Raw genomic sequence first — 143,399 nt, 5'->3', positions numbered from 1 at the left:
GGCTAAGATTCAAAAAACGTACAAGACTATAGATCATCTCATAGAGCACAGCTCCCAGACACCACCAGTCCACAGTGCGGTCATAGGGCTCCTTACGCAGAATCTCAGGGGCCAAATACTAGAGAGAGAGACAAGAGACAGAGAGAGAGAAATACACAGATGGATATATAGAGCTGTAAGTGACTATTAGACATATGTTATAACTAACATATCATTGAGCACAGACACAATCTCAGGGCTATCCCTCACCTCGGGGGTTCCACAGAAAGTGGACGTGGTGGTCTCCGGCTCCACTCCCTCTTTACACAGCCCAAAGTCCGTAAGCACCACGTGGCCCTGGAACACACAGCGGTTTTAAGCACCTTCCCAATCAATCTTACAGGAACTTACAGGACCGCGTACGATACTGTTTCTGCGAAATCTTGAACCATCTTCCCTAAGATGAGAAGGAAGTGAGTTGAGATATTGAAAACAATCCAATAACATTACATCCACTTATGAGTCAACACTTACCTGAGAGTCTAAGAGAATATTCTCTGGCTTTAAATCTCTACAAAAGAACAAACAAACAAAGATGTTTGATTTCACAGACCCTCAATAGTGTGCATAATAACGTGTTGCTTCTGCGTGAATGTGTCTGACCTGTAAACGATGTTGAGGGAGTGAAGGTAGCCGATGGCACTGGCAACCTCGGCAGCATAGAACCGAGCCCTCGGCTCCAAGAAGCACCGCTCCCTCTGCAGGTGGAAGAAAATCTTCCAAGACAGAGAGAGAGGGAATGAGAGGGAGAAGAAGAAGTTAGCGATAAGAGGGAGAAAGAAAACGGTTCTGCCTTGTTGGTTTAACTGTCAGTCTCCTAGGCTCTGACAAAGCATGTCATATTACTACCACTACTTAATTGACTCATCATAATAATGTGACACAGAGAGTTTGGACTGAGCTGATGGGTAAATGGGAGTAAAGTGTGACTAAGACCAGGGCTTGGGGCTATGACACACTGCTCTGTTGCTTCTGTGCTGTCAATAGCTTGGCAGCTTTAATATACAGTACCAGTCAAAAGTTGACACACCTACTCATTCAAGGGTTGTTCTTTATTTTTGTAACTATTTCCTACATTGTAGAATAGAGAATGCATCAAAACTGTGAAATAACACATATGGAATCATGTAGTAAGCAAAGAAAAGTGTTAAACAAATCAAAATATATTTGAGATTTTTCCAAGTAGCCACCCTTTGCCTTGATTACAGCTTTGCACACTCTTGGCATTCTCTCAACCAGCTTCATGAGGTAGTCACCTGGAATGCATTTCAATTAACATGTGTGCCTTGTTAAAAGTTAATTTGCGGAATTTATTCCCTTAATACGTTTGAGCCAATCAATTGTGTTGTGACAAGGTAGGGTTGATATACAGAAGATAGTCCTATTTGGTGAAAGACCAAGTCCATCTTATGGCAAGAACAGCTCAAATAAGCAAAGATAAATGACAGTCCATTATTACTTTAAGACGTGAAGGTCAGTCAATCTGGAAAATGTCAAGAACTTTGAAAGTTTCTTCAAGCGCAGTTGCAAAAACCATCAAGCGCTATGATGAAACTGGCTCTCATCAGGACTGCCACAGTTAGCTCTGCTGCAGAGGATACATTCATTAGAGTTAACTGCATGAGCGATTGCAAACCAAATAAATGCTTCACAGTGTTTAAGTAACAGACACATCTCAACAACTGTTCAGAGGAGACTGCATGAATCAGGCCTTCGTGGTCTTATTGCTGCAAAGAAACCACTACTGAAGGACACCAATAAGAAGAGACTTGCTTGGGGCAAGAAATCCAAGTAATGGACATTAGACCGGTGGCAATCTGTCCTTTGGTCTGATGAGTCCAAATTTTTGGTTCCAACCGCCGTGTCTTTGTGAGAGGCAGAGTAGGTGAACGGAGGATCTCCGCATGTGTGGTTCCCACCATGAAGCATGGAAGAGGAGGTGTGGTGGTGCTTTGCTGGTGACACTGATTTATTTAGAATTCAAGGCACAGTTAACCAGCCTGGCTACTACAGCTTTCTGCAGCAATACACCATCCCATTTGGATTGCGCATAGTGGGACTATAAATTGTTTTTCAACAGGACAATGACCCAACACACATTTCCAGGCTGTGTAAGAGCTATTTGACCAAGAAGGAGAGTGGAATGCTGCATCAGATGACCTGGCCTGCACAATCATCCGACCTCAACCCATTTGAGATGGTTTGGGATGAGTTGGACTATTTTCTACATTGTAGAATAATAGTGAAGACATCAAAACTGTGAAATAACACATATGGAATCATGTAGTAACCAAAAAGGTGTTATACAAATGTGGGAACTCCTTCAAGAATGTTGAAAAAGCATTCCAGGTGAAGCTGGTTGAGACAATGCCAAGCATGTGCAAAGCTGTCATCAAGGCAAAGGGTGGCTACTTTGAAGAATCTCAAATATATTTTGATTTGTTTAACACTTTTTTTGGTTACTACACGATTCCATATGTGCTATTTCATAGTGTTGATGTCTTCACTATTATTCTACAATGTAGAACATAGTAAAAATAATGAAGAACCCTTGAATGAGTAGGTGTGTCAAAACTGTTGACTGGTACTGTAAATAAAGGATGGCTTATTAGGAACATTGCTCCAGTCCATTCCTTTTTGTCATTTGCATATCATATGCAACCTTTCAGGAAACCCAGGACCATTAGCCAGCTACCTCTCCCCCGTTGACATAGTCCAGGACAAAGTAGAGCTTCTCTGGGGTCTGGAAGGAGTAGTGGAGGCCCACCAGGAAAGGGTGCTTCAGGCTCTTCAGCAGCACGTTCCTCTCTGCCATGATGTTCTTTTGCTAGAGGACACAAAGCAGCATTGAACCAGCGGACACGAGGCAGAGGGCAGGACACAGCAGAATACAGGCCCCTGTCAGCGCCACTGCTTCAGCCCCAAGCGCGAGACAAGAGACAATACACAGAAGGAGTGGGGAGAGAGCGAGACACCTCTTTCCTAAAAAGGTCCACAGTGTTATTTACACTGCTTTATGTTACAAGTGCAGCCGTCTACACACACCTGACTAGGTCTGTCAGACAGCTAAAACGTGTGTCTGTGAGTAGCTCATAAAGTCCAAGACTTGCTTATAAGTATCAAGTGATACAAAACCAAGGGGAAGAAACAGCTGTGATTATGGGAATGTACAGTTAGTAAGAAACACATAGAGACTGGGGGCTGTATAATCAGTCTGTCAGAGTACAAAGGACAGAACACACTTCAGATTAGATTAGATATTATCTTTCTTAGAAACACACAACAGGCTTGGGCAAAACCAGTTCTGCTACACAGTGAACTGCATACACATGTTGAATATATACTGACATAAAGGGTTGTATTGGTGTAATTTAATGGACCTTTACCACAGAAAATAAATAACCTATATGTGAGTTGGTTGGGAGAATGAATAACTAAATCAAATGTTTATAGACCAACCTCCTTTTTCTTCAGGATGACTTTCTTCTGTAAAACTTTGACCGCATAGAATTTGTTGTCAGCTTTGAGCTTGGCGAGCAGGACCTGGATGCAGGGTGGTTGCCAATAAATCTCTGGTTGTTTACTCAAAACTTCACCTACTAATATGACACTCTTATCATAAACATATCTTAAATCAATCTAGAGGGTCAATGAAATACACACAAACATATTTGATTAACAGTCACACAAAACATAGAAAGAAAGTAGTCATAGACAATGAAAAAGGACTGCAAATTAACTGGACAAATTAAAAATGGCTACTCATCCGGAGTACAATTTGTCAACAACCTTATCATCATTCATTGGTTTGTTTTTGCCTTTTCATCAAGGTAACCTTAACAGTCCTGCATAGACATAGTTAATCATTGATGAAGGCATGCAGCCTTTTATCAGACAGACAGCAGTGTAGTCTGTCTTACCTTCCCATAGGTCCCTTTTCCAATAACAGCCAAGAAGTCAAAGTCAGTGGGCTTGGCACTGAAACAAGAACAGGAATGATGATACAGATATCTGTGTCACACCGATTGACATGACACGTAATCATGACAGGTTATGGCAGAGACAACCGTCTCGCAACATGACTGGTATGATGCATGAAATAGCATGTTCGATCAAGGGCTCTATTCAATAGGTGAACCTGAAGCGTTACAGATTCCGCAATAGAAATGTAAAGGTCATTTCGGATTGAGCCGACACCTGCAGTGTTTATCGCGAACACAGTCTCCGCCAAAGCCGGGAACAAATGCCATTCAATTTCAATCACGCTGTAAAAGCTGAATTTCCACCATGGTGATTGAAAAGAGCCCCGAGTCTCAATAGCAAAGTACAGCAGTGTATGTTAGTGGTTGCAGCTGATGTGTGGCATCATATCGAGGTGTAAATTCTTTTGTTAATGAATGCATCGGGATCACAATCCCGTTGGTAAAGGGTTACCAGATGTCAGTTCTACGGGGCATTACGAATCACCGAAACCCATTACTCTTAATACTGTACATACTGTGGGTTTGCCGAGGGTCCCAGGTTGACCTCACTGAGGGCGGAGGACGGTGATCTAAGCTAGAAGACAAGTAGAAAAAAACAATGAATGATAGAGCAAAGCAGTGTAAACAACCAGTAGCAAAAATAGGATTACATCCTTGATTGACTACAAAGCACAGCACACTACAGAGTGAAACACTCACTGGATTACAATTCGCCATGGCCTTGGTCCATTCCTTGCCCACCGGGGAGCCTACATCAGTGCTTCCCAGACCTGTCATTACAAAGAGGACACGATAGGAACATAATGACATGATAGCACCCCACAACAGTGTGTGACTCTGCTGCTGGTCCCCCTATGCCAGCTTGACCCTGACAAACTGGTAGTTCTGGTTTGAAACCCAACGCAGGCAGGCACAACAAAGGATATTTGTGGTTTTGGAGAGTTCACATCAGTGGACACTTTTACATGGCAAATGTTACTTTCCCGTGTCCACAAATGTGTGCGGGACTGCTTAGGTCATTATTCAAACCAATTTCAATCTCCCCCACAGACAGACGGCCACTTGCCAAGAATGTCTGAATGTTTTGAAATGTTCCTTCCATGGTCTTAAGAAATGTTTAACCTTTAGGCCTACTGAATAAACAGCCATATGTCCTCAAGAGTAGATTGTAATGTGCTACAGTAGATGTGTGGAAAGTTAGAAACCCATTTGAAGGTTGATATCCATTTCTACAGTCATGTGTATTACCCTCTAATTAGGGCTTTGGGATTATTATAGGCTTTATATTCTCAAATTATACCATTGTGTAAATACAAGCGCACATTACAAATAGGGTGTTTACAAACTATGAAAACATTCAGCAGATCTATTCTGTCAGCATAAAAAACTCACATAGAGTGCATTTGGGAAGTATTCAGACCCCTTGACTTTTTCCACATTTTGTTACATTACAGCCTTATTCTAAGATAGATTACATTGTCTTTCCCCCCTCATCAATCTACACACAATACCCAATAATGACAAAGAAAAACATGCTCTTAGAAATTAGCATCCTCTCAAGCTCTGTCAGGTTGGATGGGGAGTGTCGCTGCACAGCTATTTTCAGGTCTCTCCAGAGATGTTAGATCGGGTTCAAGGACATTTAAAGACTTGTCCCGAAGCCACTCCTGCGTTGTCTTGGCTGTGTGCTTAGGGTCGTTGTCCTGTTGTAAGGCGAACCTTCGTCCCCGTCTGAGATCTTGAGCATTCTGGAGCAGGTTCTCATCAAGGATCTGTATTTTGCTCCATTCGTCTTTCCCTTTATCCTGACTAATCTCACAGTCCCTGCCACTGAAAAACATCCCCACAGCATGCTGCTGCCACCACGCTTCACCGTAGGGATGGTGCCAAGTTTCCTACAGACATGACGCTTGGCATTCAGGCCAAAGTCTTCAATCTTGGTTTCATCAGACCAGAGAATCTTGTTTCTCAGGATCTGAGAGTCCTTTAGGTGCTTTTTGGTAAACTCCAAGCGGGCTGTCGTGTGCCTTTTACTGGAGAGTGGCTTCGGTCTGGCCACTCTACCATGAAGGCCTGATTGGTGGAGTGCTGCAGAGATGGTTGTTCTTCTGGAATGTTCTCCCATCTTCACAGGGGAACTTTGGAGCTCTGTCAGAGTGACCATCGGTTTATTGGTCTACCTGACCAAGGCCCTTCTCCCAAAATTGCGACGTATTGCAGGGCGGCCAGCTCTAGGAAGAGTCTTGGTGGTTTCAAACCTTTTCAATTTAAGAATGGTGGAGGCCATTGTGTTCTTGGGGACCTTCAAAGCTGCAGAAATGTTTTGGAACTCTTCCCCAGATCTGTGCCTCGACACAATCCTGTCTCATAGCTCTACGAGCAATTCCTTCAACATCATGGCTTGGTTTTTGCTCTGACATGCGCTGTCTACTGTGGGACCTTATATAGACAGGTGTGTGCCTTTCCAAATCATGTTCAATTAATTGAATTTACCACAGGTGGACTCCAATTATGCTGTAGAAACATCAAGGACGATCAATGGAAACAGGATGCACCTGAGCTCAATTTTGAGTCTCACAGCAAAGGGTCTGAATACTTATAGAAGAAAGGTATTTCTGATATATATTTTCTTTGCAAAAAAAAATCTAAAAAACGGTTTTCACTTTGTGATTGTGTGGTATTGTGTGAAGATTGAATAAGGCTGTAACGTAACAAAATGTGGAAAAAGTCAAGGGATCTGATTAATTCCCGAATGCACTATATCAAAGGTCTTAAATAGACTACTAGCCTATTACGGTTTACCATTGTATTCCTTGAGTGATTACAAGGCTATTTAGAGTATTTGGAGGGCATTTTCCAACTTTATAGAACCATATTTCAAACATTCACCCACGGCTGGCCCGCTCATTAGGCGGCCACCTATGGCGGAAGGTTGACGCGGGCGGCATTTTCTGAGATAAACTCACCAAGACGCACCTCCAAACAACACATAAAACCTCAATTCTGCGTCAAAACTATTACAATTTCTCACAACCAGTGGCATATAGATTTTTTAGGTGTGCGCTGATGACGCCCCTTTGATAAGCAGTGGCCACATTGTCAAAGGCGCAAAATATTTTGCTTGTCCATTCCCAGCGCGCCTCTCCAGGGTGCTGTTGGAGAGATGCATCTCTGCAGCGCTGTCAAAAAAAATTATCGAACATCAATAATGTAGCAGATATAGGATATGGTAGAAATAGTATGTGGTCTTTTCTGTAGCCTACAGGCGGGATATAAAATGTATGACAATGTAATGACCTTTGACCTTTTTACATCATGCAGGTTTATCTGATTTAATTGCCTAACCTAAAGGGCACTCATTCAAATAAAAAATGAGCTGTCATGTTAACAACATCTCCTAAAAACAGGAAAGGTCAAAGTAAAATGGACAATATGGAATGGACAATCACAACTGTTGTCCAGGAGTTCCACCCCATTGTCATGAACAGGGGTTTCAAGTTTGTATCCATTAATTATTGACAAGCCTGATCATAGCGATTCCCGCTGTGTAAACACATTGCAAATAGGCTCACGATAACTCCTGATAAAGTTTGGTAGCTGATATTCAGAGCTGATATTCAAAATGCCAAGTTGATTAGTCACAAGAATCAGGACTAATTAAGCCAACGCAATGGCCTGTTACCACATCGATAGGCATTCATAAAATGTCATTTCAGACAACACTGTAGGCTTCTCCTCAGTAAGCACGGACCGCCGTCAAAGCCTTTTGGGTGTCTTTTTTTGGTGCAGTTCCGAACCAGCCTTGATTTCCACATCCACGGACATTGGATTTTGATCCGGTTCAGACCAAATCTGAACCAATCATACACTTCTATGTTTGGTTCAGATTTTGTGCGGTCCAGATCGGCCTTGATTTCAACATCCATGGACATAGACTTTTGGTTCGGTACGGACCAAATCTGAACCAATCATAGACTTCTATGTTTGGTTCATTTTTTTATCCTGTCTAGACCAGCCTTGATTTGGCCCAAACATAGACGTCAATAAATTACTTATTTTCAAATTTAATTCAGAACAAAAAATATCCTGATTTCAACATTCGGAAAATGCTTATTTTCCAATGTCCTGGAAAATAGGTACATATGGAACATTGGCAAAAAATATGGAAAACATGGAAAATACGGAACATTTTAAACATATGGAAAATACATTTTCAGCTTTCATTCAGAATATAAATTGAACCGAACTTCAATGTCTGGAAAATACTATTTTAGATGTCTTTTCAACCTCATTGGGACTGGGACTATTCTAATTTTGCGGGAGCAACATTTTTTGGTCTCCCCTATGGCGGCAGAATGGCAAGGACCAGACCTGCAGTCACCACTAACCAGAAATACATAAAATGCAACATTTTACAGTACATTGTGTACCTTCTCAACCTACCTGCAGTAAATGTTAAAACTGAGTTCAAGTCTACCTGTCGCAGGTGCGTGCGGTCGGTGGAGTGCTGTTTAATCGACTGACTGACCCGAAGTCCCTTGGCTCGAGTCAAGTGTCGAAGCACAGAGCACAGCGCTGTAGTTGTCGCAGCTCAGAGCACAGCGCTATTGTTGTCCTGCATTTTAGGGCTACAGAAAGCAGGGCTAGTTGGGGTCACTCACCAAATTAACTAGCCTTATGGATATCCACTATCGTCGGGGCTTGATTACTCAGCTAACCATCCAAAAATCTCATAAGACATAAATAAGGTGGTGTTTTTGGTGTAATAGTAACGTTATACTATGTTGTTATATTGGAAAGTGTTATGTAGAATACCAATGAATCCTTATCTGATCTTCTAAGATATTAATTCAGCTTTGATCTAACTTTACTAAACGAGCACCTGCCACCGTTGTGAGAAGTAGCGGAGCTCCTGTGAGCAACGCTTCCGTGAGCTCCAGCAGCGCTACACCCCTACTCCCGCTGCACCGAATGAGCTCATTTAAGCGCATACTCTTACATTTACATTTACTCTTGCAAAATTTGGAGATGCAGAAACGATACCACATGTATGGCTGTTTTGTGACAATCTGGGAATATTTGACCAAGGGAACATTTCAGGTTGGTTTTAGTAAAACAGCTACGAAGGGGATACTTTTACAACTGGATTGAGTGAAGTGGCAGATAATATGTTGAATAAGCAACTCATGAGCACGGAGAGCCTCTCAGGTTTGACCAAATGTATTTATATCTTTCAGTCTAATACGGGTAATTACTTTAGTATTGTAGATCTTCGAGAGAAACACGCTTTCTACAAGTAGTTAGGCAACAGTCCTCTCAAATTTCAGCTGAAACTTTACCCTGAAAGGAAAGTGGGGGTGGGGGGGCTGAAATGCCAGGGCTGAATTTTAGCGCCCGGGATTAGTTTAAAACGGCTCACATTGTGAAATTCTATCAAATGCACGTTACATTGCGCAGGAAGATAAAAATGTAGCTCTGTTAATATGGATAATATTTTAACCGTTTGAGCTAGAGAAGCCGTTTTACTTTCTGCAAATCTGCAAGCATGCCTGTCACGAACCTTTTTTCTTCTCTGACACTGCTGCGTGACACGTGCAATGCCTAGTTATAGGTTCTGTTTGGTCAATCCGCCGTCTGAAGTGGCCGTACAGCATTTACAGCCTCCGCAGACTTCAGCGCTTTCATACTTCTTGCGCTAAAAGGAGAAGACCAGAGCTATAGCGAATGAATGTGTTAAGGAAGTGAGTTTGTATTTATACAGGACGTCGGCTACCGCCCCCGCCTACCGTCAACCAATCATGTCAATTCGGAGCTATGGGGAGCAGAGTATTTGAGCAGAGTTGGGCGGTCGCATATCTTGCTCATCGCTCATAGAGCGGTGCGTGCAGACAGCAAGCCTAAGAAGGAACATCAAATAATTATTCAGGCTCTATTAATTCAATTATTTCAAAGTTATAGCCTACAAATAAATACATTGTGAAGCATTTGTGAGTGTGACACACTAGGCTTGTAGGGAGTCAGGGACATTATTAAGCGCTCAGAATTTAAACAACATTTAGTCGTATTAAATCATTATAGTCTATAAATTGCGCATATAGGCTGTGACTTACTTAGAATTAAATCCAAATGAAATGTGGGAAAAATGGCTTATTACGCTCAGTCTACAGTGCTTATGAATTCATTTTGAGAAAAGTCTGTGGCTTCAGGCTCATGTGATGGTGACTGGAGAGCAGGCCAGCAGCGGGAGACTATCCTCTCGGTGCTTGTAGAGCAACTGGGGGACTGCAATTGCAGTTTTTTTCATTCAAGGTTTTTTTTCAAGGGTTTTTCTGAATTTTTTCTATTTTCTAAAACGCGAACCCTTTATACACAAAAATAAAAATACATTTTCTCACATTATATCCATCAGATTAGCTAAATCACAAACAGAAATGCATAACAAAAGAAAGCGCAATAAAAACTGGAAAAAGTTGCTGTTGGGGAGACTCAATAACTGCGGGGTAACAGAGACTGACTCTGCCTTCCAGCAAGTTGACATTGACGCCTTAAGAAAAATCAAGTCGGCTGCTAAGGGAGCTGAGAAAAGCAGGGATTTGAAGAAGACTGGGGGGGGGGATATCGACCATTCATGTGGACCAGCTGGAGGAGAAGGTGTTGTCCATGATAGGAGAGACGGTGGTAGAGGGACTGCGCGACCCGTAAATTAAGCTAGCTAACGCGTAACGACATTTGCCAACATAGTTAACAACGTTAACGTTAGATAAGTTCTTCTTTGCAAATTGACGAGCTAACGCTAGCTATTTAACACTTCTAGAATATTGTTATATATTGTTATTTACTAGTTAGATAGATAATGCGCGTTTAATTTGTTTTCTTGCTGTATTTAAACGTCCAGTAGCCAAATCAAATTTATTTATATAGCCCTTCCTACATCAGCTGATATCTCAAAGTGCTGTACAGAAACCCAGCCTAAAACCCCAAACAGCAAGCAATGCAGGTGTTGAAGCATGTTGGCTAGGAAAAACTCCCAAGAAAGGCCTAAACCTAGGAAGAAACCTAGAGAGGAACCAGGCTATGAGGTGTGGTCAGTCCTCTTCTGGCTGTGCCGGTGGAGATTATAACAGAACATGGCCAAGATGTTCAAATGTTCATAAATGACCAGCTTGGTCAAATAATAGGTCTGGGACAGGTAGCACGTCCGGTGAACAGGTCAGGATTCCATTGCCGCAGGCAGAACAGTTGAAACTGGAGCAGCAGCATGGCCAGGTGGACTGGGGACAGCAAGAAGTCATCATGCCATCGCATCATCATGGGGGCGTCAACCCAGACAGGAAGATCACATCAGTGACTCAACCCACTCAAGTGACGCACCCCTCCTAGGGACGGCATGAAAGAGCACCAGTAAGCCAGTGACTCAGCCCCTGTAATAGGGTTAGAGGCAGAGAATCCCAGTGGAAAGAGGGGAACCGTCCAGGCAGAGACAGCAATGGCGGTTCGTTGCTCCAGAGCCTTTCCGTTCACCTTCACACTCCTGGGCCAGACTACACTCAATCATATGACCCACTGAAGAGATTAGTCTTCAGTAAAGACTTAAAGGTTGAGACCGAGTTTGCGTCTCTCACATGGGTAGGCAGACCATTCCATAAAAATGGAGCTCTATAGGAGAAAGCCCTGCCTCCAGCTGTTTGCTTAGAAATTCTAGGGACAATTAGGAGGCCTGCCTCTTGTGACCGTAGCGTATGTGTAGGTATGTAATGCAGGAACAAATCAGAGAGATAGGTAGGAGCAAGCCCATGTAATGATTTGTAGGTTAACAGTAAAACCTTGAAATCAGCCCTTGCCTTGACAGGAAGCCAGTGTAGAGAGGCTAGAACTGGAGTAATATGATCATATTTTTTGGTTCTAGTCAAATCAAATCAAATTTTATTTGTCACATACACATGGTTAGCAGATGTTAATGCGAGTGTAGAGAAATGCTTGTGCTTCTAGTTCCGACAATGCAGTAATAACCAACAAGTAATCTAACTAACAATTCCAAAACTACTACCTTATACACACACGTGTAAAGGGATAAAGAATATGTACATAAATATATATGAATGTGTGATGGTACAGAGCGGCATAGGCAAGATGCAGTAGATGGTATCGAGTACAGTATATACATATGAGATGAGTATGTAAACAAAGTGGCATAGTTAAAGTGGCTAGCGATACATGTATTAAAGATGCAGTAGATGATATAGAGTACAGTATATACGTATACATATGAGATGAATAATGTAGGGTATGTAAACATTATATTAAGTAGCATTGTTTAAAGTTGCTAGTGATATATTTTACATCATTTCCCATCAATTCCCATTATTAAAGTGGCTGGAGTTGAGTCAGTGTTGGCAGCAGCCACTCAATGTTAGTGGTGGCTGTTTAACAGTCTGATGGCCTTGAGATAGAAGCTGTTTTTCAGTCTCTCGGTCCCAGCTTTGATGCACTTGTACTGACCTCGCCTTCTGGATGATAGCAGGGTGAACAGGCAGTGGCTCGGGTGGTTGTTGTCCTTGATGATCTTTATGGCCTTCCTGTAACATCGGGTGGTGTAGGTGTCCTGGAGGGCAGATAGTTTGCCCCCGGTGATGCGTTGTGCAGACCTCACTACCCTCTGGAGAGCCTTACGGTTGTGGGCGGAGCAGTTGCCGTACCAGGCGGTGATACAGCCCGCCAGGATGCTCTCGATTGTGCATCTGTAGAAGTTTGTGTGCTTTTGGTGACAAGCCGTATTTCTTCAGCCTCCTGAGGTTGAAGAGGCGCTGCTGCGCCTTCTTCACAATGCTGTCTGTGTGGGTGGACCAATTCAGTTTGTCTGTGATGTGTATGCCGAGGAACTTAAAACTTGCTACCCTCTCCACTACTGTTCCATCGATGTGGATAGGGGGGTGTTCCCTCTGCTGTTTCCTGAAGTCCACAATCATCTCCTTAGTTTTGTTGACGTTGAGTGTGAGGTTCTTTTCCTGACACCACACTCCGAGGGCCCTCACCTCCTCCTTGTAGGCCGTCTCATCGTTGTTGGTAATCAAGCCTACCACTGTTGTGTCATCCGCAAACTTGATGATTGAGTTGGAGGCGTGCGTGGCCACGCAGTCGTGGGTGAACAGGGAGTACAGGAGAGGGCTCAGAACGCACCCTTGTGTGGCCACCTTCACAATTGCAGTCTCAGTGCTATGATGGGGTCTAAAACCAGACTGAAGCATTTTGTATACATTGTTTGTCTTCAGGAAGGCAGTGAGTTGCTGTGCAACAGCCTTTTCAAAAAATGTTGATAGGAATGGAAGATTCGATACAGGCAGATAGTTTTTTATATTTTCTGGGTCAAATTTAGGCTTTTTCAAGAGAGGCTTTATTACTGCCACTTTTAGTGAGTTTGGTACACATCCGGTGGATAGAGAGCCGTTTATTATGTTCACCATAGGAGGGCCAAGCACAGGAAGCAGCTCTTTCAGTAGTTTAGTTGGAATCGGGTCCAGTATGCAGCTTGAAGGTTTAGAGGCCATGATTATTTTCATCATTGTGTCAAGAGATATAGCACTAAAACACTTGAGTGTCTCTCTTGATCCTAGGTCCTGGCAGAGTTGTGCAGACTCAGGACAACTGAGCATTGAAGGAATACACAGATTTAAAGAGGAGTCCGTAATTTGCTTTCTAATAATCATGATCGTTCATGAATTTATTACTGGTGAAGTGAAAGCCATCCTCACTTGGGGAATGCTGCTTTTTAGTTAGCTTTGCGACAGTTACAAAAATACATTTCAGATTGTTCTTATTTTCCTCAATTAAGTTGGAAAAATAGGATGATCGAGCAGCAGTAAGGGCTCTTCTATACTGCACGGTAATGTCTTTCCAAGCTAGTCGGAAGACTTCCAGTTTGGTGTGGCGCCATTTCCGTTCCAATTTTCTGGATGCTTGCTTCAGAGCTCGTGTATTTTCTGTATACCAGGGACCACATTTCATATGAGAAATGTTTTTAGTTTTTAGGGGTGCAACTGCATCTAGGGTATTGCCAATGTTAAATTGAGTTCCTCAGTTAGGTGATTAACTGGTTTTTGTCCTCTGACGTCCTTGGGTAGACAGAGGGAGTCTGGAAGGGCATCAAGGAATCTTTGGGTTGTCTGTGAATTTATAGCACAACTTTTGATGCTCCTTGTTTGGGGTCTGAGCAGATTATTTGTTGCAATTGCAAACGTAATAAAATGGTGGTCCGATAGTCCAAGATTATGAGGTAAAACATTAAGATCCACAACATTTATTCCATGGGAAAAAACTATGTCCAGAGTATGACTGTGACAGTGAGTAGGTCCAGAGACATTTTGGACAAAACCCAATGATTGATGATGGCTCCGAAAGCCTTTTGGAATGGGTCTGTGGACTTTTTCATGTGAATATTAAAGTCACCAAAAATTTGAATATTATCTGCTATGACTACAAGGTCCGATAGGAATTCAGGGAACTCAATGAGGAACGCTGTATATGGCCCAGGAGGCCTGTAAACAGTAGCTTTAAAAAGTGATTGACTAGGCTGCATAGATTTCATGACTAGAAGCTCAAAAGATGAAAACGTCTTTTTTTTTTGTAAATTGAAATTTGCTATCGTAAATGTTAGCAACACCTCCACCTTTGCGGGATGCACGGGGGATATGGTCACTAGTGTAGCCAGGAGGGGAGGCCTCATTTAACACAGTAAATGCATCAGGCTTAAGCCATGTTTCGGTCAGGCCAATCACATCAAGATTATGATCAGTGATTAGTTCATTGACTATAATTACCTTTGAAGTAAGGGAATTAACATTAAGTAGCCCTATTTTGAGATGTGAGGTATCACGATCTCTTTCAATAATGACAGGAATGGAGGAGGTATTTATCCTAGTGAGATTGCTAAGGCGAACACCGCCATGTTGAGTTTTGCCCAACCCAGGTTCGAGGCACAGACACGGTCTCAATGGGGATAGCTGAGCTGACTACACTGACTGTGCTAGTGGCAGACTCCACTATGCTAGCAGGCTGGCTATCAGCCTGCTGCCTAGCCTGCACCCTATTTCATTGTGGAGCTAGAGGAGTTAGAGCCCTGTCTATGTTGGCAGATAAGATGAGAGCACCCCTCCAGCTAGGATGGAGTCCGTCACTCCTCAGCAGGCCAGGCTTGGTCCTGTTTGTGGGTGAGTCCCAGAAAGAGGGCCAATTATCTACAAATTCTATCTTTTGGGAGGGGCAGAAAACAGTTTTCAACCAGCGATTGAGTTGTGAGACTCTGCTGTAGAGCTTATCACTCCCCCTAACTGGGAGGGGGCCAGAGAAAAATGTGTCTGTGTGGCAGTGGGGCAAGAAAACGTTTGTGGTTACAAAAGTATCCATTCATCACAAGACAAGGGTTTAGCTGTCCTAAAGTTAAGAACATTTCCAAGAAGAAATCCTAAAATATGAATATTTCTTCTTAACTTTTTTTCTTAGGAAAAACGTAAGAGGAATAGCAACTTTGCTTAACTTTCTTCTTAAATCTATAGTTAAGGACAAAATGGAAGTTAAGAAGAAATGTATTCTTATGAAAGTTTTGTGAATCCGGGCCCAGGTGACTAACTCATGATGCTGGATGACAGAATGCCAAGAGTGTGCAAAGCTGTATCAAGGCAAAGGGTGGCAACTTTGAAGAATCTCAAATGTAAAACATATTTTAAGTTGTTTAACACTTTTTTGTTTCAAAATTGTGCTCTCTCCTCAAACAATAGCATGGTATTATTTCAATGTAATAGCTACTGTAAATTGGAAAGTGCAGTTAGATTAACAAGAATTTAAGCTTTCTGCCAATACCAGATATGTCTATGGCCTGGGAAATGTTCTTGTTTACTTACAACCTCGTGCTTATCGCATTACCCTACGTTAGCGCAACCGTCCCGTGGAAGGGACACCGATCCCGAAGGTTAACGGCAAGATAATGGCATTCATTGCCCTTGACAATCAACTGTTCTCTGTCGTGGAGAATGTTGGCTTTCGCCGACAGGTCGAGCACCTCGAGCCCTGGCACACACTACCGAGTAGGCGCTGTTTTTCAGATGTTGCCCTACAGGAGATACACAGTACTGTTGAAACGCACATCCATGAGCAACTTGCAATGGATGTCACTGCTATTAGCTTCACCACTGACATTTGGACCAGCGATGTCAGCCCCCTGAGCATGCTGAGTCTGACAGCACAGTGGGTGGACGAGGATTTCGTACTGAGGAAAGCCGTATTGCATGCTCAATAATGTGCTGGTTCTCATACCGCTGCTGCCATTTCAAAACAGCTGTACATAGTCCATCTGTAAATAGCCCACCCAATCTACCTACCTCATCCCCATACTGTTTTTATTATTTTATTTACTTCTCTGCTCTTTTGCACACCAGTATCTCTACTTGCGCATCATCATCTGCTCATTTATCACTCCAGTGTTAATCTGCTAAATTGTAACTATTCGCTCCTATGGCCTATTTATTGCCTACCTCCTCATGCCTTTTGCACACACTGTATATAGACTTTCTTTCTTTTCTACTGTGTCATTGACTTGTTTATTGTGTTATTGGCTTGTTTATTGTGTACTCCATGTGCAACTGTGTTGTCTGTGTCACACTGCTTTGTTTTATCTTGGCCAGGTCGCAGTTGTAAATGAGAACTTGTTCTCAACTAGCCGACCTGGTTAAATAAAGGTTAAATCAAATAAATAAATGTTTGAGACTTGGAAAATCCCCAGGAACAAAGTACACGCTGTGCTACGTGATAATGCATGTAACATGACAAAGGCTTTGGAAGAATGCAGAGTCGCCAGTTTGCCATGCATGGCGCACACACACTGAAACTGGCTATGAACGAAGGTGTTTTGGCCCAAAGCAGTATATCTGACACAGGTGGCAACAGGTAGGAAGTGAGTCATAGTGGGTCATTTTAAACACTCACAGCTAGCATACAGGAACAGCTTGGAGTGAAAACCAAAAGGCTTAAGAAAGACGTTTCCACCAGATGGAACAGTACTTTTTACATGATGGAGATCCTGCTGGAACAAAAACGAGTGCTTGGCGTGTACGCAGCCAAGCACTTGAGTTACCTGCAACAACCAGTACAAACCAGTGGACTCTCATTGAAAACATGAAGACACTCCTAGCTCCATTCAAACAACTGACTGGAGAAATAAGTTCGTCGACTGCGTCTGCAGCAGACGTGATACCCTCTGTCATGGCATTGAAACACCTGCTCAACAAAACTGCCAACAGACTGTGAGGTTAAAACTTGTAAAAGTACTCTACTAGAGGCTGTGAACAAGTGATTCGGTTGCATTCTCTCTGAGCCTCTTTACCGTGTCTCCACCAAGCTCGATTCTAGGTACAAGGACCGCTACTTCGATGCAGACAAGAAACCAGGTTTACGTGAAATGTTAGACACAGCTGGACAAGATGGAAACGGACACAGTGACAGTGGACAGCAAAGAAGAGGCCAAGGACAGACAGAGCTGAAACTTCACTGCTCGACATGTCGGATTAAATCCTCTTTGAGAATGAAACGACTAAACAAATGAACCACGAAACAGCACAGCAAGTAAGTGAAAGAAATAGGTTTTGATGATGTTTTACTGGTAATGGTGACATACATAAATGCCAAACAAAATAACGTTTTGGTCAGTGTTTGTGTGTGTGTGTATCGGTGAGAGAGAGAGAGATGTGTTGTATTTTCATTTTCTGTTACTACGTCGGCCAACATTTGCCAATGTTGATCAATGCCTAAAGATCCTATGGAATGCAAGAATAATGCAATATGTTGTATTAAATGTACTAACCCCCCCTTTCCCATTATTTGCAGATACTTGGATACCTGACAGAACCTACCATTCCTAGGAATGAAGATGCACTTGGATACTGGAGAAGAAACAAGCACGGTTTCCCCATCCTAGCTAAAGCTGCGCGCAAGTATCTTGGTGCTCCCTGTACTAGTGTGGACAGTGAGTGTATTTTCAGTGCAGCTTCACACATTGTAGACGAAAAAAGAAACAGATTCTCTTGTGACAAAGCCATGCAGATCCTGTTTCTGAAAGAAAAACCCAGCCATCTAGAGTCATTGGATTTTGTTTTACTAATCCCTATAGCTTTTCTGTTATTCATGGCTGGTATAGGTCAAGATTTTCATTTCATTTCAAACAAAGCAGTTGTGTTCTTTTGTTTATTTAAAAAAAAAAAAATCCTAAATGAAAGATGAGATGACGTGTTGTAAATCTGCTCGCATTTTACCAGTCAAGTCAGTTGAGCACATTTGAAAAGTTTAAGTTGTGTCATTTATAGCAGTTTATGACAGCCTAGAGACAGTCATTTCTTTCAAGCGGTTAAAGCTAAAATGACTAACTGCATTTTAGTTTAAACCAATATTTCTTTCCATGCATTTGTACTTTTCTCCATACAGTCAAGATTGGAAAGTAAAAAGAGCCACCAACCACTTAACAATCTTTGTAATGCGGGGCAGCTAAAATATTTGTGTCGTGAATATCTGTTGTGCGATCAAATACGTTAATGGATGTGTAGTATTTCTCGTTTACAAGTTATTAAACATTATGTTCCTAACTGAACAAATGAACATATGACACTTTGTTTAAACCTTTTAACTACTAGAATGCTAAAAAGGCAGCGAAAATGATAAATATCGGTTATCGGTGTTGTTTCTTTTTGGCAAGGAAAATATCGGATATCGGTATTGGTCAAAAATGTCCTATTGGTGCATCCTTACCCACCACCCAAAGGACATCCAGCCAACTTGACACAACTGCAGGAAGCATTGGAGTCAACATGGGCCAGCATCCCTTTGGAACTTTTCGACACCTTGTAGAGTACATGCCCCGACGAACTGAGGCTGTTCTGAGGGGGAGGTGAAGTCAATATTAGGAAGGTGTCCTTAATGTTTTGTACACTCAGTGTATGTGTCCCATGTCAAGCTGCTTCCAAGTTCGCTAAAACACCACTATTATCCAGCCCATATAAACCTATAGGGTCCCATGCAGTAGGGTCCCACTAGCTGATCCTCAACACTGGAGCCCCCCAGGGGTGTGTACTCAGTCACCTCCTGTACTCCCTGTTTACCCATGACTGCATGGCCAGGCCCGACTCCAACACCATCATTAAGCTTGCAGACAACACAACAGTGGTAGGCCTGATCAACGACGAGACAGCCTATAGGGAGGAGGTCAGAGACCTGGCTGGGTGGTGCCAGAATAACAACCTATCCCTCAACGTAACCAAGACTAAGGAGATGATTGTGGACTACAGGAAAAGGAGGACCGAGCATGCCCCCATTCTCATCGACAGGGCTGTAGTGGAGCAGGTTGAGAGCTTTAAGTTCCTTGGTGTCCACATCATCAACAGACTAGAATGGTCCAAACACACCAAGACAGTCGTGAAGAGGGCACAACAAAGCCTATTCCCCATCAGGAAACTAAAAAGATTTGGTATGGGTCCTGAGATCCTCAAAAGGTTCTACAGCTGCAACATCGAGAGCATCACTGCCTACTACGGCAATTGCTCAGCCTCCGACTGCAAGGAACTAGAGAGGGTAGTGCGTACGGCCCAGTACATCACTGAGGCTAAGCTGCCTGCCATCCAGGACATCTACACCAGGCGGTGTCAGAGGAAGGCCCTAAAAATTGTCAAAGACCCCAGCCACCCCAGTCATAGACTGTTCTCTCTACTACCGCATGGCAAGCGGTACCGGAGTGCAAAGTCTAGGACAAAAAGTCTTCTCAACAGTTTTTTCCCCCAAGCCATAAGACTCCTGAACAGGTAATCAAATAGCTACCCGGACTATTTGCATTGTGTGTCCCCCTCTCAACCCCTCTTTTTACTCTGCTTCTTCTCTCTGTTTATCATATATGCATAGTCACTTTAACAATACATTCATGTACATACTACCTCAATTGGGCCGACCAACCAATGCCGCCACACATTGGCTAACTGGGCTATCTGCATTGTGTCCCGCCACCCACCACCTGCCAACCCCTCTTTTACGCTACTGCTACTCTCTGTTCATCATATATGGATAGTCACTTTAACCATATCTACATGTACATACTACCTCAATCAGCCTGACTAACCGGTGGATGTATGTAGCCTCGCTACTGTTGTTTTTATTTCTGTCCTTACCTATTGTTCATCTAATACCCTTTTACACTGTTGGTTAGAGCCTGTAAGTAAGCCATTTTACTGTAAGGTCTACCTACACCTGTTGTGTTTGGCGCACGTGACAAATAAACTTTGATTTGATTTGATTTCTTGAAATAATCATTGATCCAAATATTGGCCTATTAAATAAATGATGATAGGCAATAAAGAAATAATCACTGATCTGACATTACTTGGTTGGTAGCCGGGCATAATATCTCCTTTACTATCCTTCTATGTCTTCAAGGATGGGAGGAATGAAGGATTCATAGCTTATCCCAAAACAAGGGTATTGTCTCCATTATAGGCTATTTGTCTCCGCTATACCGCTAACATAGACTACCACTTGCTCACCTTAGAGGCAAGTGGCTAGACCTGTTAGCTGTTAAGTTATAATGGAACGTAAACGCAATCCGTGACTTACATTAACAAGATAATAAGCATAGGCCTATGAGACCACTTCATTGGAGTGTGGCCTAGATACAACACCATGCCATTACGCACACATTTGTAATTTAACCTTTTGTTTCTACATATAGGCTGCTAGCCTAGCTGTTACTCTCTACAATATACTGTGCATGGTGTTGGCATAAGCAGGGGATTGTAGGGAATTCAAGGACCACCGTGACGGGGACTGATACACACAACTCTTCTCTTAGCAGTCTGACAACGCACCATGGCAGAACGATATTGCTTTGGAGATAACGTGTGTATGTGTGTGTGACGCTTGTTTGAACGAGTGTGTTATATCCACACACACACACACACCTGCATACACACACAACCCCCTATCTCTACTATGTATAGTCATGGCCAAAATGTTTGAGAATGACATAAATATTTATTTCCACAAAGTTTGCTGCTTCAGTGTCTTTAGATATTTTTGTCAGATGCTACTATGGAATACTGAAGTATAATTACAAGCATTTCACAAGTGTCAAAGGCTTTTATTGACAATTACATGAAGTTGATGTAAAATAGTCAATATTTGCAGTGTTGACCCTTCTTTTTCAAGACCTCTGCAATCCGCCCTGGCATGCTGTCAATTAACTACTGGGCCACATCCTGACTGATGGCGGCCCATTCGTGCATAATCAATGCTTGGAGTTTGTCAGAATTTGTGGGGTTTTGTTTGTCCAACCGCCTCTTGAGGATTGACCACAAGTTCTCATTGGGATTAAGGTCTGGTGAGTTTCCTGGCCATGGACCCACAATATCAATGTTTTGTTCCCCGAGCCACTTAGTTATCACTTTTGCCTTATGGCAAGGTGCTCCATCATGCTGGAAAAGCCATTGTTCGTCACCAAACTGTTCCTGGATGGTTGGGAGAATTTGCTTCGTGGCTGTTCATGGCTGTGTTCTTAGGCATATTTGTGAGTGAGCCCACTCCCTTGGCTGAGAAGCAACCCCACACATGAATGGTCTCAGGATGCTTTACTGTTTGCATGACACAGGACTGATGATAGCGCTCGCAAGCTTTTTTCCAGATGCCCCAAACAATCGTAAAGGGGATTCATCAGAGAAAATGACTTTACCCCAGTCCTCAGCAGTACAATCCCTTTACCTTTTGCAGAATATCAGTCTGTTCTTGATGTTTTTCCTGGAGAGAAGTGGCTTCTTTGCTGCCCTTCTTGACACCAGGCCATCCTCCAAAAGTCTTCGCCTCACTGTGCGTGCAGGTGCACTCACACCTGCCTGCTGCCATTCCTGAGCAAGCTCTATACTGGTGGTGTCCCGATCCCGCAGCTGAATCAACTTTAGGAGACGGTCCTGGCGCTTGCTGGACTTTCTTGGACGCCCTGAATCCTTCTTCACAACGATTGAACCGCTCTCCTTGACGTTCTTGATGATCCGATAAATGGTTGATTTAGGTGCAATCTTACTGGCAGGAATATCCTTGCCTGTGAAGCCCTTTTTGTGCAAAGCAATGATGATGGCACGTGTTTCCTTGCATGTAACCATGTTTGACAGAGGAAGAACAATGATTCCAAGCACCATCCTCCTTTTGAAGCTTCCAGTCTGTAATTCAAACTCAATCAGCATGACAGAGAGATCTCCAGCCTTGTCCTCGTCAACACTCACACCTGTGTTAACGAGAGAATCACTGACATGATGTCAGCTGGTCCTTTTGTGGCAAGGCTGAAATGCAGTGGACATTTTTTGGGGGGGATTCAGTTCATTTGTATGGCAAAGAGGGACTTTGCAATTAATTGCAATTCATCTGATCACTCTTCCTAACATTCTGGAGTATATGCAAATTGCAATCATACAAACTGAGGCAGCAGACTTTGTGAAAATTAATATTTGTGTCATTCTCAAAACTTTTGGCCACGACTGTATAACAACACGGAATTGGATGAAATATCTCATCCGAGTCCGTGTGGTAAATCCTAAAAAGAACATGTGGCATAACCTCTTCCTAATAGGCCTACTTATAATAATATAGTCATTATGTGCTAAAAGAGAAAGGATTTACTTCTTACTAAAGCTAGTTCTAAAGTATATTTTCACCAGGTCATCTAACAGCAGGCATTTCAATTGTGGAGCGAACAGCAACAGGGAGCCAAGGAGACATGCAGTTAACCAAATCCCCTACTTAAATCTTGAAATATAACTGAAACTTTATTTTCAAAATATTGCCACTTTATTCTAGAAGTATTGCCACTTTTTTGCCACCCAAAACCCACCTGTACCGTAGATATGACAGCAGATACTGCGTGGTTCTGATTCAAACCGCTCATCACTAGTCCAAACCGTTTGGGCTACAAACTAATATGACCCTTTTTTAAATTTTAAGTCAGTTAAGAACAAATTCTTATTTTCAATGATGGCCTAGGAACAGTGGGTTAACTGCCTGTTCAGAACGACAGATTTTTACCTTATCAGCTCGGGGATTTGAACTTGCAACCTTCCAGTTACTAGCCCAATGCTCTAACCACTAGGCTACCCTGCCGCCATCCATAGGTAAAATGATACCTGCACATTGATACCAATGGTTCATACCTTTCTTTTCACAAGCACAATACGTTTTATAATGATCAAGTATTTTGAATTCAATGTACTTCATCAGCACTAGTCAACTGAAGTCAAAACAAGTAAGAGATTGAACTGGACATTTATTTGTTCATATGGAATGAATGATTTTGACCCAAGAATATCTTGACACAGTTTGCCCACCAGAGAGAAATATAGTTCTAAGAATCCTGAAGCCCTTGTAAACATTCTATTTAAATACAGTGTATAAGCCGACATAAAACATAAAACCGACACAAAACAATAAATCCCCAGATATCTTGATATATCCTTTTTGAAATGTTCCAAACAAAGTTCATATTTTGAAACATTATTTTGACTTTGTCACATAAGATTTGTAAGTGCTTGAGAAACTTGAAACCGTTTCTGGTATTCAAAACGGACCATTTGCTCTATCTAGTGACCAACTATAAGAACAGCAGCATAAAATCACCCTGGATTTCAAATCTGGGGGAAAATAATGGCAATAAAATATCCCCATTTTTATCTAACTAAATCGCACATAAATAATTCCATATATTTTGCATAAATCAAAATAAGTATATCTTTCGACGCTCCTTACACTTTCCGGTAAGAATCCGTCTGATTTGACTCCTGTTATTGCATGAGCAGTGAAGCAACCGTACAGAAAACCTCAATTAGACTGTTTCCCTGTTTTCTTCATCTCTTTCCCCCACTAACCCCCCTCTACTGTTCTCTCTCTCTCTCTGATGGGTACTGAACATCAAACACATAACAGGTAGGATTCTGGATGATTTTGGCACATGATGACTGGTCACTGAATCTCTGGCCGAGTGGGGGCGGGATCACTTGAGGCCATCGTCAGTACTCTTGAACATTAAAATGGCGTTGGAGATTTTGAGGGCGGGACCGAGCTTGATGCTCATGATTTTGACGATGTCCGTCTGTTTCAGTAATAGAAAGGCCTCCCCGTCAATCATCTGAAAAGAAATATACAAGAAGCAGGTATATAAAAAATGTAATCATACAAACGAAAAAAAAAAAACAACATAATACAACTTAAATTGCAAGACCGGCTCTAGCCTTTTGGGGGCCCTAAGCGATATTTGGTTGGGGGCCCCCCCATCACGCACATTTTTTTTGTGTTGTCCCCCCTCTTGATGGAGAGAAAATGTAAAAGTTAATTTCCTGCAATTCTGCCATGGGGCGTAGAGAACATTTTGCAGTTTTAAAGCTAATTTCCTGCAATTCTACACCTTTTATTATGACTTATGCCATATTAATATGATATCTGAGTGAAAATGACTAACAAAATCAATGGCTGCTCCCTGGAGGTCAGGGATCCTGGGAATGAGCCGGTCGATATTCGGCCATGATTATTACCAGTTTAGATAGCTGGCTAGACTAACTACCAATCTAAAAATTGTTAGCTGACATGGCTAATTGAGTGACTGTGAGTGACTGACATAACAAGAGAAAAACTGCTGTTGCACAACCAAACAATGTACCTGGTGTATTCTACTATTCTTACTCTCAATAGTAAATTGGGACCCAGACTGAGTTCCTAAAAAAACAAAACGCTTACCGGTTGTGCCTGGAACCGGCCCTGCTTAAATGACTTAACTTAGTTGTTTTCAATGTGCTCCAGTTTGTTTCAATACTTCAAACTTAAAAGGGTAGTGCAGTCAAAAAAGTAATTTCCTGTGTTTTATACACTGCTCAAAAAAATAAAGGGAACACTTAAACAACACAATGTAACTCCAAGTCAATCACACTTCTGTGAAATCAAACTGTCCACTTAGGAAGCAACACTGATTGACAATAAATTTCACATGCTGTTGTGCAAATGGAATAGACAACAGGTGGAAATTATAGGCAATTAGCAAGACACCCCCTATAAAGGAGTGGTTCTGCAGGTGGTGACCACAGACCACTTCTCAGTTCCTATGCTTCCTGGCTGATGTTTTGGTCACTTGAATGCTGGCGGTGCTTTCACTCTAGTGGTAGCATGAGACGGAATCTACAACCCACACAAGTGGCTCAGGTAGTGCAGCTCATCGAGGATGGCACATCAATGCGAGCTGTGGCAAGAAGGTTTGCTGTGTCTGTCAGCGTAGTGTCCAGAGCATGGAGACTCTACCAGGACACAGGCCAGTACATCAGGAGACATGGAGAAGGCCGTAGGAGGGCAACAACCCAGCAGCGGGACCGCTACCGCCGCCTTTGTGCAAGGAGGAGCAGGAGGAGCACTGTCAGAGCCCTGCAAAATGACCTCCAGCAGGCCACAAATGTGCATGTGTCTGCTCAAATGGTCAGAAACAGACTCCATGAGGGTGGTATGAGGGCCTGACGTCCACAGGTGGGGGTTGTGCTTACAGCCCAACACCGTGCAGGACGTTTGGCATTTGCCAGAGAACAACAAGATTGGCAAATTCGCCACTGGCGCCCTGTGGTCTTCACAGATGAAAGCAGGTTCACACTGAGCACATCTGACAGACGTGATAGAGTCTGGAGACGCCGTGGAGAACGTTCTGCTGCCTGCAACATCCTCCAGCATGACCGGTTTGGCGGTGGGTCAGTCATGGTGTGGGGTGGCATTTCTTTGGGGGGCCGCACAGCCCTCCATGTGCTCGCCAGAGGTAGCCTGACTGCCATTAGATACCGAGATGAGATCCTCAGACCCCTTGTGACACCATATGCTGGTGCGGTTGGCCCTGGGTTCCTCCTAATGCAAGACAATGCTAGACCTCATGTGGCTCGAGTGTGTCAGCAGTTCCTGCAAGAGGAACACATTGATGCTATAGACTGGCCCACCCGTTCCCCAGACCTGAATCCAATTGACCACAGACTGTTCAGGAGTTGGCGGATGCTTTAGTCCAGGTCTGGGAGGAGATCCCTCAGGAGACCATCCGCCACCTCATCAGGAGCATGCCCAGGCGTTGTAGGGAGGTCATACAGACACGTGGAGGCCACACACACTACTGAGCCTCATTTTGATCTCCATGGGTTAATAAATTTGATTTCCATTGATAATTTTTGTGTGATTTTGTTGTCAACACATTCAACTATGTAAAGAAAAAAGTATTTAATAAGAATATTTCATTCATTCATATCTAGGATGTGTTATTTTAGTGTTCCCTTGTTTTTTGAGCAGTTAATATATTTCCACACTATGAGGTTGGAATAATACTTTGAAATTATGAAAATTATGATAAAGCACTTGTTTGGCAGAGTGGGATTTTTGGACCGCCTAGTGACATTACCAGGCGATATAAGTTGATAGACCAATAACAAAGACAGTTTGCCCTCCTCTCTGCCAATAACAGCTAGTTTTCTGGTTACACATCCATCCCATTAGGCTCCTCCAATTAGGCCCCTCTGACAGTCCTAGAAAAATTATTGCTTGAGAAATGGTATTTGTCTAAGAAGCTATTTTGGTTTCTTTTTGACCATTTTAATTGAAAACAAGCACAAGTAAGGTACTTATAATTCTTATCCAGATAGGATTTGATAGAGATAAAAAAAAACAGCTGCATTGGACTTTTAACCTATCAATTAACATTGCAACTCACTTCCTCTTTGAAGACACAGGCTTGCTCTTCACAACCGGTCAGATTCTGGACAAATCCAAAGACCTGTTGCACAGAACACGAAGAAGAGTGACTGATAGTACTCTGCTTCACCTTATGTCGCAGCCAACCATAAATAGGGCTGAGTAGTATAGCTCTCACCTCCTCCACAGTCCACGCTGCCACCTGTGTAGCGCTGATGCCCTGGACGCCAGGCAGCAGTTTGCAGTGTTGCTCCCAGCACAGAGACAGGGTTCGGTCCGGGTGGGCTGACAAAGCAGACATGAACAGAGATGGGCACATACCCTCTGTGGCCATCGCTGCAACACAGGAAAACGCACGCACATATTAATGCATGTACACATATGGTACCTACACAAACACACAGAATACTGTATGGATGCAGTAAACTCGTAGCTGCCATAGAGAATCAGAATGCGGCCATAGACATAAATAGATATCTGTACTGTTTACCAAGCTTAAAGCTGTGAGACTCACTCTGGTATGTTCTCTGCTGGATTTTTCTGTACTTAGGGGGACGGCCAATCCTGACAATAGAGAACGAGAGACACTGGTGAGACGGGGAGCTACAGCGGCAGATCAATACACCACTATGACTCCTGAGTCTGACGTCATACAACAGCCTTAGCCACTGTTGACATGAGGCTTACCTGCCATGGTACCGGGACTTTTTGGTCCTTTGGCCAAAGACTAAGATGCTCCGCTTTGCCCCGCTCCCCTCTGTATCTGATAGGTCGGTCTTGAGTCTGCCCTGGTTTCGCTCAGCCAGTGGGCAGCCTGACAGACAGTGATGTGCGGTGAACCGCCCAGTCACATGACCCGAGCCATCACATCCGGGTGTCGGACACTTCCTGTTTCAAACAGTAGAGTTGACTCCATTATAACATCAATATAACATAATCATAGCATTGGTATGGAACACATATCCACTTCCATTTATTGCTTCATAGGCGATTCAAATACCTATTTCTGGGGGTTACTGACCTGTGATGGAAGCTGTACTTGGTGGATCTGGAGTGGCTGATTCCTTTGCAAGGCATGGAGGAGAAACTGGGCTGGCCTGTGGTTGCAGGTTTCCTGGGGCCTTATAAAAAAAACACACACACGCACCCAAGCACAAGCACACATGCACACAAGCCAAACAGAACATGTAAGCACTCAAATCAGGGTGAAGTAGAGTCAGTGAAGTATGGTATCTGTTACCAAGGTGTTGGGTTTTGTTTGACTCACCGGGGGGCACTTTTAGCGGGTGACCCGTACTCTCACACCAGCCGACCGGGTGGATGTCAGGGTGGTCCGAGTCCATCCAATCATCATACATATGACTCCAGCCATCAAAATGGACCTGTGGGAGTATGGTATATTTAGGCAATAAGGCACGAGGGGGTGAGGTATATGACCAATATACCATGGCTAAGGGCTGTTCTTAGGCAAGACGCAAAGCGGAGTGCCTGGACACAGCCCTTAGCCGTGGTATATTGGCCATATACCACAAACCCCAGAGGTGCCTTATTTACATTTACATTTAAGTCATTTAGCAGACGCTCCTATCCAGAGCGACTTACAAATTGGTGCATTCACCTTATGAAATCCAGTGGAACAGTCACTTTACAATAGTGCATCTAAATCTTAAAGGGGGGGGGTGAGAAGGATTACTTATCCTATCCTAGGTAATTAGAGCAGGAAAAACAAATGTTTTGTCATACCCGTGGTATACGGTCTGATATACCACGGCTGACAGCCAATCAGCATTCAGGGTTCAAACCACCCAGTTTATAATATGGCATAGTTATGGGAGTGTGGTAGTGGTACTGGCACATACAACCCTGAGACATGCACACTGCTGGTTGACCTTAATGCGGTGTGTGTCGACCTCCTCCACTGTGGCCACCCGAATCAGGCCGGGGCTCCTTTTGTCTACTGCCTCCAGCTTCATCTGAGCCTGGAAGCCATGAGCAGGACGCTGCGGAGGGGAGGGTCACATTGTCATCGCACAACGGCACTTAACACCTGACCTCAAATCAGTCCCTATGGTTAATCTCAAAACAGTCATTATGTTCACAACTCCACTTTAGCCCACCACAAAAGGATTCAAGTCAATCGTATTCATCAATGTCTAAAATGACAGCAGTGTATGGTGGTTTTCATTGCAACAAATCCTCAGTGATGTACTCACTACTTTAAAGGCCTCAGCAGACACCGCGGTAGAGCCAGTCTCATCCAGGTACCTTGGCCAGGAGAACCTGCCCGGGTCTGGGTAACCTGGCAGGACAGACATGGCACATGGGATCCAGTTCAAAGGTGTGTGTGAAATGCCACCGTATTCCCTATCGTTTACTTAGAACTATATTCATTTCTTACAACTTTGTCAGTCACCTTGAGGTGGTGTGAGGGGGAGGCTCCTCTCTTGGCACCAGCCAATAGGATGGATGTATGGACTGCTGGTGTCACACCTGTATGGGGATTCAACATCGACTAATCAGATTAGAATTTAAGTCATGGCCAAACGGCTACTAAAACAGCACAGTTGATGATTTAGAGAAGTCGTGAAAAAAAACATGAAAAATGGCCTCACCAGTAGTCATACGTGTCATCCCAGTTATCAAAGTGAACCAGAAAGCGGTCGTCCACCACGTCGGTCACGGTCGCCACGCAGATGAGAGAGGGGTTCATGCGATCAACAGCCTCCAGCTTCATGCCAACCTCGAAATCACCCTCCGTATCAGTCTGACCAGTGGGCCACCAACACAAACACACCAAATTAGCTGCTTACAGTTCATTACTTCAGGTAGATGCAGGCCACTGATTGAGGATAAGAGTCGTGCTTAGACTTACTCTTCCAGGGCTGGCAAACACCTCTTTGGGGGCAACTTGGGCTTTACTCATCCTCAGGTAGCTGGCCCAGGAGAACTCCTCCTCTTTGCAGCCTGTGGCACACACAGACACAAACATGTGACATGGACATGTCCCTGGACCACTACTCTAATAAGGGAAATCTCATGAATGACTTTATGACTCAGATCCTTAGGTGCTTGGGCAAATGATCTGCGCCATAATCAAAATGTGAAAAGGAAACTAATTGAGTCCAAATTGCAACCCAACCACAAACCAAAGCCTAGTATACTCTGACCTTTGGGGGTGTACAGCTTGTGTCCAGTGCCCTCACACCATCCCGCAGGGTGGATGTCGGGGCAATTGGCATTTACCCAGAAGTCATGACAGTCTGAGTAGCCGTCAAAATGGAGACGCAGCCTGTAGCCACAAATCTACAAACAGGACAAGACAGACAGAAGTCAAACCGTGTCTCCCCAAATCTCTCTCTCCGTGTCTTTCCCTCAGTTATGTGGATCCGTCTCTCTAATCAGTGTGTACAGTCAGGGTGTATAGTGTGTATGAAACAAAACAGTCAGGACAGGGAGAGAGGTAGAAGCAAACCTCAAAGAGCATGCGACTGTAGGTTGAGCAGCGCTGCACACAGTACCTCAGCCACAGTCAGAACAAAGTACATGGAGGGGTGCTGCGGGTCGATGCCCTCTAACTTCATGCCCTGGCGGAAGCTGCTTTTGCACTGTGGGACCCGCTGAGACTGAAAATACAGGGGGTTATAGTGAGAAAAGCCATAGACACATTCATGCACGCACACTCACAATTGAATTTGCAAAGACTTCACTTTTGTTCTCTAATTTACTAGGGCTGTGACAATACCAGTATCGCAATTGTTTTTCCGTGGAAAAAATGAAAACACAAAGCAGACCAAACTCTTTGGCCCTTTATAAACCTGCAGTATGTAAAATATTGTGTGCTATAGACTGGAAAATAAATAAATGTGACTCTGGATGGCAACATAACGATGTTTGTTTCCAACATTAGCGCTATTTTCCTAAAGAATTTAAGTCCGCTTTGTGTTTTGTTTCCTTGCTACGATACTAACGAGTGTCGCGATGCGATACTGGTATTGTCCCGGCCCTATCATTTAGTACGTATCGAAAGTTAGTAAAAAAAAAACACCTTTTGAAAGAGTTTGGCTGGAGCTGCCACTGATTTGGTCTCCTCCAGATAATGTCCCCACGTCCACAGCTCCATCTTAACTTCACCAGTGCCTGTTGTACACAGACAGAAAACACAACACAATGCATATTGGAAATCTGATACGACAGAAACGTGACTTGAGTATATGGTTCAAATGGGTTTACATTTTTGCTGATTCTCACCCGCTCTGTTGTGTCCGCTTTCTGTCTTCAAATAATCCTAGAACCACGAATACAACACATGGATTTACTGCAACAAAGAGATAGTACCTAGAGCATGAATAGTATTGAACAAAATAATTGATTGATGCATATGGCCATCACATGCACGTGAGGTCATTTACTTATTACAACAACAAAAAATACTACTAAATTGTGAATGCTTTATGTGGGATAGAGTGACACTTGAGCCTTTCCCACCATGCCATCCAGCTCAGACTCTTCCTCCGATGGACTCAGGTAGTCCTTCCTCTTCCTCTTCTTCATGGGTTTCAGCAGCTCAGGGTCCAGAGACGCTACCCTGCCCCCGGGAATCTTCTCGGCACCTCCCACCCTACTAAGGAACAGATAAGAGAACAGTTGAGTCCGCTACACAAAGCTTCGCCTTAGGCTACCTATGACCTACTTTACATCTTCTGCATGGTGGTTAATATCTTGTAGGCTGTTTGTTTTGTGTCTGACCATCCACTGTATGCGTATGATACATCCTTGATTTTCATTTAGCATAAAAGGCTACGATAAAATGCTTTTTATGGTAAAAATATGTTTTCATACATGAATTTGATGTGGATAGGCTTCACGCTTCAGTACTTACTTGTCAGTTATGGGTTCCCTGCGTAGTTGCTCCGGGTAGGTTCTCTGTGCCACTGGATAACAGCTCTCCTGTTGGCCTGTCCCTCCCTGGGTCTTAGGCACAGTCTTGATGGGCCTCTCCTGATCCACAGCCACACCACCCACAGTGCTGAGAGGACGCGCCACATCTACAATGGAGGCATTATGTCAGGTTAGGATTAGGAAAGGACTGCATACAGGGTTGCAAATTGTTTTTGAGGATATGTTTGAGCATGCTAGTTCATTTCCATTACAATTTAGTTTAGAGACTGTTAAGCTGCAGACAACACACAGTATGACTGATTTTCAGTAGCCTACCTGTTTTGTTAATTGGCCTGTTTTCAGAGTCAGGTATTTTTCCAGACACCACTACTATTGGTTCAGTGCTGGTGATATTCCCTTGGCTGATCATCTCCAGTGTTCCACAGTCACTCACACAGAACTGAAAAAGAAACATATTTCAACAACTTGCCCACATGGTACGTCTTTACTCCAACAATGCTTACTATTAGAGAACCCTATGCTTCTAATAAAATACGATGGTCGTTCACCTTTAGGTTGCTGCTGGGTAAGATGGCTATCCCTTCTTTCCATTCCAGCACATGGACGATACTACAGGTCCCCCCAACCTGGGGGGCTAGAGTGGGGGTCTCCACCTGTCCAGCTATGGCTCCATTACCTGTTTCAGCAACACCCAGAGAGACCTCCACCTTCTGGGTACTAGGAGCAGGAGCTGGGGCTTGGGAGAGAAGAGGCAGGCTTCTGAGTGAATGTGAAGATATGAAGTAGCTACGTGAGACTAGTAGGAGGGTAGTATGTTCCCCTTCTGGGTTGTCAACATTTAGAACTTTGTGCAGCATATCTGAGTTGAAAAATGTTCAAGGTGTAATTCATAACAGTACCCTATTGAGTGTCATAGTTCCAGAAGTGTCATTGTGGCCAAATCTCACCTGGCAGGATGAGTGCTGTGGTGGTCTGTGGGCGTGTCTTCTTCGACAGGCTGTCATTGGAGAGGGAATCACTGGAGTCAGTCAGGGGAGTAGGATCTGCTTTTTTGGCTGAAAAATCCAGCTCAACTTTGGCACTCATCGCAGACCTTACTTACTGCCTCTGAAAATAGATCATAACAATTTCACATATCTCTTAGGATTATCGTGACAGGGTGAGGTAACAATGGAATTCAGTGGAAAAGGGCCTGAATGTCAGAAGGGTTACGGGCTTCACATGTATTCCCCACATTATCCATCCCCTGCACCCACAGTATTATGTTCTGATACTATTAAACATCAGAATATAGGGGACAATTCCCTATATGCTGCCATTTTTCAAATTTTAAGAATAAAAAATGTGTGGGGCATTTTTAAGAAACCTTACCAATTTTATGAATCACTTTTAGTATCACTTCACAGCATTGGAGATAAAAGTACATTCGGATTAAGGTTTATTTTAAAACAAATTGTTTTTAGGACATTTCTGTCGATGCTTTTTTACAACGCTGCTCTTAGAATAGCAAGGGAAAGTAGACAAAGCAAAATCGATATATTAATTTACCAAAAACACAGCAATTCCGCTGTAAAATGGCGGAAGATCATAAATCCTTGAAGCAATGAGAAAAAAAAACAGAAACTCAGAATTTGTGAAAATGTACAAAGCAACCAATCCTGGCAAAATGTCTAATTAACGGCATCGCTTCATGACATGCAGCGACAACAATGCAATCCCGTTTATGTTGCGGACCGTTAGCCCGTTATAGGTTTGCTGAGAACTATCAAATATGACAGAATATATTGAATAAAATTTGCGATAAGAAATAGCTTTATGGCTAATTATATGCATGCTGGATACCAACCACAATAAAATTACAATTGACATCTTACCATCTGCAAGTTATAACTTCCAAGATTCTGGAGCGCCCTATTGCATGCATGTCAAAGCATTATAAATGTTTATCAGATGATCAATTTGAAAAATGAAATGACTCAATTTCGCTTACCAGAGGTTTCTCTTGCGGATCAGAATTGTACGCATGCGCAGACCCATGTTCATTTAATCATAAGAATGTATAGTGCCAACTCAATGACAGCACCAAAAATGTTTCGGCAATTACTCGTCACAATCCCCCCCCCGCCACCGCTTTTCACATTAATACAATTTAGTATATGAACACTGTACACCATTTCACCGTAAGGAAGAATCCATTTTCATATAGAACTATTACTGTAGTTTAGGCCCTAATACAGTAAAAGCAGCATTTTGTGTCATGGCAGCAATATAAATCACAACCCAGCAATTTTCATAACTTTTATTAAATGTACAATAAAAAAAATGGACATGGTTACAAGTAATCAGACCGGCTTCTCATGTGGGAGGCTGGAATCTGTACCACGATCCCTGGTTAAATCTCAATGCCAAAAAAGTGTACCTCCACAAGATGTACAGCACATACATTGTGGGGTGTCAAAAACAAACCTTGAGCTCAATAGGTGAAATGACTCAAAATCATGGAAAATAAGGTAAAACACAACCAATGTAAGCAAAAGCAGACCGGAGGGAGGAATACAAATAACAATTAAGGAAATTAAAGTCCTGACTTGTTTTAAATGCAAAGCCATTCAGACAAGCTCCTCCATGTACAAAACATAGCAGCTATAATCTATGATGTGCCACCCCCCCCCCACACACACATTGACTAAATCATTCTCAAGCCATGTATAATACAACGTCAAGATCATGGTTTAGATTTCTAAGTGCCAAAGATAGCACTGATTAACTGAGCAAGCCTTGATTAACCTGGTGCTGCGCTAGATCTGCTAAATCAAATAGAAGTTGCTCCTATACATCCAGATTGCTCTAATGGGGAGCATGTGGATGAAACAAACTGGGCATTGCCTCTAATCTCGGGAAGCTGATCTAGACCTGGAGCGAGATGGGGAGCGGGAGACAGGACGCTTGTCTGGAGACTTGGAGTGGCGGTCAGCTGCTGGGGACGGGGAGCGAGAGGACGGCTCCTCCTTCCCATTCCCCATGGGGGACGCCGAGCGGCTACGTGACTTCTTGCTGGTCAACTTCTCCTTTGAGGGGCTGCTGGAATCCCGCTCGGATTTCACCTTGGAACGGCTCTTGGAACGGGACTTGCTTTTGTCGGAGCGGGATCTGGATTTGTGGGTGCGAGAGCGGGAACGAGACTTGCAGGAACGGGACTTCCTTCCGGATCTAGAGCGACGTCTCTTGCTGCGAGAATGGGATCTACAGGGGGTGGACAATGGTTTACAATCGTTGTTGCACTAATATTGACCAATCTAAACTGTCACTTTGTAGACAGGTGAGCATTCTTACCGGGACCTGGAGTTACTCCTGGAGCGGCTGCTCCTGCTACGAGAGCGACGTCTGCTGCGAGACCTGCAGAAGGGAACAAGAATACAAATGTCACTCATCCCTTTAAAGTGACTAATGGAAAGCAGCAGGTTGGATGAGAAATTAAACTACTCATAAAGAGCAGGGCGGTGTAGAGCCTCACCTGGAGCGGCTGCCAGAGTAGGAGCGGCGGCGGCGAGACTTTTCCTCCACCAGGCGGATCTTCCTCCCGTTGATGTCTGTGCCGTCCAGCTTGTCCAGGGCCCTCCTCATGTCCGAACGTGAGCCGAACTCGATGACACCCTCGTTGGTACGCTCCTTGTGGGCGTCAGCGTACGTGACCTCTCCAGCCTGGCGCATGAAATCCTGTAGAGGCCAATGCAGAGTAGAGTCACCCCGCAGAATATTTCCCACATTTTTCAGAAACAAATGGCCTGCCATGGATAGCAACTGGCAGCATCTTTAGTGCCTGCCCTTCACCTACAAATATAAAACTGTCTCAACAACTCACCTTCAGATCCTGCCAGCTGCAGCGGCTGGACAGATTCTCAACGATCAGCCGGTACTCGGTACGGACAGGTGGCCCGTACTTATCCCTGCCAGTGCGGCTTCTGCTGCTGCTGCTGTAACCACTACTACCTTTAAAATGACAGGTTATACAAAGAGTCAGCAAAACAGAGTGGCATATAGGCATTTCACTCAGTGGATCAGACCATAAACAGAGAATGCAGCTACCAGGATAAATGGTGTGGTAATGTTTAACCTAGGTCCTGTAAGATGTCCATCTGGACCCATTCAAGACAAACCTCTTAATAAATGACTGAGGTCTTAAAACCGTGGCATTTGTTGTCTTAGTGGATGTCAGTTTATATTCTCCTCATTGTACCGCCTCTGAAGTAGTTCACTGCTGTTGCAAAGACCACCACTGCATCTGTTACCAGCAACATACAGCCAGTCTGACAAATGTTTAATAAGTGCAATTCTTTAGCCGTACAAACAAATCGACATTGATGTTCTTCTTCTTACAAACCCTTGAATCCTGAAAGACAAATAGAGGCTCCCACAAAGTCACTGTCAAAAATGGTATCACATTTAGTGAGTGCCAACTGACATAACGCTACATAAGTTTTGCCCATGACTTTGCCTAACCGGTTGTCAAACTGGGGGCAATTCAGCTGGTTTGCCCACTTACAGCGAGCGGTAACATGTTTTTGACTTAGCCGCCCCACTTATTCTTTCAACATAGAAACCAATGGGAATCCTCACCATCACCCCTGGTCTATTGGCAAAAGGATGCTGTCATCATGGCTTCCGGTTAGGTCAGCCAAGGGTCAAGGGGCATAGGTCACACACACATTGTAAGGTGAAAGCCAAGGCCAAACGGGACAGGCAGTCTCATCTTAGCCAGTCATCTTAGCCTCTATGGACTCGGCCTCAGCCTCAGCCCGCAGCTGGACTCTTTCAAATTGAAACATCAAGGACTTTGTTAATGCTGAAATCAAACGTAAAATACAATTCACATGTAATAGTATTTAATGATACAGCTAGGCTACATGGTGACAAAGCCATGACTTCATATTAGCTAAATACAGTTGTTTATGTGTTTACAATTCCACCAGGAAAGAAAACACTAGAAACATGGTTTCATTACAGCTAAACAGTAGTTGTCTGCGCCAAGTTGGGTCAAACTTGGACCATACTCAATGGTGACACTTATACTAACATGAAATACTTTATTACGGCAATGGTGAAACCATTGAGTATTGGCGAGCTAGGTCAAACTCCACTTTAGGATCACAGGTCTGCGTGTATACGGTCCACATTCACAATTCCTTGATCCACTGGGAAAGGGCAGAGGGAACATCGAAATAGATTGTACTTACTGCGACCACCCCCGCCACCACTATATCCATCTCGGTCGCGCCGCGGTCCTCTTGCATGTTCCACGGTCACACGCTCCCCGCACAACTCCTTGCCATTCAGTTCATACACAGCGTCATCCGCATCGCGATTGTCCTCAAACTCTACAAATCCATATCTAAAATATATATGTTTTAAAGTTAGGCTCGTCTTCGGGTAGCAATGACTACAAAACTAATGAGTATGAAGACTGATACTAATTTCAGACAGAAGATGTGGTATGTTTTAACGTTATTTTGACGAGTATGGATAAAAACTTCACCCCCCCAAAAAATCCATTAGTGGGCTCATTGCCTGTGCATGAAAGGGGTTAAGGCAACAAGCTAATTGGTTAACGTTTGGGTAGCTAACAGTTACATGGCGCACAAAAAAAAACGGTTTGAAGTGAAGCCAAACAAGCAGCCATTTTGAACACGCTAACGTTAGCTAGCTAACTAGGCAAGTTATTTACAAAAACATTAAACGCTTTAGTAAAGACAATGTGAATCTAATAACCACTGTTACCTAGTTGCTATTACATGCACGAATAGCAACACAATTGAAAGTCAAATGTGACTGTAGCTAGTTATTTCCCGTATATGCTTTGGGAGAGCTAGCTAACCGAAATCAAGTAGTTATGAAGCTAACGTTCGCTAGCTAACAACGGTGTTGTTCAACTGACTCATATACTCAGCTTGAACTTACCCATTTTTCAGATCAATTTCCATAAGCTTTCCGTAGCCATTGAAAAACCGCTGAAGGTCTTTTTCTCGAGCATGATAACTTAGTTTTCCAACATAGACGCGAGGCATGACTATTGATACTCGGATGGCTTCTCCAACTGATAACAAAATGCCGTTAACAAAAGAGAAGTCGCTGAGTTCGGTAGTTTTATGTAGACCGTGACGTGAAGAACCATCGTCGCGAGAATACATGAATTCACACTCCAGAGTCTTTGTCATATGCCGCGTTCATATACTAGTCCGAACTAGGAAACTCGGAAATGTCCAAAATAAAAAATATAAACTCGGAAATGTCCGAGTTGCCGATTCGTTGAACGCGGCATATGTATAACTATAACAATAACGTCCAAGCGTTTATTAAAATTGGATAATCTTTGGATGCCGACAGCAAACTGTAGCCAAACCTATTCATGCTCTTTTCCCGTGATCCATTAAACACATTTGGTGTGTCATCACAGCGGTCTGACTTGTGGAACAAATTTAAACTTGAGTCTTTTTTCAATGTTGATTTGAATATCATTGAGGAAACAGTGTCACATTTTTTCTCCCGCATACATCCTTTCTGAATTTTAAAGTAATCCTCGAAATAATCATCCAGTTTTTTCAAAGTATCTAATCTGATAACAATATTTTTTTGCTGGTAACATATATGTACATGGTATACTGGGCTCCTGTAACTAAACAAAAGATATTCATTATTGTTGAACATGTTGCATTTTTACCCTGTTTTACCCGTTTCGATTTCTATTAAAGGGATTTCTATTAAAGGGTCGCGCATTTGGCATCAATGTGTGCAAGTCCCAGTATCTAAATTATCCTTGTCCACAGTAGGCTACTAGAATACAGAACTAAACTACTCTGTAGGATAGACTGAAAAATACTCTTACCATAGCCGCATAGTGCGGATCCCAGCTTATGGAATAAAAGTGGGGCTTTTATTGCTCAATCTAATTCATAACTGATCATTTATCCATATGCCTAATGGACACATGCTCAAACTCGCACACTCTTGAGACTTAAAGGGGCAAACTGTAGTTGCTACATCCGTTTTTGGACTTATAAATTACATGTATAGACAGTGGCAAGAAGAAGTATGTGAACCCTTTAGAATTACCTGGATTTCTGCATACATTGGTCATCAATTTTTGATCTCGTCTTCGTCACGACAATAAACAAACACAGTCTGCTTAATCTAATAACACCCAAACAATTATAGTGTATGTCTTTATTGAACACACCCTATAAACATTCACAGTGCAGTTTGGAAAAAGTATGTGAACACTTGGCTTTAATAATTGATATACCCGCTGTAGTGAGGTGCGTACTGGCGGCAGAGAAGTCAGGCGCAGGAGAGCGAAAACTGATTTACAACGGTGTCGTTTAATATCCATAAACCACCGTCAACAGAACAATACAATAAATGTGTCAAACAAAACCCGGAAAAATACCAGCATACCTTGCATAAGCACTACAAGAAAACAATTACCTACAAGGACATGGGGGTGAACAGAGGGTTAAATACACATGTAATTGATGGAATTGTAACCAGGTGTGATGGAAGAACAAGACAAAACCAATGGAAAATGAAAAGTGGATCAGTGATGGCGGTGACTTCGACTGCTGCCCAAACAAATAGAGTGACCAACTTCAGCGGAGGTCGTGACACTCGCCCTCCTTTGGCAGCAATAACCTCAACCAAGGTTTTCTGTAGTTGCGGATCAGACCTGCACAACGGTCAGGAGGAATTTTGGACCATTCATCTTTACAAAACTGTTTCAGTTCAGCAATATTCTTGGGATGTCTGGTGTGAACCTCTCTTGAGGTCATGCCACAGCATCTCAATTGGCTTGAGGTCAGGACTCTGACTGGGCCACTCCAGAAGGTGTATTTTCTTCTGTTGAAGCCATTCTGTTGTTGATTTACGTTGGTGTTTTGGATCGTTGTCCTGTTGCGTCACCCAACTTCTGTTGAGCTTCAATACATAAACCGCCTTACATTCTCCTGCAAAATGTCTTGATCAACAGAAATGAATTCCCAAGTTTATGATAGCAAGCTGTCCAGGCCCTGAGGCAGCAAAGCAGTCCCAAACCATGACTCTCCCTCCACCATACTTTACAGTTGGAATGAGGTTTTAATATTGGTGTGCTGTGCACTTTTTTTTCTCCACACATAGAGTTGTGTTCCTTCCAAACAACTCAACTGTAGTTCCATCTGTCCATAGAATATTTTTGCCAGTAGAGCTGTGGAACATCCAGGTGCTCTTTTGCGAACTTCAGACGTGCAGCAATGTTTGTTTTGGACAGCAATGGGTTCTTCCGTGGTGTCCTCCCATGAACACCATTCTCATTTAGTCTTTTACGTATCTTAGACTCGTTAACAGATGTTAGCATTCTTTCTAGGATTCTTCTTAACCTCATTGAGCATTCTGCGCTGTGCTCTTGCAGTCGTCTTTGCAGGATGGCCACTCCTAGGGAGAGTAGCAACATTGCTGAACTTTCTCCATTAATAGACAATTTGTCTTACCGTGGGCTTTTAGAGATACATTCCACCTTTATACAAGTCAACAATTCTTAATCTTAGGTCTTGTGAGATCTCTTTTGTTCGAGGCATGGTTCACATCAGGCAATGCTTCTTGTGAATAGCAAACTCAAAATATGTGAGTGTTTTTTTATAGGGCAGGGCATCTCTAACCAACATCTCCAATCTCATCTCATTGATTGGGCTCCAGGTTAGCTGACTCCTGACTCCAATTAGCTTTTTGGAGAAGTCAGCCTAGGGGTTCACATACTTTTTCCATCCTACGCTGTGAATGTTTAAATTATGTATTCAATATAGACAAGAAAGATACAATAATGTGTGTTATTAGTTTAAGCACACTGTGTTTGTCCATTGTTGTGACTTAGATCAAGATCAGATCAAATTTTATTATCAAAATTTATGCAGAAATTCAGGTAATTCCAAAGGGTTCCCATACCTTTTCTTGCCACTGTAGCCATTGTTTCTTAAATAATATAACTTATAAATGCCTCATAAGCTTAGTTCAACTGACACACACCATACGAACTCAAAATGTAAGCTTGTTTTTGTCCAATGTTTGTAAACATTGTAAATGTAAACGATACTGTATAGCCTCATAACATGTTTAAATCAATCATTTTTATATCATGGATGGTCAGTCCTTGCATCCACAGCTCTGTCTATTAATCTGAAAGTGGTTGCATTTCTCCAGGCCCATCCCTCAGCTTTCTATCAAAACAGAGGTGGGGTGCCCGTTTTGTTACTGTTTCATCTGTGGATTTGCCCTTTAAACAGCTGCATATTATCACGATGTCAAAGTGTCACAAACAAAAAGGTCAACAATAGGCCTATAGCAAATGCAGCATATGTCATTCATTTTTCACTAGTAAATAGCCATTTTCAGTTCTGCTCAAAGCATGCCATTGCATGAGCGCAGCATTTATTTTTCAACTCGAATCAATGAGCCCAATCAGTCCTCCATGACAACAAAATCTTAAACAACAGAGTAGGACTGGCTAATAAGTCCTTCGTTTTTGGGGTTATGCTCAGGTAAAACAATTTGTCTAATCTATACTTCCATATTTCCAAGTCCTATTCTTGCAGCTCAAGGGGTGTAACATTTATTGGAATGACTGGAATTCTGATAGACTTTGGTTTTTAATGTAAAGATATCATTTATAACTTAATAGTATTATTGTATGTAGTAGAAGGTGATTGGTTAGAAGCCTACATAACCAACCCATGAAGGAAAATTTAACATCCATATATTGCCAGCTATGTAAACTTTAACATTGATTTATCCTGCAGTAGATGTCTTTTAATTGGTAACATACATTTTTGTCTTCTTCTAATACATTTTAAGGGGAAAGTAATCTAAAAGTAACAAGATTATGTTACTAGATTTGAGTAGTCCACAAATTACGTTTCTGATTACAATTTTGGACAGGTAAGTAGTAACGGCGACAGATTACATTTAAAAAGTAACCTACCCAACCCTGGTTCTATGCATTCCTATTTGCTTATTGTTCTAAACATTGTGCCCCATTGCACGGAGTATGTACAAGTGTAAAATAGATGAGCATGAAAAAATGTGTTGTAAAAACCAGTCAGTTTAACTTGTCTTTATTTACTAATTTATTTCATTCTTCAATGTCATTAAATTGTACAACAATGTAACAGAGCAGAAAAAAAACATGACCATGCAATCATGGTGTCAGTTACCAGGTTCCCATCCAACCCTGTTATGTGAGTAAAGTACGTTGGATAAAACATTTAATGCCAGGCCTGATGGAAACAGCAAATTTGTCGGTAAAATTTTAAATTGTCGACAAAACAATATGCTAGACGTGGCATATTTTCTTTGTAAACGTAATTATGCGAGTAATGGCGGTGGAAATGCTCTATGCGCAAATTTGGATATAATAACGAAGTAAATCTGGGAGTCATGCGATGAAATAAATTATGATAAACTTCACAGGGCGGGGAGTGCACGGTGATGAGCTTTGATGCTACTTTCCAATAAATGTTGAGGGTCTTATTCTTGTGAGATGATCTATGCTTGGCTGCCGTTTGATAAATACAAATAATCTTGCTCTTTTGACCATAATAATCTTATCGTGTAGTAGGCTAAACCCACACTATCTGCGAGCTGTTAGCTGAAGCGCACGTGCCTCATTCGCTATATAACAAACATTTTTGTGACAAAACCATCAGGGTAGCCTAGTAGTTAGAGCGTTGGACTAGTAACCGGAAGGTTGCAAGTTCAAACCCCGGAGCTGACAAGGTACAAATCTGTCGTTCTGCCCCTGAACGGCAGTTAACCCACTGTTCCTAAGCCGTCATTGAAAATAAGAATTTGTTCTTAACTGATTTGCCTGGTTAAATAAAGGTAAAATATAAAAAAATCAAGAGTTGAAAATGCAATGGAAACCCATTTCATTTGTAATTTTTATTTGGTACATGGGAATTTAACCACAAACGTTATTTGTATGTGCACTATGCCATCAAGCACATCTTTCTACCCACAACAAATCAATTGGATGGAAACATCTCTGGTGGAAAAATGCACACATTGTTTTCAGATTTTGTTTCAGCAGATTTAAGAATATTCACATGAAAAATCTGTCAGCAATTCGATGGAAACCTAGCTACTGACAATAGAAAATAAAATATCAGATATTACAAAACAATATCATCTCCTCACTCTCCAACCCCTATTTGGATGCATGTGGCTGGGACAGAGATCCAGGCCAATGCCAAGAAGATGAAAGACCTCCAGTGATTGGTCCTTTTGCAAGCAGCAGCTCCACCATTGGTGTTGGCACAGGATAGGAACAGAGTCGTGCAGGCATCACGTGTGCGTTTGACAAACCTCCATTTTGCAAACAACAGGAGAGACAGGGCACATCTAGGGACATGAGGAAATGTACAAAAGGTCATTAAGTCTGTTGCTTTCAAGTCTTTGCTTGTCCGCCAATATACATGTGGTTCTAGATTTCTTAAGCATAGAATGTCTTGTAAAGGTCACCATAGAGGTGCCCAAAGGCAATTGATGTGTTGAAAATCACAGGCAGTCTGACTCACCATTTCTTATTCCGAGGTTTCAGCTCCTCAGTAGCATTACGCAGGAAGATGTAGTTCTTTTTCTGAGGGTTGTAGTACTCATGCCCCTGAGGTTAAAACAAAATGTATCAATTGAACTTATACAAAATAATGCCTGGCCATTTTGAAGGAATAGAATGAGTCTTAAAATCAACCATTCATAACATGAGGAACGAGACTAAATGTTACCTTTGACCAGTCATAGCTAGAGGCGTAGGCAAAGATGTTGCCGTTGTTGTTGAACGAGCAAGCTGTGATTGGCTGGTCCAGCTGCTCCGAGGTCTTCAGCTTGGTGCGAGCGTCTTTATCCCAGAAGCTAAAGCGACCGTCAGACCCAACAGTCGCCAGTGTACCGTGGACAGGGTGGAAGGAGATGGCATTCACCTGTTTGATCAGAAACAGCAAGCTTTTTGCATTAAAAAACACCAACAGCTTTCACTTCCTACTGACTGTAGCCAAACTAATATGAAAGCAGGGTGGAGAGAGCACAAGCTGCACTCACAGCATAGATGTCTTGTGGTGTGGTTGTGTTGGTTCCATTCGACCTGTGGCACTTGAAGGTGAAGTTATCCTTGGCTCTACAACACACAAAAAACACTGTGGTGAGTACGGTGCCCCGGGTAATAGCTAAGGTCTTTCTCACAGTTTGTAAGGAAAAGCACGTTTTATGCCACTCACGGGTTAGGAGGGTTGATGTAGTGAATGGCGACCCGCCCTTCAATGCTCCCAAGAGCAAATCCAGCAGGCTTGTTCTGTTTGTCCTTAAAGATGGCTATGCAGCGGTGCTGATACAGGGAGACGGAAGAGGTGGTGTTAGGGTGTACACCACAGGCATTAACTACTCAATAATAGCTGATAATCAATGGAAACCGCACACTGCGAAAAGGTGAGTGTAATATGTGTGAGGCAGAAAAAGTGTAGTAGACAGTCCTGTAAATGTATTGGTCTTTTTTTATTTAACCTTTATTTATCCAGGAAGACTTATTTTAGGGAGACCTGTAAGTCACCTGGTATGTGAAACCAGTCACCTGGTGTTTGAGTGGTGAGTCTATCCTCCTGAACTCGGACGGCTGGTTCTCAAGCTGATATACAATCAAACCTCGCTCTGCCGATGCTACCACTGCCATGGGATACACCTGGAAATGACAGCAGCCAGCTCACCAATCAGCAGACAACACATGGCTCATAAAACCAGGACACAGCAGACTTTCATCTAAAAATGTTTTGAACATTTAACCGCTGAACACAATTTAAAATCACTAGTCGGTCCTCGCTATTCAGAGTTATTAGAGAAAACTTAAAGAATATTAAAGTCACTGGAGCTTTAGCACCAGGTCCTCACCACGTCTGCACAGTAGCACCTCTCCGGCAGCTGCAGGGACATCATTGGGTTGGGCGAACGGGTGTCCCAGAACTACAAGAGCAAATCAAACACAGGCGAGCAAACCATTATAGTGAGTAAGATAATGACATTATTATCCTCACAGGGACATTTTGTTTGTGGCACTGTACTTTAAAACATATCATCAAGCATACAATGGGCATAAATACAAAAACAGACAAATACAATGAGAATAGAAAAAGTGCAATTCATGGGTGTTTCATAATGATTCAACTGTACACAATATACACATCAGTACAACGTCAACATCAATGTCAACTGTAGGCCAGACCGTCATTCAGTAGCCTTACTGTCACTGGGATAAAGGACTGTTTGATTCTATTTATTTTATGCCCTGTATCACTACATAATAACTATGATATAAAACAGATAGTCATTTTGGAACAAGGATTGTTTCCAATCACAATACATTTTCTTACCTTCAGAGTTTTGTCCCAGCTGCCTGTCATGATGCAGTTGTAGTTGGGGGCTTTGATCCAGTGGACTGTTCTGATAGGAGCATCATGCTAAGAGGAAACACAAATCAATACCATTTCTAATCGGATCTAGGTTCAACATACCTTTTCATAATGTTTCCATGGGAAGCAATTCCCCCCAGTTGTACAAAGAGGCGATGAAACTACCAATTGAAAAATAACACTTAAAACAGTGTTCATAGCCTGAAATATTTACCTGTGCGATCTGTATTGCCTGGTTGCTGTTGAGATCCCACATTTTGGCAGTCTTATCACAAGATGCAGTGAAAACCTTGCTTCCATCCTGAGAGAGCAAGGGAACGAATAAGTAAAGCTTCATTCAAAGTCCTTATATGGTTCGTAAAGATATGTGATGTGATATGTGAGGGGGGCCTACTTCGCTCCAGCAGACATCAAGGACTGGACCTGTGTGCATTTGCTGGGCTTTGGGGACTGTCTGCCCATTGTCTTGTACCTCCCAACACCTCACCTGGAAAAATGTAAGAAAACACTCACGTGTTACGAAGTGAATGGTTTTAGACTCATAACAAAAAGGCATAAGTCTGAAGTGAACACTTCAAGTGGAACTTAATGACTTGACTCACATCATTGGCCCAGGACCCCCCTATCAAGAAGTTCCCTGGCATGGCAGGGGGACTAAACGCCAAGCAACTGATGCTGTCATCTGGGGGTGAGGTTACTTCCACATCCTGTGAGATCACACATCATTCAAATGTATTTATACCACTCGGAACAATTTCTAATAGTCAAATAGATTGATCATTAAGCAGGTTACTGAAAGGGAATGTTTTTTTTTTTAGCTAGTTACCTTCATTGGGTTGTGTGTGTCCGTGGTTGCAGCTCCGAATCCCCCTGCGCCAAACCCAGTGCTGGTCCCAAACAAGCTCATGACGTCGGATTGTCTTGAGCCAACACGCGGTTACTATTATGAAATGGTACATATTAGTAACCGGTAAAATAAACAGCATTACAATAATGTGAAGTTATTCGATCAACATTTACATGCATTAGTGATAGTATACATAAATGATAATAATGAAAGAGGACAGTTAGCTATTGGACTTCAGTGGCTAGCTAAATGAATGGAGGTTGCTCACAAACCATCATGTTGTTCACCTAGCTAGCAATACATCTGCACCCAAGCCTCATACCAGGCGGCACTATGATACTAAACAGCTTACTTTTATCGCAGGGAAATGCAGTAGTTTCAAATGTGTACATATCTAGTTTGTTTACCTTTTTTTTACGTTGAAAATAAGCTTGGTTAAAGAAGAAAACGCAGCGCGTTGAGCGGAATAGGAAGTGCATTCACTGCACATGCGTCGGTTATTTAGGTTGCGTTCCAGGTAGTCTTCATTGCAGCCGCGCTGTTCAGACAATCACACCTCACAATGGAAAAATGTTTACATGTAAAACGTATTTTGATCTAAAACCTAAGATTACCTAGAATTAATTTGTTCTAATTCCACCCGTTTTCATATAAAAACAAGTTTTGCTCCCTTTCAATGATAAATTGCATTATAAACATTTCTCTGGGTGTTACCTAGTCAAGAAAATCAAAAAGGCAACCGACAACATACGGTCTTAAAAAAAAGTGATGGGAGAATGTTAAATATCAGGCTAAAAAAATCAGTTTGAAAACAATTTGAAAGAGACTTTTTATATGTTTTCTGCACAAATCCGGAGTATACTTGATACCATGTGAATACCTTGTAAGATTCTTGTTTGCTATTTGAAATCGACAATCTTCTTAACACCAGGTGACCACGCAGAAGAATGTTTTTCTTAAGTGTTGGGGATCGGAAGTCAAAGTTAAAATCTTGTAATTGCCATAAAAGCGCGCACGCGCACACGCACATAATAAATAGATGTCATTGTCGTTTGTCCCACATATTCTGTAGTCTCAGTTTGAAAGTAATTAATGTACACTTACTGGAGGACACCCAGCTACTTCCACCCACTGACAGTCTGCTATGATAGTATACAGATCTCAGATAAGCCTGTAAAAGCAGTAGAGGAGGGTATACAGGATGAAACACCGACTCTCCATAACCCTTTCACAATATCCTGCTGAAACTCTACTGGCTTGAAGCAAGCACAGTTCATGCAGCTGTGGTGGATGAGTAACCAGGACTGTACAGTATGGCTCGCAGTGCAAAAGGGTACATTCATGATACTGAAACCTAGCTCTTGGAATGCATCTTTAAAATGTTTGTTTACACACCCACTATGCTTCAACCAAAGGAAAGCCAATATCAATTACTTTATCATAACAGCTTTGTCTTTATGATCCGATATGTGGGCTACATACGATTGAAGAAATGTGGGAAGAAGACACACTTGGAGGGAATAGAGAAGCTCTGAAAGAATCTGCCCTCAGCTGAGAAAAGAGAAAACTGGGTGTTTCCCTGTGAAACCTTATGCATCTGCGCACTGCTCCTTATGACCTGCAAGAACTTCGATCCTCAGAGCTTGTAGCGTTTCTCTCTCACATAATGCAGCGACAACAACAAACCCTCTCAGACTCCAAACAAAAGTCCAGTTATCAAGAGGATCCAAAGCTCCGGCGGGTCAGACAGGGAGAAGCCAGGGTTGGGTTGGCCTTAGTTGGCTTTGGCACGGAGCTGTGCCCTCTTGCCCGTGACTGCCTGGAAGCCAGTCTTGATGCTGGCCACGGAGCAGCGCGAGTGGCAGGTCTCACACTGGAGGAAGTAGAGACGGGTGTCCTTTTGTAGGATGGTGTCAGGGGAGCGACACGTGTGACACGTCACATATTCCTCTGCAAGTCAAACACAAAGCCAAGATGAGGCACGCAAATATGTCTATAGTAGCTACAAGTGAAGGATAACTAAATGATATGCCTCTACAACTATTCTTTACATATTTTGCTCTAGGTCACCAGTATACCAATGTAATATGGATTCCTGTATATTCCTACGTACTAATATATCTTCTCAAGACATTTTCAATCTGTTTCTGTTGAAATCTTCCTTTGATCACAAGCTGATTATTTCCATCTATGGAGCCACTGCAAAGAAAATAAATGTAATAGTCATTCATAAAAACAGAACTTAATAACAGATGTGTGGATATGAAGATTTCTACTGCGAAATCTGCAATAACCATAATACTAGGCCACTTTACCTTGTCCCCAGCTCAGCCAATAAAAATGCCAGAAGATGTTTTGGCTGACGATGCAACCTACAGAGAACAATAATTGACAGTTAAATGCAGTCAAATGTACTACTAGAAACACTTCCACACTTCAATCATCATATACTGTAGCTCTCCTGTGGGAAGTAGAAACTCAAGTCCCTAAAGTCTGTAGAATGTATGAAGTAGACGTGTTTGACTCACAGTTTACAGATATCAGTGAAGTTGACAAACGAGGTCTTCTTGGTGCCCACTCGGACCACCTGAGGGGGCTTCATAATAAACTTTCTCTTCTCTCCGGCCACCATGTCAGGGTTCTTCTCCCGCATGATGTTGAAGACACGGTTCAGCAGCTGAGGAGGACATCACAAATATGATCATCAGACTTTCTCAAACTGGCGCAACTAGAATTGAAGGCACCAACAGCCTGAGGCTGGGGCATGCCTTTGAATCAATATAACCAAATGCCCTTTGCAATATTATTTAAAATAATCTGAACTGAATTAAAATAAATAGGCCTACCTCATCATATGTGTAGTCTCTGTCTGTCCCTAACCACGCCGGACCAGACTGGGAGCTGAATGAGATGCCATCATTTTTTCCCCCCTCATCGTCCTCGAGGCCTCAAGCAAAAACACCACATGGTCATGTTTTAACGGATACAATTACACTCATTGCAAGGAAAGTAGAAGACAGATATCAGCATTCAATAATAATAATAATAATAATATCAATAATAGATTTCATTTGCATAGCGCATTTCATTACCCAAGAATCTCAACAGCGCTCAAGACAATGTCAGTCACTTAAGTGGATAATTACTACAAGGTCAAATGCCATCCCATACCATCGTCCTTCTCAAGTATCTCTCCTTCCTCCTGGAAGTCAACCTTCTTGGACTTTTTTTTCTTTGCTGGCAACTGAAGATCCAAGTCGTCCTCTTCCGCTGCCTTGCTCTGCTCTTCTTCAATTTTCAGCTCCTGTTTTTAATAGATTCGGAGAACCTGTCAGCAAAACGTAATTAGACGTGACAAGACTAGGGTTGCAAAGGGTTGGAAACTTTCAGGCAAATTTCCAGAATTTTCCCGGAAAGATTCCAAGGGTAGTTAGCCTGGGAATTTTGCTTAAATTCATTAAAAATGTTGCTGATAACAGTGAAGCTTTTTTGTGGGATACACATAAGGCAATTCTAGGTTTTGTGGGATATTTTGGTTAAACTATCGCCAATTCAATGGAATTGCAACCCTCTGCATGCACAGCGCATTCTTCCATCACATGTATAGCTGATTCTCAAGATCTTATACACTAATGAGATATTGAGCCAAGGACTACATGCTTTCTGGTAAGTTTTGATTACAATACTGGGTGGGATGAATATATTTTATATGACATACATTATTGTTTGTTAACTAGTAAATAGTAGCCTACAGCAAAGTGTGTTTAAATCATTTCTAACTTGTTAACAATTTCTGCTAGTTAGTTCTTTCTACCATGTGGGTTTTAGCTTGCTTGAGCCTGCTAACTGAGTGTTAATTCACCTGTTTCCATACACATTTCATTTTAAACCATTTATCTTACAAATCCGTTTTTTAATCCAACTGCTTCACTATTTATCTGTACATGGAATTGTATTTATTGTTTTTTTTCATCTTCACAGGAAAATGCCATGGGCACTATCTGATGTGGGAGACATTTCACTGCAGCTAAAGTAAACTCAGCAAAAAAAGAAATATCCTCTCACTGTCAACTGTGTTTATTTTCAGCAAACTTAACATGTGTAAATATTTGTATGAACATAACAGGATTCAACAACTGAGACATAAACTGAACAAGTTCCACAGACATGTGGCTAACATAAATGGAATAATGTGTCCCTGAACAAAGGGGGGGGGCTCAAAATCAAAAGTATGTGGTGTGATGTGGCCACCAGCTGCATTAAGTACTACAGTGCATCTCCTCCTCATGGACTGCACCAGATTTACCAGTTCTTGCTGTGAGATGTTACCTGTACATTTCTGAGGGGAATGGCCCTAGCCCTCACCATCCGATCCAACAGGTCCCAGACGTGCTCAATGGGATTGAGATCTGGGCTTTTCGCTGGCCATGGCAGAACACTGACATTCCTGTCTTGCAGGAAATCATGCACAGAACGAGCAGTATGGCTGGTGGCATTGTCATGCTGGAGGGTCATGTCAGAATGAGCTTGCAGAAAGGGTACCACATGAGGGAGAAGGATGTCTTGACTGTAACGCACAGCTGAACAAGCTCAGTCCAATGATGCTGTGACGGACCCTCCACCTCCAAATCGATCCCTCTCCAGAGTACAGGCCTCGGTATAATGCTCATTCCTTCAACAATAAACGTGAATTCGACCATCACCCCTGGTGAGACAAAACCGCGACTTGTCAGTGAAGAGCACTTTTTGCCAGTCCTGTCTGGTCCAGCGACGGTGGGTTTGTGCCCATAGGAACCCTTGTTGCCGGTGATGTCTTGTGAGGACCAGTCTGAGCACTGATGGAGGGATTGTGCCTTCCTGGTGTAACTTGGGCAGTTGTTGTTGCCATCCTGTACCTGTCCCGCAGGTGTGATGTTCGGATGTACTGATCCTGTGCAGGTGTTGTTACACGTGGTCTGCCACTGCGAGGACGTTCAGCTGTCCGTCCTGTCTCCCTGTAGCACTGTCTTAGGTGTCTCACAGTACGGACATTGCAATTTACTCACAGTACGGACATCTGCAGTCCTCATGCCTCCTTGCAGCATGCCTAAGGCACATTCACGCAGATGAGCAGGGACCCTGGGCATCTTTCTTTTGTTTTTTTTCAGAGTCAGTAGAAAGGCCTCTTTAGTGTCCTAAGCTTTCATAACTGTGAGCTTAATTGCCTACCGTCTGTAAGCTGCTAGTGTCTTAATAACCGTTCCACAGGTGCATGTTCATTAATTGTTTCTGGGTCATTGAACAAGCATGGGAACCAGTGTTTAAACCCTTTGCAATGAAGATCTGTGAAGTTATTTGGATTTTTTCGAATTATCATTGAAACAAAGGGTCCGGAGTTTAGAAGGAAAAGCTGTGTACATTTGCAAATACTGTGCCAAATCATTTGTGAAGAATGCAACAAAGATGCAGAATCATCTGGGCAAGTGCATACAATTCTACAAGAGAGCCAAGGAAATGGTTAGGTACATGAAGGGTTATCCAGTTATAGCAGCAATCTACCTCACCACATTGAAGCTGCCCAGCAACACCCATTGGGGTGGTGTTGCATCATGTTTGACAGTCTCCTGGAGGTGGAGGAGTCTCTCCAAGAAATGGCCATATCACAGTCTGCCGATATGGACAGCCCCATCAAGAGGGTCCTCCTGGATGATGTATTTTGGGAGAGAGTGGTAAGCAGCCTGAAACTCCTGAAACCTATAGCAGTAGCCATTGCACGGATCGGGGGAGACAATGCCATCCTGTCTGATGTTCAGACTCTGCTAAGATAAGAAATCTGTACTGCCCTACCCACTTCGCTGTTGCTCCAAAAGAAACAGCAGTTCTGAAATACATAAAAAGCGCGAAGACTTCTGCTTCAAGCCCATACACGCCACAGCATACATGTTGGACTCCAAGTATGCTGGCAAGAGCATCCTGTCTGGTGTAGAGATCAACAAGGCCTATGGTGTCATCACTACCGTGTCTTGCCACCTTGGCCTGGATGAGAGTAACGTTCTTGGCAGTCTGGCAAAGTATACTTCCAAGCAAGGTCTTTGGGATGGAGATGCAATATGGCAGTCATGCCAACATACAGTGCCTTGCAAAAGTATTCATCCCCCTTGGCGTTGTCCCTATTTTGTTGCATTACAACCTGTAATTTAAATGGATTTTTAATTGGATTTCATGAAATGGATACACACAAAATAGTCCAAATTGGTGAAGTGAAATTTAAAAATGCACTTGTTTCAAAATTTCTCAAAAACAAAAAACCTCAAACCGGTGCGTGCATATGCCCCTAAATAAGATCTGGTGCAACCAATTACCTTCAGAAGTCACATAATTAGTTAAATAAAGTCCACCTATGTGCTATCTAAGTGTCACATGATCTAAGTATATATTGTCATGTTTGTCATTCATTGTCATGTCTTGTCCCTGTGCTCCCCATGCTATTCGTTTCCCTCTGCTGGTCTTGTTTGGTTCTATCCTTCTCTCTCCCCCTCCCTCTCTCACTCTCTCGCTCTCTCTTCTCTCTGTCGTTCCGTTCCTGCTCCCAGCTGTTCCTATTCCCTAATCATCATTTAGTCTTTCCACACCTGTTCCCGATCCTTTCCCCTGATTAGACTCCCTATTTATTCCTTTGTGATCGGTTCCTTGTTTTGTATTCCATGCTGTAATTGCGTTTCGCCCTGTCCTGTCGTGTTTTTTGCCGTGATTGTGTATCACCCTGTCCTGTCGTGTTTTGTGCCTTCTTCAGACGCTGCGTGTGAGCAGGTGTCTCAGTTGACTACGGCCTGCGCCTACCCGAAGCGACCTGCAGTCTGTGGCCGCTTCTCCAGTTGTTTTCCCCTCTACTATCTAGAGGATTTCAGTTATTCGGTTTTGAGCATTAATAAACTCTGTTTCTGTTAAGTCGCGTTTGGGTCCTCCTTCACCTGCATAACATATATACACCTGTTCTGAAAGGCCCCAGAGTCTGCAACCCCACTAAACAAGGGGCACCACCAAGCAAGCGGCACCATGAAGATCAAGGAGCTCTCCAAATAGGTCAGGAACAAAGCTGTGGAGAAGTACAGATCAGGGAGGAACTTTGAACATCCCACGGAGCACCATTAAATCCATTATTAAAAAATGGAAAGAATATGGCACCACAACAAACCTGCCAAGAGAAGGCTGCCCAACAAAACTCACAGACCAGGCAAGGAGGGCATTAATCAGAGAGGCAACAATGAGACCAAAGATAACCCTGAAGGAGCTGCAAAGCTCCACTGCGGAGATTGGAGTATATGACCATAGGACCAATCTAAGCCATTGCTTAAAGAAAAAAATAAGCAAACACGCTTGGTGTTCGCCAAAAGGCATGTGGGAGACTCCCCAAACATATGGAAGAAGGTACTCTGGTCAGATGAGACCAAAATTGTGCTTTTTGGCCATCAAGGAAAAAGCTATGTCTGACGCAAACCCAACACCTCACCCCGAGAACACCATCCCCACAGTGAAGCATGGTGGTGGCAGCATGATGCTGTCAGGATGTTTTTCATTGTCAGGGACTGGGAAACTGGTCAGAATTGAAGGAATGATGGATGGAGCTAAATACAGGGAAATTCTTGATTCTTGAATGATACAAACCCCCCAAAAATCCATTTTAATTCCAGGTTGTAAGGCAACAAAATAGGAAAAATGCCTAGGGGGATGAATACCGGCGCCGACAGAGATGGCCGCCTCGCTTCGCGTTCCTAGGAAACTATGCATTTTTTTTTTTACGTGTTATTTCTTACATTAGTACCCCAGGTCATCTCAGGTTTCATTATATACAGTCGAGAAGAACTACTGAATATAAGATCAGCGTCAACTCACCATCAGTACGACCAAGAATATGTTTTTCACGACGCAGATCCTGTGTTCTGCCTTTCAAACAGGACAACGGAATGGATCCCATGCAGCGACCCAAAAAAACGACTCCGAAAAAGAGGGAAACGAGGCGGACTTCTGGTCAGACTCCGGAGAGGGGCACATCGTGCACCACTCGTTAGCATTCTTCTCGCCAATGTCCAGTCTCTTGACAACAAGGTGATGAAATCCGAGCAAGGGTAGCATTCCAGAGGGACATCAGAGACTGGAACGTTCTTTGCTTCACGGAAATATGGCTCACTGGAGAGACACTATCCGAGGCGGTGCAGCCAGTGGGTTTCTCCACGCATCGCGCCGACAGAAACAAACATCTTTCTGGTATGAAGAGGGGCGGGGGCGTATGCCTTATGGCTAATGAGACATGGTATGATAAAAGAAACATACAGGACCTCAAATCCTTCTGTTCACCTGATTTAGAATTCCTCACAATCAAATGAGACCGCATTATCTACCAAGAGAATTCTCTTCGATAATAATCACAGCCATATATACCCCCCCCCCCAAGCAGACACATCGATGGCTCTGAACGAACTTTATTTGACTCTTTGCAAACTGGAATCCATTTATCCGGAGGCTGCATTCATTGTAGCTGGGGATTTTAACAAGGCTAATCTGAAAACAAGACTCCCTAAATTTTATCAGCATATTGCGCAACCAGGGGTGGAAAAACCTTGGATCAATGTTACTCTGCGACTTCCGTGACGCATATAAGGCCCTGCCCCGCCCCCCTTTCGGAAAAGCTGACCACGACTCCATTTTGTTGATCCCTGCCTACAGACAGAAACTAAAACAAGAGGCTCCCACGCTGAGGTCTGTCCAACGCTGGTCCGACCAAGCTGACTCCACACTCCAAGACGGCTTCCATCACGTGGACTGGGATATGTTTCGTATTGCGTCAGATAACAATATTGACGAATACGCTGATTCGGTGTGCGAGTTCATTAGAACGTGCGTTGAAGATGTCATTCCCATAGCAACGATTAAAACATTCCCTAACCAGAAACCGTGGATTGATGACAGCATTCGCGTGAAACTGAAAACGCAAACCACTGCTTTTAATCAGGGAAAGGTGACTGGTAACATGACCGAATACAAACAGTGCAGCTATTCCCTCCGCAAGGCTATCAAACAAGCTAAGCGTCAGTACAGAGACAAAGTAGAATCTCAATTCAACGGCTCAGACACAAGAGGCATGTGGCAGGGTCTACAGTCAATCACGGACTACAAGAAGAAATCCAGCCCAGTCACGGACCAGAATGTCTTGCTCCCAGACAGACTAAATAACTTTTTTGCCCGCTTTGAGGACAATACAGTGCCACTGACATGGCCTGCAACGAAAACATGTGGACTCTCCTTCACTGCAGCCGAGGTGAGTAAGACATTTAAACGTGTTAACCCTCGCAAGGCTGCAGGCCCAGACGGCATCCCCAGCCGCGCCCTCAGAGCATGCGCAGACCAGCTGGCCGGGTGTGTTTACGGACATATTCAATCAATCCCTATACCAGTCTGCTGTTCCCACATGCTTCAAGAGGGCCACCATTGTTCCTGTTCCCAAGAAAGCTAAGGTAACTGAGCTAAACGACTACCGCCCCGTAGCACTCACTTCAGTCACCATGAAGTGCTTTGAGAGACTAGTCAAGGACCATATCACCTCCACCCTATCTGACACCCTAGACCCACTCCAATTTGCTTACCGCCCAAATAGGTCCACAGACGATGCAATCTCAACCACACTGCACACTGCCCTAACCCATCTGGACAAGAGGAATACCTGTGTGAGAATGCTGTTCATCGACTACAGCTCGGCATTCAACACCATAGTACCCTCCAAGCCCCGCCCTGTGCAACTGGGTACTGGACTTCCTGACGGGCCGTCCCCAGGTGGTGAGGGTAGGCAACAACATCTCCTCCCCGCTGATTCTCAACACTGGGGCCCCACAAGGGTGCGTTCTGAGCCCACTCCTGTACTCCCTGTTCACCCACGACTGCGTGTCCACGCACGCCTCCAACTCAATCATCAAGTTTGCGGACGACACAACAGTGGTAGGCTTGATTACCAACAACGACGAGACGGCCTACAGGGAGGAGGTGAGGGCCCTCGGAGTGTGGTGTCAGGAAAATAACCTCACACTCAACGTCAACAAAACTAAGGAGATGATTGTGGACTTCAGGAAACAGCAGAGGGAACACCCCCCTATCCACATTGATGGAACAGTAGTGGAGAGGGTAGCAAGATTTAAGTTCCTCGGCATACACATCACAGACAAACTGAATTGGTCCACTCACACAGACAGCATCGTGAAGAAGGCGCAGCAGCGCCTCTTCAACCTCAGGAGGCTGAAGAAATTCGGCTTGTCACCAAAAGCACTCACAAACTTCTACAGATGCACAATCCAGAGAATCCTGGTGGGCTGTATCACCGCCTGGTACGGCAACTGCTCCGCCCTCAACCGTAAGGCTCTCCAGAGGGTAGTGAGGTCTGCACAACGCATCACCGGGGGCAAACTACCTGCCCTCCAGGACACCTACACCACCCGATGTTACAGGAAGGCCATAAAGATCATCAAGGACATCAACCACCCGAGCCACTGCCTGTTCACCCCGCTATCATCCAGAAGGCAAGGTCAGTACAGGTACATCAAAGCTGGGACCGAGAGACTGAAAAACAGCTTCTATCTCAAAGCCATCAGACTGCTAATTGTAATGTTACAGTACTGTTACTAATTGTACTGTTACTAATTGTAATGTTACGGTACTGTTACTAATTGTACTGTTACTAATTGTAATGTTACGGTACTGTTACTAATTGTACTGTTACTAATTGTAATGTTACGGTACTGTTACTAATTGTACTGTTACTAATTGTACTGTTACTAATTGTAATGTTACAGTACTGTTACTAATTGTGCTGTTACTAATTGTACTGTTACTAATTGTAATGTTATGGTGTACTGTTACTAATTGTAATGTTACGGTGTACTGTTACTAATTGTAATGTTACGGTACTGTTACTAATTGTACTGTTACTAATTGTACTGTTACGGTACTTCTACAAGACTGTGCCGGTGCTCAAGAAGCAGAACATTTGAGGTGCCAATACTCTGTACGGGACAGTACCAGTCCAATTGGACCGCTGGGGGTGTTCATTTCATTCGTTCAAGTCATTAATTAAAAAAAAAATCAAATCAACCCAACATCATCATCACCATTTAAAGGATAAGTATTTGTAAATTTGTAAGTCGCTCTGGATAAGAGCGTCTGCTAAATGACTTAAATGTAAATGTTAAATGATTGAGTGGCTGCTGCCAACACACTGACACTGACTCAACTCCAGCCACTTTAATAATGGGAATTGATGGGAAATGATGTAAATATATCACTAGCCACTTTAAACAATGCTACCTTATATAATGTTACTTACCCTACATTATTCATCTCATATGCATACGTATATACTGTACTCTATATCATCGACTGCATCCTTATGTAATACATGTATCACTAGCCACTTTAACTATGCCACTTTGTTTACATACTCATCTCATATGTATATACTCTACTCGATACCATCTACTGTATCTTGCCTATGCTGCTCTGTACCATCACTCATTCATATATCCTTATGTACATATTCTTTATCCCCTTACACTGTGTATAAGACAGTAGTTTTGGAATTGTTAGTTAGATTACTTGTTGGTTATTACTGCATTGTCGGAAGTAGAAGCACAAGCATTTCGCTACGCTCGCATTAACATCTGCTAACCATGTGTATGTGACAAATACAATTTGATTTGATTTGATACTTTCGCAAGCAACTGTATCTCATCAGCCACCTGGTGGAAGGGACTTTGTGGATCTGAGGCTCTTTCCCCTGTTGCCATCACCATCCTCCAAATCCCACCAACATCAGCCACTTCAGAGCGCAACTGGTCCTTGTTTGGGAACACACACCAAAGCACACAACAGGCTGACCAATACAAGGGTTGACAAATTGGTGGCCACCCGGGCAAATTTGAGGCTTTTTGAGCCTGACAACGAGCCATCCTCAATAAGGTTGGAAAGTGACAGTGAAGATGAGGCCTCAGACTCTGATGTTCAAGAGGTGGACATTGAGGAGGTCCAGGGAGAAGACATGGAAGCCTGAGGGGAAGACAACCAAATCTTTAGTTTCTACACTATCATTTTACAGATGTTTGTTGAAAACATTTTTGGGAGATGTGATGGATCATTGGGGATCATTCAATATTCCCTTTCTTTTGTTGTTCAGTGAAATCATCCCATTTGAAGAGTAAACTCATTTAATTAAAGTTAAATTCGTAAATAAATAGTTTTTATTTTATTTCTATTGGAAGGATTTAATCAATTAAGCAATTATTTATACTTATGATAAGTTCAAATGTTTATGTTTCTGTCTCCATATAATATGGTAAATATATCCAATGCAAAAAAACATCTATATTTAAATGGTATTAATATTCATTTGCATATATTTCCCTTAATTCCTATATATTCCCGTTAATTCCCACGGAACGTTTCCACCTCTGAATATTCCCCAAAAAGTGCAACCCTAGACAAGTCTCAGCTCAAAGTAGAGATTCAGAAATAAATGTGCCGCAACAAAGCCTTGGAAATAAACACAAGGCAGTTAACTTCGATATCACGTCAATATGGCTCCCATAGACATGGCTCCACTCCAGGTACACACACAGCATAAATGACAGTGCATTCGGAAAGTATTCAGACCCCTTGACTTTGTCCACATTTTGTTACGTTACAGCCTTATTCTAAAATGTATTAAATTGTTTTTTCCCCCCCCTCATCAATCTACACACAATACCCCATAATGAAAAAGAAAAAAAAATATATATATATTTTTTTGGAATGTATAATTTAAAAAAAAATAATATTTACATTTACATTTAAGTCATTTAGCAGACGCTCTTATCCAGAGCGACTTACAAATTTACAAATACTTATCCCTTAAATGGTGATGATGATGTTGGGTTGATTTGATTTTTTTTTTTTAATTAATGACTTGAACGAATGAAATGAACACCCCCAGCGGTCCAATTGGACTGGTACTGTCCCGTACAGAGTATTGGCACCTCAAATGTTCTGCTTCTTGAGCACCGGCACAGTCTTGTAGAAGTACCGTAACAGTACAATTAGTAACAGTACAATTAGTAACAGTACCGTAACATTACAATTAGTAACAGTACACAGTAACATTACAATTAGTAACAGTACACCATAACATTAGAATTAGTAACAGTACAATTAGTAACAGCACAATTAGTAACAGTACTGTAACATTACAATTAGTAACAGTACCGTAACATTACAATTAGTAACAGTACAATTAGTAACAGTACAATTAGTAACAGTACCGTAACATTACAATTAGTAACAGTACACCATAACATTACAATTAGTAACAGTACACCATAACATTACAATTAGTAACATTACAATTAGTAACAGTACACCGTAACATTACAATTAGTAACAGTACACCATAACATTACAATTAGTAACATTACAATTAGTAACAGTACACCGTAACATTACAATTAGTAACAGTACACCGTAACATTACAATTAGTAACAGTACAATTAGTAACATTACAATTAGTAACATTACAATTAGTAACAGTACACCATAACATTACAATTAGTAACAGTACACCATAACATTACAATTAGTAACATTACAATTAGTAACATTACAATTAGTAACAGTACACCGTAACATTACAATTAGTAACAGTACACCGTAACATTACAATTAGTAACAGTACACCATAACATTACAATTAGTAACAGTACACCGTAACATTACAATTAGTAACATTACAATTAGTAACAACAGGCTCGTATGATGCTACAAGCTTGGTACACATGTATTTGGGGAGTTTCTCCTATTCTTCTCTGCAGATCCTCTCAAGCTCTGTCAGGTTGGATGGGGAGCATCGCTGCATAGCTATTTTCAGGTCTCTCCAGAGATGTCCGATGGGTTCAAGTCCGGGCTCTGGCTGTGCCACTCAAGGACATTTAGACTTGTCCTAAAGCCACTCCTGAGTTGTCTTGGCTGTCTGCTTTAGGGTCATTTTCTTGTTGGAATGTGAACCTTTGCCTCAGTCTGAGGTCCTGAGTGCTCTGGAGCAGGTTTTCATCAAGGATCTCTCTGTACCTTGCTCCGTTCATCTTTCCCTCAATCCTGACTAGTCTCCCAGTCCCTGCCGCAGAAAAACATTCCCACAGCATGATGCTGCCACTACCATGCTTCACCATAGTGATGGTGCCAGGTTTCCTCCAGATGTGACGCTTGGCATTCAGGCCAAAGAGTTCAATCTTGGTTTCATTAGACCAGAAAATCTTGTTTCTCATGGACTCATCAGAGTCCTTTAGGTCCTTTTGGCAAACTCCAAGCGGGCTGTCATGTGACTTTTACTGAGGAGTAGCTTCCGTCTGGCCACTACCATAAAGGCCTGATTGGTGGAGTGCTGCAGAGATGGTTGTTCTTCTGGAATGTTCTCCCATCTCCACAGAGGAACTCTGGAGCGCAATCAGAGTGACCATCGGGTTCTTGGTCATCTCCCTGACCAAGGCCCTTCTCCCCCGATTGCTCAGTTTAGTTGGACAGCCAGCTCTAGGAAGAGTTTTGGTGGTTCCAAACTTATTTTATTAAAGAATTATGGAGGTGTTCTTGGGGACCTTCAATGCAGCAGAAATGTTTTGGTACCCTTCCCCTGATCTGTGCCTTGACACAATCCTGTCTCGGAGCTCTCCAGACAATTCCTTTGACCTCATGGCTTGGTTTTTGCTCTGACATGCCATGTCAACTATGGGACCTTATATAGACAGGTGTGTGCCTTTCCAAATCATGTCCAATCAATTGGATTTACCACAGGTGGACTCCAATTAAGTTGTAGAAAGATCTCAAGGAAGATCAATGAAAACAGGATGCGCCAAAGCTCAATATCGAGTCTCATAGCATAGGGTCTGAATACTTGTGTAAATAAGGTATTTCTATTTTATTTTATTCGAGACATATTCAAACATTTCTTAAAACCTGTTTTCGCTTTGTCATTATGGGGTATTGTTTGTAGATTGATGAGGGAAAAAAAATATTTCATCCATTTTCAGTATGGCTGTAATGTAAACAAAATGTGGAATAAAGGATGGGGTCTGAATACTTTCCGAATGCACAGTATATATCATACCTGTATCCCCTCCTCAATGTCATTATCAAACCCTTTCTTGGGCTTCTTCTTCTTTTTCTTCTGGTTGAAAAAGTTCAGGTCATCAAGATCGTCGGATTGCTCTAAAGATTTGAACAAACACTTCTGATACTGGTCTCACTTGAGTTACTCTTCCGTTCCAGTCATGACAGATTAGTGGTCTAGAAGAGCAGAAGGTCACTACTGGGACATTACCTTTCCTCTGTTCCTTGTTTCCTCTCCTCACTTCCATCTGACAACATGTTGTGTAGGAAGTGAGTCAAGGATGGAAGGAGAGGACCAAAGAATTCGAGGAAAGACCTTTGAGATCTTTGTCAGGTGTGAGCCTTCCTACCTTTCTTCCTTCCCTCGTCCTGGTCCAGGTCCAGGTCGAACTCTCTGTCCTCCCCACCGTCAGGTTCCACCTCCTTGGCCTCTACCTGCTGTGTGTCCTCTGCCACTCCGTCTCCACCTTCTTCTTCCAGCATGAAAGGCTTCTTCTTCTTCTTCTTCTTCTTCTTGGTCATGTTGGGGTCGAATATCATCTGATGGGAGAATTAGACCGTGATGATTAGCTTAGACCCCGTGTGATTGAAGAAAAATAGCTGTTTGTTGATACATTACATTATATTTCCAGTCTAAGACTAGTTCTGGTACAATGTGTACAAACATTGACATACACACACAGCTAACACAAGTTTCCCAAGCCTAAATAAATGGTTAGCTTTAATAACTACAGGAATAGACTTGCAGCTAGCTACCTAGCATAGCTGACATTCGGTCACTAAATTGAGTATGTGATTAATTGTTTTATTAGTTAGTTAGCCCACTAGCCAAGCGCTCAACATGCGTGAGTGGTCTGCTGTCTGATATACTGGTGGGAAAGACTTGTACTGTAGGCTGAGGCCAAAGTCATTCAACAACGATCGCCACTAACGTTAACGTAACTAACTGGCTTATCTTCTTCTACTCGACCAATACTGATAATAGTATATACACCATGATAAAAAAGTGATTACTTACTTCGTCTCCTGACATGTTTGCGGAAAGAACAAGAACGATCTAGGAAGTTTTTTTTTTATCCCAAGACCAGTCTCACTTCAATTCGCCGACACTTCTTGCATCAGCGGTAAATTGTCAATGCGCAATCGTGGACTAACGTAATGAGGTCGATATTCAGGGTTGCCAGGTCCTGTTTAGATATCTTGTCGAATGATCATCGAAATAACCCATTCAAAACGCCTGAAAACTTGCCAACAATTTTTTTTACACAGCAAGTGCTGATATGCCACATTTATACAATAAATCCTTTCCCATAACGTTATCGAGCCAATAAAGAAGCAATATCAACATAACTTAATCAACGTAACAACGCTAGAATCAAAATGAGTTTTTCATCAAAATAATAATTACAGCTATGATTATAAAGGAAGTTGAATATGTCTCAAGATAAAAGATCATTCACCCTTATTAAACTCGCCAGATAATTTTCCATCAATTGATGTCGATTTAACCCGTGTGACTGCTATGATTAAGCAATATGGCACAAGGGGGTATGGTATATAGCCAATATACTACAGCTAATGGCTGTTCTTAAGGATGAGGCAAAGGGATACAGCCATTAGCCGTGGTATTGTGGCAAATACCTTATTGCTATTATAAACTGGTCACCAACATAATTAGAATAGTAACAATACATGTTTTGTCATACCCATGGTATGCAGTCTGATATACCACAAACTCTGATATACCACAGCTTTCAGCCAATCAACATTCATGGCTTGAACAACCTAGTATATAATTGTAAAGAAATCCCTTTTGATAGATACATCCGACAGGATAGTTTGAGTGATAAAAGTTGGACAGAGGATTTCGAAATCTCTGAGCAAGAAACACTTGGATGAACTTTTAAAAAACAATTGTTGGGCCATTTTCTGGCAATTGTGACTTCATGTGCCAGATGTTAAGCCTACAAACAGTTATAATGACCCATTTGCGAGAGATTGACTTGTCATTTCAATAGGCATAGGCTATAGACTAAAATTACATTTACATTTACATTTAAATCATTTAGCAGACGCTCTTATCCAGAGCGTCTAAAATCTGGGTTTATGATTGTAATTTGCTATGGTTTGCTTAGCTAGATGGAGGTAGCCTATAGCCCCTGATAGGCCTACATCTAATTTCAGATAGCTTACTGTAGCCTAGGCAAGATGTAAACTGAATGATTTAGCAGCTTGATTAGTTCAAATTGACAGACTTATTTATTCAACATGAATAGCAAGGAGATTTCAAGAAGTGTTTCCAATAGCCTGTTGAAATAGGCTACTGAGGATGGGGGTCGTAATTTCCATTACTAATTTAAATATGAATAATGTGTTGGCTATATGAACTTAATATTCTTGTCAACAACAGCCAGTGTAATTTTTTTTTACCTGTAGCCTAATCTGTCTGATTGTTACCATCAATCTAATGTGTTCTAACAAATTATCGGCAATTGCGATAGAGCTTTGTTAATTTCCAATTTAATGAACTAAACATGGCCATTAATAAGGCAAAACAACAATAAACTGAAATTATACACGGTTTATTAAATCAGTTTGCCAGCTCCAGGTAGGCTACACAAGTGGCACAAATTGATTTGCAATGACTATAGTAATCTAAAATGGCATAGAAATTAATAGGCTACTTCTAACATGTTAATATGCTTTATGGAAAAAGGCTTGGAAAATAAAATAGTTATCTCCATAATGACAAATAGCCTACCTACAACTGACAAAAAGTTATCACAACATGTGCACTTGCTACTCTGTCTCCTCTCCAGTGGCGATGTTAGCATGTAAATCTTGGTGGGGCAAACCCCCCAAATGTTTTGGGATGCATGCCAGCAAAGCCACTACACAACACAACACTAAACAATACATTAATTTCACTATAACAGTGACAAACGGTCCCCACAAACTGTTAGGACCTAACAGCAGTCCCAACACCTTACCACTGCTACACCTGGCTATCAGCGGAGCTTGGTCTGACAGCGAAACAGTTAGTTCAGCTTAATTTACTGCCTTTAAAAAAACATAGCTGATATGGCTGACTTGCTTAAACAAATGTGGTTTCTACTGACAATTGAGATATACAAACTATGGCATAAGGATCAGATAAGAGGCCAACCGTAATTTCGATTAAGACATTAATGAGCGAGCTAGGACGGCCATAGTCAATATAGCTATTTGTTCAGCACTTTTGAAATATACAGCAACAGAATTCAGAACATGTGCTGTTCTTACAGTATTATCCCTGTACAACAAGTCAGAACTGTGGGATAAATAAAAGGGGCATACTGTATAAGCAGACAATGAACGCTCTTACAACATTCAATAATTACATTTCTCTAAAACAGGTTATAGGTTACATGTGCACCAGCAAGTCAGAACAGTAAGCGAAATTAAGAGGGGAAAATATACTAATTTTTTGGCTGAGGCACATGGGCTACTGAATGCTTACTACATAACATACACAGAGTATTACTTTCTTAGCTACAGTATACATATCTCCCTGGCGTATGACATCATTTATGCAGCAGCACACAATACATTTTTGGACTCACCTTGTTGTGTTGTACTCACTTGAACAGGAAGATTTCATCAAACTTTGTTATCAAAGTGTGGCATTCTCTGGATTTAAGGTGCTTTCAAGACAACTGAGAACTCTGAAAAAACAAGGCCGAATCATGATGATGTCAGTGATCTTTATTTCATAGCTCTAGGAAGGGGCCCGATTTCCCGACTTACAATTCTGAGTTGGATGACCGTTCAAAACGTATTTTCCCAGTTGCAGCTCGTTTTTTCCTGAACTTCACAGTTGTCTTAATTAAACTAACTGAAGTCAGATTTCCCAGATCCTAATTAACAGTTGTTTTGAGCGTAGCAGAACTCATGCTGGATTGACAGCATGGCTAATGTGGAATGTTTTTCATTTTAAGCTTGGAAAAGAGACCCTTAAACACAGACTTGTGACCACACAGCCCTTCACTGAATAGCAGGCTAGTGATTGCTTTGCAATGCTTGCAGTTAGCCCCTGATTCCTTCCAAACCACTCATTGTTGAATTTGCGATTTCCAACTTGTTTTGTAATGTTTATGTCCATATGTTTTATCTATAATTTCTCTTCATTATTTTTCTTAATTTGACAAGGATTAAAATGGATTTGCCAATAGATTGTTGATTTGATTCATGATGATGACTTCTGGCTAACATTTTGAAAGTATGATGTTGACATGATCAGTCCAATCAAAGCTACTGTACATATAAAGTGATTTGACATAATTGCATCTGTGGCTAGTGACCTTGAGCCTTCTTGGATGGGAATTTCTAATGTAACTATATGGCAGCAAACAAGGGGCTTTAATTATTTTGCTCTACCATTAGATTTGGTGGTGACGTAGTGTCCCCATGAGTGACAGAACACTGAGCCAATCACGGTGCAACTAGAGAACATTACCAACCCCTACACTCTGTATTTTCCGCTGGCTCCCTCACCATCACAGAAAGCACTGAGCGAGGCTGAAACCCTTGCATTTTGGAGCAGCCTTACTCAAGAAAGCAAAAAATAGACCATGTTTGTACGTGGCCTTATTAAATAAATGATTTATTTTTACATTGTTTTGCAAACTAATATGTGACACATATTAATGCCAGAATAACATGCCAAACGTTTTAGCTAAAAAATGTGGGGCTCAAAACAGGTGGGGCAGAGCTGAATGACATGTCGCCACTGCTCCTCTCACTCAAGTGACTCAGCCAATAGTGGACTTATGCCGACCTGCTGCAGTGTTATCTCAACACACACACCTATGGGGAGTGATCCAGGCCAGAATTCAGCCTAGGCTGACTGACATGACGTGATACCAATGCCTTACTAACGTCTGAGGGATGCCTGCGTGTTAATGGAATGATGCTGTCTCCTACCATTGAACGTGAAACTAACATGTCTGACAGGTCATAAGGTGCATACTTCATATTTATATGAATTGAATCTCAACCATAAATGTTACAAACATACAGTGTTTCCCGTGAAAGCCAACATTCTGATGTAGCCACATTGAGCTATGCGTATTTCCTGTTATCACAAGCACAATCTCAAAAAGGCTCCTGAGTGGCGCAGTGGTCTAAAGCACTGCATCGCAGTGCTAGAGGCGTCACTACAGACACCCTGGTTTGAATCCAGGCTGTATCACATCCGGCTGTGATTGGGAGTCCCATAGTCCCATCCAGGTTTGGCCGGTGTAGGCGTCATTGTAAATAATAATTTGTTCTTAACTGACTTAAAGGTTCATAAAGGTTCAAGAAAAAATAAAGGTTCAAGAAAAAAAAGATGATGTCTAATCTATAGGCAATCTGGCTTTCCCTCAACACCTCATGGGATGGTATCTTATCTCGCTGCATACAGATCTAAACATTGTTGGCCAATCACAGACTGTGTTGTTACCAGTTCCTAGTAGCCTACTTCAAGTAACTAAATGTAGTTGTTTCTGTGACTTTCAGTGGAATAGACAAGTTCATAGGATTTCCCAGAGGGTCCATGTTATTCAGAATCCTTGGGATGTCTCTACCTCAATCAAGTAAAAATGTAAAAGGGTTAAGTGTAGTGTTAGGTTATGGTTTAGGGTTTAGGGTAGGGACGTCCAAAGGAATCCAGATATGAGTGACCATTCATAAGAGTGCGAGAGGGGCATGGTATTTGAGAGCTTGGCGGCGACACAGACATGATTAAAAAATAAAATAATTTACAAGCGTTAGAAGCGATTTTCTAGAATGACCAAGATGTCCTTAATCTGATTGAGGATTAAGTATATTTAAATTGTGGTATCGTTAGGAAATATTTAGGCCTACTGTGTTGATAAGGAAATTTTGGTTTATTTGAAAATAATAACTTTTTGCTGAGTTGATAACGTATTATTGATAGGCAATAATATTTACTGTGTTGATAGGGTAGTAGGCTAGTGTACAATAATAACGTCATTTGATGTGGGTGAATTCTAAATGAAAATATACACACGTGGTGCTATAGGATATATACATATTTTACATTGTAATACACTGTCAGTAGGCCTACACATTCACACCCAAACTGAATTGAATGGGGGATGATTAACTACTTTTCCCTGAAGGTGGGAAACGAGGTACAACATACTTCATTGAAGACCTAAAATCATGGCCGACAAGACCAATGAAATCATAACGGTATCCTAATATAGTGTTGATACAGGAGTAGCCTATAGTCTACAATAGTAACGCCATTGAATGAGCCCAGGCTCTGTCGCAGCCGGCCGCGACCGGGAGGTCCATGTGGCGACGCACAATTGGCCTAGTGTCGTCCGGGTTAGGCCGGTAGGGATATCTTTGTCTCATCGCGCACTAGCGACTCCTGTGGCGGGCCGGGCGCAGTGCACGCCGACCAGGTCGCTAGGTGTACGGTGTTTTCTCCAACATATTGGTTCGGCTGGCTTCCGGGTTGGATGCGCGCTGTGTTAAGAAGCAGTGCGGCTTGGTTGGGTTGTGTTTCGGAGGACACATGGCTCTCGACCTTCGTCTCTCCCGAGCCCATACGGGAGTTGTAGCGATTAGACAAGACAGTAACTACTAACAATTGGATACCACGAAATTGGGGAGAAAAATGTAAAATAATGCCATTAAATGTGCTACAGTATTATTTATTTCATTGATTAATTAAATTGTACATGGGGATGGGTAGGTTACTTAATTTAGTGAATACTGAATGTCTTTGGCTTTTCAGCTGTTGAACTATGGCAATGTCAAACTAATTGCTAAATCTATCTTTATTTTAGTCAAGATGTGATGAACCAGAGCAACTAATCAGCTTCACTGCAGCTCTTCAACCTACCACCCCCACTGCTCTCCCTCCACAAGCAACCACATCCTCTTCTCCTGTTCAACTAATTTTCCGCCACACTGAAAAGAACTGTACTGTGTCTGTGCTCATCTCAGTGCAACATGTTCCACCCAAGGCCTCAGCTGAATGCCTAAAATGTGAGAAATGTAGTGTGTGCGTGTGTGGAGTTCCAAGAAAATAAGTGAGTGTGATGTGCCCCTCTGTGTCAATGTTGAAATGCCATAAATGCGTATGAAAATAAAGACCCCATGGGATCTAAAATGAGGGTGGAGTGCCCTCTTGTGTCTCCTTTTTGTCCGTTTGAGGATGCTACAGTCACCCCTGGTGGAGGATCTTGAAACATGGCTATTTAAGTCAGCAGAGGTTGACAAAAACGTTCAAGGTATTGGTGCTATGTTGGGTGATATCTTGAATACCAGACAGGTGTTGGGGTACAGAATGAAATGGAGTAAACTGAACAGGTTGAACTTGTTGAACACACTTCAAAAAAGGGGTTCTAACAGGGTTATTTGGCTGTCACCAAAGGAGAACCCCTTTGGGTTCCACATAGAACCCTCTGTGGAATGGAACCTTGGCACTGAAGGCATTCTACCTGTAACAAAAAATGGTTCTTTAAAGTGTTCTAATATGGGGACAGCAGAATAATCCTTTTAGATTCTAGATACCACCTTTTTTATCTATGAGTGTAGGCATATATGGTGGTGGTTCAGTTGTTTTCTGTAAAAAATAAAATAATAAAATGGTTAATTGGGGTGGTGAGTTAAGATAATCAGAAATACTATGAAACATCCCCACTTTTAGCACACATTTGCAAGCAGGCAAAGTAGACTACTCCTATGCATGCTGAGGCATTTACATTTACATTTAAGTCATTTAGCAGACGCTCTTATTCAGAGCGACTTACAAATTGGTGCATTCACCTTATGACATCGAGTGGAACAGTCACTTTACAATAGTGCATCTAAATCTTAAAGGGGGAGAGGGATTACTTATCCTATCCTAGGTATTCCTTAAAGAGGTGGGGTTTCAGGTGTCTCCGGAAGGTGGTGATTGACTCCGCTGTCCTGGCGTCGTGAGGGAGTTTGTTCCACCATTGGGGGGCCAGAGCAGCGAACAGTTTTGACTGGGCTGAGCAGGAGCTGTACTTCCTCAGTGGTAGGGAGGCGAGCAGGCCCTATTACCTATTAATATATCGAACTTGCCAGGCAGTGTTAACTGTGTGCTATCTAACTAATTAACGTTTATTGACTTGATTATTCACGTAATTCTTAGCTAAGTGGTATAGTCGTTTTGCGATCTCAATGGACATAGACAGAATTAACTTCGATTTCAGAGCATTCTCGTCTGAGTGTGCCAGAGTGCAGAATAACTGATGGATTTGCGTATGCTCCACACCCGTTGAATATGGCGGGTGTCAGAAAACGTCAGCAAAAAAAGCGTAATTAAATTGTTGCCAGCAGCACAGTTACAGTCACCAAAGCTCTGAATAACATGAAATCAGCCTAACCAGCTCTGCCAGGTTGAGTAAAATGGTCAGAGTGTTCTCTCATTTGTGTCTGGAAGTAGCTAGCCAATGTTAGCCAGTTAGCTGGGGGTGCTTGACTGCCTTTGTGAGGTCAGAACGCTGAGATCAAAATCTACTCGGTCAGAGCGTCCAGTGTGCGATCCGAGAGCTTACACTTAGTCCATTTAGTAAATTCTATCTGACAACATTTTGGATTTACGAACGCCCAGAGCTCACTCTGGCACTCTAGATTGAATTTACGAACACACCCGAAATCGTGAAATGTCTAGCTAGTCATTTGTTACGCAAACAAGCTAGCAAGAGGTTGCATAGCAACAGCATCGACTTCCGGGTGACAGGCGAAGCGCTAGTACGCTCAACTGAAATGATACCAATGGTTTACAGTATACTAAACTTAACTAATAGTATGAATTTAGTATGTTAGTATGGGTATTCGAACACAGCTAATGTGTTTATCTGTTAAGATGTTTGGTCTATGAATAGACCCATACCGCTTCTGTCTTGTTGCTATAGGCATAGCCACTAATATTCTACATTGCGGAGTATTTATAACAACCTTATTTTACGTGGGATAATGACACTTGCTTTACATTTAAAAGTGAATGTTTTCATAAGCCTATAGTTAAAAAAAGATTCTGAGTTCCCAGTTGTCTTGATTGCCGAGTTCAGAGTTGTTTTGAACTCGACAGTAGAGACCTAGCCATATATTTTTTTAAAGGTGATATGCATATTCTAGCTAAATCGACAAATTCAATTGATTAGATTAGTCTGGCAATGAAAAATATATACACAAAATAATGAACTTGTAGACGTTTGTAAGGTGTTCATGGTAATATATTTAATAATAAACTAAATTGACAATCAAACTAACATGATGCGTAAGTGTGGCGTGTACATGACGTGAACGCATGATGTACACGTAGATGTTTTTAAGGCGTTCAAGGTGAGATCTTTCATAGTAACACACATACCTACTTGTTAACACAATTAAGGAAATTTCCTTTAAAATTATTCATAAATATTATCCTGCCAACCACTATATGAAGAAGTTTAAGGAAAACATCAACTCAAATTGCTCCTTTTGTAATGACCACCCATGAAACAGTTGACCACCCATCTTTTTTGGCATTGTATGCATGTAAGAAAACTGTGGCAAGACATCAGTAGGTTTATAATTGAACACATTTATGAAGATTTTACACTATTTTGAAGAGATGTACTGTTTGGATTCTTTACATACAATAGAAATAAGCGGAATCATTTTTATGTAATTAATTTCATTATTCTTTTGGCCAAATTTCATATACACAAATGTAAATTTACAAACAGAAAACCACATTTTCGTACCCTACAAAAATAAATTGAACTGTATTTTAAGACGTTTAAATGCTCTACTAACAAAAAAGCTGTTAGAATTGTAAGTATATGCATGTCCCTTGAGGTCCTTGTGTAATTGTAATGTGATATTGTACCCCCTAACTTGTCTATTGTCTATTGTTTGTAATCTGTATGCTTGTGTTCCCTCATGTGCTTAATGTGTTGATTTGATATGAATAAAAATAATAAAGAGATCTTTCATAATAGACTTACATGCAAACTGACACGTGATGTGTCAGTGTCACGTGATATGAGCGTGATGTGAACACGTTAGAAGAAAACTTGTCTCCATCGACAGTCCATGTTAATTCATTGCGGTATCTTATGGCGCTAGGAATAAGTTAGGTGACTTGGTGAGACGTTTCAGTAGCTTCACTAGGCTGAATTCTGGCCTGAATCACTCCCCATACACACCACTTACTCACACAACCTGCCTCACACTGCCTGATAGTCAGCAGAAGGTCACAGCTAAATACAGTATATATATTTTTAAGAGAAATGCCATGTTGGCCGCGGTGCAACTTTGAAGTCGCCCAAAAACAAGCGACCTGCCGACATCTTTTTCAAAGTAGCCAAATTAATGAGGAAAATCACAGACAAGACAACTCTGTCGATATTACAGTTTTTTTTAAATACTTTTGTAAAATTTTCACAAGTATGTGGTATATTTCCAAAATGCTTTACAACATTCAAAACAGATCGTTACAAAGGAAGTTGTTTCAAGTACAACACACACTATCATGAAGTCAGTTTTTCACCAAACTTAATCAGTTTCATCTAGAAATACATGTTCATTTAAGGCAATGATGGGCAACTTTGATGGGAGTGGGCGTCACAAAAAAAATCAGAACTCATTATGGGCAGAAGTGGCTTGCGGGTCTGCATCAATGGTTTATATTAACACTAGATTTATTTGTGTTGAAGCCACCGTGCCTCCATCTTGGCACTCCCACTTTGTAATTAAATTTTAAAGAAGTTATTGCTATGCATTTATTAATGTCTACATTTAGTATATTACAGACACCTTAATGCATACTTTAAGCTAATTTCCTCGATTCCTCTGTGGCTCTCATGCTCTCTGGTGAAGAATTTAGAAAGATTTTGTTTCTTTTTGTATAGACAAAAATAATTATATACATTTTGGCAAATTTATTTCAATTTACTTTGGGGGAAACTTAGCCTATTGGACACACATGGTGTTTGGGAGCGCATGGGCACCACCATTGAGGACATCTCCGTTTTCTTTGTCTATTCCTATGAGTTGGTAAACAAACTGAAAATGTGCATACTGCCACCAGGATTGTGTTGTTTGAACAGGTATAAAGCCATGGTTGGTGATGTACTGACACCTGTAGTATTGGGATGTTTGCTCACAAGTATAATTAATTGGCTGGTCCATCCTGATGACCTGGATGGAATTATGTGATCCTTCCTTAACCGAAAGGAAATCCCACCCAGTTGACTACTTCAAAATGGATAAAGTCAATGGCTATGACCTTGCTAAAACAGGCTTTCGGGCACTAGAGTACTCTATCATTCTCTATGATCAGGATTCAGATCCACATATGGAGGTGTAACTCAGAAGCCAAGAGATCAGATTGTGTTTTTGTTGTTGCTGTTCACACATTAGGGAAAAGAAACAATAAGTATCAGATATGCAAATAATTTTCAAAAAAATATCTGAATTGGGCTGCCTGTGTAAACTCATCCCTTATGTGTACATGTCAGTGGTATCCACTATCAAGAGGCTGCTACTGCTCATTATCTATCCTGTTGTCTAGTCACTTTACCCCATACCAACAAAGCATTCGGAAAGTCCTTCACTTTTTCCACATTTTGTTACGTAATATCTTTATTCAAAAATTGATTCAAAAGTCTTGTTCCTCAATCTACACACAACACCCCATAATGACAAAGCAATAACAGGTTTAAACATTTTAGCACAAAACCAAAAATCAAATTTACATACAGTACCAGCCAAATGTACCTACTTTTTCCAGGATTTTTCAAATAGGGTTATCTTCTGTACACCATCCCTACCTTGTCACAACATAACAGATTTGTCTCAAACACATTAAGAAGTAAATTCCACAAATTAACTTTTAACAAGGCACACCTGGAACCTCATGAACCTGCTTGAGAGAATGCCAAGAGTTTGCAAAGCTGTTATCAAGGCAAAGGGTGGCTACTTTGAAGAATCTCAAATATAAAATGTATTTTGACACTTGGTTACTACATGATTCCATATGGTGTTATTTTATAGTTGGCCTTCTATTATTCTACAATGTAGAAAATAGTAAAACATAAAAACCCTTAAACGTAGGTGTCCAAACCTTTGACTGGTACTGTAAGTATTCCGTACTTTGTTGAAGTCTTCTTGGGTATGGCATACCTGTATTTGGGGAGTTTCTCCCATTCTTTTCTGCAGATCCTCTTAAGCTCTGTCAGGTTGGATGGGGAGCATAGCTGCACAGCTATTTTCAGGTCTCTCCAGAGATGTTTGATCAGGTTCAAGTCTGGACTCTGGCTGGGCCACTCAAGTACATTCAGAGACTTGTCCCTAAGCCACTCCTGCGTTGTCCTGTTGGAAGGTGAACCTTTGTCCCAGTCTGAGGTCCTGAGCTCTCTGGAGCAGGTTTTCATCAAGGATCTCTCTGTACTTTCCATTCATATTTCCTCGATCCTGACTAGTCTCCCAGTCCCTGTCACTGAAAAACATATCCACGGCATGATGCTGCCACCACCACGCTTCACCGTAGGGATGGTTCCAGGTTCCCTCCAGACGTGACTATTGGCATTCAGGAGTTCAACCTTGGTTTCATCAGACCAGAAAATCCAGTCTCAGAGCTCTACAGACAATTCCTTCAACCTCATGGCTTAGTTTTTGCTCTGACATGGACTGTCAACTGTTGGACCTTTTTATATAGAGCTGTGTGCCTTTTTAAATCATGTCCAATCAATTTAATTTACTACAGGAGGACTCTAATCAAGATGTAGAAACATCTCAAGGATGATCAATGGAAACAGGATGCACCGGAGCTCAATTTTGAGTCTCATAGCAGTGTCTAAATTCTTATGTAAGTAAGGTATTGTTTAAAAAAAATACTTTTGGAAAACAATTCTAAAAACCTGCTTTCACTATTTCATTATGGGGTATTGTGTGTAGACAGAGATTTGTTTCATAAATTAAAGCTGTAACATAAAATGTGGAAAAAGTCAAGGGGTCTGAATACTTTCCGAATGCACTGTACATTTCTACCACAATAACCTCGTACCCCTGCATGTTGACTCGGTACTGGTTCACTGTGTATATAGCCAAGATGTTTTTCTATGTTAAAAATCTGCATTGTTGTGAAGGGCCCATAAGCATTTCATACTACACCTGTTGTTTGCAAAGCATGTGACAAATACAATATGATTGGACTCAAGACTAAAATTACAGCAACATCAGACACATTGCAAAACATTAAACTAAAACATCTTAATGATTTAAAAGTAATAAAAAAAATGCTTTTCTACTTTGAATTCACTGATCCCTAAGCAAGAAAAACCTCACCCACAATAAAATAATCCAAAACTTTAATGATTTTCCAAATAATGTTCTCATCTGGATAAATAAACCATAGGAATGCAAACATGCTTATCCTTGTCTTTTTCCTATGTATTTTTTGTTTTGTTTTAATACATTGCTTAAAAAATTAACTAATCCTCAAATCCAAAATGTTGATACTATATCTACCTTCTAATCTATTCATTACAAAGCATCATTTTATTTTTTGCTGCAGTTAATATTGTGGACTTTTTTTCAACATAAAATAAACTTTTTCCAGAAAAAAGACAACAGAACAGGGTGGAGTTTCTCTTTCTCTAAAGCTGTGGGGTGTATTAAGATTTGCCTCATTGCATGCTTAGCACATGAAAACCCGTGCCAGCAACAATATAAACAATTTAGATATTTCCTTCAAATCACAAGTGTCACATGGTGAGGATGCTTTGGAGTTGGAATAGTCCAAATGTAGTAAAACAAAAATTTCAGAATAACAATCCTGAAAATAGACCATTCTAAACGTTACCATGAGCGCATGCTCATAAGTCTTCCTATTTTGGTAGAAATTAAACAAAAAGGTAAGTACTAATAAAAACATCTAGACCACACCCACTACGCCACACGATAAATATGTTTAAGTCGGAAAAATAGACATTGCAACTCCCATGTATTAAAATGTAAATTTGTCAGTGATGTTCATAACATCCCACAGACAAAGGCAAGAGAACAGTTAAGTGATATTACAATAACTGCCCAAATGCAAGAGCGGGTGTTGATTATGCTAAACTTATTCTGAGAATTTTGATTCAAACATCCTGTTTATAGCTTTTATACAGGTTTTCTTACTTCATCTTTTCATGCAAGGCCATGGTACCCTTTCTCTAGTTTTGGGCGGGAAACAGAACCTACAGCATTGGCCGTTGTAGTAATAGTTTTAGGTGGTTGGTTCTCCTCGGACACAAAACAACCATATTCAATAAGTCCTTTCTTTCCCTCTACAGCAGGTGGTGTCAGTAATGCAACTACATGGCCTCCATCGCCCAGCGCTGTAAGTCATCCATGTCAGCATCGTCTTCATCCTCCTTGGCTAAAATTTAAAAAAAGAAAACATATTCAGATAGTGAATTACTTGAGTAAATGTGGTAAATAAATGTTTTATAGTAATAAAGTGGTAACTAATTGATCTATTGTAATTTATTTCCTGTTCTGTTGGGACAGTAACCGTGGCATACAATGTTCCCATGAAGGATTTGCTTGTTTTATTGCATATTATTGTATATTCCAAAAGACTCACCTGGTCTGGAGGGTAATGAAGTAGAAGGCACATTGGGTAGATGGGCATCTTCTGTCCCGCCGATCTCCAGCAAGTTTTTGTCCAATTCCTCTTGTTCCAGCTCATCCAATTCTGCCAGGAGTTCATCCTATGGTGCAAGACGATAAGAACATCCCAGTCTCTGTGATATCTGGTCAACTATTGAACCAACAGCACTGATAAGACAAATAAAGAACAATGTGCAATGAACATTGTCACCTACCTCATCAAACTCCTCTCCAAAGCCTACAGGTTTTGAGATGGCATCTGAGATCTCTTGCGCCAGCTCCTGCTGCTCAGTGATGTCTTGCATCAAGTCATCTACTTTGTCTATGTCCCTAACACAACCAGACAGGGGAACGGAGAGATTTGAATAAATACAAGAGCTGTATGACTGCACCTGACCAAAGCTAATAAACAAGTAGTGTGCCCTTGCTTACATGTTTTCATGGGCAGCCTTCATTGCCTTGGCGGCAAAGCCCATGTTTTTGAGCACTTCAGTATTGGTATTGGCATTTTCCAGCGCCTCCCTCTGGAACTCGATGGTGGACAATGTGCCATCGATCTGGGTAAGCTGGTTCTCGTACCGCTTCTTCCTTTTCAAGGCCTGCAGGGCCGCTGTGTGTAGTGAAATGGGAATTGAAGTGATTAGTGGGTTCGATTCCCGGAACCATGGACAGCGTTTCTGAATCCCCAGGACTATCATGTGAGTAAATACATAACCTCTAACTACACTGAACAAAAATATTAAATGCAACATGTAAAGTGTTGGTCCCATGTTCTATGAGCTGAAATAAAAGATCCCCAGAAATTTAGAAAATGCAAAAACAGCTCTCTCAAATGTTGTGCACAAATTTGTTTACATCCCTCTTAGTGAGCATATCTCATTTGACAAGATAATCCATCCACCTGACAGGTATGGCATATAAAGAAGCTGATTAAACAGCATGATCCTCACACAGGTGCACCTTGTGTTGGGAAAAAAAATGGCACTAAAATGTGCAGTTTTGTCACAATGACACAGATGTCTCAAGTTGAGGGAGTGTGCAATTGGCATGCTGACCACAGGAATGTCCATCAGAGCTGTTGCCAGAGAATTTAAATGTTAATTTCTCTACCATAAGCCATCTTCTACATTCAACCGGCCTCACAACCGCAGACCACGTGTATGGTGTGTCGGCAAGCGGTTTGATGATGTCAATGTTGTGAACAGAGTGCCCCATGGTGGCGGTGGGGTTATGGTATGGGCAGGCTTAAGCTACGTACAACAAATACAATGGCAATTTAATGCACAGAGATACTGTGACAAGATCCTGAGGCCCACTGTCGCGCCATTCATCCACCGCCATCACCTCATGTTCCAGTCTGATAATGCATGCCCCCATGTCACAAGGATCTATACAAAATTCCTGGAAGTTGAAAATGTCCCAGTTCTTCCATGGCCTGCATACTCAGCAGACATGTCACCCATTGAGCACGTTTAGGATGCTCTGGGTCGATGTGTATGACAGCGTGTTTAAGTTCCCACCAGTATCCATCAACTTCGCACAGCCTTTGAAAACGAGTGGAACAACATTCAACAGGCGACAATCAACAGCCTGATCAACTCTATGCAAAGGAGATGTGTCTCGCTACATGAGGCAAATGGTGGTCACACACCAGATACTGACTGGTTTTCTGATCCTTTTTATGGTATGTGACCAACAGCTGCATAGTCACGTGAAATCCATAGATTAGTGCCTCTTGTTTATTTTGACTGATTTCCTTATGAACTGTAACACAGTTAAAATCTTTGAAATTGCTATATGTTGCATTTATATATTTGACCATTATATTATGTCATATCTTTGTTGAAGTCATTCATAGACGCCAACTGCATTTAGTGCCTATTAAAGATAGTATATTCTGGCTGGGAGAACGCTGAAACGCATCGCTTGCGGTACGGTTTTGGAAACAATTTTTTAAAAATACTGTAAATCGCAACGGTGTTAAAACCTGTTAAATTCGCCTCGAAACAGAACATTTAAGGTCCTTGGACTATAAGGACTAACATCAGGCTCCTTTAGTCCGTTATTGGGCTACGCTAGCCTCTCATGAACACTACTCAATACTTGGGCGTATTCCTCTGCTCAGGCGTTGCTGACGCCTGCCAGATGTTACAACACCTGGATAGGTATTTTATGCATCAGCTAACCTCATCCAATATTAGGGCACTCTGCCAGTCGATAACACACTCAATGACGTCGCACGCAACCACTGGTTAAGGCATGCAACGTCTGAACAGGGGAACGCAACCAATGACAGGAGTCACTTGGAGCCTCTCTGTTGGCACTCAGTATTAGGTTACTATCCTGGAAGGACATTGACCTCATCCCATCAGTAGAGGAAGCCTGGTTGTTCTTTTAAAAAGTAATTTCCTCACCATCTTAAATAAGCATGCACCTTTCAAAAAATGTAGAACTAAGAACAGATACAGCCCTTGGTTCACTCCAGACCTGACTGCCCTTGACAAGCACAAAAACATCCTGTGGCATACTGCACTAGCATCGAATAGTCCCCGCGATATGAAACTTTTCAGTGAAGTCCGGAACCAATACACAGTCAGTTAGGAAAGCAAAGGCTAGCTTTTTCAAACAGACATGTGCATCCTGTAGCTCTAACTCAAATGTTTTGGGACACTAAAGTCCATGGAGAATAAAAGCACCTCATCCCAGCTGCCCACTGCAGAGGTTAGGAAACACTTACCCCCAATAAATCCACGACAAACGAGAATTTCAATAAGCATTTCTCTACGGCTGGCCATGCTCTACTCCTGGCTACCGCAACCCCGGCCAACAGCTCCCGCACCCCCCGCAGCTACTTGACCAAGCCGCCCCAGCTTCTCCTTCACCCAAATAGCTTCTGTTCTGAAAGAACTGCAAAACCTGGACCCGTACAAATCAGCTGGGCTAGACAATCTGGACCCTCTCTAAAATGATCCCCCGCCATTGTTGCAACCCCTATTACTAGTCTGTTCAACCTCTCTTTCGTATCGTCCGAGATTTCTAAAGATTGGAAAGCTGCCGCGGTCATCCCCCTCTTCAAAGGGTGTGACACTAGACCCAAACTGTTACAGACCTATATCCATCTCGCCCTGCCTTTCTAAAGTTAGCCAAGTTAACAAACAGATCTCTGACCATTTAGAATCCCACCGTACCTTCTCCGCTGTGCAGTCCGGTTTCCGAGCTGGTCACGGGTGCACCTCAGCCACGCTCAAGGTACTAAACGATATCATAACCGCCATCGATAAAAGACAGTACTGTGCAGCCGTCTTCATCGACCTGGCCAAGGCTTTCGACTCTGTCAATCACCATTTTCTTATTGGCAGAGTCAACAGCCTTGGTTTCTCAAATGACTGCCTCAGTGTGTCAAATCGGAGGGCCTGTTGTCCGGACCTCTGGCATGCTATGGGGGGTACCACAGGGTTCAATTCTCGGGCTGACTTTTCTCTGTGTGAGAGTAATATTTTATATACACACACATACATACATACATACATACACGTTGCTCTTGCTGCGGGTGATTCCTTGATCCACCTCTACGCAGACTACACCATTCTGTATACATCTGGCCCTTCTTTGGACACTGTTAACAAACCTCCAAACGAGCTTAAATGCCATACAACACTCCTTCCGTGGCCTCCAACTGCTCTTAAATGCTAGTAAAACTAAATGCATGCTCTTCAACCGCTCGCCTGACTAGCATCACTACTCTAGACGGTTCTGACAGAATATGTGGGCAACTACAAATACCTACCTGTCTGGCTAGACTAAACTCTCCTTCCAGACTCATATTAAGCAACTTAAATATAGAATCGGCTTCCTATTTTGCAACAAAGCCTCCTTCACTCACGCTGCCAAACATGCCCTCATAAAACTGACTATCCTACCGATCCTCAACTTCAGCGATGTCATTTACAAAATAGCCTCCAACACTCTACTCAGCAAACTGGATGCAGTCTATCACAGTGCAATCCGTTTTGTCACCAAAGCCCCATATACCACCCACCACTGCTACCTGTATGCTCTCGTCGGTTGGCCCTCGCTACATATTCGTCACCAAACCCACTGGCTCCAGGTCATCTATAAGTCTTTGCTAGGTAAAGCTCTGTCTTATCTCAGTTCCCTGGTCACCATAGCAACACCCACCCATAGCACGCGCTCCAGCAGGTATATCTCACTTGTCACCCCCAAAGCCAACACCTCATTTGGCCACCTTTCCTTACAGTTCTCTGCTGCCAATGACTGGAACAAATTACAAAAATTGCTGAAGTTGGAGACATATCTCTCTCACTAACTTTAAGCATCAGCTATGTGAGCAGCTTACCAATCGCTGTACACAGCCCATCTGTAAATAGCCCACCCAACTACCTACCTCATCCCCATATTGTTTTTATTTACTTTTTTTTGCACACAAGTATGTCTACTTGCATATCTATCATTCCAGTGTTAATTTGCTAAATTGTAATTACCTCGCTACTATGGCCTATTTATTGCCTTCTCTTTACTCCATTTGCACACACTGTATATAGATTTTTATATTGTGTTATTGACCTTACGCTTGTTTATTCCATGTGTAACTCTGTGTTGTTGTTTGTGTCGCACTGCTTTGCTTTATCTTGGCCAGGTCGCAGTTGTAAATGAGAACTTGTTCTCACCTGGCCTATCTGGTTAAATAAAGGTGAAATAAAAATCACTACAGGCCGTGTAACTTTGTTTAGTCATAAAATAAAGGTGAAAAAATAAATTAATAAGCAGTAACTTAGTCCCTATGAGTCTAGTGTCTCAATTTTAACTGCAACGTTTGTATTTTTGTTTGTATTTAAATGTTATGCACTTTGAGATTATTCAGTATAATGAAAAGCGCTTTACAAATGTAATACATTTTTAAGTTGATACTGTGTCAATGGAAGGGTGGCCCCTTCCCTTCTCTTGACAAACAGGCAAATTCATGACTCACACAAAAATCCCCTGACTTGTTGATGGTGTAGACAGAGTTTTGATAGCGGTCACTAACACAGAACGCACCTATACACGGGGATAATGTAATTTAGCTGTTCTAACACAGTTGTGGAAACAAGATAGGTTGCCAGGCTCGTCCTGACATTCAGTGACAGCCGTGGCCGCTCGGAAAGTTAGCTGCTTTAACTAGTTAGCCAGCTAGTTGCTGACGTTAACATACAGGCGAACTTTAAGTAGCTAGCTTCATTAGCTAGCCAAGTTAGACAACCATAGTGCATATGTATATGTTATGTTAGTTGGCGACTCACCTCGTTTGTTTTTTGTGCCATTTTTCTTTGCAGTTATGAGTTCCTGGTCAATCTTTTTCTCTAGAAAGTCCTGTTTCTTCGCTAACATCTGCTCTGTGTCTCGGAGTTTCTGAATCGCATCTTGTGGACTCGGCCCTTTCCCTCCTTTCCCCCCACCGCCGAACAGCTTCCCAAACACGGACATTCTGGGATCTAAACTATATGGAAATAATGTCCTTTTAAAACGTTTCAGACTAACTACAGTCTATGGTGTCACTCTTCTCGCCGATTGTTTTTCCTACTTCCTGGTTAAGGCTGTATGACGTAATATTATTCCATAGTGGGTGGTAATTCCATGGGGCTCCACCTGCTGGATAAGAAATGTAATAATATTTTTTTTGTCAATTAACAGACGCTCCTATCCAGAGCAATTTACAGGAGTAAGTAGGGTTAAGTGCCCTGATCAAGATTTTTCACCTAGTCGGCTCAAGGATTCAAACCTGCAACCACTTGGTTACTGGCCCCACGCTCTTAACCTCTAGGCTACCTGCCGCCCTTATAATAATAATAATATATACATTTTATATTGGGCTTTTCACAGTTGTGTAAAGTAGTTAAGTATAACTTAAAAGTATTTGTACTTACGTAGTTTTTTGGGGGTATCTGTACTTTACTAATTATATTTGTGACAACGTTTACTCCACTGTATTCCTAAAGAAAATAATGTACAAATTACTACTTTTACATGACAGCCAAAAGGACTCGTTACATTTTGAATGATTAGTAGGACGGGAAATGTGTGTAATTCACGCACTGGTCATCCCTACTGCCTCTGATCTGGTGGACTGACTAAATAAAAATGCATCGTGTCCTCTGGTTTGCTTAATATAAGACATTTAAAATTATGTATACTTTTACTTTTGATACTTAAGCATATTTAAAACCAAATACTTTAAAACTTTTACTCAATTAAGTATTTTACTGTGTTACCTTTTTTTTAAAGGAATCTTTTATTTTACTCAAGTATGAAAATTGGGTACTTTTCCCCACCACTGGCTTTTCATTACAAGTAGATTCTCTCCAAGTCGCTTGTGTTGTTCTGATAGGCCGTTCGGAAAAGTAGTGTATTGAGCGGAGGGAGCACTGATGGTGTATCTGATAGATGGGCCATGGAGCAGTCACAGGAGGCTGCTGAGGGGAGGACGGCTCATAATAATGGCCGGAACGGAGTGAATGGCATCACTCCTCCCCAATTAAGGTGCCACCAACCCCCTGTGTTTGAGCTCTTCATCGGGCACATCGTCGTACGAGACGTTCACAGCTCCTCCTTTGTAGGTAGGCTGGATCGTTCACTACCAGAAGTGAAGCACCCTCCTATTACCTGTGCGGCCCTTGGGGCAAAATCAGTTTGACACCCCTGTTCTAAATTAAATTGACTTTACATTCTCAAATAGTTGCCATATCAGAGCAGAGGCTGTTCGGTTTGCTCTTTCATTTGTCCAGGTCATTTAAAAATAACCCTGCAAAAATGTAACAACTCATAGAAAAGATCTTCCCTGACATTCCACAGACCTGCCCTATCCCATGACGTCACACGGAGCCCTTCCTTCCTGCTCTCTGCTTGCTAGCTTAGCTTCAGCTGTTGTTTGCAGTCCAAGTTTTCTTATTTTTATCCTCAGCTATCCCTTACAGAGGTCAGGTCGTATTCAGGAACATTTACAATAGCCATAATAGAAACAGCTGCGACATATAGTCCAGGTAATTTATGTCAGAAAGGCTTACGAACGTCTGTGACATGGCCAGACAAGAACAAGTCCTCCAGCTTGAGCCACCACACGAACTGAAATTTAGAGGTAAGACTAGGGCAGGGCCTGATAGTTTGGTCTGCAAATATTTGACCATCGTTCCTAGATAATGTATTAACAATAGTGTTAACTTAATTGTGAAAAGATGGGTCTGCACACGGTGTATCATACTTCCTATTTGTTTTTTAGAGTGGTGACAAGTGAAGCGCCATTGCATACCGACGTCTTCTACCTACCGATGCTAAACAGGCTAACGCCTAGCTGTCATTTTCTAGTTTAGCCTGTAACGAGAAAGCAGGCCCGGGTCATTTCCTTAATTAATATCAGTTGCATGCTATTCAGTTACTATCATAATTACGATCTCCCTGGTTTGTGAGTCGGCTGTTGCCAGCATAAATAAATACTTATTTCAATAGCTACTAATGAAAAAATATCTAACGTTGGTAGCAAACTAGAGACTTTCTATACGGTCAGGACTACACTAGGGAAATTTCCATAAAAAGAAAAAACTACCCGAATGGATACAGAGAATAGTGTTTTTCAATCCGTTCCTGGGGCTAACCCTAAACGTGGGCTTTTTTGTTTCAGCCCAGCACACAACAACAATCCCTTTGCCTCGATAAATTGAATCGGGATTCCCTAAGAACACGTCACTTCGATACAGCTAGGACCGGAAGTGACTCTTCGTAGCAGGATTGAGCGCATTTTCGCTGAGACTAACCATTTTCCTAACCTTAGTCATCCTAATTTGTTCCGTTAATTAGCCTAACCTGCTGCGTACATTCCCCTAACCGGTTACGAAAAAGTCACTTCCAGTGGTAGGCTCTTTCAAAGTGGCGTGTTTTTTGGGGAATCTCGAGTTGAATCAGGTATGTTATGGATGGGCTGAAACACAAATGTGCACCCCGTAGGGGGAGCCCCAGGAATTGATTGAGAAATACTGCTGTAGAAAAAGGTGACTGTTGACAATTGTTAGGCACGGATCAGTGAGTCCAAGCAGAATGGTAAGATCCGGAGGTGGACCGTTTTACCTCTTCTAATGGAATTATTGAACAGGGACTATATTGATGATTGGTTTTGAGAATTATATCAATAGTCATAACAAAATAGATAACTAATGATATAAGTCTAAAGATAACAAAAAATATGTGGGGTCATCTCAATAAAATGGTCCTCCCCCAACTTTTTTTGGGGGAAAAAATAAGATCGCTGTAATAAGATGAGTCAGATAGCTAGCATTGATATCTATTGTCTGTTCTCTCTGTCTTTTCAAGGTCCATTTACAGATGTTGTCACGGCCACCCTGAAGCTAGGCAACCCAACGGATAGAAATGTCTGTTTCAAAGTCAAGACGACCGCGCCCCGTCGATACTGTGTCCGTCCAAACAGTGGCATCATCGACGCAGGCACCTCAATCAATGTGTCTGGTTGGTGTCTTTTTGGTTGATTGCACATTTTATTGTAACTGACAAATCTCAAATAGAGGAACTAAAAGTATGTTGAGCTGGTCAAAGTAAGGTAACACGTTGTGCTGTTGCTGAGAGGTTGCTCAGTGGCATTTATCTGTCTGCTTTTTTCACAGTTATGCTGCAGCCTTTCGACTATGATCCCAATGAAAAGAGCAAACACAAATTCATGGTGCAGTCCGTGCTTGCTCCGTATGACATGACTGACATGGAAGGGGTGGTAAGTGTCCAAATGGAATGTGATTTATCTGGATGTCACTAATTATGATCTGATGATCACAGTAAGTCCATTCAAGCTGCAGTTCTAGTTCAGAGGGACTGGTACTTACTGTCTCAATCCTCTACTTATTTAGGTGTTGCAAGTGGGACAAATGTGCTGTCAAGATATGCTTTGTCTTATGAGTGTCATAAGAGTCCCACGCTGGGTGTGGTCATCTTGGTGTTGCCTTGTGATTCAGTTTTCTGTCAGCCCTCCCCTCTTCTTCTTCTCTCTCTCATTCTTTCTCTCTCTCATTCTTTCTCTCATTCTATCCTTCCCACCGACAGTGGAAAGAGGCAAAGCCAGAGGAGCTGATGGACTCCAAGTTGAGATGTGCATTTGAGCTGCCACTAGAGAATGACAAAATTGTAAGTCACTATATCTTGTCATATCACTACATCCAACTGCATGTATTTTTCTTAATATTCCTTCCCTCATATATTTCATTTTAGTGTAAGATGCGTTCAGAGCACCTTCATTCCATTCACAAACAGTTCCTGAATGATTGTCATCTCCATTGCATCTCTGAAGCAGCCATTGCCCTTTTTTTTGTATGTTGTCTTCCTCATCCCCATTGTTATTCATCTGCATAGTTCTGTCTCCTCCACTCCTCCCCACAGCATGCCAGTGAAAGCAACACAAATGTGTCCTCCGCCCCCGTAAAGCCAGAGCTCTCCTCACTCCCTAAGTCGGCCAGCTCCTCCCTGGATGACGGGGAGGTGAAGAAGATCACGGAGGAGTGCAAGAGGCTGCAGATGGAGGTCCAGAGGTTACGGGAAGAGAACAAACAGATTAGGGTGAGTCTCTAATGGCTCTAGGACCCACAACAGTCAGATCTGTTCCACACAATACATTTATCTGCACCATCTGTGACAATGCAGACTTACTTAACAGGCCTCACCTTTCGTTTCTTATTTGTGATGGGTAATTGACTGATTTGAGATCAGTAACGGCTGTTTCACTGTTATTGCCAAAAAAAAAAACAAAAAAAAACAGCTGTTCTATATTCAACTTTACCAAGGAGGACGATGGTCTGCGGAAGAGGAAAGTCACCTCCATGGTGTCCTCCCCCCACTCCTCTTCCTCCCAGGCCATGACGAAGGAGGAGGGCCTAAGTACCCGTGTTCTGGCGCTCTGCGTGCTGTTCTTCGTCATCGGAGTCATCATCGGGAAATTGGTCCTGTAGACAGCCAGTGGCAGCGTGCTCGGAGGACCGAACAAAACAACGGGATATATACTTTTTGTTGTTGTTGCGTAATGCAACATCACAAGTTTATTTGAGTAGTGACATTTAACATAAAGCGAAGGTAATCAAGAGTCGTCTTGCCTTTTTAAAATCACTCTATTCTCCGTCCTTCCACTCCTACTCGCACAGATACAGTACAAATTATTGTGTGGGGGAAGTGGCAACGTTGTGATCTATAAGTAGCAATGTGTTCCGGTAAGGCCAAGGCTTTTCCAACTGCAGGATTAACGTGACAGTTCTGATGTTGTGTGAATGTTTTACTCATTGCTTTTTCTAAGGGAAGGACACTATCTTTTGAGTCGAGAGGCTACCTGTGAGTTTTAGCAAGAATGGGTAATTATGTAAATCCAGTCATCCAAAATTATTCCTTTTATAAAACATAAAATGGATTTAGGAGGTAACTAAAAATGAAATGTTAACCATTGTTTTGTCCCAAAGAGACCCCTTTCCAATACAGTAGGTTGCTTTTTATTTCCAACAGTCAAACTTGTAATTGGTTTTCAATATATCACAGAAGATGTACTGTCTCACCGTGCTGCAGTGAATTAGTTCTATGCACACTTGTTTAGTGATTGAGGTGAAAGTACAGAATGACCGACTTGTCCTTTTGGTCGAAGGCCTGGGATGTGAGTGATCTTCAGAAAGAACAACAATGATGCAGCTTTTCCAGATGACAGCAAATGGCTTAACCTTAGGAAGTGATCCAAGTCCTGTATCTGATTGCAGCTGAGTAAGAGAAATATGCAACATCCATTTTTGACAAAGTACACTAAAATATAACAATGGGTTTGGACTCATGACGCTGTATATAGTTTGATAGTACTTTATGTTCTTGTGCTTTGCTTCAGTTCTTTTTTGAGTATCATGTAAAGACATTGTTTTGTAATTATATTTGTACGCACTGTATTCAAATCAAGTTCTCATATAGTGTCTACAAATAGCATGGAAATTACCTCAATAGTTTTCTTTCTTCCTGTGTCTTAAACACAGCAGCAAATATGACTGTCTTCTCAAAAGGGACCATCTCGGAACTAGCTATCGGTTGGGGTGTTTTCTCTCTTGGCTTGGTTTCTGTCTTGGCTGTCTAAAGAATCAACCGTCCTGTTTGTATTTAAAATCACTTTTTTTTGTAGCTTGGGGGGCTTGGATTGTGGACGGCTGGATGGAGAATTGAGCTGTGAACACTATATTAAAAACTGCTTTGGCGCTTCAGACCATCACATGTAACCACAATAATGGGTACAGTTTTGTATGTACATTAAATAAACAAAATATAACAGATTGTGTAGCATCATAGTAATGAATTAAATGCATAAACCCAAAACATGTTTTTTGGTGGAAAGTTAATTTGCTTCAGTCTTATTCATGATGCAAGGACAACCAAGCAGAGGTGTAAAGTGCAGCCTTTGGGACTTTGGAATGGCCCCAGTCAGTATTTTGCATTATTGTTGGGACAGATTTTGTGTTAGTGTGTGGCATGCCTGTGTCCACACAGTCTTTCATGCATGCCCTATTTAGTTGATCTAAAGATTGTATGTAATCCTTTAGTAATACCTTATTCACTTGCTAACACATCTGTATTCTACAGGACCAAGGTTTCACAAAGCCCCTGCATTACTGAAAGTTGGACCCTCCCTCTATAACTTGTTGATAATCCTTCCACCTTCAGACAGATTTAATCTTGTTCAACTACAAATGCTTGCTTGAACAACTAAATTATTATTCTTACGGAGATGGGGCTGTAAGATTCTGACATGCATGGATTTGTCACCATCTAGTGGTGTAAAGTGGCAGACTAGAGCAGTGGTTCCCAAACTTTCAGTCACTGTACCACCAACTGAAATATCACATTTACATAAGTATTCAGACCCTTTACTCGGTACTTTGTTGAAGCACCTTCAGCAGCAATTAAAGCCTTGAGTCTTCTTGGGGATGATGCTACAAGCTTGGCACACCTGTATTTGGGGAGTTTCTCCCATTCTTCTCTGCAATTACTCTCAAGCTCTGTCAGGTTGGATGGGGAGCCACTCTGCACAGCTTTTTTCAGGTCTCTTCAGAGATGTTTGGTTGGGTTCAAGTCCGGGCTCTGGCTGGAACACTCAAGGACATTCAGAGACTTGTCCAAAGCCACTCCTGCGTTGTCTTAGCTGTGTGCTTAGGATCATTGTCCTGTTGGAAGGTGAACCTTCACCCCAGTTGGAGGTCCTGAGCGCTCTGAATCAGGTTTTGCATAGTTAAATAAAAGGTAAAAATAATTGTTGGGCAGAAACTCTCTTTCCTCTACACTTCCTTTGACCTTGAACCTTGAACTAACGACTTAACTCGTCAATAGATGCAATTGAAACATATTACGTCCCCTCATCTACATAAAATTACTGCAGTTAATTATCTTGTAATTCCTTAAGCTACACTCCTGACGAGAAATACATTCATCAACCATTGTCATGGTGTTGGTCAACATCTCAATGTTTAGGCAAATACCCAAAGACCCATGTTAATATTTTTCATAAAACTGTAACTATGTATTTGTGCAAATAAGCTGTGGTGAATGCCTGTGTCTGGGTTAAACTGGGAATGACCGTTCTATCGCCTTGGATGGGAAACAAAGACAGAATTGAATAGAGTCGTGTTGCATGTGATAGATGCAGTATAATGTTCTCTTTGAAAAGCAGTGAAGTAACAGCGAAGAGTTAAAAGAGCTGTCTAAGTAAATACAGTGGACATAACGAGACATGGCTAACGATGGAGGAATGAAATGTCACGGGTGTATCTGGTGTAGGTTTGTCCTTGTGGTTGTGTGTAAGGACGGGCCTGTGGCTGTCTGCACCAAAAACCTTTATTTCGCAGAGCTCCTCTTCTGAAAGTAGAGACCCATTTTTTGATGTACACAGTAAATGAAAACTAGGGCACTGAAGTGAAAGTGTAATACTGTACAGTCTGCCTCTGTTGTGCAACACTAGGAAGGACCCCACAAACAATACAATTGTTTGTTATCTTTAGCAAAAAAAAAAAAAAAATGTAGAAACAAGCAATGTTTTGCATTTGGATATTTGTCATGACCTTTTACCTTTAAGCTATAAAAAGAAAGAAAAAATGTAAATAAACTCACCCTTCATGTTGTTCGCTAATGAAACAAAACCTGAACAAAACCTAGACGAAAAGAATTTAAGTTACAGCAATAGGCACACTACAAAATGTGTCAAGGTTCTTTGATACTAATAAAATACTTTTTTAAATCCATAGACATTTCATATATTTATATATTTTTTGGTATATGGATCCAAAAATAGACATTTAAATCATATAGGGGAGGGAAATTAAAAATCCAAAGCTACGAATGGTTGTTCCCCTTCCCTGGAGAGAGAGAGAGGGGGGGGCAACTGGCCAATCCATACAGCGCAGTATAACACCCACTTTAGCTCGTTATACACGTACAGTCGTGATCAAGGCACAGGGATCTTCTTAGTCATTTTTCAATAAAGTTGTACAAAATAATACATTTTACAGTCTGTACAAGAATAATAGTTCAGCAGTAAATGAAAGAGATAAAGAGCCAGGGAAGGAAGAGGGAGGGGTAGGAGAGAGGGGTAGGGTAGGAGAGAGGGGTAGGGTAGGAGGGAGGGGTAGGACGGAGGGGTAGGAGAGGGGGGGGTAGGGTAGGAGGGAGGGGCAGGAGAGAGGGGCAGGGTAGGAAGAGAGGGGATAAGGGAAATGGAGGAAACCAAGGGGGGGGGGTTGATGGGAGAGTGACCATATGAGTAAAGATTAGTGTCCCATTTATCATTATCTTCCTCTTTTTTTAATTTCAGGATATTTTTTCTTTAAAAACATAACAAAGAGCATTGCCAGTAAAGTAACAGTGCATGGTATGTGGTGAAGTTAAGAGAGAGGATAGGGAGGAGTGAAAGAGGCGAGAGAGAGAGAGAGAGAGAGAGAGAGAGAGAGAGAGAGAGAGAGTGTGTGTGAGAGAGCGCACAGGGCACAATGGCACAACAGTCTACACAGACAAAACAAACCGTGGAGACAGAAACGGGGCTGATCAGACTTCTCTTAACTTATATGGTACTGTACTGTATATGAGCTTTGCACTCCGTTGTGTTCTGTGAACGTTGGCCTTTCTCCTTCCGCTGCTGTACCGACAAGGCAAAGTCATGTGACAATCCTGTGGGTGTCATGGTGTCCAAGCTCCACCAAATTCACATAAATATTCCCTTCCCCCAAACCCCGCTCACCATGATGCTTCTCTGGTTCATTGTCCGTCATTGAAATTGCTCCTGGTAGGTATCTTGGCTGTGATTCATTGAAAACACTGAGCCAGTCAATCTGTGGCTGCAGCCAGTAAGCAGCTAAGACTCAGGACTTGCTCAGTTCAGGACCAGTGACCATGCAGTCGAGTAAAAGCGTGGGGGGTTATTTTTCTGTATGCAAGCAGTTATGTGTAAACTGAGATTAAGTGTGCCTAAGAGTGTGTCTGTGTGTGTCAAAATATGAACGGAGGTTGTGAAAGAAAGACAGTCCGGTGCCATGTCAGTGTGCGTACTCGCGCCCGTGTGTGTGTGTGGTGAAATGGGTTCAAGTTTTGAGCACAGTGCTAAAATGCTGTGGAGTTCAGCTGATCTGGCTTGGATGTATTCTGTGTTTTGCAGTATTTCAATAGCAATTTCCATGTTGCGCTGTAGCTCTCATGTCTAGTTTGACTTCAGGAGTCCCCAAGAGCACACAGAGTCAGGGCGACAGGGGTGGGTTCCAGGGAAGGGGGAGGGGGGGGGGGGGGGGGTCAGGGAGGGACCGGAGGTCGGGGTTCCGAGTCTGTGTTGCAGTCCACTCCCATCACAAGAGCTCGTACTGCCGAAGGTGCATCCGCTGAATGATGTCCCGACAGTCGTTGAAGACCCGGCGGATGTTTTCCGTGTCGACTGCGCAGGTAAAATGGGGGTAACAATAGTGCCTGCCGTCTCCGCTGGCTGTGCTGATCCTCTGAAGAAGACAAAAAGAATCACAGTGAAGCACAATGAGACAAAATGTGCACTACCACCATTCAGGACATCATCCACTTGACTCAATAACAAATCTAACACTTACTGCACGTTAGCCTTCCGGCTAACTTATTCAATATGAGTAAGAGAAAGTCATCTCATTTGTCATCTTTTGTTGCGATTAGATACTATTTTGTAATCAATACCATAAGATTCCACGTAACATTAGCAGGGGAGACGTCGGAATGTCTGCACTTACCAGGAACTCATCTCGTATGAAGTACTTTGCCCTCGTGACACGCGGATCCTCCCCTGCTTCCGGTGTTGCTATAGAAGCGTGAGAGACTGAATGATGAGTGTTATGATTGGATTCTGGTACACCATCACACATTGTCAGTGCCACAGTTTGCTATGGCGATTACTTATCAGCCACAGGAAAGAACATTCAGGAGCCACCTACTGTGGCTAAAATCAGAAGCTGTGTGTGTGTGTGTGGTGTGTGTGTGGGTGTGTGTCTCACCATCATCCGGTGTGGTGTAGCGTGCAAACTCTGGGAAATACTCTTCGATTTTTGATTTCCCAGCCAACACCTTCTCCGCTAGCAGGTCCTGTTTGTTGAGGAATAGGATGACAGAGATGGTCCGCAGCCACCTAAAGAGACAAACACACAAGAGATGCTGGGTAAATACACTGGCAGAAAGCAGTCAGTGGTCCATTAGAGCGAGCAAATTAGATTAATGAGAGCATTTTAATAGAACAGAGGAATAGAATGAATCTTCATTGTTCGTGGATAGTGGGTGTCATGGGTTGTGCACGTTTCTCTGTGTGTGTCAGTGGAGGCTCCTCAGAGGAGGAAGGGGAGGACCATCCTACTCAGTAAATTTCATAAGTAAGAAGGGAAACGTAAAAAATAAAAACATTTTTAGATAAAACTATACTAAATATAATCACATCACCAAATAACTGATTAAAACACTGTTTTGCAATGAATGTCTACATTATCCTCAACAGCACCCTCTAGGGTAGCACTATCGTGTAGCCGGAGGACAGCTATTTTCTGTCCTCCTCTGGGTACATTAACTTCAATACAAAACCTAGGAGGTTCATGGTTCTCACCCCTTCCATAGACTTAAACAGTAATTATGACGACTTCAGGGGACGTACTTCAACCTATCAAAGCTCTATCAGCTGCAGTATGAACCGACATGCTGTCCACCCAATCAAAGGATCAGAAAATGAATCTACTACTGAAAGCATAAGCTGCAGCTAGCTAAGACTGCAGTGCATAAAGTGCGGTGAGTCGTTGACTCAGAGACAATTGTACAGTTTTGAACAAATTAATTTGTCAAATTAAGGAGAAGCAGCAGAGAGAGCTAGCTAGCTATATTGCTTTGTATGTTCTTTTCTTAGTTTACCTTTCTTTTAGTTAGAAAATGCATCTAATTTGGCCTACTCAGCAACCTGACTCAGAGAGGAATGCTACAGTGGGGAGAACAAGTATTTGATACACTGATGATTTTGCAGGTTTTCCTACTTACTAAGCATGTAGAGGTCTGTACTTTTTTATCATAGGTACACTTCAACTGTGAGAGACGGAATCTAAAACAAAAATCCAGAAAATCACATTGTATGATTAAGTAATTAATTTGCATTTTATTGCATGACATAAGTATTTGATCACCTACCAACCAGTAAGAATTCTGGCTCTCACAGACCTGTTAGTTTTTCTTTAAGAAGCCCTCCTGTTCTCCACTCATTACCTGTATTAACTGCACCTGTTTGAACTCGTTACCTGTATAAAAGACACCTGTCCACACACTCAATCAAACAGACTCCAACCTCTCCACAATGGCCAAGACCAAAGAGCTGTGTAAGGACATCAGGGGTAAAATTGTAGACCCGCACAAGGCTGGGATGGGCTACAGGACAATAGGCAAGCAGCTTGGTGAGAAGGCAACAACTGTTGGCGCAATTATTAGAAAATAGAAGAAGTTCAAGATGACGGCCAATCACCCTCGGTCTGGGGCTCCATGCAAGATCTCACCTCGTGGGGCATCAATGATCATAAGGAAGGTGAGGGATCAGCCCAGAACTACACAGCAAGACCTGGTCAATGACCTGAAGAGAGCTGGGACCACAGTCTCAAAGAAAATCATTAGTAACACACTACGCCGTCCTGCAGCGCACGCAAGGTCCCCCTGTTCAAGCCAGTGCATGTCCAGGCCTGTCTGAAGTTTGCCAATGACCATCTGGATGATCCAGAGGAGGAATGGGAGAAGGTCATGTGGTCGGATGAGCCAAAAAAAAATGCTTTTTGGTCTAAACTCCACTCGCCGTGTTTGGAGGAAGGATGAGTACAACCCCAAGAACACCATCCCAACCGTGAAGCATGGAGGTGGAAACATCAATCTTTGGGGATGCTTTTCTGCAAAGGGGACGATGGATGGGGCCATGTATCACGAGATCTTGGCCAACAACCTCCTTCCCTCAGTAAGAGCATTGGAGATGGGTCGTGGTTGGGTCTTCCAGCATGACAACGACCCGAAACACACAGCCAGGGCAACTAAGGAGTGGCTCCGTAAGAAGCATCTCAAGGTCCTGGAGTGGCCTAGCCAGTCTCCAGACTTGAACCAAATATAAAATCGTTGGAGGGAGCTGAAAGTCTGTTTTGCCCAGCGACAGCCCCAAAAACCTGAAGGATCTGGAGAAGGTCTGTATGGAGGAGTGGGCCAAAATCCCTGCTGCAGTGTGTGCAAACCTGGTCAAGAACTACAGGAAACGTATGATCTCTGTAATTGCAAACAAAGGTTTCTGTACCAAATATTACATTCTGCTTTTCTGATGTGTCAAATACTTATGTCATGCAATAAAATGCAAATTAATTACTTAAAAATCATACAAAATCTGGATTTTTGTTTTAGATCCCGTCTCTCACAGTTGAAGTGTACCTATGACAAAAATTACAGACCTCTACATGCTTTGTAAGTAGGAAAGCCTGCAAAATCGGCAGTGTATCAAATACTTGTTCTCCCCACTGTATTTATGTTAGCTAGCTGGCTAAGACTATCCAACACTGCAACTCCTTCAAGTCAAGGTAAGCTGTCGTTTTTACTAACCTTTTTACTAACCGTTGTGACTACTAAACTGCTTGCTGTACACTACTGTGTGATTGTACACATGGATTGGATTGAGTATACTAACGCCTTAGTTCTAGTTTGTCGACTATAACATTAATACAGTGGAGAACCGTGACTATAGGACCTAGGCCTTCAGAGGAACCAAAAATCTTCCAATACGTTGCATCAAACTGCAAAATAACATTACCTTTCAAACTTATTTCTGTTTCTTAAAAGAGGATGCTAACAAATTAGCAACAACATCCCACCTTAAAGTTGAAAACAGCTGCTGCAGCCACCATCGTCTCATTACTGCAACACAAGCTAGCTAACGTTACTAGTGTAAAAGGCTCTGCATGGTCAATCCGATATCTGAAGTGGCATTTACTGCGATCATGCAGCCTCCACAGACGTCAGGGCTTTATGTTTGTACAGAACGTACCGCCCCCCACCTACAGTCAACCAATCATGTCAATGCGGAGCACTCCACATTGTTACAAAATGTGTGCGATGGCGATGCGGTATGGAGCTTGATTTTGCCTCTACGTGCCTCCGGAGGCTCTGAAATTGAATCACACCCTCCATACGAAGCCTCCGACCACATTTTCAGATCAAGCATAAATAGGCTTTTATAGCATGGGAAACTACTGCTTGCGCCACTGATGACTTTCTCTTGTGCTCTTAGTAGTGACATCAAAGATGTTGTAACTAAAACAAGATGGGAACGACAGGCTGTGGTCTAATTGGAACAAAATGAGTCAGTGGGCAAACCGAGCCAAGCAGGAGCTAGCGAGATCATATTGGCGTGTTCTAGTATGCATTTTCATATTTCCTGTTAAGGGAACGCCTATTCTGTGACGTGCCCATGTGCAATAACTCAATTCACATTGCACTCCTAAACACTTTAAAAAAACAAACTTTTAACTTTTGCAATCTGTTCATAACAGATTCTAGTTTGGGAACAGAAAACTGTATTGAGATTTTAAAAATAAAATCGATGACAATGTCCAGAATGTTGGCCAAAATCCATCTCGTTCCATCTTCTCCCACTGCCAGCCATTGGGCTTCCTCTCACTACCATATTTGGTAGTGAGTGGAAACGCCAAACAGATGCCGGTGAAATATCTGTTTATTTGTTCTCTTTTTACGGGCCCACCCATTGCAAGTCAAAATATGATTGTTTAATTCCACTGTCACTCCAAAATTCTGCTCTAATACAGTTGTATGGCAGAGGCCTTCTGTCCTAGCCAATGGCTGGCTGAGCAAGCTAGATTTCTCTACCTAAAGACTACCAAAGAAAATCCTGATTATATATCTCCTTTTTTAATTTATTTATTATTTGAAAAGGTAACCTTTATTTAACTAGGCAAGTCAGTTAAGAACAAATTGTTATTTACAATGACGGCCTACCCCAGGCCAAACCCGGACGACGCTGGACCAATTGTACGCCGCCCTATGGGACTCCCAATCACAGCCGGATGTGATACAGACTGGATTCGAACCAAGGACTGTAGTGATGCCTCTTGCACCGTGATGCATTGCCTTAGGACCGCTGCGCCACTCTTCACTACCATCCCTTCTCTTTCCAATACAAACTGAAGATATGAAATCAGAAGATCTTTAAAATGATTGTAAAGCTGAAATAGAAAAACATGAAGTCCACAAGCGAAGGGTAAAGGGTGAGAGGAGAGCGTGTAGAAGCGAGAACAACAGACAAGTTCCCTACTTTTTCGGCTCTTCCACAACCAAAACGTGTTTACGTTCACTAACAGTCAATTACCGTGAGACTGGCAATTCTTTTGCATGACAATAACCCAGCTTTCAAAATCTCATGACCACCACAGTCCTAGGAGGGACCTACCTGACTTTTGTCCAACAGAAGCTCTGGTTTAAGTGGACTAATGATTAACCCCCAAATTAGTCAGATGCAGGCAACGGTATGCGAGGCGTTACTGAATGTGTCACTCACTGTCTGACCGCCCTGATTACTCCGATTTGTCTCTCAACCTGTGCACCTACGTTATAAACTTTCATTTTGTAGGCTAGGTTGCTGCAACCTCATGATGGGTATAGGGAAAATCATGTAGTAGCCTAAACCTGAGCTGGGTGAATGGAATATGAATGACTGACAGTCATCCAATATGCTGTAATAGAAAAGAAAAGCACTCTGAACGGCACCGACCGCCACTGGTGTGTGCGTGCATTTGTGCGTCACCTGTTGTTCCAAATGTTCTTGAATAGATTGAGAGCCTCCTGTAAACGGTTGGTCTGATTGTCCTCCCGGATCACCATGTTGTAGCTGCTACTGGCCACCACAAAAATAATGGCTGTTACATCTAGTGGGGAAGACAGAGGGAGGAAGGGCACAGGCAAACTGGTTTTGTAAACGGCAATCAATGACACAGTCAAAAGGCACTTCGGGTTTAAGCCTAAGATCGAAACACACAGTTATAGCAGAAAAGCGATGGTAGGAAAATACGGGAAGCCTTTAGAGGAACGAGAATACAGAATAAGACCCTTCTAAACTAAAAATGATCTATAAAATGAGATCCAAATTGTGAGTTACTCTCTATTGGGTTGGCCAGATCAAATGGAAAAACAAATGTTACCATTAAAGCACTGGATCCATTTCCGACGTTCATCCCTTTGCCCACCAACATCAAACATGCTGTTGAAGAAATGGCAAAGTGAGACAAATGCCACACACTACCACCTTGTGGCGTAGTGATGAATCACATGTTCGCTGCACTGTATGGACTCGTAAACGTCTGCAGGGCCGGGTTGGAGATTTCTCTTTGAGCATTGTACTAATAACCGAATGCGATGATAACCCTGGGTTATACTCACTGGAAATTTACTTTGTCCACCTGAAATCTGGTTTCAAAGATCCCAGAGGTGAGCACTCGGCATCTCAGTAGGTCCTGAGAGATGACAAAAGACAGACTGGAGTCATTCATCTGCTTTATATTTATCAATATCAATCAATATTATGAAAAGTTGATGATAGAGTACAGTAGGCATGTCTCTGGCCAAAAGTAGTGCACTATACAGGGAATAGGGTGTAATTATAATGGCGCCGTAGGGGATGGCTGTCATTTCTACAGGCTCCTAACCAACTGTGCTATTTTGTTGTTTTTTCCCCGCATTGTTTTAACTTATTTTGTATACAATGTTGCTGCTACCGTCTCTTATGACAGAAAATAAAATCTGGACAGAACAGCGATTACTCACCTCAAAACAGGACGAAATTGTGTTATTTAATGAGTCATACGTTAAGGACATACTGCTTTCCTGAAACCAGGCCTAAATTCCCATCATTCCCATGAAGAAAAGACGGAAATACAAGGGTCGGGGTGACTTGTGAGAGTTCTTCGGAGAGTGGGTAAACTGCCACTACCATGCGTACTATTGGCCAACGTGCAATCATTGGGGGGGAACTGGGTAATCTACGATCAAGACTATCCTACCAACGAGACATTAAAAACTAATATCTTATGTTTCACTGAGTCGTGGCTGAACGATGATACGGATAATATAGAGGTGTCTGGGTTTTCCGTGCATCGGCAGGACAGAGCAGCTACGTCTGGTAAGATGAAGGACGGGTGTGTGTGTCTATTTGTCAATAACTGCCGGTGCGTGATGTCTAATATCAAAGAAGTCTCAAGGTATTGCTCACCTGAGTACCTCATGATAAGCTGTTGTTCACACAATCTACCAAGAGAGTTCTCATCTATATTACTCGTAGCCGTTCATTTACCACAACAAACCGATGCTGGCACAAAGACCGCACTCAACGAGCTAACAAGAAAATGCTCATCCAGAAGCGGCACTCCTAGTGGCCGGGGACTTTAATGTAGGCAAACTTAAATCCGTTTAACCTCATTTCTACCAACATGTCATGTGACACCAGAGAGAGAGAAAATAATTATTAAAAAATCCCTCTAAACCACCGTTACTCCACACAGAGACGCATACAATGCTCTCACTCTCCCTCCAGTTGGCAAATCTGACCATAATTCTATCCTCCTGATTCCTGGAGGAAGTACCAGTGACTCGCTCAATACGGAAGTGGTCAGATGACACGGATGCTATGCTACAGGACTGTTTTGCTAGCACAGACTGGACTATGTTCTGGGGTTCATCTAATGGCATTGAGGAATGTACCACCTCAGTCACTTGCTTCATCAATAATTGCGTCGACGACATCGTCCCCACAGTGACCGTACATACATATTCCAACCAGAAGCCATGGATTACAGGCAACATCTGCGGGACACTAATCCGGACGCTTATAGGAAATCTCGCTATAGCCTCAGATGAACCATCAAACAGGCAAAGCGTCAATACAGGACTAAAATGTAATCCTACTACACCGGCTAGCTTCCAACACTCTACTCAACAAACTGGATGCAGTCTATCACAGTGCCAACCGTTTCGTCACCAAAGTCGAAAACACTACCCACCGTTGCGACCTGTTCGCTCTCGTTAGTTGGAGCTTCCAACACTCTACTCAACAAACTGGATGCAGCCTATCACAGTGCCAAACGTTTTGTCACCAAAGTCGAAAACACTACCCACCGTTGCGACCTGTTCGCTCTCGTTAGTTGGAGCTTCCAACACTCTACTCAACAAACTGGGTGCAGCCTATCACAGTGCCAACCGTTTTGTCACCAAAGTCCCATACACTACCGACCGTTGCGACCTGTTCACTCTCGTTAGTTGGCCTTGCTTCATACTCATCGCCAAACCCACTGGCTACAGGTTATCGACAAGTCTCTGCTAGGTAATGCCTCGCCATATCTCAGCTCACTAGTCACCATAGCAGCACCAACCCGTAGCACGCGCTCCAGCAGGTATATCTCACTGGTCATCCCCAAAGCCAATTCCTCCTTTGGTTGTCTTTCCTTCCAGTTCTCTGCTGCCAATGATGGGAACGAACTGCAAAATTCTCTGAAGCTGGAGACTCATATCTCCCTCACTAGCTTTAAGCACCAGCTGTCAGAGCAGCTCACAGATCACTGCACCTGTACATAGCCCATCTGTAAACAGCCAATCTACCTACCTAACTCATCCCCATACAGTTTTTATTTATTTATCTTGCTCCTTCCCACCCAAGTATCTCTACTTGCACATTCATCTTCTGCACATCTACCATTCGAGTGTTTAATTGCTATATTATAATTACTTCACCACCATGGCCTATTTATTGCCTTAACTCCCGTATCTTACCTCATTTGCACTCACTGTACATAGACTTGCTTTCATTTGTTCTACTGTATTATTCACTATGTTTTGTTTATTCCATGAGTAACTCTGTGTTGTTGTATGTGTCGAATTGCTATGCTTTATCTTGGCCAGGTCGCAGTTGCAAATGAGAACTTGTTCTCAACTAGCCTACCTGGTTAAATAAAGGAGAAATTAAAAATTAAAAACATTTTTTGTCCCCTCCTGTACTCAGTGTTCACCCACGACTGCGTGGCCAAGCACGACTAACACCATCATTAAGTTTGATGACGACACAGTGGTAGGCCTGATCACCATGACAACGATGAGAAATTCGATAGGGAGGTGGTCAGAGACCTGGCAGTGTTGTGCTAGGACATCAACCTCTCCCTCAATGTGAGCAAGACAAGGGAGCTGTTCGTTGACTACAGGAAAAGGCGGGCCGAACAGGCCCCCGTTAACATCGACAGGGCTGTAGTGGAGTGGGTCGAGAGTTTCAAGTTCCTTGGTGTCCACCAACAAACTATTATGGTCCAAACACACCAAGACAGTCATGAGGAGGGCAGGACAACACCTTTTCCCCCTCAGGAGACTGAGAAGATTTGGCATGGGTCCCCAGATCAAAAAGTTCTACAGCTGCACCATCGAGAACACCCTGACCGGTATGGCAACTGCTCCGCATCTGACCGTAAGGCACTACAGAGGGTAGTGCATACGGCCCAGTACATCACTGGAGCCAAGCTTCCTGCCATCCAGGACCTATATACTAGACGGTGTCAGAGGAAGGCGAAAAAAAATTGTCAACGACTCCAGTAACCCAGGTCATACTGTTCTCTCTGCTACCGCATGGCAAGCTGTACCGGAGTGCCAAGTCTAAGTCCAAAAGGCTCATTAACAACTTCTACCCCCAAGCCATAAGACTGCTGAACAATTAATCAAATGGCCACCCAGACTATTAACATTGACACCCCCTCCCTTTATTTTTACACTGTTGCTACTCGCTGTTTATTATCTATGCATAGTCACTTTACCCCTACCTACAAATTGCCTCATATAACCTGCACATTGACTCGGTACCGGTACCCCCTGTATATAGCCTCGTTATTCTTTTTTTATTGTGTTACTTTTTTATTTATTTTTATTTTTTACTTTCGTTTATTTAGTAAATATTTTCTTAACTATTTCTTGAACTGCATTGATGGTTAAGGGCTTGTAAGTAAGCATTTCACGGTAAGGTCTACACCGATTGTATTTGGCACATTTGACAAATAAAGTTAGATTTGAGATGTATCCCAGGGTCTCTGGTAATGGCGGCATTGAGACCACGGGAACTCACCTGATCAGTGGGAGTGTAGTCACTCTGCTTCACAATATCAATCTTGTCTAGAAAGCTGAGAAGAAAGAAACAGAGATTCAGAAGGATGAACATGACAAAATGGCGGAATTCCCATCAACAGTTAGCAGGGGCAGTGAGTGAGCCTTAGGGGAAGCTTTTCTGTGTGGGGACAGGTAGAAACCACTGAGTTCAATAGCATTATATAGACCTGTGTGTTTCTCCAACTATCTTTGTGCTAGAGAGAGACTAACCTGCAGTAAGCCATCACACCTTCCTCTTTGGAGGCCATTTTAGATAAACTAGGACTTGCGAAGTAAGAGTTGAGACAGCAATTCTTTTATTTTACCTTTATTTAACTAGGCAAGTCAGTTAAGAACAAATTCTTATTTTCAATGACGGCTTAGGAACAGTGGGTTAACTGCCTGTTCAGGGGCAGAACGACAGATTTGTACCTTGTCAGCTCGGGGGTTTGAACTTGCAACCTTCCGGTTACTAGTCCAACGCTCTAACCACTAGGCTACCCTTCCGCCCCACAGAGGCTGTATGTAAAATTAAAGTCGCTTGGGAACAGGTTTTTATGTCCCAATACCTTGGCATCTGGTTTGTTTTCTGATAAGTAAAACTCAGCAATGAATCCATTTGTTTTAATTTAAGCTATTACATAAAATACTTGCCACAAAAAGAAAGGTCAATATATGGGGCATTGAAAAGTTAGCCTTGTGCCACGAGGAAACAGAATCAATAGAGCATCTTTTCTGGTATTACTCATCGGTGGCTCGCTTTTGGACTCAGGTCCAGGAATGGTTGTTATGTTATAATATCAGGATTCAGATGGATTTGAAAACTGTACTGTTAGGGGATCTGAAAAACCGTGACCAGTCAAATGGGAAATATTATTATTATACTCTTAGATAAAGTATTTATTTTAGGGCAATATCAGTATAACATTTGAGAAATAGGGAGGTTCAGGACCCTCGTAAGACATCACCAGTAAAATGGAGGGATGTATTTGTAAAAGGAAGTAGCAAAATGGCACTATACTGAGAAAGATGGGTTAGTCTGTGGACATCTGTGTTGGAGGTAGGATCACAGTGAATGGTGGATTTCGCCGCTGTGGGTGAAAATCCAGCACTTGCAGAAAGAGTAAATTAGGAATATATGTAGAATTATTTAACTACACATACATAAAATATTGTTGTCCGTTAGTGAACTTGAAAGCTGATTCAAATCAGTGTCAGCTAACTGAGCAGCCAGTTATTAACATCCTAGGGACCAGTGTTGGTCCAGGTCAGGAACCAGGGGGGTGGAGAGAAACGCTAGCATACATTTGTAGAGACACTTACAGATTATAGGAACGGCAATGGTTCCAGACCTGTAGTCATACCGACTTTGAAACGAATGTCCCATTCCAATGCATACGTTAACAACTGATATTTCACTTGGGTTTAAACAGTCCCTATAGAGAGTGGCTAATACAACTGAACGTCACAAACAGGGTGTGACAGACAAAATGCTGGCTTGGTCTCACAGGCCTACTTAACACAGAGGAATGCCGAGCCTCTGGATAACCAGGAATGTGACATGGTGGGATGGAATGGGGCAGGCCTAACTACAGGTGAGCCATGGCAGGAATGAGTCGGCACTCACTGGGAGAGACCTAAGAACCTAGAGGGCTAGAACTAGGCGATATAACAAATTCATTTTAAATGTATGTTTTTGCGTGACAATCCAAATGCCTGTATGGCAAAAATCGAGATTGTTAGTTTTTAGCGCTTGTCCGCTTGTACTCATGTCATATATTTTGGTCTCGTCTCCTTCGCTCCTCTGTGCACCTTCCCATTTACACCAGAGATCTTAATATGACGAGATGCACGTCTCCACCCTAACAATGGGAGTCCGAAAGTCAGAGGCGACAAACTTATGTCCAAAATAAGCTCATAGAAAATGATTTGCCTTATCTAAGACTTTGTGCGAGAATGAAACCTCTCGCGTCGCCTCTTCCTCTATGGTTTACACACACCAAGTCCCTCCCTCCCTTTGCCTCTCACGCCATCAAGTTTAAGAGATCAGGTATTCCTCTCTGACAAGCGTCTTCCGGTTTCAACGGGCTATTTTTGCATTTCAGGTTTGGTCCAACAGAATCGGTTATATAGACACCAAAACACATTCAGACATTATTTTACCGTAATCGAGGATAACTCAACTTTTCAAACTACACCCGTTTTATGTCTCAACTACTCAAATTGCGCACAGAGCAGACACTACTAAAACGAGAGTATCAATGAACATTGATTCTGGAAAAATGAATGCGCAGTTTGTCGCGTGCGGCATTGGTGCACTGCTATAAGTATTTTAGTCAAATACTTGTATACTAGCTGTCTAGTCTTTTTATAAATATGCAATAAGCATAAAACACAATTATACAAGGAATTGACAACTCCTTCTCTTTGAGAAATAAGGTAGGCCAATTGATTTCAACATCTGAACAAAGTGGACAGGCATTCATAATGTTCATAACAATTGTGTGTTCATACTTCAACTCTTCAACCTTGTTCGCGAGCACATATATCCAAATTGGCTAAACTTTAAATAAAGATTAGCTGGCTGATCACTAGCTCGGGGGCTTGAGAGATTGTCGATGAGACTTGTTTTAATTTTCTATAGCCAGATACCTGCTACAAAAAGTGATTCATTACTAGTGAATGTGTATTATGCATGGTTCTAGTTAAATGTATACCAAAAAGGACATTTTCATATACAGACTTGAAAGCCAGATCAGTGATGATTGCAAAAAAAAAAAACAGGTTAATTAAACAATTTTGATAAACTAATTACATTAGTGGGTCTTGTAGTTGTGGGAGGCTTATAACTTCACTCTGAATTCAATAGATTATCGCTGACTGTTTGAAATGCAGTGTATTTGACCTTTAAAATTGGACAACAACGCTTAGAGAAAATATTTTAAATCTAGATATGTATTGTGGATCACCCATAAAAAAGTGATCTGATTTTTAGGCCATATCACCTAGCTCTAACTAGGACAAACACAGAGAGATTGTGTGTGTGTACGTGCACATTTAACCATTCTTTGTTATGGCAACAAAGATGGCCAGAGATAACTATGCAGACTCCAGAAGATTAACGCTCTTTTCCTTTCCTGCTCGTTATAGAATAAATGTTGTAAAAGCTGTAAACTCTCCTTCCACAAAGGTTCACACTCACAAACTTGACCTGGCCCACCGGCCTGAACCCAAAAGACAAACAGAAAGTAGTGACATTACAGAGCAGATTCTAAAATAGCTCCCTGGCCTCCAGCACAGTTGCCATAGAGACAGAACCACAGGCTCTATAAATAGACTATCAGCTCAAAATCTTGTGTGACTAGAGTAGCCAGGGAGAGAAAGAAAAGGGAAGAGAACAGGGGGGGGCGGCGAGTGAGAGAAAGAGGGACTGGGAGAGAGGAAGCAGGAAAGTGAGTGAAAGAAAGAGCAGGAGTGTGAGGTAGTGAGAGAGTGAATGGGGGAGAGGGAGGGGCCAAAACTGGACTGGACCATCTGAACCACCTGAAGGGGTTGTCCTAGACTGTTAAGTAACACAATCAAATACACAGCACTGTTTCTTCAAGCATGGGCACATATTTTTTTATACAATCAGCTCAAAATCAAACTCCACGAGGGATGCACTGATGACATTTTTGTCCGATATCGATATTTTTCTTGCCAAAAATAACTATATAAAACATTTGAGCGGCCTTTCAAGCATTCTAGTACAGTTAAATAGTTGAAACACGCAGCAAAAATATATTTTTGTTCAGTGTGTGTGCAGTTACGCATGTCCCCATTACCAGTAAAACCTCATCAAAACCTATTTCTTTCACTTGCTGTGCCGTTTCGTTGTTCATTTGTTCAGTCGTTCCATTCCCAAAGAGGATTTCATCGTACATGTCAAGCAGTGAAGTTTCAGCTCTGTCTGTGGCCTCTTCTGTTGTGGGTCCTCTTCGTCGGTGCGCACTGTCATTGTGTCCGATTCCATCTCGTCCAGCTGTGTCTAACATTTCACGTTAACCCTGTTTCTTGTCTGCATCGAAGTAGCGGTCCTTGAACCTAGCATTGAGCATGGAAGTAGCGGTCCTTGTTACCTAGCATCAAGCATGGCGGAGACACAGTAAAGAGGCTCAGAGAGAATGCCACCGAATCACTTGTAAAAGTACTCTACTAGAGGCTGTGAACAAGTTAACCTCACGGTCTGTTGGCAGTTTTGTTGAGCAGGTGTTTCAATGCCATGACAGAGGGTATCACGTCTGCTGCAGACGCAGTCAAACTTCTTTCTCCAGTCAGTTGTTTGAATGGAGCTAGGAGTGTCTTCATGTTTCAAACATGTTCTCAAATGCCATTGAAATGGCAGCAGCGGTATGAGAACCAGCACATTATTGAGCATGCAATACGGCTTTCCTCAGTACGAAATCCTCGTCCACCCACTGTGCTGTCAGACTCAGCATGCTCAGGGGGCTGACATCGCTGGTCCAAATATCAGTCGTGAAGCTAATAGCAGTGACACCCATTGCAAGTAGAATACTGTGTAACTCCAGTAGGGCAACACCTGAAAAATACCACCTACTTGGTAGTGTGCACCGGGTCTCGAAGTGCTCCACCAGTCAGCAAAAGCCAACATCATCCACGACAGAGAACAGTTGATTGTCAAGGGGAATATATACCATTATTTTGCCATTAATGGATTTCGCCTTTTGAGTTGTCCCGATGAAATGTCCTTACTCGTTCAAAACTACTGCTCCACTTTAGTTGTTGGAAGTGTGCACTTCGGTCTTTCTCTGCTTTTGTTCCAAGTAGCCGCCTTAACGTCTGGGGGTGATGCACGTTCAAATGAGTAATTAGGTTTCTGGTATTGAAAGATTTGACTTTCTCCCCTCTGGAAATAATAGCGGCACAAACGTTGCATATGGCCTTTCTGTGATCTTCCTTTGAAACGTCAAAACAGATCCACCCGGCAGACGTTATGGGCCTGGTTAGGAACGCTGTGTTGCACGCGTAGTGCAGTATGTGTCGTGGCGTCATTACGTCATGTGCCTACGTAATGCTTTGACATCGGTTTTGCACATCGGCGTTGAACTAGACATCGGGCCGTGCATCCCTAACACCACCATAACAGATTTAACTCTGAGGCGCCAGTCACTGTGGTTAAGTGGTGTACTACCCCCCCCCCCCCACCACCTATCCAACCGCTGGTGAAATCTCTGCTTACCCCTTATGACTCAGAACCTGCCATTTTTGGTCCCTGTCGCTGCAAATATCCTACATCACAGATGCGGAGACGGAGCCACACAACAGTTGAGAGAGAAAGCATGAAGGAGAGGAAAAGAAAGTGTGTGAGAACGCGCAAGCGAGTACGAGGGAGCGCGTGGAGTGAGAGAGTACTAGGGAGAGAGGCAGAGACACACACATAGGCAGAGAGTGGTGGCATTGTTGATGCAGACAGCTCGGGGGATGTCATACTGTGGTGTGTGCGCACTGAGACGCGATGGGGAGCTGCAGGGTAACTTCCATGACAGAGCTCGCTATCACACAGCACTTCCTGGGTCCTTTTACACAGACCCTCAGCCACAGCAATAGGAACACAAAGAAATTTAAGGGCCATTTTTTCAGGCAGGACCCTTTGTCCGTTATGTTGCCAGGTGTCACAGAAAACCAGAATAGTCTCACAAGGAAATTGCTTTGCACAATAAAGTTTTGATGAAATTGAATACGTTTCAGATTGGGTAGTGTGCTATACTATACGTGCCCCTAATCTTTGGCCTAGACTGTTTATGTTCAACAACACAGGCCTGTATAAGGGCACTGGAGCTACTAAAGACTGCTGGTCCTCTCTCGGCATGTGGTGCAGGGCATACTTACTACTGCGCACAGTCGATCAGCTGGTACTCATTGGATCTCTCAAAACACACCCTCACGCCCTCGTCCTGCCAGAGAGTCTTCGCATTCTCATAAAACTCCTGAAAGGGAGAAATAAAAGGGAGAAATAGTATGTGAGAGGAAGAGAGAGAGGGGGGGGATCAATTGAATTAAAGCAGGTCGAGAAAGAGGACACTGTCCATCCATGCAGTGGTTTGAGGGCACTGAGATGTGCGGCCTCTTTTGTTGACACCACATGCTGTGTGCTTTGTGCTTGGCTAGAGCGTGTGTACATGTAGAATAGGTAAATAGGGGTGGGAAGAATTACATTCCAATGGGGCAGCACACCTATTAGGGATCTGGCATTTATTGACTGGAGAACAGGTTCTGTGGCCAGTGAGGGTAACGGCCAAGGGGAGCTTCAATATAGGAAAAACCAAGTGACATTAGTCAGGCCGTTTGAAATGACAGATTGTGCCTTAAAAGTTAAAAACAAGGCATGTTTTTCAACATTTCCTTCAACGAGGAGAAATTAAGATTGCGTATGGTCGACAGGCTTAGGAGGGTCATCTTTGACAGGTATCACAGACTTAAACCCTAAATAATCACGTTAAAATCCCATATAAATATTGAATGAAACCTTTTTCATTACTTTGACTCGGCAAACAAAAGTGGTGCAGGTGTAAACAGGGGAGTCAACTCATATCGAATGGCTAATCTGTTACATCCTTGTTTGATATCTTTCGCATAAAGTGGGAATGCCCACATAGCTTATCAACATTGAGGGCCAAAAAGGCACATGGAAAGGTAGATAGTCTCAAATCTCCCTTCGTCCTCGTCCATTTGGACCTTGAAGGTAAACAGGAAACTGTGTCCTGTATAAAATAAAGGCTTCTGGACAACTAGACTATTGTGGAACAATTGGGCCACACACACACACACACACACACACACACAAACATAACATTTTGCTTTCGCTGCCCAGCATATTTGTCCCACTTTTTTGTCTGGCTTTGGGTTACCCTGAAATCCCTGCATCCACTCCATAAAGAAAGAGCACTCATTATGTGTCTTAGTAACAGAGTCCTCCTTTATCATCAGTCATGCGCTTAAGAGAAAAATAACTCCCCTGCTAACTCCTTATTGCATTACAGCAGCCAAACCAGAAGCCTTTGGGGCCACAACTCAGTGCTATATTGTTTGCCTCCGCTCACCGGCTTTGCAGTGTTCGGGAAGCTACTCTGAAAATACAGTTTACCATGCTGCCAATTACTTCACTCTGGAAGAAGAAGCTACACTAAGGCTACCCTTTAAAAAAGTAGTTTCATTAACTAAAGTTACTTTGGGAAGAGTAGTCCACTACATCCAAACTACTTACTTCTAAATCTGGAATGTCAGACTACAAATTGCAAGAATAGATCACTCTGAAGTCAGATGTTAACAGATTATGTGATTTAGCCTATTACACAGAAAAACGATGTTTTAAGTCAGAATTAGGCAGGTCTAATGCCTGAAAAAGAAAGGAAATCTTTGCCAACCTCACCCATATTTCCTTTTTTAAACATTTTTAATTTTTAAAAATCATTTCCACTTCATCCTTTGAGATGGCCTTTTTCAAATACACAAATGTTGTTTTTGCAACAACAAAACCTATCACAGGGAGCTTGATCTTCCTTTAACTATAATTTTATTTTGAAGCAAAGGGACAAATTGTCAAGTTGAGGTTTATCAGAAGGCCATGGCTCCGTTTCCATGGCTGGTTGCTTTTACCTGGTTTCTAAAACGACAATCTATAACGTAGCACGTGCTACTCAAAAACCTTGTGCAATATGTGGCTGAATGGGAATCTCCTCACTAACGTTCCACCTGTATGGTCGACACAGTATCTTCATGTAGCGAGAGACATGGGAAAGGAATTGCCTGGTAGCTTTGCATTTTAGAAAACTGACATTTTATTGGCGTCCACACAACCTATAAGACTTCCATTATCATCAGCTGAGAAATCAGCTGTCCGAAAATAAAGCCCATACCACAACAAAGATGACATCTTAAAACACGAAATGAACTAGAAGTGAATAGCCCGGACAGTAGATAAATGTACAAACTACCCCCAGAAACACCCACATCGAAAGGCCGCCTCCTTTTCCTCATCCTTTCTTTTTTTCTACGTGTACTCTGAGATCAGGTGACCAGTAGAACCGGTTTCATCTCCACCCTGGGGGGTGCCAGAGAGGAGGGAGGGAGAGATACACTGTCTGACCTTAACGCCTGATGGAGGGGAGTTGGGGGGGGACTCGAAATCAGAGATCCAAAAACCACAGAGCAAGGCAGCAGACAATCACATCGCCTTCACATGTGGCCCTACACACCCAAACTCAGAGAGCGATGTTATGGCAGGTGTGCTAGGCCCAGAAGAAAGACAAAGCAATCTTCAATGACCGTCTACGGTGCAATGGTAGGGATGCAACCACTCAACTGTAACCGATCACTTTGCATCAGCCGAAGACTCGTACGTGGACCTAAATTAACACGTAGCAACAGCAAAATGTATGCAAAGCATTAACCAATCCGTAGTTTTAATTTCGATGGATTTCTCGATGCTTTGGGAAACTTAGTTACACGTTGATCACAGGAACCTTGTAAATGTTTTTATGATTGAATAGTGTGCGCCACCGAACACTGCAAGCCGGTAAAACTCACCGTGGCGCACACTATTCAATCAAAAAAACATTTACAAGGTTCCTGTGAACAACGTGTAACTAAGTTTCCCAAAGCATCAAGAAATCCATTAGAAATGCAATTCAATGGCCTATGTTTTTGACTTATGCAGAACCCTGCTACCTGCTTAACTGTTACAGAGTCCTTACGTCCCTTCCGGCGAAGTCCTACCAGAAAGCACTCTGTTTGTTCAGGTGTGGGTCCCAGTGGGACTATGACACGTGGGTCCCAGAGAGATATTTAGGGGCGTTAAAAGGCAATCAGTGTCAGTGGTACTCAGAGACCTCCAGGCCTTCCCTCAGGGCAGTCCATTAGTTAACAGGCATCCCATAGAGGCCCTAACTGCTAATTACTACTGTACTGTACCACATCCCAGAGCTACCAGTACCATGAGGCTGGCACCTGCAACAGGGACTGCTGGATGGGCCTTCCTAAGGGAACATGACCAGCATGTACAGTGCCTTTAGAATGTATTCACACCCCTAGACCGACCCCCCCCCCCCCCCCCCTGCCATTTTGTTGTGTTACAGCCAGAATTTTAAAATGGTTTACTAGCCTCCACACAATACTCCATAATGTCAAAGTGGAGTCAAGCTTTTCGAAATGTTTACACAAATCTAATTATCTGTACGGTAACCTCAGTCGAGCAGTGAATTTCAAACACAGATTCAACCACAAAGACCAGGGAGGTTTTCCAATGCCTCACAAAGAGGCCTATTGGTAGATGGGTAAAAAAAATAAAAAGCAGACATTGTATATCCCTTTAAGCATGAAGTCACTAATTGCACTTTGGATGGTGTATCAATACACCCAGTCACTACAAAGATACAGTCGTCCTTCCTAACAATGTTGCCGGAGAGGAAGGAAACTGCTCAGGGATTTCACCATGAGGCCAATGGTGACTTTAAAACAGTTACAATAGTGGCTGTGTTTGGAGAAAACTGAGGATGGATCAAGAACATTGTTACTCCACAATACTAAACTAATTGACAGAGTGAAAAGAAGGAAGCCTGTACAGAATAAAAATATTCCAAAACATGCATCCTGTTTGCAACAAGGCACTAAAGTAATACTGCTAAACATGTGGCAAAGCAATTCACTTTTTGACCTGAACACAGTTATGTTTGGGGCAAATCCAATTCATTACCGAGTACCACTCTCCCAATTTTCAAGCATAGTGGTGGCCGCATCATGTTATGGGTATGCTTGTAATCATTAAGGATTCTGGACTTTTTCAGGATAAAAAAAGAAACGGAATTGAGTCAAGCACAGGCAAAAACCTAGTTCAGTCTGCTTTCCACCAGACACTGGGAGATTAATTTACATGTCAGCAGGACAGTAACCTAAAACACAATGCCAAATCTACACTGGAGTTGCTTACCAAGAAGACAGTGAACGTTCCTGAGTGGCCGAGTTACAGTTTCTAAATATACTTGAAGATCTATGGCAAGACGGGCGGCAGGGTAGCCTAGTGGTTAGAGCGTTGGACTAGTAACCGGAAGGTTGCTGACAAGGTACAAATCTGTCGTTCTGCCCCTGAACAGGCAGTTAACCCTCTGTTCCTAGGCCGTCATTGAAAATAAGAATTTGTTCTTAACTGACTTGCCTAGTTAAATAAAGGTAAAATAAAATAAAAATACCTGACAATGGTTGTCTAGCAAAATCAATTTGACAGAGCTTGAAGAATGTTTTAAATAATAAAACGGGCAAATGTTCCATAATCCAGGTGTGAGAAGCTGGTTGAGAGAATGCCAAGAGTGTGCGAAGCTGTCATCAAGGCAAAGGGTGGCTACTTTGAAGAATCTCAAATATATTTAACACTTTTTTTGGTTACTACATGATTCCATGTGTGTTATTTCATAGTTTTGATGCCTTGACTATTATTCTACAATGTAGAAAATATTAAAAACAAAGGAAAACCCTGGAAGGAGTAGGTGTGTCCAAACTTTTGACTGGTACCGTGTGTGCACATGCACGGTACACACAAGAAAATAATGTGCTTACTCACACAGGCGTGTATACACTGTACATTCATGAAAAGACCATGACAATCTATAATGTTCTGTGTGTGGGTGGTAGAAACATTGTCATACTCACAGATGTGAATTCATAGTCCTTCTGACTGACTAAATTGAGGACATATTCGATCCGGTATTGGTTGTGTGGACTGGCGAGCTGAACGGGAGGCGTCAGTGTACTCATAGCCGCTACTATGGTCTAAAGAGCGACACACACACACACACACACACACACACACACACACACACACACACACACACACACACACACACACACACACACACACACACACACACACACACACACACACACACACACACACACACACACACACACACACACACACACACACACACACACACACGCACAATCAATACAGATCGAGGTGACAACACAGGATTGTCTTGGGGTATCTTATATTCAATAATCATTGATAAAATATTGATGATTCATGCTTAGCGGTTTAGATTGCATTTATTCTACCTACCCACAGTGATATGAAAGCTTCAAACCGAAAACTTACCTCAATAGCTTCTTTAATATTATTCTTGATGTCGTGAATCTTCTGCTTCTTCTCCCTGCGAAAAAACCCCCCCACAAACACATCAAAGCTCAATCTTCCATGTGGTAAATTACAATATAATTGGCCATACATTGTTGATACAGCGAAACCAAAAACTAAAATGTACGTGGATAATAGTCTATAGAGAAACATCTGGCACATGCACTACACCTCACGATCATCCCTTCTGAACCTGCCGTTATTCATGACTGACACACACGTCTTCAACTACGCGAAACTCATATACCGAAAAGCAGGTCACAGTCTCCCGGTGTCTACATTGCACTCCAATGAAAATACTCCACCTGCTACGATAAATACAAATGATCCGAAGTCAAACACGACCCCAATTGTAAGAGTGGTATCCGAGCTGCAACAACGGCCCATTACTAGACTGCTTCAAATGTACGACTAAATTGTAAAACAACCGTTTTGCTGAGCAGCACCCATCACAGACTGTGCACTACCACTGATATTGAGTTTACATCAAAAACACAAAACAGCAGTCAAGGAGTAAGAGAGGGAATGTGAAAGAGACACACCGACGGATAGAAAGGGAGTGAGAGAAGGGAGGGAAAAGTCGAGAGAATAGGCAACAGCCACACAGACATCCCCCTAACCCAATAAACAAGAGGGTTCGATCGAGAAGGCCTTGTTTACATTTTCTACACGACGGTCATTCAAAATCACGTGCTATGACAAAGTAGCATGTGCTCGCTTATATGTGCGTGTGGAGAGAGAATAGGCAATAACTTGAAGTAGAAAGCATGCGTTTAGTGTATACATCCGTGTCCATCTTTGTCAAAGAAATGTACCAAAGAAGACAAAATAAAAAGAAATACATTTGGTGCAGTGTTTCACAAATGGATGAGCCATCAAGCTATTAGGGCCTAGAACCGTATCAATGAAAGTTACTGAATGAAAAAAAACGTCATCATCCAGGAATCCACCAAACACCTCCAGGAATTCCTCGCAGAGCATCTTTCCCCCAGGACTGACGAGGAAACGTTGCTCAAGAGGTCAGACACACCGCCCTGCCTTTTATCCATTGCAAAATACCATAGAAATACAACCCGTACGTTTAAAGTTATATAGGGTACAGCTAACTTAACACAGACACATCCAACTAATCAATTCATGTTTCAAAATGTCTAGGACAGGGGTGTCAAACCTATCGGTCTTCAACGAGGTCCAGAGGGCCGCACTGAAAATTGGTTATAATTTCCTCGCCGTCAAAATGAATTGTTTTGGGAATTTTCGATACTCCGATTGTCTAGCTTTAGTTTTGGTGATTATTAGCAGCTGGACAGTCAATAAACGGTAATAATGACGTATGTCCATTATCATTTCTCCATTATCATTTCTACACAGTTTCAATTTGGTTTTAGTCATTTAAAAGTATATTGATTATGCTTTATCATTATTCAAATGTTTTAGTCAAACTACCCCGGGCCGTATGATTGACACCCTGGATCTAGGATGTGACCAAGCGATGATCTGAGCGCGCACACACACAGCTTTTGTAAGTGTTATGGAGTCACGAGATGGGTCATACAATGCTGGGTGCCTCAGGTGCTGATTTGCTCATTTAACCAAAGCCACTCACCACACCAGAGCCTGAACAGTCAAACCTAACCTCACAAACTGGGACTAAAACCCAAACCAACACACCGAGGCTGTGTCTAGACTTGACAGTTAATGAAGTTTTTGTATTCTGATCATGGAGTTCTGATCATAGAATTCCGAACACGTCATGTGTCTTCACCTACATTTAAACATGTCCACATTGTGCCCGGATTTAATTTTCCAGCATTATATTCAAATGCCAGTATCCATTCTGCAATCGGTGGAAAAGGCGAAATATAACATAACTACTTGATGGCAGTAGTCAACTACTGTAGCTAACATCTTTAGCTAACCAGCAAGACAGCTAGCAAAGCTCAAGGGACTGCAAAGGGGTTAGTGTAACTAATATTAGCTATTTGGCTAGCATTCATGAAGCCAGCAAACACATTCCTCACACACTAGTCGGTGCCTCTCACTACCAAAACAAGTTTTCTTGACACTTGTGGGCGGAGTGCTGATGATGTCACCCATTGTTTGCACTTTTGGTAGCCTGATTGCATCCAGACTGAGGAGAAATATACACACAATGATAACGAGGCGGTCAGACGGATCTGAACCAAAAAGAAATGCGACTTTTGTCTTTTCAATGCGACCATCATATTCTGATTAGGCACTTACACGGGATTCTGAGAAGGCATAGAACCTCACCCATCTACACATTTAGGCCTAAACCCCCAACCAACCTACTCACCTGGGCTTAGACCTCTACCAACCAATGCACTAGGGTCTTAAAGCACAAGTCACCAACCAGGGCTTGAACCCCACAGAGTTTGTTCCAAAGGAAGTTTGACTTCTCGTCTCTCCATTCGCTTTTCATTTTTGGAATTCCATGCAATCGGACTGATAATTCTTGAACCGCAATCTAATATTTCCGTCAATACTTTAAAAATAGCATAAGGACGAGACACCTAGACAGTAAGTAATAGTGGCTATTGAAGCACTAATCTTCAAACTGAGGGAACTGTAACTACCCTCCCATCACGTGCTCTTGCACAGGTGCATCTAGTGTGTGTATTATACAATTCAGGTATTGAAAGACCAACACATGAAAAATGCCCATGGGTCAAGTTGGTGTTTTGAATGTCTGTTTTCACTCTGGGTTCCTCCGTGATTCTCCCCCAATCCCTCTGGCCGTCTCAAGCCCGGATCTTTATTCGCAGTTGAGGAGCGTCGCCTGGAGAAGAAAACGATACTTACTCTGCATTGAAGCCATTCACATGGAGGATTCGCATCTGCTTCACTATGGTGCTCTTCCCTGACTCACCAGCCCCTGTGTAGAGGTATAGAGTGAAAGAGCAAACAAGAGATAGAGAACGAGAGCGGTGGTTAGACACATTTCAGAGAGTACAGCGCAATGCCCGATCCCGACAGCCAACCGAGGATGGTCATTTGGAATGTGATTCATCAAAAAAAAAAAAAAATGTTGTAAAGAGAGACATGTTAAAAGGAATAGTCGAGCATATTAAATCTGTGAAATAAACATGATCAGAACAGTTGTAATTGAAACGGATTATTATGCCACTTGACTGAGGTCTCACACAGCAGCAACAGAGGCCAGGAGTTAGAAAGAGTTGCCCTTTAACCTCTGGTCTATGGTCAGACATAGTTGTATTCTCCAGTCGGTTAAGGTCGGGATTTAAGTTGGATAAACTGATGTGGTTCGGGTCGACTTCTACCTTTGAGCGTGATTCCACCCGTGTCTGAAGCAAACAACTTCAAATTAGTGGGATGTTTGGTGAATCCACACACACAGTAGAAATGTCAATAAATGTATGAAATATTAACCTGTTGAAATCTAATAATACAACAGTATTAACAGCTTCACTGATAACCAGGGGTGTACCGCTAACACAAAGTAAAAGGCGTAAAACCTCTATCAAGTCTGACAGATTTTTTAGCTTGGCAAGTCTAGGTTTGTGAATTTTCCCCATGTGAGAATAACTACGGGAGTTCTTTATCACAGATCCTCTCTAACGCCTATGGGGCAGACCTGAGCTGTACCGGCTCCGATATTGTCTTTTAACACTGTCCTTTACCAGCACAGTCCCAGTGGTAGATGCATAACCATCTAGTCCAGTACAGCTCGGCTTGACCCTATAGTGTGAATCAAGCATAAAAAAAGGTGCCAACTATGCTCTAAATTTCAAATAGATTTATGACTAATATTTTTTCCCCCCATAGCAGTGATATCAAATGGTAAGAACTGTATCATGATTGGTTAAGGGTCATATGTCTCATCTCCACTGTCTGACAAAATTCAAACTCACAAATGGGGGCCGACATCTGAAAACTTGACAACCGTACAACAACAAAAATGGTCATATCATAGAAACGTGCAAAGGGCACAGTGCTATATAAAGCAGTATGTAGAAGTCAATGTTAAACGAGAGTTCTGTTCTGCTTACTTTAGTTACCTACCACAACTTCCTCTCCAAGGGAAATACCGGCATAGCGTTCAACACACTAGGTCTCAGGCACTTTCTCATCGAATATCCTTTCGAGAGGACATTTGGACTGTTTTCACATTACAGTACCATGAGTAGTGAAGTGTCAGCGGTAGAAATGCTCAAAGAGTGCGCTGCATTATTCCGCACACAGGCCCGCCTCGAAATACACAGGCCTACGGATTTGAACGTGTACAAGCAGATAGTTGTTCTGAGCACACCCACAACCCACATGCAGAGGCTCAACACCCATGTTTCATATAGATTAGGCAGGAGCTGTTACAATCACACAGGCCTACGACACAAACGTATCAAAATGTGAAGAAAATAAACTAAATGTTGCAATGAGTAGGCTTCAATTATTCGTTCGAGGATCAAGTCGAACTGCATCTTTTGATAACCCGTGTCAGCTTGAAACATCATGCCAGCAACCATGTCACATTGAAAAAGTACAATTACTATGTTGTGTAGCAGGAAGGCCTACAGAGAAAACTAAATCCTATATCACATCAAATATAGGATTAGAAACAATGTCGCCAATGAGGCCTTGCCTGCAACACATCAGATTCCGTTCACATTTACCTAAAAGTAGTAGCCTGTGAGTTGCTCTATATAGCTGTTTGTCCTTCTGAAGCTGTTTCTCTATCTTTTTGTTGGCTTCTCTTTGTACCTTCTCCTCATTTCGCTGATCTTCAGTCTTACTGTTGCCCAAACAACCCATCTTCCCGCAAGAAAGTGGGTCCGGGGGAGGGTGAAGAAGAAAAATAACTAAACCTAGATCTCTCGGTTGACCGACGGAATTGAGACGAATATTAACGACATGTATACAGGCTGTGGTTTAATGTTACGTCGAACTAACGTCTGTTTTAAAACGTTGTCCTATTGCGTTTGTAAGTATGTGTGTATATAATGCGTCTTTTTCAACTGATATTACTGTCAAAGAGGGCAGGAGACTGTTGATGACGATACCCAGGCCGTCCTCTCAGTTTGGTCAATTCTATTAGGCTTTTTCCTTCTTCACGTACAGCTTTTATATGCCGATATAGATGACCATCCACAGGTTTAAAGGTTGATTGAGGGTTTTTCCTCGCTCACATTCAATTGGAGAGGATAAAAAGCCTATTTTCAGCTCACGAACCGCACGGGTCTCACGTCTCACTGTTGCCTGTGACAGAGACCGAAAATCGGCATAGCACAAAAACGCGACTGTAAAATTTGACCCGGATCTTTTTTGACACGGGTTAGAATAAACATCTCTTTGGGAAAAGGCGTATTTCCTGCGGCCTTTCTACGCGCAGATACTGTAGACTGGAGGAAAAATATATATATATTTACACTTAACGAACTACATGTGTAATATTTCCCTTGCTTCCGTCTTCATTGAACTCATTTTTATATCCACAATATGATCCTCGATCTAAACGGTGAGTCCGGTTCAGTTTAGATCCCCAAAATAATTCAATTTTCGTGATTTTCCCCCGTTTCTGTGATGGCTGTTCCTTGCTGGTTTTTCTCAATCCAAAGGCCCTTCGCTGTCTTTTCTTTTGTTGCCGAAATTTGTATCCCTCCTCACATCAGCAAGGCTCCTAATAGCGCTCAGATAGCCCCCAATAAATTCTTAAATGGGTTCTGATTCTTCTTAACATGACGAAAACACGAAAATCCTTCGAATTGTCCCGTTCCTTGCAGGTATAGCCCGCTGTCAGTCTCAGTTTTATATTCCTTCTGAACTCGAATGGTAGAGTTTAGATGTGCATATACATTCATAAATATGACGAGTGTTGCACTAACACATTCCACTATGAAGACAGTTCCCTCCTGGACTGGTCGTGGAAGATGATTAAACACGCGTATAAGCAATTCTTGAAGGTATAAATGTTCTCTTCGGGAACAGTATATGAGATAGATGGGGTGGGGCAAACGGCGCTCAGTGAACCCTGGGAAGGACCAGCGCTTCATCACATGACTCCACAGAACGTCAGCATGGCGAAATTCTGCAGAGAAAACGGCGCCCTCTTCAAAGAAAGAACAGATTGCGACCCAAGACCCACCGGAGTCACTCTCTTTTTATTTTTTAGATGTTTGGACGCGCAGTGGCACTAAATTAGGCTACCGCATTGATTATAAAACACATGTTTCCAGTTGTTAATCACTATTCCAACGGGACCACGAAAGCATGTTTGTTTATGCTTCTAAAAACCTAGGACTATATGAGGTTGGTAGGCCTTGTCATTTTTTTTTTTGCACTGAGTGGACAGGGGTGTTTTTTCAATTGCAGATTATAATCCTAATTTACTCTTTATTACTGGGCTGGAAATGAAATGGTATGCCCTGAAACCTGATAACTTCATTGTCTTCATCTATACACCCAGAGGTTACAGATAGGCTGACCAGATGGATGGAGTTCTGCCACTTCAGGATGGAACTATTGAATTAGTATTCTGAATTCCAATCCCAGGTTTATCCAAATCCCAACTGTATACTCCGATTGAGTATGGCGTAGGCTACATTTGGGATTGAACATGTGTCCAATTTTGGGGGTACATTCTTACCCGCATGACAAAGCCTTTCACTGACACCCCCTGGTCACATTCTAAAACTTGATCACGTCAGATCTCCAAATCTGAGTATGACTCATGCTTTCTATAATGAACTAATTTACTGGGCTGTACTTGGAGATGCAAATAGTCTCTTGGGTGTGTCACTGTCATTGTTTGGATTGCTTTATTCAATGTCTTCCTGGAATTCCATTTGGCCAGTTCTCTGTATATAGACTGTCATCCAATATTTCCCGGTCCATTATTCTCCGCATTGACTCAGAATCTCAGTATAAATAGTTTCGTCATCCCCAGTGGTGTTTGAAAGTTATTTGAATCAGAGATGCTCTAGTAGTATGTTCTTGATGTGCTGGTGTTCACATTCATCAACGTCTCATGACTTCTATGCCATGGTCATCTTGCGTTGTGATAATGTGTTGCTTTGAGGTCTGTGATGGCTTTAGCCTCTGTTGCTGTCACATCTTCTCAGCACTAGATGGCAGCAGTAACTTGGTTGTAAACAAGGTACTACCGTTCACATCCTTACTAGCTTTCACACGCTTTATTGTACAAATACAGTTTCAGTTTATGATAAAAGTCCATAAACACACCCTATTCTATCCTTACTCCAGTGATTGATGATGTAATGTGCAAATTCATTTGTCAGAGAGTGTATGGAAGACTTGACTAGATATCATGGATTGGGTTGAGAAAGACTGTTTATCGTTTAATATTGAACACTTGTTTATATTAAATTCACCGCATTTTGCATTATTTGTAAAATTAATTTTATCCCTCAACTGTATGCCTTGTAGGAGAGATTTGGGCTTACTTATTTCGTTGTTGCGTCTGTAGTTTGTTGGGGGTTTGAATGTTCCACTTAATTTGTACACTAGAGGGCACACTATGTTGGGTCATGGGTCACTGGACACATTAATAGGCACACAGTTAACCAGATAGTAAAGATGCATAATTCATTTAGCATGTCCACTGCCGGTTCTGAACTCTTTATAAATTTTTACATAAGAGCATGTGACAATATACTTTTTTTTAGGGCGATTAGAGTGTTGGACCAGTAAGTGAAAGGTTACCAAGGTAAAACATTTGTCGATGCGCCCTTGAGCAGTGCACTTCATCCTAATATGCTCCAGGGGCACCATAATACTATGGCTGACACATTTCACTGCACCTATGTATGTGACAATAATTTTGTTTCATAATAAATAAATAAAAATGTAACACATTTGGAACTATGATATGCGCTACGGTAACTAGCATGGAACAATTGCTGTATTTTGCTCCTAATAAATGGGTAAAAGACCCAACCAAAGATCTAGGTTTGTGCTTCACACGTTCATGAACATTTACGACCGCACCTGTGCTATAGTGGCGATCAGAAAGATTAGCCAATACATGCCTATTGATGCTAACATGAGCATGGGTGGATGGACTTCTCTGGTGGTGAGTGCATGATAATTTTTTATTTTTTTACCTTTATTTAACCAGGCAAGTCAGTTAAGAACATATTCTTATTTACAATGACGGCCTAGGAACAGTGGGTTAACTGCCTGTTCAGGGGCAGAACAACAGATTTGTACCTTGTCAGCTCGGGGGTTTGAACTCGCAACCTTCCGGTTACTAGTCCAACGCTCTAACCACTAGGCTACGCTGCCGAGTGGACACTCACTGAAAGGCCCTAAAAGCCCTAGTGAGATCTTATATGTACCCCCCATCCTCTAGGTATTGAGGTGGGCTCTGGGGTGTATTGGTGCTGTTGACCTGTTCCCTCGGTTGGGCTTTGGGGTCAATTAGAGAAACTGTCATACTAACTGTGGTCCGTCAGCAGAACAGATGGGAGTCCCTTTCTGTAACATTTTACCGCACACATTAATAATGCTGTGTTATGCTCCATATGGATAACATGTAGGATTTATGAACAGGCATAAGTAGTCTATGTAAGTCGTGGTGTTCGTGAAATGATCCAGTTTTATGTCACACGTGTTACATTCCCCAGCAAGAAACAAGAAATTATCACTCAAACTGAAGGGGGAACTAACAAAGAGCCATTCAAAACCAAAACAAAACAGGTGGGGTTCTAGGAGGGGTTCTGAAAAACACTCATGTGGGTGTGCACTGAAAGTTGACGAGCAACAACAACTGGAACCTAAAAGATATACCCACCATGATTTCCCACTAAATTTGCCCAAGAGTTGCGAACAAAATTAAAACTCACATCAAACTTAGACAGGAAGAAAACCAAAAAGTGGAGCAAAAAACAAAAACAGGAAATATGGAATAAAAGAAATCAAATAGGGAGAGCCAACTAAAGGTGTTAACCCTCCACATCTCCCCAGCCGACTGGAACACCGGGCCAGCGACTGTTAAATATCACCTTCTGACTAACGAGATGACAAGCCAGCGGAGTAGATATTCAGGTCCCACTGTGCCGCAGAGAAGTCATTGATCCGGGCAAAAGGGCTCAATCTTTTGAAAAGGGAGTGTGATGCTCGTAGTAAAGGGGAGCAGTGGCGACCCATCATTCAGGGCAGGTGGGGCAGGGCCCCTAGCTCTGTGCCTTCTGTGGCGGTGGGGCAAACCAGCAGAAAATACGGAGCGTTGCGCTGTGATTGGCTCAGTGTTCTGTCACTCATGGGAACTTTACAAATACCTAGGTGTCTGGTTAGACTGTAAACTCTCCTTCCAGACTCACATCAAACATTTCCAATCCAAAGTTAAATCTAGAATTGGCATGCTATTTCGCAACAAAGCATCCTTCACTCATGCTGCCAAACATACCCTCATAAAACTGAACATCCTACCGATCCTCGACATCAGCGATGTAATTTACAAAAGAGCCTCCAATACCCTACTCAATAAATTGGATGCAGTCTATCACAGTGCCATCCATTTTGTCACCAAAGCCCCATATACTATCCACCACTGCGATCTGTACGCTCTTATTGGCTGGCCCTCGCTTCATACTCGTCGCCAAACCCACTGGCTCCAGGACATCTACAAGACCCTGCTAGGTAAAGTCCAACCTTATCTCAGCTCGCTGGTCACCATAGCAGCACCCACCTGTAGCACGCGCTCCAGAAGGTATATCTCTCTGGTCACCCCCAAAACCAATTCTTCCTTTGGCAGCCTCTCCTTCCAGTTCTCTGCTGCCAATGACTGGAACGAACTACAAAAATCTCTGAAACTGGAAACACTTATCTCCCTCACTAGCTTTAAGCACCAGCTGTCAGAGCAGCTCACATATTACTGCACCTGTATGTAACGGATGTGAAATGGCTAGCTAGTTAGTGTTCGCGCTAAATAGCATTTCAATCGGTGACATCACTTGCTCTGAAACCTTGAAGTAGTAGTTCCCCTTGCTCTGCAAGGGCCGCAGCTTTTGTGGAGCGATGGGTAACGATGCTTCGAGGGGTGACTGTTGTTGATGTGTGCAGAGGGTCCCTGGTTCGCGCCCGGGTATGGGCGAGGGGACGGTCTAAAGTTATACTGTTACACGTACATAGTCCATCTATAATTTAGCCCAAACAACTACCTCTTCCCCTACGGTATTTATTTATTTTGCTCCTTTGCACCCCATTGTTTCTATTTCTACTTTGCACATTCTTCCACTGCAAATCTACCATTCCAGTGTTTTACTTGCTATATTGTATTTACTTTGTCACCATGGCCTTTATACCTCCCTTTTCTCACCTCATTTGCTCACATCGTATATAGACTTATTTTTCTACTGTATTATTGATTGTATGTTTGTTTTACTCCATGTGTAACTCTGTTGTTGTATGTATCGAACTGCTTTGCTTTATCTTGGCCATGTCGCAATTGTAAATGAGAACTTGTTCTCAACTTGTCTACCTGGTTAAATAAAGGTGAAAAAAAGAGGAGACCTCGAAAATTCTAGCCCTTCGGGTATTTCATTAAAAGTGCCCATGCAAGAAGGCTCAAGGTCATTGGCCACAGATAAAATGATGTCAAATCACGTTATACGTACAGTAGCTTGGATTGGACTGATCACGTCAACATCATACTTTCACAATCTTAGCTAGAAGTCATCATCATGAATCAAGTTAACAATCTACTGGCAAATCCCTTTTAATCTTTGTCATATGAAGAGAAATAATGAAGATAAATTATAGATAAAACGTATCTCATCGGCCATTGGACATATAAACATTACGCAACAAGTTGGAAATCGCAAATTCAATGAGTGGTTTGGAAGGAATCAGTGACAGTGGCAGTGTGGTCCCAAATCTGGGATTAAGGGGCTTTTTTCCATGTTTAAAATGACAAACATTCAACATTGGCCGTGCTGTCAATGAAGCATGATTTGTGTTGTCGCACTCAAAACAACTTAACTCGGAAATGCGAAATCTTGACTTCACTTCAGTGAGTTCAAGACAACTGGGAAGTCAGGAGTAAACAAGTTCTGACTGGGAAAATACGTTTTGAATGTTCATCCAACTTGGATTTGTTAATATGGCGTCCAGTTGTGTTGAAAGCACCATAAATACAGATAATGCCAGACTTTGATGACGAAATTTGCCCATGAAGGACTGTGCCACATTCCTGTTTAAGTGAGCACAGCACAAGAAAGTGACTCCAGAAATGTACTGTATGCTGCTGCATAAATTATGTAATATGCCAGGGAGATATGTATACTGTAGCAAAGAAAGTAATACTAAGTGTATGTTGTGTAGTAAGATGTTAGTAGCCCATGTGCCTCACTCTAATCATGTATTATAATTTACCCCTCTTAATGTCGCCTACTGTTCTGACTGTTCTACTGTAGCCTATAACCTGTTTTAGAGAAATGTAATCATTGAATACTGTAGGTGTAACGGGGTGAGTGACTGGTTGCTGGGAAGTCAGGCGCAGGAGAGCAGAGATGGGTGATAACAGGAGAACTTTATTGTCCACCCTGGCCCAAAGGCACAGGCGAGGCAGCACAAAGCACAACCACCGTAACATGAACTGAATTAAACAAAACAAACAAACCTAGGTTTGAAACAAACCTAGCGCAAGACAGCCTGTAGCGTAACACCCTACACAAAGAACAATTCCACACACAGACATGGGGGAAACAGAGGGTAATATACATTTAGTCTGATGAGGGAATGTGTACCAGGTGTGCGAGAAAACAAGACAAAACAAATGGAAAATGATAGGTGGAGCGGCGATGGCTAGAAGACCAGTGACGTCAGCTGCCGAACGCCGCCGGAACAAGGAGAGGGACAGACTTCGGCAGAAATCGTGACAGTAGGAGTTTTCATTGTCTGCTTATATGTCCCCTTTATTTATCTTACGGTTCTGACTTGGTGTACAGGGAGAGCACTGTAAGAACTGTCCATGTTCTGAATTCTGGTGCTGTACATTTCGAAAGTACTAAACAGATAGTTATATTGACTAACCTTATGTCCGTCCTAGCTCGCTCATTAATGTCTTAATCGAAATTACGGATTGCCTCTTATCCGCTTGTCGTCCCCTTATGCCATAGTTTGTACATCTCAATTGTCATTAGAAACCATATTTGTTTAAGCAAGTCAGCCATATCAGCTATGTTTTTTTTAAGGCAGTAAATGAGGCTGAATGAACTGTTTCCCTGCCAGACAAGGCTCCACTGATAGCCAGGTGGAGAAGTGGTAAGGTGTTGAGACCGCTGTTTGAACAGCTTTATGTAGGTTTGTGGGCACCGTTTATCACCGTTATAGTGCAATTAATGTATTGTTTAGTGTTGTGTAGTGTAGTGGATTTGCTGGCATGCCACTTATTTTTTTTTTTTCCCAACCAAGATTTACATGCTAAAATCGCCACTGAAGGGGAGGCAATTCTATTGTCAGTAAAGGCAGAGGTGGGAAAAGTACCCAATTGTCGTACTTGAGTAAATATAAAGATACCTTAATAGAACATTTGAAAAGTCACCCAGTAAAATCCTACTCGAGTACAAGTCTACAAGTATTTGGTTTTAAATATAGGTAAGTATCACAAGTAAAAGTATAAATAATGTCAAATTCCTTATATTAAGCAAACCAGACGGCACCATTGTCTTGCTTTTTAAATGTACAGATAGCCAGATGTATGCTCCAATACTCAGACATAATTTACATCGAAGCAAGTGTTCAGTGAGTCCGCCAGATCATCAGTATGGATGACCAGGGATGTTCTCTTGGTAAGTGTGTAAATTACACAATTTTCCTGTCCTGCTAAGCATTAAAAAACGAGTACTTTTGGGTGTCAGGAAAAAAGTACATAATTGTCTGGTGAAGTAAAAGATGTCAGAAATATAAATAGTAAAGGACAGATACCCCACAAAACTACTTAAGTTGTCATTTTACTTCAATACTTTACACCACTGAATGTAGGAGAGAGGAAGTTGTGTGTAGTACACTCCGATTAGGGCATACATGTTTGAATGCCATATTGTGGATGATAGGGAGATATGAAACAGGTCTGTGTGATGAGTGTTCAGTGGAGAAAACAATGGAGCATGTGTTGATATTTAGTGAATTATATGACATAGATAGGGAGAGAGACTGGATGAGTTTGGGGTTTGGTTGGTGTAGTGGCGGGAGGAAAGGGGAGGGATGTGGTGTCTTGGCCTGCAGTTCACTTTCTTTGAGCAACAGGACTAATGAAAATAATTTAATGTAGTTAGGCTGTGACTGGCCTCACACTCCAGTACAGTAGGTGGCGGTGTATGCACCTTGAACATTGGATGCTATCCGCCAACCCAATCCCAAAGAAGAAGAAGACAAGCCAGCACAGGTGTAACACATACTAACGTGATGTGACAGATGTGACACCATGCTTCTACATCTGCATTGCTTGCTGTTTAGGGTTTTAGGTTGGGTTTCTGCTTAGCACTTTGTGACATCTGCTGATGTAAAAAGGGCTTTATGAATACATTTGATTGATAGACCAATCGATGTGCCTAACCTGCTAACGTCCTACCTCAAGATATAAATGGGAAAACCAAATCCTCTAACACATACAATGATTAGTAATGACCTAAATCACACTGTGTCCTGTGAACTTCCATAGCCGCGGGAAGTAGTTTGGGGGTGGCGGTGCTGCGTTTTTGTTTCTCGCTGGAGGGGGGGAAGGGCTGGACAAATCGTTTTGCCCAGTGCACCACTTTTGGCCCAGTGCACCACTTTTGTAAAAATATACACTACCAGTCAAAAGTTTTAGAACACCTACTCATTCAAGGGTTTTTCTTAATTTTTACTATTTTCTACATTGTAGAAAAATAGTGAAGACATCACAACTATGAAATAACACATGGAATCATGTAGTAACCAAAAAAGTGTTAAAAAATATATGCGTTATATTTAAGTGTTAAACAAAACATATATATTATATTTGAGATTCTTCAAATAGCCACCCTTTGCCTTGATGACAGCTTTGCACACTCTTGGCATTCTCTCAACCAGCTTCATCTTGAATGCTTTTTCAACATCTTGAAGGAGTTCCCACATATGCTGAGCACTTCTTGGCTGCTTTTCCTTCGCTCTGCGGTCCAACTCATCCCAAACCATCTCAATTGACGCCGACAGAGATGGTCGCCACGCTTCAGGTACTTAGGAAACTATGCAGTTATTTGTTTTTTTAATGCATTATGTCTTACATTGTTAGCCCAGAAAATTTCAAGTGTTATTATATACAGCTGGGAATAACTATTGGATATAAAAGCGATGTCAACTTACCAACATTACGACCAGGAATATGTCTTTCCCGAAGCGGATCCTTCGTTCGAACCACCCCCCTGGACATGGGATCTTATCCCAGAGGCCGACCCAAAACAACGCGGTCGCCACAGGAGAGGCAGACGGAGCGGCCTACTGGTAAGACTCAGAAGGTGAGCACACCATCCACCGTTTCCGAGCATATTACTCGCCAATGTCCAATCTCTAGATAACAAGGTGGACGAAATTAGGGCACGAGTTGCCTTCCAGAGAGACATCAGAGATTGTAACATTCCCTGTTTCACGGAAACATGGCTCACTCTGGATATGTTGTCAGAGTCAGTACAGCCACCCACTTTCTTCATGTGTCGCGCCGACAGAAACAAACATCTCTCTGGTAAGAAGAAGGGTGGGGGTGTATGCCTTATGATTAACAACTCATAGTGTAATCACAACAACATACAGGAACTCAAATCCTTTTGTTACCCTGACCTAGAATTCCTTACTATCAAATGCCGACCACATTTTCTTCCAAGAGAATTCTCTTCGATTATAGTCACAGCCGTGTATATCCCCCCAAGCAGATACCTCGTCGGCCCTGAAAGAACTTCACTGGACTCTTTGTAAACTGGAAACCATACATCATGAGGCTGCATTTATTGTAGCTGGGAACAACCTGAGAACAACACTTCTTAAATTCTATCAGAATATCAAATGCACGACACAAGCTGGTTGCATTCTGGATCATTGCTACTCTAACTTCCGCAGTGCATACAAAGCCCTCCCCCGCCCTGCATTCGGCAAATCTGACCATGACCCAACTTTGATCACATGGACTGGGATATGTTCCGGATAGTCTCAGACTGTTATGCAGGTGAATGAGGACCCAAAAGCGACTTGGCGAAAACAGAGTCTTTAATCCAGTTAAAGGAAATAGCAATACTCCTAGACAAATCGGAGCGGTAAATAAAGCATAAAAAACAATTCCACTCGTAATCACGAGAACTGACTGGAGACTCGATAATAAACTGCAGGTTGCCTCGGGAAGGCACTTGACCGTAGCAGACTCAGACACCTGCTCACCACGCAGCATCTGAGGGAAACACGACATGACAGGGCGATACAAAGACACAGCACGGTGAACAATATACAAGGATCCGACAGGGCAGAAACGGAAAACAAGGGGAGAAATAGGGACTCTAATCAGGGGAAAAGATAGGGAACAGGTGTGGGAAGACTAAATGATTGATTAGGGGAATAGGAACAGCTGGGAGCAGGAACGGAACGATAGAGAGAAGAGAGAGAGGAAGGGAGAGAGAAAAAGGGGAACGAACCTAAAAAGACCAGCAGGGGGAAAACGAACAGAAGGAAAAGCAAAATGACAAGACAATATAAGACAAAACATGACACAGACAAAAGTCTCTTGGGGTATGTCTCTATAAGCTTGGCACATCTAGCCACTGGGATTTTTGCCCATTTTTCAAGGCAAAACATTTCCATCTCCTTCAAGGTGGATGGGTACCGCTGGTGTACAGCAAACTTTAAGTCATACCACAGATTCTCAATTGAATTCAGATCTGGGCTTTGAACCTCCATCCCAGTCTCAAATCAATCATTCCTTCAATTCTGACCAGTTTCCAATGCCAATGAAAACATTGGTGTTCTTGGTGGTGAGGAAAGGGGTTAGACATAGCGTTTTCCTTGATGGCCAAAAAGCTACATTTTAGTCTCATCTGACCAGAGTACCTTCTTCCATATGTTTGGGGAGTTTCTTATTTCTTTCTTTAAGCAATGGCGTTTTTTTCTGCCCACTCTTATGTAAAGCCCAGCTATGTGGAGTGTGCAGCTTAAAGTGGTCCTATGGACAGATACTCCAATCTCCACTGTGGAGCTTTGCAGCTCAATCAGGGTTAACTTTGGTCTCTTTGTTGCCTCTCTGATTATTGCGCTCCTTGCCTGGTCCATGAGTTTTGGTGGGAGGCCCTTTCTGTTATGCTGGTGAATGAGGACCCAAAAGCGACTTGGCGAAAACAGAGTCTTTATTCCAGTAAAGGAAATAGGCAATACTCCTAGACAAATCGGAGCAGAAAACAAAACATAAAAAACTAATTCCACTCGTAGTGACGAGGACAGACTGGAGACTCAACCATAAACTGTAGGTTGCCTCGGGAAGGCACCGACCGTAGCAGACTCAGACACCTGCTCACACGCAGCATCTGAGGGAAACAAGACACGACAGGGCGAGACAAAGACACAGCACGGCGAACAATATACAAGGATCCGACAGGACAGAAACGGAAAACAAGGGGAGAAATAGGGACTCTAATCAGAGGACAAGATAGGGAACAGGTGTGGAAAGACTAAATGAGTGAGTAGGAGAAAGACCAGAACAGAGAGGGAAAGGGAGGGAGACAGAAGGGAAAGGGAACGAACCTAATAAGACCAAGACAATAGGGAAAGCATAATGACAAGACAATATAAGACAAAACATGACAGTAACCCCCCACTCACCGAGCGCCTCCTGGCGCACTCGAGGAGGAATCCTGGCGGCAACGGAGGAAATCATCAATCAGCGAACGGTCCAGCACGTCCCGAGACGGAACCCAACTCCTCTCCTCAGACCGTAACCCTCCCAATCCACTAAGTATTGGTAACCCCGTCCCTGAGAACGCATGTCCATGATCCTACGTACCTTGTAAATAGGTGCGCTCTCGACAAGGACGGGGGGGGAGGGAAGACGAACGGGGTGCGAAGAAAGGGCTTGACACAGGAGACATGGAAGACAGGATGGACGCGACGAAGATGTCGCGGAAGAAGCAGTCGCACAGCGACAGGATTGACGACCTGGGAGACACGGAACGGACCAATGAACCGCGGAGTCAACTTACGAGAAGCTGTCGTAAGGGGAAGGTTACGAGTGGAAAGCCACACTCTCTGGCCGCAACAATACCTAGGACTCTTAATCCTACGTTTATTGGCGGCTCTCACAGTCTGTGCCCTGTAACGGCAAAGTGCAGACCTCACCCTCCTCCAGGTGCGCTCACAACGTTGGACAAACGCTTGAGCGGAGGGAACGCTGGACTCGGCAAGCTGGGATGAGAACAGAGGAGGCTGGTAACCCAGACTACTCTGAAACGGAGATAACCCGGTAGCAGACGAAGGAAGCGAGTTGTGAGCGTATTCTGCCCAGGAGAGCTGTTCTGCCCAAGACGCAGGGTTTCTAAAAGAAAGGCTGCGTAGTATGCGACCAATCGTCTGATTGGCCCTTTCTGCTTGACCGTTAGACTGGGGATGAAACCCGGAAGAGAGACTGACGGACGCACCAATCAAACGACAGAACTCCCTCCAAAACTGTGACGTGAATTGCGGACCTCTGTCTGAAACGGCGTCTAACGGAAGGCCATGAATTCTGAACACATTCTCGATGATGATTTGTGCCGTCTCCTTAGTGGAAGGAAGCTTAGCGAGGGGAATGAAATGTGCCGCCTTAGAGAACCTATCGACAACCGTAAGAATCACAGTCTTCCCCGCAGACAAAGGCAGACCGGTAATGAAGTCTAAGGCGATGTGAGACCATGGTCGAGAAGGAATGGGAAGCGGTCTGAGACGACCGGCAGGAGGAGTGTTACCTGACTTAGTCTGCGCGCAGTCCGAACAAGCAGCCACGAAACGGCGCGTGTCACGCTCCTGAGTAGGCCACCAAAAGCGCTGGCGAATAGAAGCAAGAGTACCTCGAACGCCGGGATGACCAGCTAACTTGGCAGAGTGAGCCCACTGAAGAACAGCCAGACGAGTAGAAACAGGAATGAAAAGAAGGTTACTAGGACAAGCGCGCGGCGACGCAGTGTGCGTGAGTGCTTGCTTAACCTGTCTTTCAATTCCCCAGACTGTCAACCCGACAACACGCCCATAAGGAAGAATCCCCTCGGGATCAGTAGAAGCCACAGAAGAACTAAAGAGACGGGATAAGGCATCAGGCTTGGTGTTCTTACTACCCGGACGGTAAGAAATCACAAACTCGAAACGAGCGACAAACAACGCCCAACGAGCTTGACGTGCATTAAGTCGTTTGGCAGAACGGATGTACTCAAGGTTCTTATGGTCTGTCCAAACGACAAAAGGAACGGTCGCCCCCTCCAACCACTGTCGCCATTCGCCTAGGGCTAAGCGGATGGCGAGGAGTTCGCGGTTACCCACATCATAGTTGCGTTCCGATGGCGACAGGCGATGAGAAAAATAAGCGCAAGGATGAACCTTATCATCAGACTGGAAGCGCTGGAATAGAATGGCTCCCACGCCTACCTCTGAAGCATCAACCTCGACAATGAATTGTTTAGTGACATCAGGAGTAACGAGGATAGGAGCGGACGTAAAACGTTCTTTGAGAAGATCAAAAGCTCCCTGGGCGGAACCGGACCACTTAAAACACGTATTGACAGAAGTAAGAGCTGTGAGAGGGGCAGCAACTTGACCGAAATTACGAATGAAACGCCGATAGAAATTAGCGAAACCTAGAAAGCGCTGCAACTCGACACGTGACCTTGGAACGGGCCACTCACTGACAGCTTGGACCTTAGCGGAATCCATCTGAATGCCTTCAGCGGAAATAACAGAACCGAGAAAAGTGACGGAGGAGACATGAAAAGAGCACTTCTCAGCCTTCACGTAGAGACAATTCTCTAAAAGGCGCTGGAGTACACGTCGAACGTGCTGAACATGAATCTCGAGTGACGGTGAAAAAATCAGGATATCGTCAAGGTAGACAAAAACAAAGATGTTCAGCATGTCTCTCAGAACATCATTAACTAATGCCTGAAAATCAGCTGGCGCATTGGCGGGACCAAACGGCAGAACCCGGTACTCAAAATGCCCTAACGGAGTGTTAAACGCCGTTTTCCACTCGCCCCCCTCTCTGATGCGCACGAGATGGTAAGCGTTACGAAGGTCCAACTTAGTAAAGAACCTGGCTCCCTGCAGAATCTCGAAGGCTGATGACATAAGGGGAAGCGGATAACGATTCTTAACCGTTATGTCATTCAGCCCTCGATAATCCACGCAGGGGCGCAGAGTACCGTCCTTCTTCTTAACAAAAAAAAACCCCCGCCCCGGCAGGGGAGGAAGAAGGCACTACGGTGCCGGCGTCAAGAGACACAGACAAATAATCCTCGAGAGCCTTACGTTCGGGAGCCGACAGAGAGTATAGTCTACCCCGAGGAGGAGTGGTCCCCGGAAGGAGATCAATACTACAATCATACGACCGGTGAGGAGGAAGGGAGTTGGCTCTGGACCGACTGAAGACCGTGCGCAGATCATGATATTCCTCCGGCACTCCTGTCAAATCGCCAGGTTCCTCCTGAGAAGTGGGGACAGAAGAAACGGGAGGGATAGCAGACATTAAACACTTCACATGACAAGAAACGTTCCAGGATAGGATAGAATTACTAGACCAATTAATAGAAGGATTATGACATACTAGCCAGGGATGACCCAAAACAACAGGTGTAAAAGGTGAACGAAAAATCTAAAAAGAAATAGTCTCACTGTGGTTACCAGATACTGTGAGGGTTAAAGGTAGTGTCTCAAATCTGATACTGGGAAGATGACTACCATCTAAGGCGAACATGGGCGTATGCTTGTCTAACTGTCTGAAAGGAATGTCATGTTTCCGAGCCCATGCTTCGTCCATGAAACAACCCTCAGCCCCAGAGTCTATCAAGGCACTGCATGTAGCACCCGAACCGGTCCAGCGTAGATGGACCGACATAGTAGTACAGGATCTAGATGGAGAGACCTGAGTAGTAGCGCTCACCAGTAGCCCTCCGCTTACTGATGAGCTCTGGCTTTTACTGGACATGAATTGACAAAATGTCCATCAAATCCGCAATAGAGGCACAGGCGGTTGGTGATCCTCCGTTCCCTCTCCTTAGTCGAGATGCGAATACCTCCCAGCTGCATGGGCTCAGTCTCTGAGCCAGAGGAGGGAGATGGTTGCGATGCGGAGCAGGGAAACACCGTTGACGCGAGCTCTCTTCCACGAGCTTGGTGACGAAGATCTACCCGTCGTTCTATGCGGATGGCGAGAGCAATCAAAGAGTCCACACTGGAAGGAACCTCCCGGGAGAGAATCTCATCTTTGACCACTGCGTGGAGTCCCTCCAGAAAACGAGCGAGCAGCGCCGGCTCGTTCCAGTCACTAGAGGCAGCAAGAGTGCGAAACTCTATAGAGTAATCCGTTATGGATCGATCACCTTGGCATAGGGAAGCCAGGGCCCTAGAAGCCTCCCTACCAAAAACTGAACGGTCAAAAACCTGAATCATCTCCTCTTTAAAGTTCTGGTAATTGTTTGAACAATCAGCCCTTGCCTCCCAGATAGCTGTGCCCCACTCTCGAGCCCGGCCAGTAAGGAGTGAAATGACGTAAGCAACCCGAGCTCTCTCTCTAGAGTATGTGTTGGGTTGGAGAGAGAACACAATATCACACTGGGTGAGAAAGGAGCGGCACTCCTTGGGCTGCCCGGAGTAGCAAGGTGGGTTATTAACCCTAGGTTCCGGAGGCTCGACAGACCAGGAAGTAACAGGTGGCACGAGACGAAGACTCTGGAACTGTCCAGAGAGGTCGGAAACCTGAGCGGCCAGGTTCTCCATGGCATGACGAGCAGCAGACAATTCCTGCTCGTGTCTGCCGAGCATGGCTCCTTGGATCTCGACGGCAGTGTTACGAGCGTCTGTAGTCGCTGGGTCCATTCTTTGGTCAGATCCTTCTGTTATGCAGGTGAATGAGGACCCAAAAGCGACTTGGCGAAAACAGAGTCTTTAATCCAGTTAAAGGAAATAGCAATACTCCTAGACAAATCGGAGCGGTAAATAAAGCATAAAAAACAATTCCACTCGTAATCACGAGAACTGACTGGAGACTCGATAATAAACTGCAGGTTGCCTCGGGAAGGCACTTGACCGTAGCAGACTCAGACACCTGCTCACCACGCAGCATCTGAGGGAAACACGACACGACAGGGCGATACAAAGACACAGCACGGTGAACAATATACAAGGATCCGACAGGGCAGAAACGGAAAACAAGGGGAGAAATAGGGACTCTAATCAGGGGAAAAGATAGGGAACAGGTGTGGGAAGACTAAATGATTGATTAGGGGAATAGGAACAGCTGGGAGCAGGAACGGAACGATAGAGAGAAGAGAGAGAGGAAGGGAGAGAGAAAAAGGGGAACGAACCTAAAAAAGACCAGCAGGGGGAAAACGAACAGAAGGAAAAGCAAAATGACAAGACAATATAAGACAAAACATGACACAGACAAAAGTCTCTTGGGGTATGTCTCTATAAGCTTGGCACATCTAGCCACTGGGATTTTTGCCCATTTTTCAAGGCAAAACTTTTCCATCTCCTTCAAGGTGGATGGGTACCGCTGGTGTACAGCAAACTTTAAGTCATACCACAGATTCTCAATTGAATTCAGATCTGGGCTTTGAACCTCCATCCCAGTCTCAAATCAATCATTCCTTCAATTCTGACCAGTTTCCAATGCCAATGAAAACATTGGTGTTCTTGGTGGTGAGGAAAGGGGTTAGACATAGCGTTTTCCTTGATGGCCAAAAAGCTACATTTTAGTCTCATCTGACCAGAGTACCTTCTTCCATATGTTTGGGGAGTTTCTTATTTCTTTCTTTAAGCAATGGCGTTTTTTTCTGCCCACTCTTATGTAAAGCCCAGCTATGTGGAGTGTGCAGCTTAAAGTGGTCCTATGGACAGATACTCCAATCTCCACTGTGGAGCTTTGCAGCTCAATCAGGGTTAACTTTGGTCTCTTTGTTGCCTCTCTGATTATTGCGCTCCTTGCCTGGTCCATGAGTTTTGGTGGGCGGCCCTTTCTGTTATGCTGGTGAATGAGGACCCAAAAGCGACTTGGCGAAAACAGAGTCTTTATTCCAGTAAAGAGAGAGGGATAGAAAAAGGGAACGAACCTAATAAGACCAGCAGGGGGAAACGAACAGAAGGGAAAGCATAATGACAAGACAATATAAGACAAAACATGACAGTAACCCCCACTCACCGAGCGCCTCCTGGCGCACTCGAGGAGGAATCCTGGCGGCAACGGAGGAAATCATCAATCAGCGAACGGTCCAGCACGTCCCGAGACGGAACCCAACTCCTCTCCTCAAGACCGTAACCCTCCCAATCCACTAAGTATTGGTAACCCCGTCCCTGAGAACGCATGTCCATGATCCTACGTACCTTGTAAATAGGTGCGCTCTCGACAAGGACGGGGGGAGGGAAGACGAACGGGGGTGCGAAGAAAGGGCTTGACACAGGAGACATGGAAGACAGGATGGACGCGACGAAGATGTCGCGGAAGAAGCAGTCGCACAGCGACAGGATTGACGACCTGGGAGACACGGAACGGACCAATGAACCGCGGAGTCAACTTACGAGAAGCTGTCGTAAGGGGAAGGTTACGAGTGGAAAGCCACACTCTCTGGCCGCAACAATACCTAGGACTCTTAATCCTACGTTTATTGGCGGCTCTCACAGTCTGTGCCCTGTAACGGCAAAGTGCAGACCTCACCCTCCTCCAGGTGCGCTCACAACGTTGGACAAACGCTTGAGCGGAGGGAACGCTGGACTCGGCAAGCTGGGATGAGAACAGAGGAGGCTGGTAACCCAGACTACTCTGAAACGGAGATAACCCGGTAGCAGACGAAGGAAGCGAGTTGTGAGCGTATTCTGCCCAGGAGAGCTGTTCTGCCCAAGACGCAGGGTTTCTAAAAGAAAGGCTGCGTAGTATGCGACCAATCGTCTGATTGGCCCTTTCTGCTTGACCGTTAGACTGGGGATGAAACCCGGAAGAGAGACTGACGGACGCACCAATCAAACGACAGAACTCCCTCCAAAACTGTGACGTGAATTGCGGACCTCTGTCTGAAACGGCGTCTAACGGAAGGCCATGAATTCTGAACACATTCTCGATGATGATTTGTGCCGTCTCCTTAGTGGAAGGAAGCTTAGCGAGGGGAATGAAATGTGCCGCCTTAGAGAACCTATCGACAACCGTAAGAATCACAGTCTTCCCCGCAGACAAAGGCAGACCGGTAATGAAGTCTAAGGCGATGTGAGACCATGGTCGAGAAGGAATGGGAAGCGGTCTGAGACGACCGGCAGGAGGAGTGTTACCTGACTTAGTCTGCGCGCAGTCCGAACAAGCAGCCACGAAACGGCGCGTGTCACGCTCCTGAGTAGGCCACCAAAAGCGCTGGCGAATAGAAGCAAGAGTACCTCGAACGCCGGGATGACCAGCTAACTTGGCAGAGTGAGCCCACTGAAGAACAGCCAGACGAGTAGAAACAGGAATGAAAAGAAGGTTACTAGGACAAGCGCGGCGACGCAGTGTGCGTGAGTGCTTGCTTAACCTGTCTTTCAATTCCCCAGACTGTCAACCCGACAACACGCCCATAAGGAAGAATCCCCTCGGGATCAGTAGAAGCCACAGAAGAACTAAAGAGACGGGATAAGGCATCAGGCTTGGTGTTCTTACTACCCGGACGGTAAGAAATCACAAACTCGAAACGAGCGACAAACAACGCCCAACGAGCTTGACGTGCATTAAGTCGTTTGGCAGAACGGATGTACTCAAGGTTCTTATGGTCTGTCCAAACGACAAAAGGAACGGTCGCCCCCTCCAACCACTGTCGCCATTCGCCTAGGGCTAAGCGGATGGCGAGCAGTTCGCGGTTACCCACATCATAGTTGCGTTCCGATGGCGACAGGCGATGAGAAAAATAAGCGCAATGATGAACCTTATCATCAGACTGGAAGCGCTGGGATAGAATGGCTCCCACGCCTACCTCTGAAGCGTCAACCTCGACAATGAATTGTTTAGTGACGTCAGGAGTAACGAGGATAGGAGCGGACGTAAAACGTTCTTTGAGAAGATCAAAAGCTCCCTGGGCGGAACCGGACCACTTAAAACACGTCTTGACAGAAGTAAGAGCTGTGAGAGGGGCAGCAACTTGACCGAAATTACGAATGAAACGCCGATAGAAATTAGCGAAACCTAGAAAGCGCTGCAACTCGACACGTGACCTTGGAACGGGCCACTCACTGACAGCTTGGACCTTAGCGGAATCCATCTGAATGCCTTCAGCGGAAATAACAGAACCGAGAAAAGTGACGGAGGAGACATGAAAAGAGCACTTCTCAGCCTTCACGTAGAGACAATTCTCTAAAAGGCGCTGGAGTACACGTCGAACGTGCTGAACATGAATCTCGAGTGACGGTGAAAAAATCAGGATATCGTCAAGGTAGACAAAAACAAAGATGTTCAGCATGTCTCTCAGAACATCATTAACTAATGCCTGAAAAACAGCTGGCGCATTGGCGGGACCAAACGGCAGAACCCGGTACTCAAAATGCCCTAACGGAGTGTTAAACGCCGTTTTCCACTCGTCCCCCTCTCTGATGCGCACGAGATGGTAAGCGTTACGAAGGTCCAACTTAGTAAAGAACCTGGCTCCCTGCAGAATCTCGAAGGCTGATGACATAAGGGGAAGCGGATAACGATTCTTAACCGTTATGTCATTCAGCCCTCGATAATCCACGCAGGGGCGCAGAGTACCGTCCTTCTTCTTAACAAAAAAAAACCCCGCCCCGGCAGGGGAGGAAGAAGGCACTACGGTGCCGGCGTCAAGAGACACAGACAAATAATCCTCGAGAGCCTTACGTTCGGGAGCCGACAGAGAGTATAGTCTACCCCGAGGAGGAGTGGTCCCCGGAAGGAGATCAATACTACAATCATACGACCGGTGAGGAGGAAGGGAGTTGGCTCTGGACCGACTGAAGACCGTGCGCAGATCATGATATTCCTCCGGCACTCCTGTCAAATCGCCAGGTTCCTCCTGAGAAGTGGGGACAGAAGAAACGGGAGGGATAGCAGACATTAAACACTTCACATGACAAGAAACGTTCCAGGATAGGATAGAATTACTAGACCAATTAATAGAAGGATTATGACATACTAGCCAGGGATGACCCAAAACAACAGGTGTAAAAGGTGAACGAAAAATCAAAAAGGAAATAGTCTCACTGTGGTTACCAGATACTGTGAGGGTTAAAGGTAGTGTCTCATATCTGATACTGGGGAGATGACTACCATCTAAGGCGAACATGGGCGTAGGCTTCTCTAACTGTCTGAAAGGAATGTCATGTTTCCGAGCCCATACTTCGTCCATAAAACAACCCTCAGCCCCAGAGTCTATCAAGGCACTGCATGTAGCACCCGAACCGGTCCAGCGTAGATGGACCGACATAGTAGTACAGGATCTTGATGGAGAGACCTGAGTAGTAGCGCTCACCAGTAGCCCTCCGCTTACTGATGAGCTCTGGCTTTTACTGGACATGAATTGACAAAATGTCCAGCAAGTCCGCAATAGAGGCACAGGCGGTTGGTGATCCTCCGTTCCCTCTCCTTAGTCGAGATGCGAATACCTCCCAGCTGCATGGGCTCAGTCTCTGAGCCAGAGGAGGGAGATGGTTGCGATGCGGAGCGGGGAAACACCGTTAACGCGAGCTCTCTTCCACGAGCTTGGTGACGAAGATCTACCCGTCGTTCTATGCGGATGGCGAGAGCAATCAAAGAGTCCACACTGGAAGGAACCTCCCGGGAGAGAATCTCATCTTTAACCTCTGCGTGGAGTCCCTCCAGAAAACGAGCGAGCAGCGCCGGCTCGTTCCAGTCACTAGAGGCAGCAAGAGTGCGAAACTCTATAGAGTAATCCGTTATGGATCGATCACCTTGACATAGGGAAGCCAGGGCCCTAGAAGCCTCCCTACCAAAAACTGAACGATCAAAAACCCGAATCATCTCTTCTTTAAAGTTCTGGTAATTGTTAGAACAATCAGCCCTTGCCTCCCAGATAGCTGTGCCCCACTCTCGAGCCCGGCCAGTAAGGAGTGATATGACGTAAGCAACCCGAGCTCTCTCTCTAGAGTATGTGTTGGGTTGGAGAGAGAACACAATATCACACTGGGTGAGAAAGGAGCGGCACTCCGTGGGCTGCCCGGAGTAACAAGGTGGGTTATTAACCCTAGGTTCCGGAGGCTCGTTGGATCTCGACGGCAGTGTTACGAGCATCTGTAGTCGCTGGGTCCATTCCTTGGTCGGATCCTTCTGTTATGCTGGTGAATGAGGACCCAAAAGCGACTTGGCGAAAACAGAGTCTTTATTCCAGTAAAGGAAATAGGCAATACTCTTAGACAAATCGGAGCAGAAAACAAAACATAAAAAACTAATTCCACTCGTAGTGACGAGGACAGACTGGAGACTCGACCATAAACTGTAGGTTGCCTCGGGAAGGCACCGACCGTAGCAGACTCAGACACCTGCTCACACGCAGCATCTGAGGGAAACAAGACACGACAGGGCGAGACAAAGACACAGCACGGCGAACAATATACAAGGATCCGACAGGACAGAAACGGAAAACAAGGGGAGAAATAGGGACTCTAATCAGAGGACAAGATAGGGAACAGGTGTGGAAAGACTAAATGAGTGAGTAGGAGAATGAGGAACAGCTGGGAGCAGGAACGGAACGATAGAGAGAGGAGAGAGAGGGAGGGAGAGAGAGAGGGATAGAAAAAGGGAACGAACCTAATAAGACCAGCAGGGGGAAACGAACAGAAGGGAAAGCATAATGACAAGACAATATAAGACAAAACATGACACTTTCTTGGCAGGTTTGTTGTGGTGCCATATTCATTCCGTTGTTTGATAATGGATTTAATAAGTGCTCCGTGGGATGTTCAAAGTTTCCAATTTTTTTTTATAACCCAACCCTGATCTGTACTTTTCCACAACTTTGTCCCCTGACCTGTTTGGAGAGTTCCTTGGTCTTTGTGGTGCTGCTTGCTTGGTGGTGCCCCTTGCTTAGTGGTGTTGTAGATTCTGGGGCCTTTCAGTACAGGTGTATATACAGTGAAGTTGGAAGTTTACATACACCTTAGCCAAATACATTTAAACTCCGTTTTTCATCATTCTTCACATTTAATCAGAGTAAAAATTCCCTGTCTTAAGTCAGTTAGGATCACCACTTCATTTTAAAAATGTGAAATGTCAGAATAATAGTAGGGAATGATTTATTTCAGGTTTTATTTCTTTCATCACATTCCCAGTGGGTCAGAAATTTACATTCACTCAATTAGTATTTGGTAGCATTGCCTTTAATGCCTTTAAATTGTTTAACTTTGGTCAAACGTTTTGGGTAGCCTCCCACAAGCTGCCCACAATAAGTTGGTGAATTTTGTAGGCCTCCTTGCTCGCCCACGCCTTTTCAGTTCTGATTTTCTATAGGATGAGGTCAGGGCTTTGTGATGGCCACTCCAATATCTTGACTTTGTTGTCCTTAAGCCATTTTGCCACAACTTTGGAAGTGTGCTTGGTGTCATTGTCCATTTGGAAGTCTCATTTGCGATCAAGCTTTAACTTCCTGACTGATGTGTTGAGATGTTGCTTCAATATATCCACAAAATTTTCCTGCCTCATGATGCCATCTATTTTGTGAAGTGCATCAGTCACTCCTGCAGCAAAGCACCCCCACAACATGATGCTGCCACCCCCATGCTTTACGGTTGGGATGGTGTTCTTCGGCTTACAAGCCTCCCTTTTTCCTCCAAACATAATGATGGTCATTATGGCCAAACAGTTCTATTTTTATTTAATCAGACCAGAGGACATTTCTCCAGAAAGTACGATCTTTGTCTCCATGTGCAGTTGCAAACCGTAGTCTGGCTTTTTTATGGCGTTTTTTGAGCACTGGCTTCTTCCTTGCTGAGCGGCCTTTCAGATTATGTCGATATAGGACTCGTTTTACTGTGGATATAGATTATTTTGTACCTGTTTCCTCCAGCATCTTCACAAGGCCCTTTGCTGTTGTTCTGGGATTGATTTGCAATTTTCGCACCAAAGTACGTTCATCTCTAAGAGACAGAATGCGTCTCCTTCCTGAGCGGTATGATGGCTGTGTGGTCTCATGGTGTTTATACTTGCATACTATTGTTTGTACAGATGAACATGGTACCTTCAGGCGTTTGAAAATTGCTCCCAAGAATGAACCGAATTTATGGAGGTCTACAATTTTTTTCTGAGGACTTGGCTGATTTATTTTGATTTTCACATGATGTCAAGCAAAGAAGCACTGAGTTTGAAGGTAGGCCTTGAAATACGTCCACAGGTACACCTACAATTGACTAAAATAATGTCAATTAGCCTATCAGAAGCTTCTAAAACCATGACATAATTTTCTGGAATTTTCCACACTGTTTAAAGGTGCAGTCAACTTTAGTGTATGTAAACTTCTGACCTACTGGAATTGTGATACAGTGAAATAAGTGAAATAATCTGTCTGTAAACAATTGTTGGAAAAATTACTTGTGTCATGCACAAAGTAGATGTCTTAAGCGACTTGCCAAAACTATAGTTTGTCAACAAGAAATTTGTGGAGTGGTTGAAAAATGGATTTTAATGACTCCAACCTAAGTGTATGTAAACATCCGACTTCAACTGTATTTAATGCATTAGAACCTTGTTGTAAGTAATGTTTAAATAATGTTTTGTTCATTTCCCTTTCCCTTAAAATAATTGTTTAATGGTGCCATTATGTCTAATAGTCAATGTTACTTACTCTTGTTTAAAAAAAAACTTTGTCTAAGAATGACTCCTATGTCCCGGGGACAGTTCCCAGCAGTACTATAGCAACCAAGGCATCTGTATGGCCCTTTGGCCTCCTGCTTCCTTCCACATGCACTAATGTCTCTCTCAGTCTACTCACTGCACATTTAACTGCACTGTCAATGAAATATTAGCTGCGTGCTCAGCATGTACTGACAAAATCAATTTAAATCTTCTTCTGAAAGTAATTTAGTGGGATTCTCCTGGGTTGAAGACTTTACCTCCATGCGTTATTGTGATCCGGAGCGGCCACTCAAATACAGTTGATTATGTTACTCTGTAGTTTGGTTTACTACACGATTTTGGTTTCAGCAAGGTAGTTAAGTTCACGGTAAGTGAATAACTAACTCTTGATAAGGCATCACTTGACAAGGTATCTCAGTTAACGGCTCTTGATAAGCTATCTCTTGACTGAAACATGTTACAGTTGGCTTACTCTATAGCACAATGCGAGTAAGTGATAAATGAAAAGCTTACTTTACATGGGAGATACTACGTTTAATAGTAGGATTCTATGGGAGATGAGCACTGTCTATGAAGTGTCTATGTGGTATGGTAACACTGGTGCTGATACATGGAGCACATGCTGCTGCAGACATGTTAATGGCAGACCCACTCTTGCATGCAGCTTTACAGTAAGCATTGGGTCTTGTTCCTATGCCCGGTCCCTGCAATAACAGCAATTATCGATCATTGACTAACAGTGAAATGAATCTCCTTCTGAAGGATATACAGTTCAATTAGTTTCCCCGTAGAGCTTCACAAGTGCTTACAGTATGAACACCATGATGGGTTTACTCTGAAGGGCCTCTAGACCTCCTCTACTAGAGAGTCGGGGTCAGACTTGGACCAGCAATTGGCCCTGGTGTTTCTAACGCCACTCGCCCATTTTTCTTTTAAGTCCCCCGATTATTAGCTAAAAAATAATGATCATTTAAAACAAATAGAAATGTAGACAAGCCCACTGAGCTGAAGATGGACCAGGGTCGTTCCACCCGGGGAAAACACAAGAAAGAGGTATGACACCCACCATCTCAGATTGTTCTAGAATTGTTTCTGTCGTTAGAAAAAAGATGGGATTAGCATTCCTGCAACATCAACTGTGTTGAAATATAATTGAATCTCTTGAGAAATTAAGCCAATTGATTGCACCCACATTCTATTCATAGGATTCATATACAGTGGCAAGAAAAAGTATGTGAACCCTTTGGAAATACCTGGATTCCTGCATGAATTGGTCATAACATTTGATCTGATCTTCATCTAGGTCACAACAATAGACAAACACAGTCTGCTTAAACTAATAACACACAGACAATTATAGGTTTTCACGTCTTTATTGAACACACTGTGTAAACATTCACAGTGCAGGGTGGGAAAAGTATGTGAACCCTTGAATTTAATAACAGGTTGATCCTCCTTTGGCAGCAATAACCTCGAACAAAAGTTTTCTATAGTTGCGGATCAGACCTGCACAACGGTCAGGAGGAATTTTGGACCATTCCTCTTTACAAAACTGTTTGAGTTCAGCAATATTCTTGGGAGGTCTGGTGTGAACCGCTCTCTTGAGGTCATGCCATCGCATCTCAATGGGGTTGAGGTCAGGACTCTGACTGGGCCACTCCAGAAGGTCAGGACTCTGACTGGGCCACTCCAGAAGGTCAGGACTCTGACTGGGCCACTCCAGAAGGTCAGGACTCTGACTGGGCCACTCCAGAAGGTCAGGACTCTGACTGGGCCACTCCAGAAGGTCAGGACTCTGACTGGGCCACTCCAGAAGGTCAGGACTCTGACTGGGCCACTCCAGAAGGTCAGGACTCTGACTGGGCCACTCCAGAAGGTCAGGACTCTGACTGGGCCACTCCAGAAGGTCAGGACTCTGACTGGGCCACTCCAGAAGGTCAGGACTCTGACTGGGCCACTCCAGAAGGTCAGGACTCTGACTGGGCCACTCCAGAAGGTCAGGACTCTGACTGGGCCACTCCAGAAGGTCAGGACTCAGGCTGGGCCACTCCAGAAGGTCAGGACTCTGACTGGGCCACTCCAGAAGGTCAGGACTCTGACTGGGCCACTCCAGAAGGTCAGGACTCTGACTGGGCCACTCCAGAAGGCGTATTTTCGTCTGTTGAAGCCATTCCGTTGTTGATTTTGATTCTGTGTTTTGAGTCGTTGTCCTGTTGCATCACCCAACTTCTGTTGAGCTTCAATTGGCGGACAGATAGCCTAACATTCTCCTGCAAAATGTCTTGATAAACTTGGGAATTAATTTTTCCGCCGATGACAGCAAGCTGTCCAGGCCCTGAGGCAGCAAAGCAGCCCCAAACCATGACGCTCCCTCCACCATACTTTACAGTTGGGATGAGGTTTTGGTGTTGGTGTGCTGTGGCTTTTTTATCCTCACAGTGTTGTGTGTTGCCTCCAAACAACTCAACTGTAGTTTAATCTGTCCACAGAATATTTTGCCAGTAGTGCTGTGGAACATCCGGGTGCACTTTTGCAAACTTCAGATGTGCAGCAATGTTTTTTTTTGGACAGCAGTGGCTTCTTCCGGGTTGTCCTCCCATGAATACCATTCTTGTTTAGTGTTTTATGTATCGTAAACTTGTCAACAGATATGTTCGCATG

At 43.0% G+C, this 143,399-nt stretch overlaps 8 protein-coding genes across 18 annotated transcripts in view; 1 reads left to right on the top strand and 7 right to left on the bottom strand.

Moving 5' to 3' along the window:
• LOC124031753 (serine/threonine-protein kinase Sgk2-like) overlaps positions 1–9,762 on the bottom strand; it is a 13,516-nt gene extending 3,754 nt beyond the window's left edge. Inside the window, exons 1-10 of one of the 3 annotated variants that reach the window (XM_046343379.1) lie at positions 9,583–9,762; positions 4,722–4,792; positions 4,538–4,596; positions 3,960–4,017; positions 3,499–3,582; positions 2,735–2,866; positions 643–755; positions 514–550; positions 250–336; positions 23–118 (exon numbers count right to left, since the gene is read on the bottom strand). In XM_046343379.1, the coding sequence (XP_046199335.1) occupies positions 23–118; positions 250–336; positions 514–550; positions 643–755; positions 2,735–2,866; positions 3,499–3,582; positions 3,960–4,017; positions 4,538–4,596; positions 4,722–4,792; positions 9,583–9,676 (831 nt within the window). In that variant the 5' untranslated portion in view covers positions 9,677–9,762. Of the gene's footprint in view, positions 1–22; positions 119–249; positions 337–513; positions 551–642; positions 756–2,734; positions 2,867–3,498; positions 3,583–3,959; positions 4,018–4,537; positions 4,597–4,721; positions 4,793–8,465; positions 8,570–9,582 lie in introns of those variants that run through there. The other 2 variants (XM_046343380.1, XM_046343381.1) reach the window with 2 other exon arrangements.
• A 13,569-nt stretch (positions 9,763–23,331) lies between these two features.
• LOC124021505 (lethal(3)malignant brain tumor-like protein 1) lies at positions 23,332–33,711 on the bottom strand. Of its 6 annotated transcripts, none has more exons than XM_046336689.1 (22): positions 33,670–33,711; positions 32,627–32,786; positions 32,228–32,415; positions 31,995–32,118; positions 31,660–31,825; positions 31,266–31,401; positions 31,029–31,065; positions 30,826–30,917; positions 30,299–30,403; positions 29,948–30,083; positions 29,653–29,744; positions 29,393–29,544; positions 29,194–29,270; positions 28,994–29,079; positions 28,670–28,780; positions 28,048–28,162; positions 27,802–27,901; positions 27,468–27,668; positions 27,295–27,344; positions 26,959–27,116; positions 26,800–26,862; positions 23,332–24,207 (listed from the first exon to the last, which is right to left on the bottom strand). In XM_046336689.1, the coding sequence occupies exons 2-22, from the start codon at positions 32,763–32,765 to the stop codon at positions 24,073–24,075; spliced, it is 2,463 nt and encodes an 820-aa protein (XP_046192645.1). In that variant the 5' UTR covers positions 32,766–32,786; positions 33,670–33,711; the 3' UTR covers positions 23,332–24,072. The 6 variants fall into 6 exon arrangements, with proteins under 6 accessions (XP_046192645.1, XP_046192649.1, XP_046192644.1 ...); XM_046336693.1 differs by having other exon boundaries at positions 32,356–32,415; XM_046336688.1 differs by lacking the exon at positions 33,670–33,711 and adding an exon at positions 33,554–33,629.
• A 252-nt stretch (positions 33,712–33,963) lies between these two features.
• Positions 33,964–37,854, bottom strand: LOC124031752 (serine/arginine-rich splicing factor 6-like). Its single transcript, XM_046343378.1, has 6 exons — positions 37,635–37,854; positions 36,914–37,068; positions 35,542–35,669; positions 35,194–35,396; positions 35,013–35,075; positions 33,964–34,922 (listed from the first exon to the last, which is right to left on the bottom strand). Exons 1-6 carry the CDS (start codon positions 37,739–37,741, stop codon positions 34,568–34,570), a joined length of 1,011 nt encoding a protein of 336 aa, XP_046199334.1. The 5' UTR covers positions 37,742–37,854; the 3' UTR covers positions 33,964–34,567.
• A 4,685-nt stretch (positions 37,855–42,539) lies between these two features.
• Positions 42,540–47,239, bottom strand: LOC124031750 (mRNA export factor). Of its 3 annotated transcripts, none has more exons than XM_046343375.1 (13): positions 47,103–47,239; positions 45,978–46,091; positions 45,754–45,858; positions 45,546–45,638; positions 45,366–45,452; positions 45,113–45,199; positions 44,634–44,705; positions 44,299–44,427; positions 43,970–44,076; positions 43,794–43,869; positions 43,481–43,675; positions 43,274–43,359; positions 42,540–43,097 (listed from the first exon to the last, which is right to left on the bottom strand). In XM_046343375.1, coding segments are annotated over exons 2-13 (1,119 nt in total). In that variant the 5' UTR covers positions 46,059–46,091; positions 47,103–47,239; the 3' UTR covers positions 42,540–43,096. The 3 variants fall into 3 exon arrangements, with proteins under 3 accessions (XP_046199331.1, XP_046199330.1, XP_046199332.1); XM_046343374.1 differs by lacking the exon at positions 47,103–47,239 and adding an exon at positions 46,407–46,539 and having other exon boundaries at positions 45,978–46,093; XM_046343376.1 differs by lacking the exons at positions 42,540–43,097; positions 47,103–47,239 and adding an exon at positions 46,407–46,539 and having other exon boundaries at positions 43,270–43,359; positions 44,320–44,427; positions 45,978–46,093.
• Positions 47,240–47,772: 533 nt separating this feature from the next.
• On the bottom strand, positions 47,773–62,312 carry LOC124031751 (eukaryotic translation initiation factor 2 subunit 2-like). Its single transcript, XM_046343377.1, has 9 exons — positions 62,168–62,312; positions 61,500–61,689; positions 61,148–61,248; positions 49,170–49,302; positions 48,845–48,945; positions 48,527–48,675; positions 48,314–48,370; positions 48,112–48,197; positions 47,773–47,948 (listed from the first exon to the last, which is right to left on the bottom strand). Exons 1-9 carry the CDS (start codon positions 62,180–62,182, stop codon positions 47,773–47,775), a joined length of 1,008 nt encoding a protein of 335 aa, XP_046199333.1. The 5' UTR covers positions 62,183–62,312.
• A 12,208-nt stretch (positions 62,313–74,520) lies between these two features.
• Positions 74,521–81,424, bottom strand: LOC124031749 (charged multivesicular body protein 4c-like). The gene is made up of 5 exons (XM_046343373.1): positions 81,126–81,424; positions 76,258–76,435; positions 76,041–76,155; positions 75,800–75,926; positions 74,521–75,592 (listed from the first exon to the last, which is right to left on the bottom strand). The coding sequence occupies exons 1-5, from the start codon at positions 81,307–81,309 to the stop codon at positions 75,528–75,530; spliced, it is 669 nt and encodes a 222-aa protein (XP_046199329.1). The 5' UTR covers positions 81,310–81,424; the 3' UTR covers positions 74,521–75,527.
• A 1,265-nt stretch (positions 81,425–82,689) lies between these two features.
• On the top strand, positions 82,690–87,161 carry LOC124031748 (vesicle-associated membrane protein-associated protein B-like). The gene is made up of 6 exons (XM_046343372.1): positions 82,690–82,957; positions 84,184–84,336; positions 84,492–84,595; positions 84,922–85,002; positions 85,255–85,431; positions 85,656–87,161. Exons 1-6 carry the CDS (start codon positions 82,870–82,872, stop codon positions 85,818–85,820), a joined length of 768 nt encoding a protein of 255 aa, XP_046199328.1. The 5' UTR covers positions 82,690–82,869; the 3' UTR covers positions 85,821–87,161.
• A 1,537-nt stretch (positions 87,162–88,698) lies between these two features.
• LOC124031747 (guanine nucleotide-binding protein G(s) subunit alpha) lies at positions 88,699–117,747 on the bottom strand. 2 transcript variants are annotated; one of them, XM_046343369.1, is made up of 12 exons: positions 116,389–117,747; positions 114,560–114,632; positions 111,698–111,752; positions 111,253–111,372; positions 106,441–106,538; positions 100,532–100,586; positions 96,820–96,893; positions 96,582–96,640; positions 96,188–96,308; positions 91,377–91,507; positions 91,116–91,183; positions 88,699–90,857 (listed from the first exon to the last, which is right to left on the bottom strand). In XM_046343369.1, the coding sequence occupies exons 1-12, from the start codon at positions 116,525–116,527 to the stop codon at positions 90,711–90,713; spliced, it is 1,140 nt and encodes a 379-aa protein (XP_046199325.1). In that variant the 5' UTR covers positions 116,528–117,747; the 3' UTR covers positions 88,699–90,710. The 2 variants fall into 2 exon arrangements, with proteins under 2 accessions (XP_046199325.1, XP_046199326.1); XM_046343370.1 differs by lacking the exons at positions 106,441–106,538; positions 111,253–111,372; positions 111,698–111,752; positions 114,560–114,632; positions 116,389–117,747 and adding an exon at positions 105,149–105,606.
• Between the last annotated feature and the right edge of the window lie 25,652 nt (positions 117,748–143,399).

Source organism: Oncorhynchus gorbuscha, linkage group LG03 (assembly GCF_021184085.1).
Source record: "Oncorhynchus gorbuscha isolate QuinsamMale2020 ecotype Even-year linkage group LG03, OgorEven_v1.0, whole genome shotgun sequence".
Classification (NCBI taxonomy): domain Eukaryota; kingdom Metazoa; phylum Chordata; class Actinopteri; order Salmoniformes; family Salmonidae; genus Oncorhynchus; species Oncorhynchus gorbuscha.
The sequence above is the reverse complement of the archived record's forward strand: the minus strand, read 5'-3'. Positions and strand labels throughout refer to the sequence as shown.

Coding starts and splice junctions, on each gene's coding strand:
- LOC124021505 (XM_046336689.1), bottom strand. CDS start 32,765: ATGAGTGCCAAAGTTGAGCTGGATTTTTCAGCCAAAAAAGCAGATCCT. Junction 31,066..31,265: donor AGTCTGAGCTGGATGGCATG/GTGGGAAAGGCT, acceptor TCGTGGTTCTAG/GATTATTTGAAGACAGAAAG. Junction 24,208..26,799: donor CCTGTGTCTTCAAAGAGGAA/GTGAGTTGCAAT, acceptor ATTTCTTTTCAG/ATGATTGACGGGGAGGCCTT.
- LOC124031752 (XM_046343378.1), bottom strand. CDS start 37,741: ATGCCTCGCGTCTATGTTGGAAAACTAAGTTATCATGCTCGAGAAAAA. Junction 35,670..36,913: donor TGGTGGCGGGGGTGGTCGCA/GTAAGTACAATC, acceptor GTCATTTTAAAG/GTAGTAGTGGTTACAGCAGC. Junction 35,397..35,541: donor GCAGCTGGCAGGATCTGAAG/GTGAGTTGTTGA, acceptor TGGCCTCTACAG/GATTTCATGCGCCAGGCTGG.
- LOC124031750 (XM_046343375.1), bottom strand. CDS start 46,058: ATGAGCTTGTTTGGGACCAGCACTGGGTTTGGCGCAGGGGGATTCGGA. Junction 45,639..45,753: donor GGGGGTCCTGGGCCAATGAT/GTGAGTCAAGTC, acceptor ACATTTTTCCAG/GTGAGGTGTTGGGAGGTACA. Junction 43,360..43,480: donor CTAGCTATGACTGGTCAAAG/GTAACATTTAGT, acceptor TTTTAACCTCAG/GGGCATGAGTACTACAACCC.
- LOC124031751 (XM_046343377.1), bottom strand. Junction 61,249..61,499: donor GGACGAGGGAAGGAAGAAAG/GTAGGAAGGCTC, acceptor TCAAATCTTTAG/AGCAATCCGACGATCTTGAT. Junction 49,303..61,147: donor ACATTGAGGAGGGGATACAG/GTATGATATATA, acceptor TATTAAAAACAG/GAGCTGAAAATTGAAGAAGA.
- LOC124031749 (XM_046343373.1), bottom strand. CDS start 81,309: ATGTCCGTGTTTGGGAAGCTGTTCGGCGGTGGGGGGAAAGGAGGGAAA. Junction 76,436..81,125: donor TGGCACAAAAAACAAACGAG/GTGAGTCGCCAA, acceptor CACTACACACAG/CGGCCCTGCAGGCCTTGAAA. Junction 75,593..75,799: donor TTCATTACCCTCCAGACCAG/GTGAGTCTTTTG, acceptor TTTAAATTTTAG/CCAAGGAGGATGAAGACGAT.
- LOC124031748 (XM_046343372.1), top strand. CDS start 82,870: ATGTCAGAAAGGCTTACGAACGTCTGTGACATGGCCAGACAAGAACAA. Junction 82,958..84,183: donor ACACGAACTGAAATTTAGAG/GTAAGACTAGGG, acceptor TGTCTTTTCAAG/GTCCATTTACAGATGTTGTC. Junction 85,432..85,655: donor AAGAGAACAAACAGATTAGG/GTGAGTCTCTAA, acceptor AACTTTACCAAG/GAGGACGATGGTCTGCGGAA.
- LOC124031747 (XM_046343369.1), bottom strand. CDS start 116,527: ATGGGTTGTTTGGGCAACAGTAAGACTGAAGATCAGCGAAATGAGGAG. Junction 106,539..111,252: donor AGGACTATGAATTCACATCT/GTGAGTATGACA, acceptor TCTCCCTTTCAG/GAGTTTTATGAGAATGCGAA. Junction 91,508..96,187: donor AAGAACATTTGGAACAACAG/GTGACGCACAAA, acceptor TTGTCTCTTTAG/GTGGCTGCGGACCATCTCTG.